The sequence below is a fragment of the Tauraco erythrolophus genome, chromosome Z (assembly GCF_009769465.1).
Source record: "Tauraco erythrolophus isolate bTauEry1 chromosome Z, bTauEry1.pri, whole genome shotgun sequence".
In the NCBI taxonomy this organism is placed as follows: Eukaryota; Metazoa; Chordata; class Aves; order Musophagiformes; family Musophagidae; genus Tauraco; species Tauraco erythrolophus.
This window is the reverse complement of record NC_141496.1, coordinates 40,917,202-41,061,380: the sequence shown is the minus strand read 5'-3', so window position 1 is coordinate 41,061,380 and position 144,179 is coordinate 40,917,202. Positions and strand designations below refer to the sequence as shown.

Here is a 144,179-nt window from a genome sequence, read left to right as displayed (position 1 = left end):
ATTCTTCTGCTTCTTGACTCTGCAGCACTTCACCTATTACTAAAAGTAATCAAGCTTCAATGTGCTTTAAAAGAAAGTCAAAGCCAAACAGCCCTAATTCAGTATAAGCAACAAATTCTTAACTTCTTCCTCTTGTGCATAATTGTTCAAACCTGTCCATATGACACGCAGCCTGATCTTGCACTAATGATCTTGCTGCAATTGCAAATCTGTGTCCCAGGTCAAGGACCCCCCAGCCGTGGTACTGGTGTCACCAGCCACACCATCATTCTCCATTAACAACAGATAATATACGTGACACTGTTTACAATTTATTGGCAGTTGGGTGGTAATGGCTGAGTGAACTCCAGGCTCAGCATATCAAATCAGCTGCCCAGGGTCATTCTGATCTCCCATCATTCTGCTTTTCTAAATTTTTTAAAACAAGACTGTATGAAAATGACTCTTCTGGAACAAGTTCTAGCAAATATCTTCTTTGGCAATAGGTGCAGTTTTGAGGGTGAGAGGAGAATGATTTCAGGTAAAGTGGGTCTCTACGAGGAGTTACACATACATTGGAGTTACAAAGACCATAAGGGCAGAGTAAACGTGCTTCTTATGGCCCTTCCCAGTTTCTGCTGTATTTAAACACAATAGGATTTATGTACTATAAATATTAAGTCCTTCATAGCTACTGTTTAATATATGGTGTGTTTGAAGCAATAAAGGTTTTCTGGCTTGAATTTGTAGAAGATACTGAAAGTGAAACAAGGTATTTTCTTTTTCAGGAACTGATTCAGGCCACGGAAGTTAATGAGAGTTTTTCTCCCGTGAGCTTTGGATCAGGCTTTAAAGCTAAGATTTCTGAATTAAACAAAACAAAACAAACAAAACCAAGAAACAACAGTTTTTTCATTCACCACCCATTTAGAGATTTTTAGGACTGGACCTCTGATGCAGGAGGACCTATTTTTGTAGTACGTGTACACCAGGAAAGTACCAAAAGCTGGTGAACGTCTATTCTTTCTATAGTCTTGCAACTTCAGTCAAACCAAATATATTTAGACTGATGACTTGATTCTCTCATCAGAAAGATATGTGAGTAAGAATTGTTGTCTATCTTGTAAAAACAGCACTACACTTGTACATGCATGTGTAGAACTGTTAAAGATTTTACAAGATACATGGGAATGTGCGCCTGCTTATCTAAGGAAAGAAGTGAGCTCAACATTAAAAAAAAATCCACCCTCCAGCCGAGACCTTGCCTGCCAAGTTTTAGCTGTGTATTCTCTCTCTGAGGCACATACTCCCACATCCTGCACTGAGAGGTGAATACACTCTTTAATTTAAAGTGAAGATTTAGGAGCAAATTCTGCTTTCATTTACATCATTAAAATCCAACTGAGGCTGTAAATCAGGATAAGAATATGGTCGAGGTCGATGGGGTTGAATGGATTTAAATTACTGTAGAATTTGTCCATTTTAGGTGGAAATATAAACTAGACCAGCCAAAGTAGAGCACTGAAACAAATAATAAATGCTGAAAGAAAAAGATTTCACATCCTTATTAAGTCCTGAACAGAGCCTTCAGTTTGAGGTCTGAATAGTTTGCTTCTTCCTGAGAAGAGGTAATAGTGAAAATGTTTACTGTCCTAAATCACAAAGATGCATAACAAATATGTTAAATTGACCCAAAATAATTTACAAAGGTCTGAAATTCAGGGTTTTTTTTCTAAAATATTCTTGATAGGATAGTAATTAGAACTGCATTTGTATACTCCAGGGTTTACTGTTTTCTTTAAACTATTAACAAAGCTTCATGTATTTCCCAAAATATACCAAGACAACTACATTTTCCATGACTTCCTTTTTGTAAGTAGGCTTCAATATTTCAAGTATTATATAATGTGGAACGATCTCACAAGACATATGCATTATATTCGCTGAGAGCTTTGGTTATGGATGGACAGTAAATTTGTTCTTGAATTTGAAACTGAAGTGTGTTTAATTATGCCAAAATGCAATCCGAACTTGCTATTTATTCTGTTTTATTCCTTGAGGGGGAAAAAAAGCAAAAACCACTGCAGTTGATAGCATATTCTACACATAGCGTTATTGCTTAATAGTTTTGTAGGTAATGCATGTCTAGGATGGTGTTGTGTACCCAAGCAGTTGCCATTTCATGAGCTGATGTTAATATGGCATGTCTCAGATGACATTGACAGTATTCCACCTCTTTTTTTCAGTTTTTATCTTTTTCCATGGCTTGCTTTTATTTCATGATTAGCAGCTTTCTATTATATAAATACATCTTTTAATGTTATTTTGTAGTGTTTCAGTACAAGAGGGCATAATTTAGAAGCTGAAAAAAGTAGCCCATCCTATATGTATATCCTGTGTGTATAGCCTGTCTAGACCACTGGTTTAAATGGAAGCTTTCACCAAGCACAGCTTATGGAATCAGCCTCTGAGCTGAGCTGCAGCCAGCTTGTTTTTGTATTCCTTAAAACGATGTGCAGTACTTGCCAGGAAACGCAAGAAAATAAAATGAGTCACTAAACCAGTAGTTGTTTTATTGGAGATTATTAAAACAAATAGCAATGTTATCATATATAAACTTTAGTATTAACATTCTAGAGCAAAATGATTTCTGATAATGAGTAGAAGAATAATATCAAGGACCATTTTGTCTTACAAATATTATTAATATGAGCTGATGCAAGTGGTGAGATTGCTTAATATAATTTTGCTGACACAAGACATGTAATGAGAATCTATGGAATATTGTGTATAAACCCATTGTCTTGTGAGCAAAGCTCAAGTCTTCGAACTGCACAGCAGCAAATCTGTGATTTAATTGTGAAGCTCTTTCCTTACAGGCAGCATTAATTCCATATACCACCAATGTTAATTATGTTTATATTAGACACAAACATGGTTATTATTTCTTTTCTAAAAGGTGAAGGGAGCGGTTTTAAAAAACAAGACAAAATTCTATGTAAGTTTTCAAACAAAGCAAGAGAATTTGTAGATAAAGAATTACATTTAAACAGACTGGAAAATTGAAATTATAAGAATTTTTTTTCCTCTGTTACATATGTCATGATCCCAGTTCAAGATTCTCTGTTTTCTCTGAAAACTGTGCAGTATCTATTTTTCTGGCATCCTTTGATCTACCTAACAATATCACAACACATCCCAGCACTTGAAGCACAGACTTTGAGAGTGGCTTATGCAAAGGGCAGCATCTAAGGGAATGAAAATGTCTGAGGATTTATACTACATTGTTGAAAGTGCTTAATATCTGGAATTCTTGAGAGTCAAGTGGGTGATCTGCAATGCCCTCTTTGTAGTTACTATTTAACCCAGGAGTTAGTCGTTCCTAACTAAATGTAAAACCAGGTCTGCATAGACATATTTCCTGACTTAATGATTACATATTATAACATACATTAAAAACACTAGAGTTTATAATTAGATTTCTAGTGAAAACATTTACATTTGTCAGTCTAAAATATATTATCCATGAAATTTTTGAAATATTTGCTTAAAATATGCTGTTTCTATAAACAATCCTAACAGTAGACCTATTAGCTAAAATATTCACAAAAAGTAAACGAAAGGAGCATGAACACAGCCAAATCAAATTCAACTTTCTGTCTTAGTAAACACTTGTGGAAGCATTTTTAAAGCATGTTTCCAGCTCTACCTCAGAATCCCTCTGTGAGAGACACTGAATCTTTCAAAACTTCTAAATATTGTTCTTTAGAGAATTACGAAATACATAAACATACATTTGCTCCCAAACAACAACAAAAGAACTTTTAAAAAAATAAAATGATGTAAGGTGGCAAAGTCAAGCACTCAACAGCCGGGAAAAGCCAGCATGACCCTTGTCTGTGGAACTTTAGTTATTACGCATACACAACTTAGGCTACTTTTTTTGAAAGACCACCTCCTAATTTAGCACACAGAATAGATTTACAAGCTAATGAATATTTATTCAACCTCATTTTCCAATATATGACCACAGCCTTATGCGTAGTATAGTACACTTTTTTGACTCTACTGTGAAAACAGAACTATGAACTTTCTCCTAGGTTTGCCTATGATTTTCACATATTTATAACATCTGGAGGCACAAAAGTATTAATCAATTCTTTTTCAGAACAACAATGAAAAAAACCAAGGATGCAAACCGAGAAATTAAAAATTAGGACATTTTGGTGCCCAATTTGAGAATACCCATATTCTTTCTTCTGACCAATTAGCATTTTTCTGTATGTTCATTTCCATTAAGACCTTAAGCTCCACCTAGCTGCCCCATTGGTACCTGAATCCAGACTATGCGTTTTCAACCTCAACCCCTTTTTGACTGCTTTCTACCCTAGAGATGTCCACAGTAGAGAGGGATGCATACATTTTCCCTGCTAAGGTTATCCTCTAAGCTGGTCTGCTTTGGGACATACCTGGAACCACATATGTCTTGTCAACACAGGCAATTTGGCTATCACAGCCCTGTCAAGACCTGCAGTCTAAATAACCCTTCACTTGACCTCATTTATATGTTTGGTGTGTTAGAAATTGGAATGACTGGCTAAATGGTGGTCAGAGTCTCCGGAAAGTACTGACAATCAGCAATCTGCCATTTTCTAAAAATATATGGAAGACACTAAGGAAACCGTAGTATTGCAGGCTTGGGATCTGACACACAAAAAACTTCTCATGAGCAGTGCCATTTGATGCTGAAATATCACGATATTCAAAGACTTTGATGTCTGAGGGATGACACCTCTAATAGCAGGTTGCCTCCTAGTGCCACGCTAAGGTAATGACCGAGAAGGCGAAGTACCGAATCTCCAAGGTATTTTTTTTTTGAGCATCACATTTAATTAAAGAGAAAATTTGTTATTATGAAATTTAATATCTGCTTTTATGAGTGAAACATCATTTTCAAATAAAGTAAAAAATGTTCTTAAACCCTCTTTAAAAAAAAAAAATCAAAAAGATCATTTCGTTCACCGCCAAAAAAAAGGTTGTTTCTGGTTTCTATCATGAGTTAGAGAAATCCCTTGGTTTAAGAAGTTTGTACCAGGGACACTCTGCATATTTTTTCTACTTCAAACTTCAATTTAGCTCAATCAACCATTTATTTTATCTTTTAGAGTAATAAACTGTTACTCTCTTTTTACATATCTGATATATACAATGAAAAAAAAAAAAAAAGAAAAAGAAAATATTTGTCCTAGGTCCTTTCCTTTTTCTTTTTAAGATCTCTTTTGGAACCACAACTCCTCCATCTTCTCTCCAGAAATGATATACATGATCTATACTTCTCCATGCCTGCTTGGCAGAAGTAAAACAATTTTTTATCTCCCACCCTTCAGATCTTTCAGTAAGAACAGTCAAGAGAATTTCACACCTCACACAATTGCAAAGGAATTACAGGCACATTGAGAACACTTGACTCAGTCTGCTTCCAGGATAATGTATTTTTGGTAAGAAGTAAAATTTACAGTATATAAAACATATATTTGCAAATGAAATATAGCAGCTTAAGGGAACATAATATATATTCCACGTTAAACATACATTTGACAAAACAGAAGAGAATGCCCAATGTAGTATCTAGCAGCCTTAGACAAAGGAGACAGAATTGCTTCGTACATGGCTGAAGGTGTCGTGCAGGCATCAAACGCGAATATATGCACAGATCAAAGGGGGCACAATGCAAGTCATAATCTGTCCAACACTCACCTCCGTTTACACAAAGATCCCCATGACTTATCTGCACCACTCCACTTGCCAGCTGTAAGGAGAAAAGCACCAGAAGTTAAAAAACATCAAAGTATGCTTTTGCGGTGCCCCAGATCGCGTAGCCTACTGTGGAAACTGCACAAGCCTCGTAAGGGAGCCTGTTCGGCTCATGGAGAAGGAGCGTGCGACTCTCCTGCGCAGGAGAGGAGGAAGGAGCCCTGAGGAACAAAAAAGGCAGGAATGTTATACATTAAAAAACTAACTGAACTAGCTTGCAGAAAGTACTCAGATAGCTTGTTTCATTCCGACTGTTCCGTGTATCAAAATTCCTTTAAGATCTCTCAGAAGTGGTGCAGCGCTACTTCTTTCACAAACAGGAGCAAAAAAGTCTTAGGATGAACGCCACAAATAAAGTAGCACTTTTACCACTAGTGAAATTTCACTGTGGTCAGAGCCTTAATAGATTAAAGCCCTTCATCTCTGAAGCCACATACAGCGTAAGAAGTGATGGGAACCCTGAGTATCCATGGGAATCAATGCTTATCTTTAGAAGGCCAAAACCTATCACGGTCTCAGTTTTCAGCTTAACATGGGTATAAAGTTCCCTACGTTCAGCTCTTTAAAAAATCTGTAATAAAACTTTCTAGAAGACAAAGTTTGACTTGATCCCACAGGATTCATTATTTCCCAAATAAATGCAACATGACATTTCAATATGTTTATGCTGTGACTTCACTAGTTTTTGTTATGTATTTGAAATATAATAGTATTCAATAATAGTTCATGGCAGAGTTGTTTTAAAAATGTATAGCAGTGACAGCATTCAGACGTATTACTTATGTGAATGAGAAAAAGTTTATGATTCACTTGCATTACAGAAATCGTATTTTACTGTCATTATCAAAATTACATTATTTAAGTATTGCACAATTTTAATAGCAAATTATCTTTTCACAGAAAAATTCTGTGTGGTCAATTACACTGTCTTAAAGTCCCAAACACCATTTTCCTATTACATATAAAACATTTTTTGTGCACTGTTTCTTCACTGTAGCTTTACTGTTTCATCAAATATAAACTCACGGTTGAGATTTAAAACTGGTAAATGGAAAGTTGAGATTTACAACTGGTCTTGATTGGAAAGAACATACCAAAGATATTAATATTGGGATCTGTTGTACTCAATATACGTGTTAATAACATGTGTTCTATTATACTTATCTTTCTATGGAAATTTGGGTAATTTTCCAGGTCCAGAATATTAGCAAGGTTTTTAGTATGCATGGATTAGGCTATTATATTAGAGACAGAGTGGCTAAATGGGTGAAACTGCAGATATGCAGTAAAAAGCTGTTGTCTGTGGAGTTGTAGATAGTTTCCAGCAGACATGTTGGGGCTTACCCTGTTAAGGCTCAATGCAGTCAAAAGCACGGGGCCCAGAGAAATGGATTTTTTTATTATTTGCTTGAATTCATGGGTGGCTCTCATTGCTCTAGGTCAGTTATTAACAAGGAAAAGAAGGTTAATGGAAATAGGAGATGCTGACAGTCCAACATTTATCTTTCTGTGGGGAACCCGTGTAATATCAGATAAAAATAGTACTCATATCATTCTGATTACTAAATCAGATGCTTTTCAAACATGTCTGAATTTAACTGGACTTTTTTTAGTGTATGACATGAAAGACTGTAGCTACAATAAATAATATATATTCACTCAATGCATTAAGAGGACTGTCTAATTTCACCCGTTACAATTAAATGTTAGAGATGGCTCAACATCCAAGCTGATGCTCTTTCTGCACAAGCTAATAGTGCCTCATAGAGGATAGCCAAACTTGAGGGGTGAATTTCATCCCCATTCTCTGTCTTGGTTGTTCTGTAAACAAGCCAAGACAGTGTCTGGCCTCTGGTGACACACATTTTCCTTATCTGCTGATTTTTTTTTGCCAAATTTGTTTTATTGAAAAAGCTGCATGATCAGTATGCAGTCAAAGAAGGATCAGGTAAAACACCAGGATATGGAGTGGAAAAAACAGTAGAAGAGTCACTATAGAACTGGTCTCTTTGAAACAGGCAAATAAGAGTATGTCCCCATTAGTGCAGTGCAATGAAGATCTACAGAGCAACAGAATTGGTGCTGTAGACTTGATGTCCATATTGTAATTTTGTGGGTTTCATTGAAGACTAACTCAAATCTGGTCCCATGGTCAGAACGCCATATTGAAACAAATTGGATGGGCTCTTAGAGCGCATCTTTCGATTTAGCTTTACCTGAAAGAATCTAATTTGCACGCTTCGTGATGCAAACAAAAGAATGGTAAGTTAGGATAATCGAGAGATCCACTTGAGAAGCAAACGGGTCTGAACTAAAAGTGATAATGCAGAAAGGCTCTCCAGGTCATTCTTTAACGTACATGTCTGCATATTAGTTATCTGTGCTTTCTCATATCTGAATAAACGAGATCGGCTGGAACAAAGAAGCAAACTTCTTCAGTCAGTGAGTAAATGCCTCTTGAAAATGCTAACTTCAGAGCACCATTCCTGAAGAATTCCATAACTGTACAAACACTAGAGTGGTTTGATTTATCTTGTTAAAGAAATAGGTCTGAACAGCCACCTCAGAGCTGGACCTCCATTTGCCATTAAACCAGCATAACATTAGAGTGGGTAGGGCAAATAAGGACAATGGCGATGAACACAGAGCATACAATAATGTTTTGCATTTTTAATCTTAAAGTATGTGATGTCTGGGCAGTTGCTAATAGCAAAGGGAATACACATGTAAATCTGCAGTTATTAATTACCAGGATATAATAAAAAACTGACGAAATCTAGCAGTAGAGAAAAAGTGGTTTGTCATAGCTGTTTGGGTATAGCTGATATTCCTAACCAGCAAAATCATGTCCTCACTAGGGAGTCTCATCCATCTGTGCTGGAGAAATTCATACCATGTCTTCAGAACAGAGTAGGGAAACACACAGTATCAGGGATGGGAAAGTATTTTGGAGTATTCACTATGTACTGTGTAATGTCCGTACACTCTTTCTTTTAGTTGGTATTATTTTATTATCAATACTATCATTAGTGTTACTGTACTACCATAAATCCCCATCATTCAGTGCCCATTGCTGCACAAACACAGATAAAAAGAGGACTCTTGTTTCAAGAACTTTAAAACCTAACAAAGGTACCACTGCCCGTGACACCTGGCCAGAGGATTTTGGGCTCAGTGTCGTTCGACATTGACTTGCCATGGTGTTTAGCCCATCAGCCACAGGTATCATCTCAAAGAGGCTGGTTTGGGTTTGTGTGGTGGGGCTTGGGTAGCTGGGGAGGGGCCGCAGGGGTGGCCCCTATGAGAAGCTTCCTCAGCTCCAAGTCAGACTCACCTTTGGCCAAAGATGAGACAACCAGTGATGGTGGTGGGGTCTCTGTCATAACATATTTAAGAAGGGAAAAAAAACAGCTGGTGAAGCTGAAGCAGAGAGTGGAAGGAGGCACGAGCCTCAACCCCAGCCTCCGATTTGGGCAGCTGCATGTGGGGCTGCCAGGGCTGGTGGCACTGGTCAGGCCTGGAGTGGTGGTGGGGAGAGACGAGTGGGATGTGAGAGAAACAACTCTGCAGACACTGAGGTCAGTAAAGATGGAGCGAGAGGAGGTGTGCTGGAGCTGGGATTCCCCTGTAGCCTGCGGTGAGATGGTAGCAGCCCCTCTGCCGCCCATGAGAGAAACGGTTGAGCAGAGACCCACCTGCAGCCCGGGGGAAGGGACCCCATGCTGGAGCAGGTGGCTGTGCCCTAAGAAGACTGTGACTCCATGGGAAGCCCACGCTGCAGCAGTCTGTTGGTGAAGGACTGCAGCCCATGAGAGGGACTTGCATTGGAGAAGTTCATGGAAAACTGTCGTCCATGGGAAGGGATCTGATGCTGGAACAGGGAAAGAGTGTGAGAAGTCCTCCCCTTGAAGAGGAAGGAGCCACAGAAACAACATGTGATTAACTGACCCCCATTCCCCATCCCCCTGGGCTGCTGGAGGGAGCAGGCAGAGAAATCGGGAGTGAAGCTGAGCCCGGGAAGAAGGGAGGTGTAAGGGGAAGGTGTTTCTAAGATTTGATTTTATTTCTCATTATCCTTCTCTGATGTGACTGGTAACAAATCAAATTGATTTTTCTCCAAGTCGAGTCTGTTTTGCCCGTGACAATAATTCATGAGTGACTCCTCCCTGTCTTCCTCTTGACCCTCGAGCCTTTTGTTATATTTTCTCCTCCCCGTCCCAAGGACAGGGGTGGAGGGAGCAAGTGGCCGCATGCAGCTTAGTTGCCGGCTGGGCTAAACCATGACAGCACTCTTTTGACCAGCGATGAGATGGAGGGGAAGGGACTCTGCATACTCTTCTCTGGTGCTTCACAGACTCAGAGGAGAAATTAATGAAAATTCCACTACCTGAGTTTAACCTTTTAAGCTAACAGAATTGCAAGTGTGAAAAAATTTATTTGCATGAAGACCATGGGAGATATGTGATGTCTTAATTCTAAATAAAAGCCAAGCTTTTAATACAATTTTATAGGAAATTACCATTTTTAGTATGTATAAGATGTATTTAACTTCTGGTAATTTTAGGACATGTTCCAATCCAACCATGCAGAAAGGCCAAATTATACATAATAAATGATTGTTGAGAAAGAGGTATCACGTTATCTGTCTTGTCCACAGCAAATTATAAAGCCATTCTAAACCACAAATGTTGAGTTCTTAATCAAAGAAACTACTTACAATAATTTTACTACAGATTTTTATATAGCTGTGAGGATGTACGTCTGATAAAAAGATGATAAAATGTTTTTATAAGATCAAACATTATTTAAAAATTCATATTGCTGTATGTCTTGAAATTGTACTGGTGAATCTTTTCATTTTCCTTTTTTCTTCAGTATTGCCATAGTCTCAATACTGTGGTCTTTACAAGCAAAAATACCATGCATGGTTTGCCTATAAGATGACATCATGGGAGAGCATTACAGCAGCTTCCGAATCATAAAGGTGACAGTGAGATCCCACTTCCTTAATCGAAATCAGTGGGAGTTTTGCACGAGTAAGGAGGTTAGGATTGGGTCCCTGAAAAAAGAAGATAATGAGGCATAACTAGGAATAATGGGGTGATATGAAGACATGGAAAATGTAGGTTGAATATCATTAAAATCTTCCTGACAGTGAGCTCTATTATACCAAAGAATAATCTCATTGACTTCAGTGGGAGAACTGCCAGAGTAAGATCTGAGTAAAGGCTAGGGTAGCCTTGGTCCTGATCCAAAGCCCACTGACATCAGTGGGGATATTTCCATAGACTTCAGTGAGGTTTGGATCAGGCCCAGGGTGAACAGCGCAGGTGTATTAGCCTGAACCCGCACCATTCCCAACGCTTTTTTCACAATTGTTGTGAATAGTTATTACGATGCACCTGAATACAAGCAACAGATGATGTTACTGGCTCATCGAAGCCTAGCTGAAATTGATCAGTTTAAGAAGCATCTTCCATGTGGTGCAAATGTAAAGAAGCTGTTAAAATTACCTGATTGCTGTTGTTCAGTCAGGCCATTTAAACAATAGAGGCTACTATGAAGAACACAGGTGTGTAATAGGACTATACTGTGTTGCCGACTGGACCCTATACACTTATAACACAGCGGGGTATGGAGGCTGCGCATTATCTGAATTTTGATATATCTCGAAATATCTGATTTTTGTTTTCATGCCTATGAATGCAACAGGCAAAAAAGCAGAGAAGCTAAGAACAAGGAAGCACCAGGCACAGTATCATAGATACTTGCAGAGAAGCGTGAAGGAAAAGTGAAGAAACAATCTTTTTTTTCCATTCATCTTGTGTACACTCTTGGTAAATAAACTAGATCCCGTCAGAGTTGCCAGCTCCTGCATCTGTTTCTCTCCTCACAGACAAAACTTGCAGGATTATAAACTTTAGCTACTACCTGATCCAAGAAAGGCAACAGACTAAATATTTGCGGCTTATGCTTTTGCACATATAATTTAAGTCGTATGTTGTTTTGTAGCACCAGTGGTTAAATGCATTTTAACACTGGCTTCTACTGAACCTCCATAAAGTGTCACAACTACCGAATATTAACAATTCAGTTTCTTAACAGCAAACATGCTTTTGTCCTTTAGTGAATTCTCTGCACCTGATTATTTTTTTCAGCATCTCATATGGCTCTCCAGCCTATCCATGTCTCTATCCTCTGCAACAGACTGGTAGTTACTTACATGAAGGTTTCTGTTTCTCAGTAAGGTTTCTATTAGCTCATTGGTCGAGTCGTTGATGGGAGAAGGGAAGGGAAGCAAAGAGGAAGGCTTAAGCTCATCAATTTTTCATTCATTAATACGCGTAACACAGTCAATGAGAAAGAGCTGTAGAGATCTGCAGCACTCATATGAGACTAATATAACTAGATTAAATAAAATTGCTGCATTTGTTCAGGTTAATTTATTAACACCTCAGAATCTATTTATCATAGAATCATAGAATGGTTAGGGTTGGAAGGGACCTTAAAGATCACCTAGTTCCAACCCCCCTGCCATGGGCAGGGACACCCTCCACTAGATCAGGTCGCTCAAAGCCTCATCCAACCTGGCCTTGAACACTTCCAGGGATGGGGCAGCCACAGCTTCCCTGGGCAACCTGTTCCTGTGCCTTACCACCCTCAGAAGGAAGAACTTCTTCCTTTTAAATCTAATTGAAATCTCCCCTCTTTCAGTTTAAAGCCATTGCCCCTTATCACTCCATACCCTTGTCAAAAGTCCCTCTCCAGCTTTCCTGCAGGCCCCTTCAGGTACTGGAAGGCTGCTAGAAGGTCGCCCTGGAGCCTTCTCTTCTCCAGGCTGAGCAACCCCAACTCTCTCAGCCTGTCTTCATAGCAGAGGTGCTCCAGCCCTCGGATCATCCTTGTGGCCCTCCTCTGGACTTGCTCCAGCAGCTCCATGTCCTTCTTGTGTTGGGGCCCCAGAGCTGAACGCAGTACTGCAGGTGGGGTCTCACGAGAGCAGAGTAGTGGGGCAGAATTCCCTTCCTCAACCTGCTGGATCCAGCATGCTGATCCAGTTAATACAGTACTTTATGATTTTATTAGTTTAATCCAAAGCAAAATGACTGAAAAAAAAAAAAAAGGCAGCTGAAGACAAATTAAATTGACTGGCCCTACCTCTCGCATAGTAATTTAAAGTTGTTCAATCATAGAATCATAGAATCGTTAGGACTGGAAGGGACCTTCAAAGGCCATCTAGTCCAAACCCCCTGCAAAGAACAGGGATATCTCCAACTCGATCAGGTTGCTCAGGGCCTCATCCAACCTGGCCTTGAACGTCTCCAGGGATGGAGCATCCACCACCTCTCTAGGCAACCTGTTCCAGTGTTCTACAACTCTCATGGTAAAAAATTTTTTCCTAATATCCAACCTGAATCTACCTCCCTCTATTTTAAAACCATTACCCCTTGTCCTATCACAACTGGCCCTCCTGAACAGCCTCTCTCCATCTTTCTTGTAGGCCCCCTTGAGGTACTGGAAGACCGCTATAAGGTCACCTCGGAGCCTCCTCTTCTCCAGGCTGAACAGCCCCAACTCTTTCAGCCTGTCCTCATAGGAAAGGTGCTCCAGCCCTCTTATCATCTTCGTGGCCCTAATCAGGTAAGTCATAGGAAATATCTGAAATGTCTTCTACTCAATGCTGCTGACTCAGTGTATATTCAGTCCTACACACATCATTCTGTATACATAGTCCACCTAACTTGATCCTAGAAAACTCCAGAGATGAAGATTTCATTCTAGGCTATTTATTCCAGTGTTTCTCTAGCCTTACTGTCAGAAAGACGCTCTTAATATCTAACTTATATCCCTCCCTCCCTCCCTAACTGCAATTTAATCCACCAGTGAACATCGAAAAGAATGCATTGGCTTTCTTTCACAGCTACTTTTTAGTAATTTTAAGTCCTGTACCATGCTTCTCTCTGTCTTCTTCTACATAGAGTAGGCAACCCTGTTTCCTTCACACTTCCCCTACAGATGGAGTTTTCTACTCCTCACTCTCTCTCCACGATTCTTTACTCCCTCTAGATTGGTATCGAATTGTGGAGCACAAGCCTATATAGGGTGTACCAGAAGAGGCCTTATCAGCACAGGGTAAAGCAGAAGGATTACTTTGCAAGTTTGAAGATGACACTCCCAAATATATGCCACTGAATAATGTCCACTTCTTTTAGTAACAGTCTGATGCTTTTGAGTCTTGTTAAACTTCGGTTTACTGCAACTCTAGTATTTCCTTCTGCAGTACAAAGTCTGTCCTTACCCCGTGCAGCTGATTACTACTGCCTGGGGGTAAAATTTTGCACTTCTCTGAATTAAATTTCAACCTGGTTTTCAGAATTTTACTAACTTTTCAACAAAATGTTGAATTATCACCCTGTCCTCAAACGTGACTACAGCTGTCCTCCACTTGCTATTATCTCCCGATTAAAGAAACACTTCCTATGCTATTATCTAAGTCATTATGAAAACCGCTATATGGTATTGGACCAGAAATGGCCCCTGTGGAACCCCATTTGATACATGACTCCACTTTAATAATGAACCTCTGATACCTATGCTCTCAAAATACATTTCTGGTAAGATGTTTAGTAGTTTCATGTAGCCATGTGTCTCTACCTTGCATTTGAGAATTATATGGCATAGTGACAAAAATCCACTGAAGTCAAAGATGTATGACATCTACTGCTTCTTCCTATTCTTGATAATCGTTACTCTGTCATGGAAGAAAATTAGATTGGTTTGACATGATTTGCTCTTGACAAATTCATGTTGGCTGCTACTTATCTCTTTGTTGTCTTTTAGAAGTTCATAAATAGTTTAATTAATTGGTCCACAAAGTTAAGATGACTGATCTTTTGAGAGTTTCTCCTCTCTCGTTTGCCCCTTTTCAGCAGTCTGGAACCTCAACCATCCTCATGCGCTCTCAGAAACAACAACCAATGAAGCTGCATCTGCCACGGCTAGGTCTCTAAACCAGGCTGAATCTCACCATATGCAACCCATTTTAATACATCTTACATTGTTCAGATATCCAAGATTTTTTTCCCCTCCCAACTGTAGTCTCAGTTCTTACCCTTTTATCTTTGGTGTTAATTACCTTTGCTATCTGGTCATGAGTTTTGTTGTTATTAAGATGGAAATTTTTTAAAAAATGGCTTTTTTAGTGTCAGTATCTTTCTTGTCCTTTTGAGAAGTAAACTTTCTCCCTCTGTTTTCTTCTTCCTACAACAACACACCTTTAGAATACCCTGCTGCTTGGCTGTATTTCTGTTGTATTTCACTTTTTCTCTCAGCCTTTTTGATTTATCTCCACGTTTTTATACTTTTTTTTTGTTACTTGATATAGTTTCCAACTTCCTATGCATTCTTCTTGTGTTTTACATCATTGAAACACTTGTGATTTAGCTACATTCATTTCTTAATATGCATCTACATTGGAAGAGTTTATGCTTCTGCCTTTAATATGAGTTTTTAAAGCAACTGTCATATCTACTGGATATCTCAGGCTTGTTTCCCAGAAAATCTTTCCAATTCTGAGTATTTATTGAATAATGACTTCTTGACATCCATTGGTTTCGTTTTGCCTTCCCAGCTCTAGGAACTCTTGACATTTTATGGCCAGTCTCACCCAAGCTGCTTTATGCCTTCATGTTCTCAATAAGTCCCCAATGGCTGGCCTGCAAAAAATCTAGAAGAGCTTTCTTTTTTTTTTTTTCTTTTTTTTTTTTCCACAACTCTAATAAATTGTTTCCAACACATTTCTAGAACCTGCTAGTTTGTCTCCTGTTTTTCTGGTTTCCTACCAGATGTCCAGACCAGTCAAATTTTGGCATTTCACCAAAGCCAGTGCTTTTGCACAACTCTATCAGTTTACAAACTTAATTTTCCCAGTTCAGTAGCACACAAGGACCTGTGCTGTGAGAGTGCCCTCATTTTTTCCTGCTACTTTCATTCACAAACTTACAACCCATCTATCTTCTTTCACACCCTGGACCTTGGAACAAGTCTTGATACGCCTGAAAACACTATCTCTCTTTTGCCCTCTCTACCCTTCCAGAGCAAGTTATACCCTTCCACATTAATATTCTAGTCATGTAAATTACTTGAACGAGTGCCTGCTATGCCAATTAACTTGCAATTTTGATCATGCACTGAGACTTTCAGCAATTCCTGTTAATCCCTCTACTTTTTGCTATACAGAATCGTAAGATATTGAGTGGATGGGTTCATCCTCCTCCTTGTTCTTCCTATAACCCTATTATGAATATCCCTGGCTATACTACTTGTAGACCTTTGAGCTGAACTTCTTCATTTTGAACAAACACATGTATTCTTGTAACAAATTCTCTAACTAGGGTTGCAAACCTATGGCGTCCCAATTAACAAAGACGAATCAGAACAATTAATTTTAAAGATGCTTCCTCCTCTCTAGCTAACTGGCAGGTGGCTGGAAGCAGGAAAGAAAAGAGCTGGCTGAAACAGGAGATCAAGTAAATTTGGCAGGCTTAAAAAGGAGCCTTCACATGGAGGAAGCTACTTGTTCAAGGGAACCAGACTGAGACATGGAGGAACGTCTGGGTATCCATCAGGAAGGACAGAGGTCTGGATAAGATAAATAGGTATGTAAACTACTTTTTCTTTCTTCACCTTCTTCCCCAGATACTTTATTCCACTGCTAAGTGAGCAATTCTTGCTCGATTTCTGAATATAACCATGGCAAAGGGGAAAATTTTAAGCACACATTTTATTGAGGTGCAAATACACTGGCCATGACTGAAAGAAGGATAAATGGGATTTCCCCCAGGATGAGCTGAAGTGTTAGTCCTGACATTTGGACGTTGCACCAACAGGTTACTGTCCTGCCCTCCACCATCATTCCTGGCTTTGGGAGTCAGTCTCACAGCCACAAAGTTCGTGCCATGCACCAGCACTCAGGGCAGGGTCAGATTTCAAGCGTGAGCCATTTTGCACCTACACCTGAGCTCCTCTGTACACAGGAGCCACCTGGCTTTTTCAAGACTAGCAGCACAGCGGTGAGCTGATATATAAGCTTTATAAAGGATTGGAACTTAAGTGTACGCTTAAGCCCCAGACTAACATAGACCGAGACCAAATCTGGAAAATAATACAAATGTAGACTGAAACCAATAAAAAGACAGAAACACACTGATCTGTAGCACACATGAAACCTGGGGACCTCCCAGGCAGCTCATTTAGACCTCCAAAGGCAGCCAACATCATCACCTTAAAATGGCACATCAGTGCCAGTATTCTGACCAGGCCACAACTATTATCAGGTGTGTGAAAAATCATAAATTCTGACATTGCTTTTTCTCTGCTTTTCTGAAGATGGATGATGCTTTTTTTTCCTTTCATTTTTTCTGATATTTGCAAAGGGAGTTAATCACAAAGACTACTTTAAAATAGTGTAGTCTTACCAAAAGTCATCAAGAACTCTACTGAAAAATATATAAAGTAGTAGGCTGAACTAGGAGCTAAATTGAAAGGTGGTTTTTGAAATGCTTGATAAAATAGGCCCAGTTTTGAGGAACTAATGAAAAATGTGAAAATTTGTGCTATTTAATAATATTAAAATTTCCTGGGTTACTGAAGCTCCAGAGATACTTACAGAAGCTGTTAGAAAAAATTTGGGGGGATTTAGGAGAGCTTTTCAGCATCTTGTGAAAGCACATTTTCTACCAGATGTTTGTAAAGAAAGAAAAAAAAAGCGAATTTTGATTCCATTGAATCATCAGCTGCATGAGAATCTTTGTCTTCTGAAAGCCCCTTAAGCACTTTCTCTGGATCAAATATTAAGAGGAACTTTTATTAATTTTTTTCTTTTTTTTTTTTCTGACAGGGACTGGGTTTGGAAGCTTCTCAGGAAATTTTCTAACAATTTAGGAGACAGGTTCCTATTTTCCGGGCTTTTTCTAGAACATTACTAGCTAGGGTATGGTGGCGTTTTTAAGATTAGCAGAAGATGTTGTTTAAAATGCGGAACCATCTCTGTCACAAAATCATGTGAAAAATACAAAAATAATACATTTTAGTGCCACTGATAATTGCCATCAATTAGTAAAGGCAAAAGCAAATCAGATTCATGTGGAAGAATTTGCTTTCTCTCTACTCAGGCTTTATTGAAGCATGATTTTCAAACTCTCTGTGATGATCACATGCATAATTGCTGCTGTTGCTGCTTTTCAATGCTTCCAGTTTATGTTACATTTCTAATGAAAACCGATACATAGCAGTCGCCAGGAATAAGCCGGCAATTTACCAACAGTGACCACACAATGGCATCTGAAATACTACAGCTATCACCTACCAAACGTTCAGAAAAAAATACGGGGGTGACTCGGACACGACCTGAAAACCGGAGGGTCTTGCCTACCAAGCACCTTCCGTGAACCTTCAACGGCAGAGCGGCTGAAGCTGGTGTAAGCAGCAATCCCACCCCTCCAGCTGCTTCTTTCCACCCCTGGGCCGCCCACAGCCAAAGGAACAGCTGTGCTGGCACAATGCAGCGGGCGGTATGGGAACAAGGGCTGGGAATGAGGAGGGCTGCTTAAATCGCTGAAGAAATACATGCGGTGGTGTCGTACAGCGCTTAAGTTCCTTAGGTGGTTTTAAAACCACCTCCATTCATTCACTCAGCACAATTACTCTGCCACTTTTGCCCATCTCTTCTTGGGTATGGCCCCAGGAGAATGGGAAGATAAAACACCCCACGGCCAGCCGTGACTTCTTCGCCATATCGGTCCACGCTGAGGATTAATTAGTGTCCAAGTGCGCTGACGGAACTTCAACCACTGGATGAAACTACAGGCCACCAGGAGACACATAGCCTGCGGACACTAGAGCAAGCTCTGAGCTGGTGGAAATGTACTGGAGCATGGAGCACATAGCACTGGTTTAGTGGAGTGACAGAAGGTGAGTAACCTTGTCACCCTTCATAGTCACAGCAAAAATCTCAGTAATGCCTAACCGGATCTGATAAGCAACAACTTTCTGCCCTGTAACAGAGATCTTCACAGGCTCCATTTTTAAGAGTCCTAAAATGCCCATTTCTGTGGTCTACATTGGGGTAAATATGAGCAGCCCAGTCAGATATACCAAAAAACACCCTGTCAGGATTACTTGTTTTCATTTCTCTGTTGTTTTTCACTCGGTGTAAAGGTAAGTAGAAATCAGAAACGCACTCTTGGCTGCTCCCTAAAAACACTGTTGTATGTCTGTCCAACATAAGGGTGCAGATGAGCCATAGTGGGCAGGACCAGCTGGGCCGATGGACGACCAAGCAACCACGGGATGGGGGAGGCAGTGGGCTGTACAAGGGCAGAAATACACCTGGCCTTTAGCCAAGGGTCTTGACACTCCCACCGAAGACAGGCTGTGGAGTGCAGGCTGTGGACCAGGATAGCTGATGGTAGAGTTGTGCTGTTGTCCCATGCTCAGGGGTCCATGCCCCATGCCTGTCAGTGTTTAAGAGGCATTTGTACAATGCTTTAACATGCTTTAACTTGGTCAGCCCTGAATTGGTCAGGCAGTTGGACTAGATGATCGTTGTAGGTCCCTTCCAACAGAAGTAGTCTATTCTATTCTATTCTTAAGTGAAGCGTGGTAGATAGATACTTCAGCGAGGTGGAAAAACCTCATCCTGGCCCTGATCACAAGCAAAAGTGAAACTGTGAATTTAAAGCATGCTGCCCACTCCACAGAAACAGCTTGTGTGCACATTTCTACTCAGGGATAAAAGTGAGGTAATTCAAGGTAGTCTTAACCCTCATTTTATGCATGCTCCACCACAGGAGCTGACTGTTGCAAATTCACACCCTAACTCACCCTGCAGTGACTTGTCCATGTGTTCACATCCCAGGGCAATCTGGCCTAACACAGTGTCACAGTGGAAGTGAGACTGCTACTGTCCTGAAACAGAGATGAATGACTTTCTAGCCGTCAAAGTAAGAGCTAAGTTTGTAAAACGAGAATCTGCTATACAAATAAACGCTTTGGTGGATTTAAAGTGGGTTAACACTAGTCTCTCAGCTTGAGAAACCCAAGTCACGTGCACCAACAAATGTAATTGAAAGAGTATGTCTCCATGGTAGGTATTTTCCAGCAGATGAAAGTGACCACACAGTTTGAAACAACTCATTAATTTGCAATTTCTTCTTAGTTCAAAACAAATATAGGTATATCATTTAGGGATTAGACCTCCTATTCTCTTAATTTCTTTAATCCGTTTCAGTAGTTGCTAGAATCAGATGTTTCAAATAAATGTTCAAGGAATTGTCAGTAAAGATGCATAGTAATCTGCTTAGTATCTGTCTTTATCTCACTTGTTTATTCTCAGATTGAGTGATGATCTGGAACCTGAGGTTTTATGTCTTCCTCTGTATATGTTTGGTTTAGTTTATCTATCATGGTTTTCAATGTTCTGCTAATCATAAAGAACACTGCTTTCTTTCGTGGCATGGAAACTACTTGACCTCAGTTGTCTATTGTGGCAATGCGTTCCCTCATCTAAAATCATGCGGTTTGATAAAACGTTTTCTTTCATTCATAGTGAATGAAAACTTTCATTTTTGGTAACACTTCCACTGTCCTTATGTATCTGACACTGGGAACGGAAGCTCTCAATCTTTTTTCTGCAACAAACCATGAAATCAGCATTGGCATAGCAAGTAAGGACAGAGCGATCTTTATGCAGGCAAAACTGTCCAAAATGCTGCCTGGCTCCTGCCAGTGCATCAACAAGATCATATATCTTTTGGAAACAGTAGCTTAAAATGATGGAATTTCAGTTCTGAATAAATCTTAAAGGCTCAGAAAACATTAAAATAAAGACTTGAAAGGGGTTCTGTGCTCTCTTGTAGCTTTTCAGTTGTGCTGTACTAGGTTGTAAAGGTGTAACGTGAAGAACTGTTTGGCTTTGGACATTAGGAATGAATGCCTATGTGGAGTCCACCAATTCCTCGTAAATATACCCTTCTTACTCTGCAAGCTGAGATGCCTGTGCACAGACTGATCTGCAGGCTCCTGTATGATACCTAGCTTCTTCCAGCATAATCAAAAAGCCACTGCAAAGAGCTCCTCCAAATGCAAGACTGAAACAGTACACGCCATAGCTTGTCTCTCCCCAGCCTGAGACTGAAAATACTCTTTCTTTCCAACTCTCAATTTCCAGACTCAGGCTTCTGATGTGCTAGACCACCGTGCTGTGGCACTAAGCATTAGAAGTGAATAGTTTCTTCTCATGACCATCAGGATCCTTGGAGATCTTCTTGGAGAGCTTCTTGGAGCTTCTGGACCCAACTCTTCCTTGACTGAACTCCAGATATTGTTCCAAGTTCCATGTCATTTGTGCATGAGAAAAATTTGGTCAGAGCAGCTAACACTTGGAAGCTATTTGCATGAAAAAAGAAGATGGCTGAAAAAGCCAGGGAGTTAATTCTCATGAACTGAAATTTGAGTGCTTGAAAAAAGTCTCTAAATTGCAAGAACAAACACGTTAATTCTTCTGAGGTTGTAGAAAAACTTGAAAAAAAAGAAACATAAATCAGTTTTGTGTAAGTTGCAGTAGCGAGGATTTGGCTCAGAAAAGCCCTTGGTTAGTACAAACAAAATATGGATAGGAGTTCCATCAGAATCACCGAATTAAACAGGAAGCCTGAATTAGGGTTACAGGTGAATCCAAATTAGGGCAATGGACAAGTCTGAATCTGACACAGGAAAGCTGAATTAGGGTAATGGGTGCCCATCTGCCTGATGAGCGAATGTTAAAGGTACATAGCTCTGGGTACCACATGCGAAATCCTCATCTCACTGGATTCAATGGGAATTTTGAACTGGTATTTCAGCAGCTTACATTAGATTTCATGTAATTTGTTCTTCAGAAAGAGAAGGGTTAATGTTGGTATATATTATGTGCGCGTGTGTCTAATCAAAGTGCTATCTTTTTTAGATAGCAAAAAAAATCAGGCATTAATTAGCAGCAAGTAGTGGAGTTGGGCAAACTGCTGTGTGGAGAATAGAGCTGAAAGAGCAAAGTGGACCAGTCTGGAGAAAGCAGCAGACGGAGCGAAGTTCACAGAATGATACGAAGCGATAGGCTGGAACAGTGAACCATCCTGGACAGGGAATTAAGGAAGAAATGAAATAGGCCAGCTTGCCAGGAGGCAGCAGGGCTTACTGGACAGCTCTGATTTTAATAAGTCTCTCGCAAGCCATGTTTGCAGGATGTCAATAGAACTCACGCTGCATTTATTTTATTTATGAATAGACATCTCTGTAGCAATGGTGAATGCATCGATATTCCTGAGATACAAAACCGTAACAGTCGACGCGACATCTTCACGTGATGAAGCTGTGTCACAGCACGGTAAAACATGTCATGACATTAAGCAGCGGCTGAGGTGGTGACGAAGTATCAGGATACTGCAGTTAACGGCAGCCGTAACTCTGCAGGCAGCGGGGCTGTTCTGACGTGCATAAAGCGCGAGCAGAGGGGCAGCCTCGTCTGCCGTGGGAAAAAACAAGTGATGCGACCTTACTGCTCCCTGACATGAAACACGGCCCAGCTTCCTTAAAAAGGGCGCTCAAAGGTGGGTTCTCACATCCCTGCTCAGGAGCCTGATCCTCAAAAGGCGCTGAGCAGCTGGACCCGTGGGAATTGTGTGATGCTGGACAATTTTAAAATTCCAAACGGGCCTCTGAGTATGTCCTCAGAAAATTATTGTTGGTACCCAAAGTGCTGCGCTCTCAAGGAGGACCAGCACAGTCACCCACCCACTGCCAACCACCTCCAGGGCCACCAGGGTCAGACAGACCTCGCCCCCCGCCCGGGGGCTGAAGCCCAGCACCTGGTTTTGCTGCCCGGGCACGACAGGGGCCAGGGCTCACGCCAGGGCCGGGCAGTGCCAGAGATGGGGCCTCTGGGCCGTGCGGGGCCCCACGCCCCGAGCGGGCGGCCAGACCCCGAGCGGAACCCCCCGCCCGGCGGGCAGCGCGACCCGCGGCACTCGACCCGCAGGGGCGGGGGGACGGCGAGGGCTCAGCCCGGGCCGGGAGGCACCGGCCGCCCTCAAAGCCCGGGGCGGCCGCCCCGAACTCGGCGGCGGGGCGGACCGGGGTCTGGCGCCGGAGGCCGGGCTGGGTGCCCGGGCAGCCCGCTCCGGGCAGCAGCGCTCTGCAGCGTGAATCAGCCCTTGCCGGCAGACGCAGTGCCTCCCCTGCGCCTGCCAGGCTTCTGGGAGAGGGAGAGGGGGGGAAATAGAGGCGCACAGACGGGAAATGCCCCTACCGCTGCCCCCTGACCCCTTCTGCCTCCCCCGGCTCGACCCCGACCCCGGCCCGGTGCGGGCGGCCGCTGCCCGCCGGCGCGGAAGGCGTGTGGCGCTCTGCCGCCGCCGCCCGCCCCCGAGCCCGGGCAGGCAGGAGCCGCGCTCCCGCTCCCACTTCGTCTTGGCAGGGCACCGCCATCAGACGGAGTGGGAGGAAGAAACATTAACTCCAGCAGCTGTTTCTTGACCCCGCTGTCAGTCTGCCCGAGAACACGTTTGGGTTGTGTGCTGGGGTTTTTTGTTGTTGTTGTTGTTGTTTTTTAATTTTAAATTCGGAGAGTGGTACCGGGGGGGGGGGAAGAACAGAGTTTTCGGGGGAAACTTGGGTGCCCTCCCCCCCTTCCCCCCCCTTCCCTTCCATTCCCTTCCCGCCGCCCCCTCTGCTCAGGCGGCGCGGTACACTCCGAGCTGCCGCCCGGCGCGCGCGGGCACACGCGCACGCACACGCTCGCGCAGACACACATACACACACTCGCTCACGCACACACACTCACACGCGCGCGCGCGCACACACACACACACACACACAGACACACTCTCTCTCACACGCACACACAGCCAGCGCGAAGAGCCGTAGCTAGACTACAGTAATTCCCCAGCATGGGTGGCTTGAAACTGCTCGGGCTGAATAGCATTTGCTGTTCCGTCCCCGCGGCCGCCTCCCGCCGGCCCTGCGCGGCGCTGCCTCTCCTCCCGCTGAAGTTGTGCTGACACAGGCTGGGGCTGCCGCACCGGGCCGCGCGCCCCGCGCGCTCCTCCCGCCCGCCGGCGGGAACGGGGCGGCCGCCATCTCGCGGGGGTCGGGACGGGGGAGGGGGGGGGGGGGGAGGAATGGCAGCGCGACGCCCCCCGAGGAAGGGGTTCCTTCCTGACACTGTGTGTGTGGGATGCGGGGGGGGGCGGGGAGGAGGGGTTGTTTTGTGGAGGGGGGTGTTCTCTGCGAGCGGGTGTGCTGTGGGGGTGGTGAGGTGGGGCGCGGTGTCCTCCGAGGCGAGGCGCCCACCTGCAGGCAGGACAGCGGCCTGGCGGAGCTGGGGGGAAGGCAGGTCTGTTTCGCCCCTTGTTTTGGGGGGTTTTAGCTTTATTTCGTTTTTAGTATGTGGGGAGAGTGACAGTGCTCCCTGGGCTTTCTGCTGTGTGGCTTGGAGAGGGCAGCCCAGCAAAAGCCAGGGGTGGTGTTCGAAGGGTTGCGCCTGCTCCTGTGGTGGCCATCCTTCAAACAAAGGGGTGCCGAAAATGTCCGTCCTTGCCTCTCGAAACTGAGCAGAAGGGAGGAACGGTGAATGTTTGAACACACACACATAGACACATGCACACGTGGCGTACAGGCAGGTATGCCCGCACCTTCATTGTCAGGCAGGCCAAAGACTTCAGTCGATGCCTTCAGCTCGCGTTGGACCAAGGTTGCTTGGAGCTGCTTCTACATAGTCTTAAGGGTTTGGAGGTTTCTGAGGGGTGGTTTTCTATTGGCTTCCTGCCCTCCGAGTCCTTTGAAGGCTTCGTGAAAGGAGGATTAACTCTTTCCAGGGCTCAAAATGCATGTTCCACGCAAACAGTCTTTTTCAGCGCTGACCTCTTAAAAATAACGGGCCTCTGTAGCAAAGCCATAATCTAGCATACCTAAGGTCACAACTAAAGGGAGGAAGGAGAGCAGGCAAAGCATTAACACTTTAGACTACTGGCAGTGGCTCTTTTTCCCCTCCTTTCATTCACTTCATATTTTCCAGCATCGGATCGTCAGTAAGCAGAAAGCCTGTGAGCATACCTGCACCAGTGCCCTCATCTGTGTTGAGAAAGCCTCAACGCTGGAAAGCTTTGGCCTGCCAAGTGCTGAACATCAATGCAGCTCATGCTAAGGAGGTGCTCGAAGGACATGTTTACTTTTATCCACGTGAGCAGTACCACTTGCTTTGGAAAGGTACGGTCCTGAAAGGGAGGAATCACAGTGCTCTCTGTGTAGTAACTGTGCTGCTCACAGTGCCCCAAACATGCTGTGTGTTTTCAGCTTAAACTCAGCATCTGTCCACAGTGATCTTGCGGTATCTAATAAGGATGCAGCAGTGGTTCAGTCCTCCCCAGCATCCCTAATATGGGAAAAGGAACTAGGAGGAGAAGGTGAATATTGAAATGAACACGCCTGTGGGTGTTTGTGCATCGGGGAAGAAGGTATGAGGAGGAGTATCGTGAAGGCTGGCTGAGGGCAACCAATTCACGAGGGACAGAGCAAGATGATCAGCTCTACTTGCTGTGATATAAGCAACGGGCGATTGATTCATCCTGATCAACTTTTTGAATGAAGTAGTAGTATATATTCTGTACTAACCGTAAAAAAATCTTGAACACATATCTTATAAGTTGATTGAGGAATATTTATCTTAAGCTAGTAAAGAATATTTTTTCTGTTCAGTAGAGAGGGAATACTTGGCCCTGGCTCCTCAGATCTGTATGACACCTCCTTATTTTAAGGTGATCAGACATACATTTTAAGTTCCTCTAAACTTTATTTGATTAAAACTGGTGAATAGCTGTGGTTTGGGTTTTTTTAATAAAAATAATGATTATAGAAATGAAAGATCACTGATGTATTTTGGAATGTCTGGAGCTGCCTGAACAAAAGGCAGAGATACTTTCACTGCTATTTAAGAAAAGTCACCATCCTCTTACAAAGTTTCTGGAAAATACTGTGTTAGTGCCTGTGATGATCATGCTGACCTATTTTTTTTTTAATTATTTTTTTTTGTCTTTCTAGCTAGTACAGTTATGTTCTGGGGACAAGGAGTTGGAGTTCCTATAATGATTTGCCCAGCATATGCTTCTGACTCTGCCAGCTGTGGGTCACATGTGAGATGTAAGTGACAGTCTTTCAGGACGAGTTTCCAGATACACAGCCAAATCATTTTTACCAGTCCTTATTTCTAACCCTAATAAACTATACCAGCAATGAAAACGGTGCCCAGTTTTTAAAAGCTTCAAAAATTGCTGACTGACTCAGGAACATAATGAATGAGTGTATGGCCGTACACATTTGAAATACACACAGTTTCATGTTTTTGTGATACTTTTACGTTGTTAGTTGCAGTTTTCTCCAACATTAATTGCCCAGTCTTTAAGTGCAAAGTATTAGCCTATGTGAAAATTCTGAGCACTGGACTCACTTGGATTCAGTTACTCGTAAGTTAAATAATAAGTTAATTTGCAAATGTTGGTATCAGATGCCTTAGTCAGTGTAGGGCCAAAGTAGGACATCCAAGTGCAGAAGGTATGTGGGACTGGGTGCTGGGAATGTTGAAAATGCATTGTTAATGGAATATTTTATTGAAACTTTTTCTCACATTTTAAAGTCACATGTTAATTACAGGTTGTAACTATATGATTTTTATTCCAGAAGTTTTATTTCAAAGAAGCTTTATTTTAAAGCCTGTTTTAAATTGACATCATGTGGATACAACCCCTGGCTCACAGAACTGATAAGGAATTCATTTGGCTTTGGTATCTTACTACGTACCTTCCCGTTGGAACTACATGCCCACATGAACTGCAACTAAGGGATTGTTCCGTGTGATCCTTCAGATGTATTTGGTTATACATTACTCTAATGGGATTACGGGTCTGTTTAAACACCTAACCCTGTGAGTTGTTCAGGCCTCTGGCAAAGCTGATGTTTTCAGTCCTTTTGACTTCTGCTGGAAGCAGTGGTGCTCTTTGTGCATGAGGTGGTCGGCACCTTGATGGATTGCTCTCAGAAGTCTCTTACCTCAGTTGACTGCTGTGGGTCTGCCATTAGGAAATCTGTGAATAATAGAATGCTTCAGCGTTGCAGAGAAATAGTGACTTTCATGTGTTTGACTTTTTAAATCTTCTCGCAGAGGCCCAAATTAGTTGATCAAGCTGTTTATCAAAGCTGTTTCTAAATGAGATCTCAAGACCCATATTCATCATTGTGAGAAATTTCCTTCTGAGACTTTTAAGGGGTTCCTTCTCTAATCTGTACCTACAGAAGCATTTTTAAAACTAAAAATGTATGACTAAAGAATTTTGTGGTTTCACGTATGGTTATATAGAATCATAGAATCATGGAATCGTAGAATGGTTTGGGTTGGAAGGGACCTCAAAGATCATCTAGTTCTAACCCCCCTGCCATGGCCAGGGACACCCTTCACTACACCAGGTTGCCCAAAGCCTCATCCAACCTGGCCTTGAACACTTCCAGGGATGGGACATCCACAACTTCTTGGGGCAACCTGTTCCAGTGCCTCACCACTCTCAAAGTGAAGGATTTCTTCCTTATATCTAATCTAAATCTAATATAGATGTATATATACTAATCTATCTGTATAGTATGTAATGTCAGTGATTGCTAAGAGGAGCCATTCATTCGTCTAAATTCGCTGAGGCATATTGGAGGCTGCCTACGCAAATTTCTTTGAAAATGAGAAATGGATGCCCGTACTCTAACTCCACCCACTCGCCACCATTTTGATTTGCAGGGCACAGAAATAGGAGAGCAAAATTTGCTCTTCATACACACAAGTAGGCTTAACTTGTGCCTGCACAGGACACTGGACTAGCAAACATTCAATTTTCTTGTTGTTAGTCACACAGATCCCATGATAAATCTTGGTAGATCTAGTCCAACGTAAGTTAAACAGGAAAAATGGAAGTATGGGGAGTAAAAGGTAACCTCAGTGTGACAGTTTGTCTTCTGTACTCTTAATTTTTATACTGCCATTGCAGCCTAACATCACTCTGACAAACTGTGTTTATAAAATATCTCCATTTAGAACAGTGTTAAGAGAAGTTGCCCATCAACTCCAGTTGAGAGCAAACTCACACAGGGTTGATAAGAACACAGTAATCATGATTTTCTTGTTCTTGTTAATAGCATTTAAGTACACATCTTTCTTTTTAAATTTGTTTAGTATTTCCATTAAAAAAACACAGCTTAAATGTTGAAATAGTCTCTGAATTATTGCTATATTTTGATACTCAATTCAGTGTTTAGTATTCTCACGCAGTAACTTTTTAACTCTTCTTACAACACCCAGTTATATATATATTACCATGTCCTGCAGGGTTTGTTTTATGGATATTTAATAATAAGGCAGGTGTTGAAAATATATTGCATGAGAGCAAAGATACATCTGGTGCAGCATTGTTCTGCACAAGAGAAATATGGTGGGGCAGTAGATACAGCTAAGATAAACAGAAAGAGTTTGTGCAGTGCGGTCACAGTCCACAGTTAGCTGGTATAATGATCTAACACACTGATGAAATGAAAGTAACTGGAAGAAAATGGCTTAATCTCTAAATTTAGAGTGCAACCACTGCGTGTTCAATGAAGGCTCACTCCTAAAATCGTAACACAATTGCACCTAAGGAAGAACATCAGAATTGACTGCATTGTAAGCAATCTACTAATGCTTTGAAAGAGTCCTCAAAATAGTAGATACAACTTACTTCCCTTGCATGTTACCTGGTAGTAACTATGTAGTGTCCAAAACTTCTGAAACTAGCTAAAGGGTTATTCTGAATCTAATCTGAACTGCAACCTGTTCCATGTTTTATACAAAAATTAGTTTTATTTTAACTGCCTTGTAACTGTAAGTGCATCGTGTGTATATTTTCAGTCCAAATGCACTATTAATGGAGAGGGTAGTGCAATATCTGGGCAGAATAGTAATAATCAAAGTCCGTAAACGTAAGGCATCTTTGCAGGACTCTACAACTGCTTCCATCGAAGTCAGTGACAAAACTCCCAGAGATCTCATGGCTACAAGATCTGTTTTCTAAAAATGTTATGGTAATACAAATAAACAGAAGTAATAATAATAAAAAGGGAGAAGAGTAAACAACTGGAAAAACAAACTGTTCCATGGCCCATGCAGATGAATTTAATGTTTTTCTTAAGTTATTGTGCGAACTTTTTGTTCTTTTTCACTGCAGTTGATAACCATCTCTATGATGTTTCGTGCAAGAGCAATTTTATGTTAGGGTTGATGCCAGTTTTAAGCCGAGAATACCTTGCCTGAAGTTGGAATCTGCGGCTGTTTTATAACGTCTATCATGTTTTCACATGTTTAGCAGCAGTGCTAATGAAGGTATGATACGTAGAGAGTGTGCTAATTTTGTGTTTAGCTAAAACATGTATAATGCTTAAGTTTGAAAATGGAGGTGGTAAAACGAGATTAATGAGGTCTGGGTAAACAGTTGCTAATGTATTAAATTATAATAAATACTCAATATATACTATTTCTTCTGAAAAAAAAAGTGCATTATGTTGTCTAACTGTTAGAGAAATTTCTTTGCCTAGAAGAAATAAATGCTGAAAAAACCCAATTTGATAACTTAGAGCTATTATCTTTTGAAGTACCTTAGATTTGGGCTGCATTTTATTTATTTGTACAGTGGCTACCAATCTTCTAGTCATGAATCATGGCAATGTACTTAAATTACCCCTGTGGACAAAATCTTAAATCTTTCCTTCTTATGGCAGAACTTACTTACAAAATGTTTTCACTTACTGTGTGTTAGGAAATTACTTAAATAATGTACCAAATGCCCACTTAGCATGTGGCTTGATTCGTTAATATATACAATAAGAAAACATGATCACCAGAGGTGTGGATTTAACATTTCAGTGGCTCTATAAAATGTGAATACTGTCAGGAAATTAACTCGATAGAAAACTGAAATCTGCATTTATATCTCACTAACGATACAGGTCTGAACTACAGGGTAAAGAACTCCAATAGTGACCACACAATCCTGTATCTGACAGTCCTTATGTAAAATTTTGCTCACTACCTCATTAATTATTATTGTCTGGGCAGAGGCTTAATACTGTATTCATGATGATGCATAAAATTAGCAAATATCCATCTTGTCCTGTTCTTTCTTCATGCGCTTTGTCTGCTTGCATTTCTTCTAGCTCCACAAGTTATATCAATCAGTCATATCAATCTTAACTTTTTTTTTTTTTTTACAATAAATATCACGGAAGACAGAGAGAAGGTGAATACTGGAACAATCAAGATGCAGCTCTTGTCAAGTAAGTTTTCTGACTGTTTAAAACACTTCAATATGTAACATATGTCAGAAAATTTTATTCTGAATCTTGGCTTGACTACTGGCGAGTTAGGGTGATGCTTTGGGAGTAGTTGGTTCCTCTGATCAGTCATTAGGGGCCAAATATTGATCCAAGTGTTGAGCAATTTCAGAGCCATAGCGTACCTCTGTTGCTCAGATATACAGTACAGCTGAGAACTGTTGGATTGTTCTCAGGATCTCGAGTTTCTTTCCTGCTTAAAGAAAGGGTCCTGGTCTACACATAGCTGATCAGGAGAAGGAGATTGTGTTAGTCAGGATCTGATGCTCATGACCTCTGTGGTGACTTCGGGGGGTGCAGAATTGCCCGTTGCAGGAAGAAGGGATCGGCATGACGCAACACAATCAAGGACTGTATTGCCGCGAGCGTGAGTCTCCTGCAGGAGTACCAGGCTGTGCTAATCGACAGCAAGGTAGCACAGCAGGAACCATTCTTCTGTTAAGGAGGAGGGAACGTGGCTTTCCCCTGGAGCAGTCTGGAAAAGGTTATTTTAGAGTAGTTCTCATATGACTGTTTTCATATACCTGTGTGTACTAATGCAGCTCCCACAAACTTTGGCCGGAGTTACACTGGAATATACCAGCGATAAATGGCATGCCACTTGAAAAACACTTTCAGTGTTTTCCTGTACATTTTTTTGAAGGAGTGCTTTCAGATTGCATATTAAATGTGTCCCAAAATTAGAAACATTTTGACTGATGATGACAAACATTAAATCTGTCATCTAAGAGCTGAGTTTGATAATGCAAGGATAGGGGGCTCAGCTAACAAGCAAATTTAATGTTATGGTTTTGTTACAAAAACGTACCTACAGTTTACAACGTCCAGATACTGTTTACAAAAGTCCCACGAGAGCTAACCTGTTCCCCACAGCCTTGCAACTGTTTGTCATTGGCTACCACCCTGCTCAACCTTAACTTTAGTTTACTGCTCTGTAGTAGTAAAAAGATGTATCCTGTCCGTTTCGGTGGTTAAATGTAGCAAAGATGTAAAAAGAAGTATCTCTCCAAAGTATATTAATGCACATCAGGTTAGTTTGCAGGTGCGCTCCTGCTGGGATTAGCTAGTGTAGTAAGGGAGAATTATGAACAGAATTAAACTGATTGATTTGCTTGATACTAGTAAATGTGTTGATTATATGATTGTACAGCTGTGGCAGACTAGCGTGCCTGTATTTTTTTTTAAACAATTCTTTGTTACCGCTGTAATTTGTGTGGACTGTTTTTATGTGTCCTTCATGTTTTCTCTTTTGGGGGGTAAAATGGTTACTGTTATTGTTACACTGTTAAGTCTAGACACTAGTATTTTTGGCTGGGAAGAATAAATGGCTGTAACATCACCAGACTTGCATAGACCTATGCAAGTATTCTAAAAATGTACATGTTGTAAACTGGTTGGGAATAATAGGAGCATGGAAGACTGTAGCCTCTGTTAAAGAAGCAGATTACTGAGTTGTACAGGTAAATTGTATTCCTTCTAAAATAATTAGCTGAGCAGGGGGCAATAATCACAAACTCATTTTTGGGAGTTAAGGAGGAAAGGAAAAACCAAAGCAGAGCTAGTGCTGCTGGTTTTTAAATCAGGGCGTGTGAGGAATTTGGAGAAAGAGAATGTTTGGGCAACTTTTTTTCTTTTTTGCCTGAAGACAGAGGAGAGAAGAAGAATAAATCAGTTCCTTTAAGATTTTTTAAAAAGGGACTAGTTAGAACTTCTTCTGCTCCTTTTCCTAGAAGGAACTGTCCTTTTGATATGTTAGGAAGTTGTTTCTTCTACATTGAGGAGGACAGCAATAAGAGAAGGATTCCTGAGAGACCTAGGATCCCCCACACCCAATAGCCCTGACTTCTTGTGGATTTGTGCAAGAGTGATGACAGTACCAGAAAAGCAGTTCCTGATTTTAGACTCCACTACTAAAGTCTTCATGCATTTGTGGATAACAGGAATCATGAGGAGATAATCGATGAGTGATTCAGAGAGATTGGGGAGGAGACAACAGCTCCCAAAGTGACAACAGCATTGCCCCCTCCGCCTCTGGGGTTCAGGTTGCCCACCAGCTCAGGTGGGACCACCACTCTTCTGGTCTCATTGCAAAGCCCTGGTGCTTGAACTGCAAAGAAGCTGCTACAGTTCAGTCACAGGACAGTTCTTTCTCTAGTTTTCCCAATGTGTTCATCTTTGTTTCTGTGGAGAAGGCTTCAAGTGAACTCCTTCCTGTAACTGCAAAACCCCTCATCTGAGAGTTGCCTGCTGTGTGTCCCTGGTCTCCCATCCCTGGTCTTTGCCTGCATGCCTCTCTTCGAGCCTCTGCTCTCTGAGCTTTGTGTTCTGATGTATTCTGTCCCTTCTGTTTTTTCCCCTAATCCAGGCCTAATACACTTACTTCGTGTGTTCTGGTAAACCTGAGTATTAGACCACTTATTTCATCAACATTTGTGTTACTAAAAGTTTATTGTAAGAATGGTGTGGATAGTAACTTCTGTGACTGTGGCTCACATTCCCTGCTCATGCAAGTGTGTTCAGATGGTAATAACTTCAGCAGTCTTCTGGCTGAAGTTTTCCAGGCTGGTTGTCCACATCTGACTCAGACACATAAGCATGCTTAGATATTGAGTTAGGTGATGATGTAGTCTTTTTGACAGGCATTCTCCCCTTCTCAGTGCCCAGGGTGGACCTGCTTGTAGATGAACCATGGCTTGTAAGAAGGGAGGATGTTTTGTGTAGAACCTCTAACTCATTGATCTGGAGGGTAGAAGGTGTTTGGTTGGTGAGTTAGGATATTGCTAACACAGAAAGGAAGCTTTAATGATTAAAACCGTTGAATGCTTCCCTGGTAAATCCTGTGACAAGACTCTGTCCCTGTCTCGGGATTCATATGTGGCATGAAACAAGTCATTTAACCGAATTGATCACAAGTGGTCACTGTCTGTGCCCTCCTCTTTTCCTAGCTTCCTGACTGATTTGTGGAAGTTACAAGTGCTCACAGTTGCAAAGAAAATCACAGGGCACTGTCCTCAGCATATGTAAGTTCTCTGAAAGAAAATGGAGTCCTGGGCATACCAAATTAACAGGTATCTCTGGTTGTCTCCTGTGCACACTGCAGTTCTTTCCTATAAAACACCGTGTGGTCATAGGGAGTGCTGCCCCATCTCACACAGAGACTGTGAAGATTCCTCTGATGAAGTAGAATTCTTTCTTTGTGAGATGCCCCAAAAAACAATTAATAATTCAGTCTTCCAAACAGGGTTTATGTTCAGTGCAGTAAATAAGACTTGCAACAACATATTAGAGAATGACGAAAAGCATAAAAAATGTATAGCTGCTCATTAAAAGAAATCATCTATTCTGTGCCCTGAAAAGGTGGGCAAGTGCTATACAATTCAGTCACTAATTACTGTACAGGAATGCTGATGCGTGAGGTGGACAGATTAAAGCTTAATGCTATATTTTGTGCCTTTTGAGTACTTGACTTTGCAAATGTAATAATATGCTTTTAACGTATTCTTTTGTGTACAATACGTATAAATGCTGATAGTATTGCTACTACAAATGTTGCTCTTCAGAGGGCCACTTTACTAGTGGGAAGGTCACTAAAAGTCCTGGATAAATCCCCGTTTTCTAAAACCAAAGAAATAATAAACATAAAAGTACACAAAGAAATAAGCCTGTATATCGATTTTAATCCCTCAGCAACCTTCCTAAAATACTAAAGGACACTTCTCCTTAATGAGGCCAACACAACCAAAATCAAAGCAAAGATGCCAGAGAAAAGTTCAGCCAAAATAGAACCAAAAAGAATTTTCATCTTCTTTTCAAAACAGTATAATTCAGGTTCTTATTTTATATATTTTACGAAAATCTCCTTTAAAAACATATCTGGAAATGAGAAAGGAAGCAAAATTTTACAGGGAGTTGTTTTATTACACAGACGCTAAGAAGGCCAGAGGGGAGAAAATGCTTGAAAACATGTTTATATCAAAAAGCGAATTCTTACCTTATCTGAAAAGCAGCTATTTTAACCTTTAAATGCAAGATCAGCACAAATACGAAGACAGAGATAATGCAAAGGTTATGAGGCTGATTTTGCTTCACATGGCAGGTGCTGGAAAGACAGATGAGATGATTTTGTATTTGATCAAAAACTGCAGCTTTTGCAAGGAATTATGTTTTAATTGCGTAATAAACAACCGTACAGTAAAACAGCTCTGTGACAAAAGTCTTAAGATGTCTGAATATACTGGTAGTTACATACCTATTTCTCTGCGTGCGGACATACACACTGTCAACCATTTCAGGTAACCAAAAAACTCATAGGCTTGTAGGATAGTTCATGTTGGAAGGGACCTCAGGAGGTCTCTAGTCGTGCCTTCTGCCCAAAGCAGGGTGAGTTACAAGATCAGGCCAGGTTGCTCGGGCCTTTCCTCAGTTGGGTCTTGAAAACCTCCAAGGCTGGAGACCAGAGACTGGAAAACCTCTCCAGATGACCTTGACTGTCCTCATGATGCAAAGTTTTTTCCTGTATCTAAGCCAGAACTTCTCTTGTTTCAGCCTACGCCCACTGTATTTTTAAAAAGCGTGTTTTAATTGTATTGCAAATGTTTCATCTGACTCCTCATTGATAACATTTTAAATAAATATAAAATTTCATCTGCAGCTGAAACTGGACTGATACTGAAAATTATTTTAGTATGAAGTAGTAACATTGTATGATCAGAACACTCCAGATTCCAAACAAAATTGTAACACTGAAATAGAAAAGTTACTGGGTGATAAAATACATTTGTTAACATCATAAATGTAAATTATGAACCGTGCAGGTATTCCCCAATGAGAGTAAAACTCAGCAAAATGAATCTAAATAAAAAACTAAACAAGCTCAGATTTGTACGAACTTGTCCTGCACACACCTTCAAGAAATATTATATACTGCTGTGATCAAAAGGATCATCTGCAGTTTCCGTACGATACCATCGTTTCATGACTGGCATTTATTGTTATAGCTCATGGATACAAAGTTTGTAGAATATTAACAATATCCCATCTAATGACCCTGTATATTCTCTGTCTCAGCATGTCTGCTCCGTGAGAGGCTTTCTTCTTTGTAACAAGCTTCTCCCGGTGCCATTGAAAAGGTTTGTGGTGCTATTAATTCACAGTGACAGAAGACATACCTGGTACTGAAGTGCTGAGTAAATAAATGGAAAAAAAAAAAAAAGCAGGGAATGACTAGGAAGAAGGCATTCCCTTATACTACCAAACTTTCCTTACTCGTCCATCCCATTAGGCAGCAGGCCAGGGCTAGAGTAAAGCACTTGTAGGACATATAGGATGGAAAAGCTCCCTTTGTGGAGTATGTGCTTCTTCCAGCATGCACTTCTCTGAGTACTATCTGTCAGAGTCAGAACATTCCGGTGATTCAGGCTATTTCTTTGTAAAGCTGCCGGGCAAGCGATGCCTAAAACACATAGTAAGATTTGACCACCTGTAAGCAGCTGCTGTAGATGCTGTGGAATTGTCTTAAAAAGACTACACACAGACAGGAGAGCACGAAGGGGTCTGTACTTAGGAGGTGGATACACATGAGCTTCAGAGGTAAGACCAAGTGCCAGCAGAGTCACGAAGTTTATGTTAAGCCTTGCACTGTAACCACATGCCCTGGAATGAATTATTGAGCTGCTTAAATGGTCATGCTAATGTTTTTACTTATGAGTTCTTACCTGTAGAGGTATGGTCTCATAATTACTGTAATTACAAGGCTTATGAGTCTCATCGCTCAAATCACCGGCTCCCTCAAGACATTCTCAAAATTGCTATCTGTCTGATTCCCACACACTGAAAAGGTAATTTTGGAGTAAAGTTTCCACACTGAAAAAACAACCCAGTCAGAGCAAAGAAATATGCAGCTGTGTCGTTCGGCCCCATACGCACTCACAGGTTTCCTTTCTAAACCTCTGCCACGTTGTCCTCACCATCCACTGCTGACATTCCGAACCCCGCTACCTGGAGCAGGCACACCGCAGCACGTACGGTTAGGTTTTGATGGCAAGCACAGTTAGCGTAGGTTGCACACAGTACCTACAGAAAACTGCTGCTCGTCGTTCTCTTAACTGGTGTTTGAGTTAATGTCAGGCAAGACAGAGATCGACAGAGGTGGGTGGTGATGAAGAAATATTTATCTGTGATGCCACTCGATATTTCAGCCTCAGCTACAATACTGAGAGCTGCACTAAGGGGCTGCACTGGCAAGTGTGCTCAGGATTAAGGCTGCTGAGTATTTCTTGGTTTTGCTTTTTTATTTTCCTTTAAAATTGTAGAATCCTAGAATAGTTTGGGTTGGAAGGGACCTTTAAAGATCATCTAGTCCAACCCCCCTGCCATGGGCAGGGACACCTTCCACTAGATCAGGTTGCCTAAAGCCACATCCAACCTGACCTCGAACACTTCCAGTAATGGAACATCCACACCTTTTCTAGACAACCTGTCTCATTGTATAAAATGTATTCCTTATGTCCTATTTAAACCTACTCTCTTTCATTGCCTCTTATCTTGTAACTACAGGTCTTGTAAAAGGTAGGTCCCCGTCTTTCTTGTGGGCTCCCTTTAAGTACTGGAAGGCTACTAGAAGGTCTCCCTTCTCCAGACTGAACAGCCTCAACTCTCTCAGCCTTTTCTCACAGGAGAGCTGTTCCAGCCCTCTGATTGTCTTCATGGCCCTCCTCTGGACACGCTCCAACAGCTCCTTTTCTTATGTTGGGGGCCCCAGATCTAAATGCAGCGCTCCGGGTGGGGTCTCAAGAGAGCAAAAAAGAGAGGAGAATCCCATCCCTCAGCCTGCTGGCCACGCTTCTTTTGATGCAGCCCAGGATATGGTTGGCTTTCTGGGATGCAAGCACACATTGCCAGCTCATGTCCAGCTTTTCATCCTCCGGTACCCGCAAGTCCTTCTCCACAGGGCTGCTCTCAATCCCTTCATCCTCCAGCCTGTTCTGATACTGGGAGTTGCTTTGACCTATCTGCAGGGACCTTGCACTTGGCATTGTTGAAGTTGATGAGATTCACCTGTCAAGGTCCTTCTGGATAGCATTCCTTCCTTCAAGTTTATCAACTGCACTACTCAGCTTAGTGTCATCTGCAGACTTGCTGAGGGTGGACTTGATCCCTCTGTCTATGTCATTGGTGAAGATACTCAATAGTACTGGTCCCAGTATGGACCCTTGAGGGACACCACTGGTTATTGGTTTCCATTTGGATGCTGAGCCATTGACTGTAACTACTTGAATGCAACCATGCAGCCAATTCCTTATCCATCTAACAGTCCATCCACCAAACCCATCGCTCTTCAGTTCAGCGACAAAGTCTGACTCTAGTTAAAGCATCACATAGAGCTAAGTAGTTCCCCTGGCTATCATGACAGAAATTATTTAGAATGCAAAAGAAATCTTCTATCCTACAGGGAACAGCTGTATGCTTAATTTTGAAAGTTCAGAATTGCCTTATGGCTAAATATGTGCATGTGTGAAATCTGAAATTTGTGGAGATGGTGGCTGTTTAACCCCAAAATATATAAAGAAAAACAGGAGAAAATGTATAAGAGGAACATTTAGAAATGTATCCTCTTTAACAGTCCCAAAGAATTATAAAAAATGATTGTCTTTTGAAAGAATACTGGGTAACTTTTGTATCTAAATTCAATTATTAAAGATATCTTAATTCTGCTTTAAGGGCCTAATTACTGCCTTATTGAAACTAATGCAGAGGAGGATCCAATAAAGAGAGAGTATGCTATAAATAGAAATCCCAACTAGAGGGCTGCTACTGGAATGTTCATGATATGTGTAATCCAAACAAGCAGATAAATTAAAGGAAGTTTGATAAATGAAATGTAGGGTACTATAACTTCCACTCTCTTAGTGTGATACCTCATTTATGTCTGACTTTACATCATGTACAGCACAGTTACAGTTAAATCTGATTTGTGGCAACTTGAGCTTTATAAATGTCATCCCTTTAGCCTTTTCTGGATTGAGTTGTAGATACTCCATTTCATGAAGTACTAAATGTTCTCTGAAAAAGATCATTAGTTACAGAAGTAACATTGGCTTCTTAGAAGCAGCCAGGGCACTTGAGGGCAATGTGGGTTAGTTGGGACGTTTCATCCCTAATAAATCCAAATATGTAAATCTTCAGGTAATTTTTGATTATGTTATTCTTAAAAAGTGTCACAATTATGAAGTCTCGTATTGTCTCCAGTAGATAATTATCTGGTGATATAACCAATAAGAATAGAACAGTAGGGACCTAAACCTAGGCTTGCCTTGTTAATGTTGTATTCACCGGGACTGTGAATATGGTTATGGGATTGGGCCCTTAAAAATGCTATTTTTACTTCCTGTTTCCAATCATACTGCAACATCTATGTTACCAATATGAAAAAAAATCGTGAAGGAAATGAGCATTGCTTGCTAGGAAAACTCTCCCTAAGCTCAACTAAGTGTTCTGCTTTTCACTTATTTAATATCATGTCTCAAAATCCTTCAGTTCCAGTTGTCTGATTATCTCATCATCCTGCCTTCAGTTCCCTTTTACTCTAAACAATAATGTACATTTTCATAATAATTATACTTTGATTTTCTATACACCCATGTTTTCACTTGAGTGTCTGAAAGGGCCTTAAGTACTATTGAGTTAATCTTCAAAACACCTATTACATTATCATCCTCATCCTCATTCCGCAGTTAGATGAAAATAACAGCAAGAAACAAGTAACCTGCCAAAGGTAATAAAGGCAGTAGTGGAGATGGAAGCAGGCGTGAGCCAGAAATGGATTTCGCCACCCTCACCACTACTCCCCAGAAATCCTCTGGTTGATAAAATCGGATACAGCAGCTGTTTCTCAACTTCTGGATGCCTACAAAGAGCTGTCATCTCCCAGGGTGCTAAACACCGCTTTTAGCCGCTCCTGTGTCTAAACACTTTCCTAAAAAAGGGGAAGACATTTACCAGACAGACAAAGTTCTTAAGTGCTATTGAAAACATACATGAAAGTGATTTTTACATAAATAAAATACATCCATCCCTAAAGCCATGTTGTTTGACTGTGAGCAGGTAAGAGGACAGGAAAAGTTACGAAGTGTTGGGATGAAGGGAATTATGCAGAAAGCGACTGGGATTTGTGTAAGCCTTCCAATGGCAGACAAAAGAAATAGGGGCTGGGGAAGCACAGCGCTCCATTTCACTTCTGCTGGGTGGGTCTGCTTTGAAGTGGTGCTTGGGGGCACATTCTGTCTCTGTTCCATACGAAATTGCTGCCTCTCTGGCCTCTAAATTATCAATTGCACACAATATATATACATGGTACATTAGGGATCCACAATTTAAATTTACGTCCTATTTGGGCTTTGCTTCTTGAATTTAGCTGTTTTTGTGAAAATTTCTAGGAAAATAAATCTGTCTCTTAAACATGATTTGGTTTGAATCATATCCAGTTATCTCTCAATTATCTGTGGACAATATGTGCCAGATGTGGCCCATTTTGTTGTCGAGCTATATGGAAGCTAAACACTTACAAGTTGTCTTTTAGCTCTCTATCAGCTAAACTCCCCTGCAAATCCATGTCAGCTCAGTGCAGATCCAGCCACAATGTCTCAGCGTTGTCCTCCAGCTGCAAGGAGCATGGGGGTGCAGTTGCTCTTCTGGTTCTGCACGGACCTATCTGGCTGATGCTGAAATGGAGCTAGTAAATCCGGCTAGAGGGAACCCGATTCCTGCGCCTTTGTGCCATGCTTCTCTGTGCTGGGGAAGGATGTGCTAGCTCTGCAACGTGTACTTGGCCCACGGCGTTTTGGGGGCACCGTACAAAGACACCTGAGAAGTTGAGCAGAAGTCATTTCACCTCCTGTGATGGCCCTGTGCTGGCTGTGCCAGATGTCAGCTGTTACCAAGCACAGTCACGTTGATGCTTTCAGCCACACGCTGCAGTACCTGTGTTATCCGAGTTTGTCATTAGTCAGGTGTTGCAGCCCCACCGTTAACTCCAGCTAATGGAGAGTAATTGCTACTGGCCTAAATTAACTCTGACATACTTTCAGTGACTTCGGCAGAGTTACATCAGAGGTGAATTTGGCCGGTGGATTTCATTGTTGTGTTAAGAAGCTGTCAGTGGTGCCGTGTACAGATTAGGGGAGCTGACACTGATGAGCTGGTGAAGCTAAAGCATGCTGTTTCACAGTGTCATTAAATAAATCATTCCAATTTCAGGGGCAGTCTGCTCTTCATCCTCTCGCCTTCCTGTCTTTCACTCTGACTGTGTTATTTACTTTGTAAAAATGCCGCACGTGGCTGAAGTACAACCGCTGAAGCTCAAGACTGGAAGTGGTTTGGATAACCTCTACACCTTCCCTGCGTGAGATATTCCAGTGCAGTGTAACTGTGTTATAGGTAAATATAACTTCTATGGAAGAAGTGGAGTTACCGCCTCTTATGCCTGGGTAAATTTGATCAACTGGGTGAGTGCATTTGGGAATCATAGACAAGAAGTAAGAAATTGCAAGGTATTAAGGGGGAAAAGAGTAGTGAGACTACAAGATAACTTATTTTGAAACTCTACTGACAGCAGTTTGGAGGACTGGACCCCTACAAATCCTTTTTTGCACTCATTTTTGCAGGGGCAACCATCAGCAGTTTCAGGGTTAGGAAAGTACTCCAGTGTCATTCAAATTATCGTCTTACTTGGCATGATTTTATGCAGCCATGCTGCAAGTTATACTCTGTCTGAATAAATGTACAACTTTTTTCTGGGAGGAAAACAAACAAACAAATTTGATTTGATGGTATCTCAGTAACAGCTGATTTGAATTTTGAAGGTCTGGTAAATTTCTGGACTACGTAATTCAAGGGAATGAAAAAAAGCCTTTCACCTTGTCCAAATATGGATAAAAAAAAAAGCACGAGTGTCATATATTAACTTACATTAGTTAACAGCTAATTTTGTGAAGTCTAGTGTAGAGGCGATGTTTTAGCATGTGCTAACTTGTCCGTTTTAAATGGCAGACCTTTTCTGTGGTGTAAAGAAAAATCATTTCATGAATGGTTCACTGTCAATTGAATGGTCAATTGCTTGCTGCTCGCTCCATTATTTTATCAGGATGGCTTCTGATTTTGTCTGATCCTGGCAGGTGACACTTATGTATATTTTTCAGGCAATGAGAATTTTCTTTGTCGGTCCAAACTGATGAAGAAACAAACTCAGCAGACTGACTCCTGAGCTCTCCATTCATTGGTATGATGTTCTTCCACTGGGCTTCTAAAAATCTCATTTGCATATACTGATGAAAGCCCCATCACTGGCTGAAATGACATTTTTGTCTTGCGTTCTGAAACATCCGGTACATTTATAATTTCGGTAGTAAGTTTGGAAAACTGGACTCATGACAATAAAAGATGATGGGATCAACCTTATTCTCAATTTGTAGTAAGTGCTGTATGATAAAAGAAACATAATTTTAGAAAGGATTATAACATTCCTGTCATGCTCAGGCTATTCACTTGCTTGATTTCTCACAAATGGGCAAAAGAAGCATACTAAAAATGTTAAGTTAGAGGCTGTGAACTTGTGTTGATGAAGACCATGAAGTTCAGGACTTTTCTCCAGTCCTTTACATCAAACTGGATAAATACTCTTTTTTTCCATTCCTGTGACAGGCACTTCCAAATAAGCATAGGTAGCTGTGCCATTCGGAGGGCTGAACATTTGAACAGTCCAGCTGTTCAGAAAATAAGAACAAACAATGGACAAAGTGTTTGATAAACAATACCAAGTGAGGAATACAGGAGGTGGATTCATTCAGGAAATGGAATTGGCAACAGAAAGTAAGAACCTAAGAGACAGCCTGGTTGGTGAGACCAAGGGCCCATGTATCTGACTAGTCCGTCTCTGGTAACAGCACCAGGAGAGGCCGTTTCAGGAAAACAAGCTAGCCTAGCCACCTTCTTCGGTCCACTCCTTGGCAGCCACAACTGTTGTATTGGGAACGCTAGAGAGAAATATTGAAAAGCTTTAACTTCAGGGCGGAGAGGCCTGAAGGAGAACTGTGCAGTCATCGAGTATATCCGTAGTGAGTCTCACTGAGTATCAGATCTACGAGTGCTCATGGAAGTGCTCTGCAAGTGCAAACCTCTCCCGTTCCTTGCTGTACACAACGTACGCAGTTTGGAAGTCATAGAATCATAGAATGGTTTGGGTTGGAAGGGACCTTAAAGATCATCTAGTTCCAACCCACTTGCCACGGGCAGGGTCACCTTCAACTAGACCAGGTTGCTCAAAGCCTCATCCAGCCTGGCCTTCAACATTTCCAGGGATGGAGCATCCACAACTCCTCTGGGCAACCTGTTCCAGTGCCTCACCACCCTCAATGTAAAAAATTTCTTCCTTATATCCAATCTAAATCTCCCCTGTTTCATAGAATCATAGAGTCGTTAGGGCTGGAAGGGACCTTCAAGGGTCATCTAGTCCAACCCCCCTGCAAGGAACAGGGATATCTCCAACTAGATCAGGTTGCTCAGGACCTCGTCCATCCTGGCCTTGAACGTCTCTAGGGATGGAGCATCCACCACCTCTCTGGGCAACCTGTTCCAGTGTTCTACAACTCTCATGGTAAAAAATTTTTTCCTAATATCCAACCTGAATCTACCTCCCTCTATTTTAAAACCATTACCCCTTGTCCTATCACAGCTGGCCCTCCTGAACAGCCTCTCCCCATCTTTCTTGTAGGCCCCCTTGAGGTACTGGAAGACCGCTATAAGGTCACCTCGGAGCCTCCTCTTCTCCAGGCTGAACAGTCCCAACTCTTTCAGCCTGTCCTCATAGGAAAGGTGCTCCAGCCCTCTTATCATCTTCGTGGCCCTCCTCTGGACCCTCTCCAACTGGTCCATGTCCTTCTTATGTTGGGGACTCCAGAACTGGACGCAATACTCCAAGTGAGGTCTCACGAGGGCAGAGTAGAGGGGGAGAATCACCTCCCTCGACCTGCTGGCCACGCTTTTTCGGATGCAGCCCAGGACGTGGTTGGCCTTCTGGGCCGCAAGAGCACATTGCCGGCTCATATTGAGCTTCTCATCCACCAGTACTCCCAAGTCCTTCTCCTCAGGGCTGCTCTCAATCCATTCTCCGCCCAGTCTGTATTTGTGCCTGGGATTGCCACGACCCAGATGTAGGACCTTGCACTTGGCCTGGTTAAACTTCATGAGGTTGGTACGGGCCCACCTCTCCAGCCTGTCGAGGTCCCTCTGGATGGCATCCCTCCCTTCCAGCGTGTCGACGGCACCACACAGCTTGGTGTCATCGGCGAACTTGCTGAGGGTGCACTCCATGCCACTGTCCACGTCACCGACAAAGATGTTGAAGAGGGCCGGGCCCAACACGGACCCCTGAGGGACGCCACTCGTGACCGGTCTCCACTTAGACATCGAGTCGTTGACCACTACTCTCTGAGTGCGGCCATTGAGCCAATTCCTTATCCACCGATAAGGATTCAGTTTAAATCCATTGCCCCTTGTCCTATCACTACATGCCCTTGTAAAAAGCCCCTCTCCAGCTCTTCTGTAGGACCCCTTTAAGTACTGGAAGGCTGCAATAAGATCACCCCGGAGCCTTCTCTTCTCCAAGCTGAACAGTCCCAACTCTCTCAGCCTGTCTTCAGAGGAGAGGATCCTATCCTTAAATCCCATAAATGAGACACCTTCAGCGTTAGCATGGGAAGAGGCCAAAACTCTTGACCCTCTGCTTGAACCCGTGCAACACACGCAACATGAGGTATCAGGAAAGAGAGACAAGGGGGCACACCAGACAGCAAGCCAATTCTCCCCGGGCCTGGTGGCAGTTCCATATATAGGTTTCTCTGTTGCATATTAAGTGCAAGTTCCATGTTTTACGCTACTTTGTTTCTGCACCCATTTAGGTTACATTCTAAAAAGTGACTTTGAACTGGTAACAGAAGGATCATCCTCACCAGGCTACGCACCTGCCCTTGGAGATATTTAATCACATTGTTTCCAAGTGAAGCAGTAAATTTCTTACAGAAGTATCTCCAGTCTGCCATTCTGAAACTTGCACTGGTGTTAATGGGCGTGGCATACATTCTGACAGCGCAAATCTGTTTAATTTTGGTGTTGCATGTCCATGTTCATAGCCCAAGTAATGTCTTTTAGGGTACGTTAGTGCAGAGGCATATCCACAGCTTTCACCTAGCTGACATCAGAAGGTATTTTCACAGCAGCAGCGTGTCTTCAGTGAGACAGATGCACTCTCCAGTTCTACTCTTCCACTGCTACGTATGTAACTAATTTTTCTCTGGGGACCTACGCAGTTAGAGAAGGATTTCATGATTTTTAATAAGGGAAATCAGTTGTAACTAAAATCTCAGGGGGCGGTAATGCTCCATGGGTGACAACCTTACTGGGAAGGGCCTCATTTTGTCTGTGAGCTTAAGCACTAAGGTTCATTACTTTGGTGTCACGGGCTTTGCTGTATTTCCCACATTGCTGTTTGAAGCACTGTCTTTATCATCCATCAAGCCTTTGCTGAGCTAGAGCGCATTGCTCCTGGCTGGCGTAACTCTTTAAGGACAGAGGGAGGGCATCCGCAGTCCCACAGTATCTCCAGAGCTATGTGGGACCTCACTCAGCTACGGAAGCATCAGTCTCTGAAAGCCATTGATTTCCCTCTTTGGGACTGTAAAGGGAAAAACAGGGCTTTGTAAGGCAAAATGAAACCCAGGCAAAATCTGATCCACAGAATCACAGAATCACAGAATGTTAGGGATTGGAAGGGACCTCAAAGGATCATCTAGTCCAATACCCCTGCCGGAGCAGGACCACCTAGATCAGATCACACGAGAACACGTCCAGGCAGGTTTTGAACATCTCCAGAGAAGGAGACTCCACAACCTCTCTGGGCAGCCTGTTCCAGTGTTCTGTTACCCTTACTGGGAAGAAGATCTTCCTCATGTTTAAGTGGAACCTTCTATGTTCCAGCTTATATCCGTTTCCCCTTGTCCTATCACCGGATGCCACTGAGAAGAGCCTGGCTCTGTCCTCATGACAGTCACCCTTTACATATTTATAAACGTTAATGAGGTCCCCCCTCAGTCTCCTCTTCTCCAAGCTAAAGAGACCCAGCTCCCTCAGCCTTTCCTCAGAAGGGAGATGCTCCACTCCCTTAATCATCTTTGTGGCCCTGCGCTGGACTCTCTCCAGCAGTTCCTTGTCCTTCTTGAACTGAGGAGCCCAGAACTAACTGGACACAATATTCCAGACGCAGCCTCACCAGGGCAGAGTAGAGGGGGAGGAGAACCTGTCTCGACCTACTAACCACACTGCTTCTAATACACCCCAGGATGCCACTGGCCTTCTTGGCCACAAGGGCACGTTGCTGGCTCATGGTCATCCTGCTGTCCACCAGGACCCACAGGTCCCTTTCCCCTGTGCTGCTCCCCAACAGTTCAGTCCCCAACTTGTACTGGTACATGGGGTTGTTCTTACCCACATGCAAGACTCTACACTTGCCCTTGTTGTATTTCATTAAATTTCTCCCTGCCCAACTCTCCAGCCTATCCAGATCTCTCTGAACGGCAGCACAGCCTTCAGGTGTGTCAGCCACTCCTCCCAGTTTAGTGTCATCAGCAAACTTGCTGACCGTGTACTCTATTCCCTCATCGAAGTCATTGATGAATATGTTGAACAATACAGGTCCCAGTACCGACCCCTGAGGGACTCCACTGCATACAGGCCTCCAACTGGACTCTGTCCCATTGACCACTACTCTCTGGCTTCTATCCTTCAGCCAGTTCACAATCCACGCCACTATCCAATCATCCAGACCACACTTCCTCAGTTTAGCTGTGAGGATGCCATGGGAGACTGTGTCAAATGCTTTACTGAAGTCAAGATAGACCACATCCACTGCTCTACCATCATCCACCCACTGGGTGATGTCCTCGTAACAGGCTATCAGATTTGTCAAGCACGACTTCCCCTTACTGAAGCCATGCTGACTGCTCCTAATGACCCTCTTATCCTTGATATGCCTAGAGACAGCACCAAGGATAAGTTGTTCCATTATCTTTCCAGGGATGAAGGTGAGGCTGACTGGTCTATAGTTACCTGGGTCTTCCTTCTTGCCCTTTTTGAAGACTGGAGTGACATGTGCTTTCCTCCAGTCTTCAGGCACCTCTCCTGTTCCACACGATTTATTAAAGATGATGGCGAGTGGTCTAGCAATGACATCCGCCAGCTCCCTCAGCACCCATGGGTGCATCCCATCAGGACCCATGGACGTATGGATGGCCAGGTTGCTTAACTGGTCCCTAACCAAGTCCTCATCAACCAGGGTAGACTCCTCCTCTATCCTGACTTCCTCAGGAGCCTCAGGGTTCCGGGGCTCATCAGGATAGCCTCCAGCAGTATAGACTGAGGCAATGAAGACATTCAGTAACTCTGCCTTCTTCTTATTCCCTGTCACCAGGGCACCCTCCTCATTCACCAGTGGGCCTACATTGCCTCTAGTGTTAGTTTTATCTGTAACGTATTTGGAGAAGCCCTTTCTGTTGTCCTTGACCTTTCTTGCAAGGTTTAATTCCGAGGAAGTCTTAGCTTTCCTAGTTGCCTCCTTACATCCTCTGACAGCAGACTATATTCCTCCCAAGTGGCCTTCCATGATCTGTACACTCTCTTTTTCCACTTGAGTTTGCCCAAGAGTTCCCCATTTAACCATGCAGGTCTCTTGGTGCCCTTTCTTGACTTCCTACCTGTTGGGATGCAACGGTCTTGAGCTCGGAAGAAGAGGTCCTTGAAGGCTAACCAACTATCTTGGGCCCCTTTACCTTCCAGTACTCTGTCCCATGGGATTTCTCCTAGCAATTGTTTGAAAAGATCAAAGTTGGCCCTACTGAAGTCCAGGGTTCTAGTTCTGCTAGGTATTCTCCTCCTGCCACATGAGATCCTGAACTCCACCATTTCATGGTCACTGCAACCAAGGCTACCCTCGACCTTCAGTGCTTCAACCAGACCCTCCTTATTAGTGAGAATAATTCCTGGAAAGACACCTATTCTGATCCCCAGAAATCCTGAAGTCAGACATACAAATCTGTCCTGGTTTCAGCTGGGACACAGTTAGCTCTTCTTTTTAGCAGCCAGAAGAGCTCCGTGTTTTGGTTTTAGTCTGAGACTTGCTCTGAGAAGAACGCTGACAGCGCACTGATGTTTGTAGTTGGCATTGAGGTCTCAAGGACTTTTCAGCTTGCCGTGTTCTTGCCAGTGTGCAGGAGCACAACAGGATAGGGGGGAGCATAGCCAGGACTGGAGGTCCACGACTTTCCTCATGATTTGTACTTAGACTCAGGATTGAGGGCCAAACTGGCCAAAGGGTATTCCATATCATGCAGGGTCATGCCCAGTATAAAAGTGAGGGACAGCTGGAAAGAAGGGCTTTTGCTCTTCCGGGACTCTCACTCTTGGACTCTCAGAGTGCTCTCTCTGTCTCGCTCTCTATTTTCGGGTCTCTCGCTCATCCGGGATTTTGGTATCGGAATTTATCTGTTTAGGGATCATTAATTCGGGATGAGACGGGCCTCGGCCAACAGGTGCTGAGCCATTACACTGTACATCACTTGTTTGTATATATTTATCCTTGTACATATCCGTGTATATATATATATATATTGGTAGCGGTTGTAGTAAATTGTTCTTATCTCAACCCACGGGTCTCGTCTCTTTTTTTTTCTTCTTTGATTCACTCCCTCATCCCCTGGGGGTGGGGGAGGGTTAGAGAGGGACTGTGAGGAGTTTAGCTCCCGGAGCTGCCTAAACCACGACAAGATCATGTATATCCCTCATGCGCAGGGTGTTGTGTGCACACAATGCTGTCAGATGGATAACACACATTAAGTCAAACTTGCTGGGATACCACACGCACTGAACTATACAGAAACACCTTTTAACAGGCGTACCTCTCATGCGTGGTTGGCTGTGTATTAAGCGTTCCGAGGGGGTTCCAAGGCAGCACAAGGGTTTGATACGGATTGGAAAACAGCCTAGAAGGGATTATTTCAGCCTATGTAAATTAGAGCGACCACAAGGGAAAGTTTGTCTCCTGCACAGCCTGAAACGAGGGAAGGCAGCCATGTGCCTCCTCGTTTTTTTCCCACTTAGCTGCAGTGTCAGTACAGGTCAGGCTAATGTCCCGATTCATTGTGCAATTTGTGTCGCAGGCAGGGTTCGGAGTGTGCTTTGGCTTGCACCTCAACAGAACTTGTTAAGAATGAAGTGCAAAAGGGTTTTCAGCCTTCCTGGACGAGGGTGCACACCTGCAGTCAGGAATTCGCCAGGACAGACAAAATCACCCCTTGATGCCCTTTCCCGTATGACAACTCTTTAATAGCTGCAGAGTGGTCAGACTGGTCAGAAACAGGTGACCTGACGGAGTATCTGAGTAAATACAACTGAGTGTTACGATTTCTACCAGATTAATTAAAAACCAGCATTTGTTTAAAGCAATGTTTTAGGCATTTTGTGTCATTTGAATTCTTGTCACTATTTGTTTGTTCAAAAGTATCTGCCTGGTAATGATAGGAATTCGCCTGCAATTTTTGACCAATGATCAGTCACATCATGCAATGTCCACTACTACTTGTATTACTTCTTGACTGGCTTCTAAATGGACAATTTCTTATATTTTTCTCTGCAAAAATGATAGTGGAGAGCTTCTTTCATTTTTTTTTTTTTCCCCAGTTTTGGATAGTTTCTGTTATTGAATTACTTTATAAAAAAAAAAAAAAAGTATAATCTGTCATTCCTCATTCGTGAAGAAATTCCCTCTCATTCTTCAGTTTGGTCGATCTTAAGTAACGGCATTCTTAACTTTTACAGTAAACCTTCAAGTCAAGTGCTACACAAGGTAGATAGTAACTGGTCTGCTCTTGCCTGTCATTTCCTATCCAGCCAGTTTCCCTCTTGACCTTTCTATCTCTCATCTGAGGAAAATATTCTCAAAACACAGCTTTGCATGTTACATTATATCATTTAGGGTTCATAATACTTTGTAGGAATCTAGAATAAAATCTTGTTTTCCTAGCATCGATATCTGTCCATCTTGACTCATTTCAGTGTTAATGATGAGTTGCTAATTTTATATGTGGGTCTGCAGACCTATACTGAATGAATAATTGGAATAATTTAGTCTGGAGCTTAGTGCTAGGCTTTATGTACCTTAAAGGTGTAAAATGAATCTTAGTTCTGATCTAGGTAGCATCCTGAACAAAATATTTCACATATTGACTTCGAACTGGTTTCTGATTTGCTGATTTTAGCAAACTGGACAGTGGTAGCAGAGGTTTACTGCTTTAATAAAAGCAAGAGAGACAGACGGTAACTTCCTTATTTATTACAATTACATATATTTACTACAGGTTCTAACTGTATTCTTTCATCGTACTTTCATCTAATCCTGTGTTATAGTGACCTTTGCTCCATCATCTGCAGACATTTTAATGCTGTTTTGACCAGGAACTTGTAAGCCGATTTAAAAATTTATCTTTCTGTATCAATTAGTCCTCCTTATTATTCTCATCTTCCCTCAGATCCAATTTCGCTGCTTCGGAGTAACATTTTTGAGGCCTCCAACTGCTACTATCTTTTATATTAATGACCTGAGTAATTCATACATAGTCTGTCTCAAGTTCATTTCAGTATGTATTGGTCTAACAGGAAAAAAAAAAAGAAACAAGAATGGAACATGAATAACAGAAAGAGAATACAAAACAAATGAGAAAAAAAAAATCTGAAGCCTGAAAGAATTATTAAACTTTTAGATAAAATAAAATAGATAGAAGCAGGAAAAACTGCCAAAAACAGAAGGTGGCAACAATTGCTGCATAATGCTAGTACTTTTCTTCAGTGCTGGTTGGTCGCAGCTGGAATGGAATAAAAATACTCGTGAAAAATATATGTTGTTTGTATACCTCTCAGTTCGTTCCCTTTTGAACTTTCTCTCAGAAAAATCACAGGGCCCAAGAGCAAGTACGCTGAAAGCACAGACCATGCATCTACAAAATTCAGCTCCATTTGCTGGCCTAACACAGTCACCACAGCCTTCAACAAGTTCCTTAATTCCGTTTTTTTTTCTGCCAGCAAAAGGAAAATAACACTACTTGTCTACTTGATAAGAGCGCTGTAATATTACAGTGATTACTGGAAAATAAGGTTTGTTAACAATTTTGAAATAGTAACTCTCCACTTACCAAGTTCTATCAGGGGAATTTCAACTGTTAAGTCTCCCACCCAAACAAAGTAGAAGAATGCAGAATATCTTACTTTTAATTCTTATTATGTATAGTGGTGCAGAATCTCCATAAGTACTATTAATTCAAGGACAGACAGTAAGAGATTCAAATTAAGCAGTCAGCTATGGTGAATGTTTGCTAATATAAGTTTCCATTGGAATGAAGTCCAGCATTTCGTTTTTGCAGTTGTTGCCTGTATATTCAATTCTTAAATTGTAGATAGGGTATGTTTGCTCCTGTGGCCACACTAGAACAGTAAATGAAGAAATGATTTGTTATAGCACAAATGATATGTTGCCTTTCAACACGCTGTCCGACAGCCTCATGAGACTTTTTCATGAGCGTTTTGCTTCAGCTGTGCCATTATTTCTTATTTGGCTCACCTGGCAATACTCCTTTACCATAAAACTTTGCAACCCAGGTACTGCCAGGTAGTGGCAAAAATGGATTATTATCTCTTTTTGTTTAGCAACATTGCTCAGCATCGTAAATTCAGAGTAATCAAAAACCGAAGTGGAAGAAATAGCATTAGAATTACTGTGCTCAGGATTCGCACCCTATTAATTAAGGAGGATTTGTGAAACTGAATGCGCATCATGTTAATTCCGTCAGTCTGAGCGCAGTAAAAAAGCTGTTACATTTTTTCTTTGGAGAGTAGGATGTTGCCTGAACTGCTGGACTGATCAATGGGTTTTGAATGAAGGTATGTTTCTTGGGACCAAACAACAGGATGAAGAGATGAAAAAGAACTTTTAGAGATCACTCCGTTCACCACCTGGCTGTTGAAGGATTATTCTCCGTGATCTTTGTTCAGTTTAGTTCTAAAAGTTCCAACTAACAAAGTTTCTACAACAACTGCATTTTAATCCCAAAAATCATCAACATGTGATAATACATATTAGTATGTGCATATCCATATATTTAGAACAAACCAAACTGGTCTGAGGATGTATTATGTCTATTTGTTTTAATCAATTTGTTTTAAAGTTTAATAAACATCTCAGGAGTGACACAAGAAACAGGATTACTAATGCGTTTGTATGGCAGAGACAAAATGGAAATCTGAGGCATTTCTTCAGAGTACAGGCAAGAGAAGGAAAAGAAAGGAGCAAACCCCCCCATGCTGGGACCTCTTGTCAAGCAATTTTAGAACTACAGCATTGTTGTAGTTGAATGCATTTCACTTGATAAAGAGGCATCCACTGCAACTTACTGAAACACCCTGACAACAATACTGGAGGTGACCAAGCTGATATCAGATATTGTAAGACTATAGCACGAGTCTGATTTGCTCTGAAGACAGACAAAAAGAGAAACAGACATAGAAAACTGAAACTATTAGCCCAAATTTGTCAACAGCAGAGCGAGGATTAGAAACCACCTCTAGTAGGTACAGTATCCTCTCTACATAGAAATGGATTGTATTTCTGTTAGCAATAACATATGGACACTAACAGTTTTTCGAAGTTAAGCGTTCTAGACCTCAACTTCTGTAGCATGAAAAGTCAGTTATGCTTGTCAGGAGGAAGCCGGCAAGTCCTGGAAGGGGATATTCAGGTCAACCATTTATTATTTTTAGCAATATATAATTACTTAATATTGTATATGTTCAGTTAAAGGTCTGTAGACAATGTTGCCTGCTTGCGATGCTCCCAACAGCGTGGCTAAAGCCTGTACTCTTTAGAAAGGACCACTAGTGTTGAGATCCTAGTTGCTGGATGTCCTTGATTTCTACGGGGGCTGTGTACTAGCAATTTTAAATAAAGTAAATGGATCTGAATATTTGGAAGCTATGGCTTAGTTTCCTGGAAACTGCCAGTCACAGCAACTCCTCTTCTAACTTCAATGCAAAATCAGGGCCCTATAAGCCATTTTTAAAATGAGCTATGGCTTAAGCCCGATGATTCTTCTCTAAGAAAATCCAGAGAGACAGTAACAAAGCTAAAATTAGAAATCAGGAGCTGTAGCTTCCAAGGCAATGCACATTACGTGACATTTTTTCAATACCACAGGCATTTTCTGTTAGCAAAAATGGCACACAGAATATATTCCACAATGTAAAAATCTTCCTTCAAAACTCAGGGTTGGATGGCAACATGGTGTTTACTTACCAAATTTCGAAACCACCAACGTTTAAAAGAAACAGTGAAGAACAATATAAATTTTTAATTCTGATGATTAAATAATGACTATAGCATCACAACTTGTAGTTATAAAGGCACCACCCAAGCTATGGAATTGCTTTCAGAAATAACATATGCAGTCAAAATAGTAATCTATGGAGGTAGTGAAATCTGTTCAAAGCACATCACACAATTAGTCATTCTCCAGAATACTTTAATGAAACAAAACTTTGCTTCCAGATACCTAATATCGAAAACTACAAACTTAGATAGAACATTTCATTGTTCACAAAGAGGAGCAAAAATTATCTGTAAATATGAATCATGGTACATATTTGAAGAACTCGGCTGCTAACAGCCAAAACGTAGAAAATGGAATTTTAAGAATAAAGAGAAATGGTTTATCTCAGGAATATTACAGGAAAAAGCTTTGACCCTTGTGAGTTCTCCAGGAATATTACAGGAAAAATCTTTGACCCTTTTGAGTTCTCCACACCCTGCAAATGCCAAGCAAATTAGGAACTGCACAGTTGGAGAAGGTCCCATTACAACCAGCTAGAGCAAAGCACTGTGTGCACGCGGAGCCTCTCCGCTGAGTAGCACGGGCTCCAGAGCTGACGGAGCTCTTGTTTACTCTTAATGCCAACAGCCATTAAACTTTTTTAAAACACAGTTTACAGCTAAATAGGCGAAGTCAATATTTTACTTTCCACTTAAGTCTATCCAAATATAGTGCGTACTACAGTTTGGATAGCTCAGTCATGCCAGACAAGAACTTGCCACTGGAAAATGTATGGTTTTATAGACTTGTAAATTTAAAAATAATTCTTCTAAAGTTTGTGTAGCAGAGCAGCTTCTGTGCACCTACCAAATTCTCAGATCTAGAAGCTACTTAAAAGGGACCACACAGCTGGGTAACAAAGGGAATGCGGAATGACACGTTGGGCATCTCCTGGAAATAGCTCAGGACTACAGTTTTGGCGCGACTCTGTGTTTCTTCTTATTTCCATCCAGATAACTGTACGACCATTTCTGATCACTCTTCCACTTCAGCCCCGTGTTACGTTGCAAGACAGCGCTCAGCCGAACCGGCCATTTTAATGTCACATTCCCCTCTCTTCGTCAGGGAAAAGTGGTAACATCACGTATTTATACTGTAAGGAGAGAGGAGCGGTTAAGCCTGCAGAACCCATGATAAACATTCGGATAACACCGGCATCGCCAAGCCCCTGGAAGCAGGCCAGCCAGAGCTAAACTTACCCGGGGCTAACGCCTTTTGGGGGGCGGGAGGAAGGGGCTGACCGCACCGGGCGAGAGGAGGGCCTTTCCCGAGACGCGCCGAAAGCGCTCACGCCTGACCGCTTCGTGCGTCGCTTCACACGGCGAACGCGAAGGGCCGGAGGGCGGCCGGGCGCCGCTCCCCACACGCAGCATCCCGCCCACGCCCCCTCCTCCCACCCCCCCCGCCGCGCATGCGCAGTGCCTGTCTCCGGCCGCCGAGGAGCGCGCATGCGCGGGGGCGGGGCGGGCGGCCGGCGAGGCGGTGGCGGGAGGAGGGAACGGTATGTGGCCGGCGGCGCGGCGCGGCGGGGCCGGGCTGCTCGCTGCCGTTGGCTGCCGCTCGCCCCGTCCTGCGCCCCTCTCCGGGGCTGTCCTCGCGGCTGCGCCCCCCGTTCCTCTGTGCGAGCCGGCGCCAGGGCTCTCCTCATCTCCCCTCGCCTCAGGCGGGACGAGGCGCCCGCGCCTCACCCCAGGCCCCGCCGCTGCCTTGTGGCCACACACGGCGCGCCCGCCTGCTCCGGTGGACGTTCCCTCAGGGGGCGAGGGTCGCGCCGGGGGAGCCGTCCCGGCGGGGCGGGAGGGGCTCCGCAGCGCAGGGCGGGCGAGGGGGAGAAGGAGTCGGTCTGGCCGGGGGCTTGCCTGGCCTTCCTGCCGCCTGCGGGGCCCGTGGCCCAGCTGGACCTGGTCGTCACTCCTTTCGGGGTGGTTTAGGAAAGGAAGGGAGGCGTGCTGAACTGGTGCCAGCAGCCTGCTGTCCCTGTGCAGCTGCTGATTTCCTAAAGCGCATGACTCTATTTAAATAACGTGTGAGAACGCTGTTCTCATTACGTGCACTTAGCAGCTTCGCAGTCTGTCCTCTGGACTGGGAAATTTGGGAATCACAAGCATATTTACAGTGTCTGTTTGCCACATTTCCTCTTTCTTCATGTCTGGCTAGCACAAAGAGATTAACAGGGGTTTGGATTAACTGCTGTTGAAAAGAATGTATTTATAAGTGCTAGATAAATAATGGACAGGCAGGATGATGCTGTGATTTAGGACCTGATCCTGAGAAGTAATGAACGTTGCACGAGGTGCTGTGTCCTTTTGTATTTCTTGTTAAGATACATGTGGTCTAGTAGTAGTTGCTGAGTATTTTTATGTGGTGCTGCAATGGTGCCTGGTATCTATAAACACATTGAAACAGTTGTATTTATGATACATCCTCTTTGAAAGGGGGGAAAAAAGTAAAACTGGCCCGATTACCTGAGAGAGTTTATATTCAAGATTCCGGGAGGGAAGCATTTGAGGAGTAGGGAAGGTGCTCATTTAAAGAGCGCTGTAACCCTCCTGAAGTCACATTGTCGGGCCATTGAGAGTACTGCTGGCATGAGCAGGAACAGTAGTTTTAGCTGGACTCTGGTGGCCATCGTTTAGGCTCTGTGTCCACAAACACTACAGTTGTTAAGCTTTTGTGGAGCTGTTCGGTTCCCCAAAGAAAAGGTGGTAGGCCCATGGAAGTAGCCACAAGTGGATTGAGGTTTCTGTTCACCAGTTGGACTGTACTGCTGAGGAAACATATGTCAAAACTGCAATTCTGCGTCCAGCTCTGGGCTCTCCGGTACAGGAAAGACAACGCGGTACTGGAACAAGTCCAGTGAAGGGACAAAAAGATGGTTAAGGGTGTCTTGACGTACAAGGCAAGGCTAAGAGAGCTGAGACTCTTCAGCTTGGAGAAGAGAAAGGTCAGTGGGATCTTACAGATGTGTATAAATACTTGATGGGAAGGAATAAAGAAGATGGAGCCAAACTCTTTTCAGTACTATGCAGTGAAACACGAGAGGCAATGAGCACAAACTGGTAAATAAGTTTTTTTAATTTAAACAGAAGAAAAACTATTTACTGCTGTCATAACTGAACACTGGAACAGGTTCTCTAGAGATGTTGTGGCATTCCGTCCTTGGGGATAATCAAAACCCAACTGGAAGTGCTCCTGAGCAACCTGCTCTAATTGACCTCACCATGAGCAGGGGGATTGAACTAAATCTGAAGTCTCCAGAGGTCTCTTCCAACTTCAGCTCTTCTGTTTATCTATGATTCTGTAATGCATGTGAAGAAATGTGTATTTGTTTTACCTGAAGATACAGAGTATTTTTCCAGTGCTTCGTTATTTTACTATTTAATTGCTATAAATCAGTGAAAGTTTTTAGTATTCATTTTATCTGTCAGTACTAACATTTAGTTTACTCTGCAGATGTCCTGTAGGATGGCAGGTGAAGAGGACTTCTTTTTGGAAGAAAAAAGATTCAAGCAGTACTGTGAAGAATTTATTAAACATTCACAGCAGATAGGAGATGGTTGGGAGTGGAGAACTAGCAAGGTAAAAGTAATCATAGTGTTAATTTTCAGATACCTTTGCTGGCCTTTTTGAGCTGCTGACAACCACCACAAGCTGAAACATCCTTTAAGGGGGTTTTATGTCATGTGAAATAAATGGCATTTTACACAGCTGGTACAAGAACAAAATAGTGCACGGGTGGTTTACATGAGGGTTCTGTTGAATAGGGTTCATGAAACCAGAAACAACTGCTGGGATGGTCTAGAGCAACTTGTGTAACAAAGGGGTAGAATTACCTAAGATTATGTCTGTTTTGATGAGAAAATGCCTTCTAAGGCATTATGCAGTCTTCATTTTCAGAACCCAATTGTAGGGAAGCAGTCACAGCTCTCAACAAGCCTTTTGAATGGTTGACTGTGCTTAAAATTGAATTTAGGAAAAAAAAAAAAGCTGTTACTTTTAGTCTAAATTGCCTAGCTTCATCTTCAAGCTGTTGGTAGCTGTACCTTGTCTGCTAAGCTGAGGACCCGTCTTTTATCAGAACTTTCCCTGTTTTGGTATTTTAGATTCGGATCAATTCGTCCCTTAACCTTGTCAGGTAAAAGCAAAAGAAGTTGAGCTCCCTGATTATTGAAATGTTTTCCAATATTTTAATTATTATCGTGGATGTCCTCTGAATCCTTTCCATTATATAAAAATCCTTTTCCCAGCTGTGGGCAAAACTAGACAATGAATGTTGTATCACCATGAAATTCAAACCTTCCTACCCCGGGCAAGTGCTTCTGATTTTATATCTAAGGATCACTTTAACCCTTTAGCTGAAACAGCACATAGTCTAAATGTGCGGCTTGATATTTTGTATGAAAATACATGTTAGTTACACACAGCAGAATAGAAGAACCTGTATTAATGATCAATCCTCGTTATTTGCTGCTTCCCCATAACTTTCAAACCTTACCAATAATAATTACATATTGTTTCTAGGTCATTAATCAAAATTTTAAATAGCATGGGGCCAAGACTAGTCTCGCAGGACCCCATTAGAATCACTTCTGTTATGATGATTCCCCGTTTTTAAGTTACATTTGAGGTCCGTGAATTAATCATTTTTTCATTCTTTAGTGTGTGTCAGAGTAGTGTGGGATTATTTTAATTTTTTAATTTCTACTTGGGGAATCAACAGTTATCTTATGGAAGTCTGAGCATATGTTTTTATGACTTTCATGTTTGTCAAGGAAACCTGTCTTTTTAAGTTACCGTGACAAAATCTATTTTTCTTTAAAAATAACTGTATTTACTGTATATATTTCTTTATGTGCTGAATTCTGTGTGACATCTTCTGTTATTTTGCTTGGGATGATGTCAAGCTAATGCATGTATAGCTATACGAATTAGTCAGCACATAAAGATATATGGTTACATGCTGGCTTTCTCCAAAATTGTCTGGAACTTCCACAGTGGTCAGAGACTTAAAGAAAATTTAAAAATACCTAATGATAGCCACTTCATGCTAATGTCCTGCTTAACTACTGCTGAAATGAAGACTTTGTAGTAGTTATGACTTATGGTACGTAATTCGTATTTGTTCTATAATAACAACAGAAATATTTTGAATATTTGCTTTTCCTGCTTTGAATGCTGCTATTTTCCATCTAATAATAAATTCACACTTTTCTAGGATTTCTTTTGCCACACTTTTTTTGATGGGTGGACAATGTAGGTTTTCTTATGTTCTCTTGCTTCTCTGACTGGTTTTCAATAATGGATGGTTTGGGATACTCATCTGTGTATTTATTCTTTCTACTGTAGAAAATTTACTTCTCTAGCTTTTTTTTCTTTTTCTTTTTTTTTCTTTAATTTTAATGGCTTTAGAGGTTTCCATGCTTTCGGAATTTTGGGGAGAGAAGTCATGCTTGTACCATTTTGAAATGCAAGAAGTCCTGGAATAAACGTATGGTATCATTTCTATATAAGTAATTATACATTAACGTTTGTAACCCTTTCATCACAGATGAAACAGAATTTCAGTAAGAAGCAAGATCTTGGCCTTAGATGCATTCTGTTTCAAAGTTTTTAAAAGCGTGCAAATACTAGCCAAGTGTTACAATGCACCTTTTCTCAGAGGCAACCATTCAAAACTAGAGATTTCAGTCCAAGGCTATATTTGTGAGGATTTATTCAACAAAGGAAGATGCTCTGAGCCTCTGTTGAGAATTTAATACGTAGGTCAAAGTTTGAACTTACTGTGAAATAAGAAGCTTTGCTGGAAATAGCAGTGTGAGATACTTTTTTTTTTAATATGTGAGAACAAAAAATCTAAGTTTGTTTTTTTTTTTTAATGGGCAAAGTTGACGACTCTGTGATTTCAGGATGTGATAAAAACCTGGCCATTGAGACCATCCGTTTATAGTATGTAGTCTGGGAAGGAAGCTTTCTGTTAATAAGGTGTCTCATTGTCTTTTTGCTTTTTTTACCAATACATGTGTTGTGGGTAGTTTGGGGCACTCTTAATTTTGCTGATGTAATGCACTTGGATCCCATTCCTCATTCCACACTCACGTGAATAGACACATTGATAGCAATAAGACCACACAAGTAAACCAGGCTTGTAGAACTGTGTTCTTGTGTTCCTGTGTTTTCTGTAGAGATTAAATTTAGATGATGAAATACTCATTGTTTTTGTGGCATAAGCTCACATGGCCCAAGCAGAACCCTGTATTTGTAGCTGTAAGTGAAATGTTCTAAGCTGTGTTATTTTTATAACCTGCTTTTTTTCTTTTTTTCCCCAGAAGAAAGCTGTAAAAAAGCCAAGAGCACTTCTACTGTAGGACCTCATGAAGCTAAACGTGGGTGCTGTTCTTAGGGACAGATATAGTTAAGTCTTGTCCATGAAGGCTGCCCCCCGTTTGCTTTCTGCTTTGTTAGTTTCATATTTACTTAGGCTAATCTAGGTAATCGTATCGTATCAATTCACTTTTACTTATGATGCTCACAAGACAGCTGGATTAGAAAGGGACTCCCTTTCCGTATTAATGGGATCAAAGTCCTTCCTGAAGTACTGATTTATTTACAGGGGCAGAAGTGTGCAAAATACATAACGCTACAGAGAGTGCAACAGGAGGGATGTCTCTCTTTCCTGCCACCCCTCCTCTGGCCTCTGACATGCAGCTGTCAAATACAGAGACTGCTAACTCCACATTTCCAGGTAGCCTTGGATATTTTTTCATGGCTCTCGAATACTATAGAATGTGAAGGCTATGGATCTTGGCTCCTTTCTACTGACAGGAAGAACTGGTTCAGGGAGATGAATGCTGTATCCAACCCTTCTCTGGCAAAGCTCGTTGTGCCTTGGGGCATTTTACCTCTGTGGGTGGCTGTAGTACTTTCTTTGCTGCTTTTATGGTGATAAATACCCATACAGGTAGCTTTACTCCTTCTGGTGTTCACAAGAAGCTCCACGAGGAGAGACTTGAGTGTCGAAAGTGAGAGAAGTGTGTTTTGTATCACCAAGTTAGGCTTAATTTTTCTGCCACTGTTGTCCTCTGCATGCTTGATTCTTTGTTGCATGGGGTGCAGTTGGATCTGCAGCCAGGACATCCAGCAAAGTTTGGTGGATTCATGCTCTTGATGAGATTTATTGAGAAAATAAGGCATGTGGTAGGAGAAGTTACAAGCAAGATAATTGCTCCTAGTGTGATTCATGCTTAAAAATTCATGGACAGAAATATGTGTAGAGAGCATTATCATTTTTTATCAGGTGTGAAACTTGATAAGAACAAAGTAAACAAATAGCCCATAGCAGATTTTGGAGGTACGTATATTCTAAAGTGTCCTTGAAAAGAGAGAACTGGTGTGTCAGAGTAAAACCCATTTTCATTTAAAGGTCAGAACACATGAAATAAACTGTGTCAGCAGTGACAGATCAAGAGTTAAATTATAGTTAAATTTGCAGCCTTGTCAAGCAATTTGATGCTACATTAATGAATTTTGTAGAGAGACTGTTTTGAATAGAATCCTTTTTCATCAGATGTTGCGCATATGCTTTCTGTGTTTGTTTAAAATAAAATGTAATGAAGCAGCTAATAAAACCCGAATTTATTTATTTCCTTTGAGAAATAATTTCTTAACATGCAACTACTGTTCTTTATGTTCTGCATACTCTTCCTTCCTTTCAGAGTGTACGTTTTTCCAGTGATCTGTTACTAAACTTTTCCTATCCTCTTACTTCTAGTTAAAACAAAATAATATTTATATATGTATGCAGATAGTCAGGTCAGCAGGGGGGAAGCCTCCTAAAACCTTCTCCTGCCACTCTGAAATTGCACAAGAGTCTTTTACAGCAGCAGACCATGTGGCCTGGGAAGCAGAATGATAAAAAGGGAACTGGGAGAAGGTACAGCTTTGTCTGTTTTCTCTTACATTTGACCCTCCGAGGTGATCAAGGGAAGGGAATGAATTGTGACTCTGCACACATGAGTTCTGAAGTGGTGTTTGTTTTTTTTTTCCCAGGACTTTAGGAAAGTTAGAGAAGAAACAGAGCAAAAATAAACCTATTTACCAAGCATTGGGAAGTTTATACTAGCATGAATGCATTGCTTGAAATAGATGGGTCAAAATTGTTAGTAGCTGCTCATCTCTTCATGACCTTAGTGCACTGTCTTCCAGTTCTTTGGCAGTCATCTTGATCTCCAGGTGCAGTTTTCTAATTCAATTAATAGCTATATTAAATTTTATTTTTACTCTTCAGGTCTTTGACTTCCTTTAACATCAAGAACTACTGTAAACTACCTTTGAAAAGATGCTGAAAAGCAATGCAGTCATTGGTGCCTATAAAAAGACTTGGAGCTTATGCCTAAATACCATGCTCTGTTTATTTTCTAGAACAGTGATAGCATTTAGCATTTTGGTCACAGAAAATTCTTTTCTTTCTTGTTTTCTGAACGCAGGACCTTGGTGATGGTTATCTTAGTAAAACGTGCTTCCAAGTAAGAAATAGAAATACACCACCAGATCTCAAGGAGAAAAACAGTGATAACGTTGACCAAACATTTACACATGTTGAAGTAAGTACAGAATTTAGACTTTTGTGTTTATAAAATAAATCACAAACAGGATTTTTTAAAATACTATACTATTAGATTAAGTCCCTCCAGAAAGATTTCAGGTCTTAAATTACCAGTGGGTTTGAATTATTCTTGCTACAGTTGTTTTCATTCAGGTGTAAAGCTATATTGGTGGTGAAAATTGGGAGGAAGAGGAAAGGCTTCAGTGTCTTCTATGTGTCATGGAAGGATAGTAGGAAATGTTTTATTTTTGGTGGAAGAAGATTAAGCATCAAGATTTATTTATCTTAGAGGTAAACATTAGTTACAAAGTAAAGAAAACTTTGAGGTTGTTATTAGTTTGAAGTGATATTTACTGAATAATTAAATTTTGTATAAGAATTTTATACTCAGTGTATACTTTTCTACTGTGGAACTGACTTGAAATACTGACCAATTTTTTGGAACTGGTGGTAGGAAATAAAATAGGTTTGGTGTTCTTGAAGGAGAATGAACTTCTTTATTAAACTCAGGGTGAACTGATCTGAATGAGGAACATGGTTTAGGGACCCTGACAAGGCAGGGTGAATGGTTGGACTCAAATCTTGAGGGTCTCTTCCAACTAAATGATGCTATGAATAATTATTTGCTTGTTTGATTCTGCATTAGACCTCTAGATTATTGACTAATCAAGACACAAACAGTAGAAATTGACTCCCTTGTTACCATAAATATGAAAAGAAATTTTGAAATATAATTGACTGAAAACAGTATATTCTGCCTATTATAAACCGTTGAATAGATGGACGTGGATGGATGTATATTTACAAGCAACACTTTTGTGCAACAATTCCTTTTCTTTTTTCATCAACACACTGATTTCCCCCCCCCAACCCCCACTCCCGAGACTTTGGTACAGGGTCAGAAATGAGTATTTGTTTTGGCCTAGTTTCTGATGGAAATGGCACTTAAAACAATCATGCTGTCTGTTAGTCTGTGATGTAGTCGTTTCTACTGATTTTTGTGTTCACTCACAGGTTTCAGCTGTATTTTAAAAAGGGGTAAATGTCAAAAAGTATTTGGTTCTTAAAATTTTTGTGAAAGCAGATGGCTGGCTAGATGAAAGATGACTTTTATGGGCAGGTAGAAGTCTGATCTTTATGTTCTATTTGGCTAGTCAGTGGAAGTACAGGACTGGACTAAAGCAACACCTTGGTCCCTTAGAGTGCTGTGAGGAACAGCTACGGTTCAAATGGCACAAGTAAGCTGGAAACAAGACATGGTTCGCTTACCAGTAAGACAACTCATTCAGTCTACCAAAAAAAAAAAAAAAGTTAATTTTACAACCCCATTGCTGATACACCAACAGCAATACAAATTGGAATCCATATCATCTTTAGAATCACTACCTTGCATTTGTTTGTTAAGTACCAATTATAACATCGTACGTAAGTTATCTGAAGGGTAGCTGAAGCATTTTAAGTTTTCCTTTGATTTAAATTCTAGTATTTCTCAAAATGAAGGTTAATATCAATGCTTCAGAGGTTGTTACTTAATTGTTACTACGACAGTGTGTGTATACTTCTGTCTTGACTGGTAAGAGCAGATCACTGCTTATATTCAAAATTGCTTTTGACGATTGTGACTTATTTTAATAATGTAGCGAATCTTTTTTACAGAGTGTATTTTGAAAGAACAACTTGTAAAAAACTATTGAGTGCTTCATCTGGAAAGACATATCAACTAAAGAAAAAGTGTCAGAACACACAAAAGGCTTCAGAGCCTGTAACATACTGAAAGAGAGTCTTTAATATACTGAAATATAATAATGAACAGTCTTTAATATACTGAAATACGATTCCAGGCCAAACTCTATGGTTTATTAAGATACTGATATTAATAATTACCTCTTGAAATATTGTGAATGATTTCTGTGTTTTGCATCATAGAATGCCTAGGTTGGAAGAGATCTTGAACATTAACTGTTCCTCTTTGAGAAGGAGCTTTTGTTTACGGTGTGTAGTAGTAGTAGTAAAGACAAAGAGTGAAGGAAGATAAAGGTCTTAGAAAATTATGTAGGTTATAAGACATGAGGTTATGCATAAGAAAAAAATTGAGTTTCCTCTCCAAAATGTTCACTGCCTAGTAGAGATTATGTCAAATTTATATTCTTCATTGAACTGAAGGGTAACCAGGCTGTTAAAGTTATTTAATCTAGAAAATGGGAGAAGCACACCAGTAAGTTGGAAAATGAAATTTGCTATGGATACATAAAGTAAAACTATATATTTAGCACTAAGGCGAAAGATGGAAATGGTAACTGTAGAAGGGATAAATCTCCTGAAGCACAGCAGTGCATGTATAAATGCATGGTCTTTTCCACAGATGTTGAATGCGAAAGTCCTGTCGCACTGTTCTAACAGTCCGTTGTTTAAATAGGTTTTGTTTTTATAAAAATAGATGTCGCACTCAAAAATCACATGGTGTTATGGAGTTTCTGCAATCTCTTTCATTAAGTTATTGAAATACATTCAGATGAATAGAATTCAGCAAAAGTTGTGGTTTTGGTAGAAAGTGGAAAGGTTTCTACTGGTTGTATGCCTTCAATATTTAGCACTTTTTTTCCTTAGAAAATATATAAATTTTGTTTTTATGTATTTGAAGTCTAAAGGAGATCTAGATAGGAATTTTAATTTATTTTTTAAAAACTGTGACTATTGTCTAATAGTCGCATATTTCACAATTTTCAGTTTCAGAATTACTAAATCTTTCTAGATTGTATCTCTACTATTTGTTTCTGACCTGAGGTGTTTCCATCCGTCAGTAGCCTGATCATCTCCTTGAAGGCGTGGCAGGAGATACGACACTTAGTTTTATGTAGGACAATTGACTAGGAACAGCAAGAAAGGAAAAATTTGGAAATTAAGGTCCAAGTAATCAACATCCATTGTTAGGAACAACCAGTATTGACAAAAAGACGAGGAAAAAAAATGTTCTGTGGTATACGACAGGACATAAGAGGCCACAAGATTTTCCTCTCCTGTTCCTGTGAATCCAGTTCAGAGATTACAAATAGAACATTAGTTTTGGCAGGCAAGGTGAAAATTAGGAGGAAAATTAGAAGACAAATTTTTGAGGCTGGAGGGAAATACATGAAAGTTACCCATAGTGAGGATATTGCTCCTCATGTATAGGATATTTAAGTGATTGAATCAAAGACGCATCAGGGAAGAGATGACATTGAATAAATCGGTGAGTATATCCTGTTGAAAGAGTACATTTAGGATGCTGAAACTGCAGAGAAGCAAAATTATTACTGTTCTGTTTTTAATCTGTACTGAAGTATGGTGATACAGTGCAGAAAATACACAGAATAGCTGAAATAATTGATTTTCTTTTGAATAAAGTTGTCAGTTATCACAGTATCAAAAATGTGCTAGTCTTCTGGGATCTCCTGGGAACCTGATAAAATTATTTTAAAGGTTTATTTCAGATCATTGGTCATAGAGACAGTTAACATTTCCAGCTTTTCGTCTCATTGTCTGTTATCTAAATGTTTGGAGCCTTCCTGGTGAAGGAGTGCTGAATAACTATGTATTGTGGTCTTTTCTACAGAGCAGTCTGTACTATGTGGTGTGCTTGGTTCCATTTACACAAGTTGTGTTTCCATCTGAAAACCAAGAATAAAATTCCATGTGGGTTTCTTTCTGCTTATTTTAGATATCTGCAGTATAGAGCTTGTCACTTAAATCTTTGTTTCAGCCTGAGGAGGTAAAAAAGCATTTTTGGACATAAATCAGTCACCCTATTTTAGGTGTCTTCTCTAGGAGAAAGATGAGTCTAAAAGTGTCTCTTTTTCTTCGCTGGTGATCAAGGGAAACTAGATAGTTAACCTGCATGTAGATGTCTGCGTTTTATCATGTGAATCTCATACAACAAAATATGGATCTGAGCTCATTAAAAGCAATAGTAATTTTTGCTGGTAACTTCACTGAGGCCAAGGTTTGACTTTGACAGTAAAGCTTATACTTATTTGAGGGCTGTATAAAAAAAATAAAAAAATATGTAAGGATAAACCGTTGGAGCAACTGACATTGACTTAAGCTTTGGTTAAAATCCTTACATTGAGACTGGTACGCTTGTGCAGTGGAATGCTGTGGCCTTTGTGATACTGGGAGTCAGAACTGGCATTCACAGTCAGTACATGTTATGGATCTGCACATGCTAGTACGGCAAAGTACCACCCTTTTTCTGGGAGATGGTGGTGCAAGTTGCTGTATCCAGCTCTTCTTGGAACTTCTTAGTTGCATGGAGGTTCCTGTATTGCAGGTATTGTGAGATACGAAGATCAGCAGATTGGCAGTAAGTTGCTGTAATGGGAGGCAGCCTGCTCCATGGGACCAGCAGGAATACGGCAGAAGCTAAGAACGGGTTTGCGAGCCACCGTGCTGTACTGCAGCAGATTGGCATGTTATCTAGTATGAAGCAGGTTTTCCATTTTCTGGAACTTGAAGGCTTCTGCCATGCACATAATAGTTAATTGATGGTTTCTTCAGCTCATTGGCTAGACTGCAGAATTCAGACTTGTCTCCTTGTTATCCTTTCTCGTGTCAGTGAGCCATTGATATCTGCTAGTTTCCAGCCACACTCTTCCTGAGCTGTCCTAGGCAGTAGTGGAATTACCCTATGGACTCATATGAGGAATGTATATGGTGTTGGGAGCTGTGAGAAGGCTCAGAGCTTTAAGTGGCTACAGTATAAGGGTCATGACTTGGATTTTACTCTTCATATTGAAATGACCCTTAGCACAAGCTTAGATGAAGGTAAATGTAAAAGAGGATTTATGTCCACATAGATGCACTGACACTATAAAGCAAGGTGTCTGGAGACGGGTGTGCTTAAATGCTAATATCCACTTAGAGCAGTTTAAGAAAGTTTCTCTTTCTGTACTTGGTGGTAACTGAGTTGTTGAGCCGTTTGCCTGGCCAGGTGCCTGGGGATCCTGTTTTATAAAGACTCTATCGTGACATTTGCCATCTTAATAGAAAAGGATTGAGAATGTTCCTATGGAATGCCGTTCTCTGATTTCTGTGGATTTAGTTTAATCAAGATGTTTGTTTTAATGTCCAGATTGGTAAACAGAAACTACTGACAACACTGTGACTAATCATGAACAAACTTTTGACCCAGTTTTTGGAGGACACCCTTCTAACCAGTGAGATCGAAATCAGTCTGTAAGATATGAGCTGAAAAGTTAATTTTAGAGTATCTTCCAGTAGAGTAAAAATAGCATGACGTGCAAAGCAAGGAACTGATACAAACACACAGTGCCATTTGAAAATTTTTAAGTTGCAATTTTGTTCCGGTTAAGTTTTTATTGAATCAGTTGTTGTCTTTCTGTGCTGTCCTGACTTTATGCCAGATGAGCATCATCTATGCTTTTCCACAGACAGCGTAAATCTTGTGTAACCACCATACTGTGTTCTGGCTAATTCAACAACAGTCTTCAGTGTGTATTCTTTCTTGATCCAAATCAAATCTGTCTTGCCAAGAGATCTGTCAGGGGCTGTTATCAATGAACATGAAATTATGTCTTCCTTTGTATGACTTTATTTTATATGTGGAAACAGGTTTCAAATATTTCTATATTGACAATCTTATGTTACCCAAATTTGTAAAGGACGTTGATGTGAGTTGTTCATCATAAGCTCTTCACTGAGATTAGATGCAATGATGACCAGCTGTGGCAGGTAATAAGTTTGATGAACTTAGCCTAGGCTTGATTTTGAGGGATAGGGTGGCACTGATGTCTTGACTGTGGGAGGCAGTAGCTTCTGCTTCTGCTGAAACTGGAATGTAACACTTCCATATTTGTGGGTTTTTTTTCATTTTTCAATCATCCTTCTTTTTTCCAGTCTAAGTAAATCACAGTGAACAGAACGTTTTTTCCTCCCTGTGACTGAAAGTATTCAAATGCTACAAAGTCATATTTCATTTATTTTAGTATGAGCCCAGGTAGCCAACTGCACTGAAACAATGCCTTTCATTCTAGACTTTAGCATTTACCATCATCCAACTCCAGCTTTTGTTAAGTGCTATGGGGACACATTTTAAGCAAGGACAGAACAATGACATATATTATTACTTGAATTGTTGATAAGGTGAAAAATACTTCACAAAATTCAAATTGAAGATAGTCCTTCTGCCTCAAAGACCTTATATTCTAAAAGAGTAAAGTAGGAAAATCTGGATTCACTTTGTGCATTCTTTTTATTTGTTATTCAGATAGCTCAAGGGAAGCAATAACTTGGAGTAATAATTCTCTGTGTGTGGTTTGTCTCAGCTTTTCTGGGTATTGCAGAAGAAGTGAGTCAGCATGGAACCATTTCTGAAGCTGCAGCCATTGCTACTTTATGAAGGAGTGGGCAGGTTGGAAATGTCGAAGGTCTGTTACCACCTGATGTTGCCTTTGGAAAATGAGCACTGAGCCTCACAAACATGTTGATTAAGTTATGTATTTACTTTTTCATGGACTTCACCTTTTCTGGCAGATGTGCATTTGTGCTAGTGAAGATCTGCCTAGTGGAGGATGTGGGAATGAGTCTGACATCTTTCTTAAACTTCAGAATACCATGTGATTTGCTGTTCAGCTGTGCTGTTCAGTTTATAACAACTAGAAAATTACAATTCTTAGTAATTATTAATCTTTTTTTCTCTAAACAAATTCAGTATTTTTAGACTTAAGGACAACTATTTTTTTTTTGGGGGGTGGCAAAAGTAAATAAGATTAACTGAGTGTAAACATTTGCATAACCACAGTATTTGTTGGATGGTTAAAACATATGAAGTGAAAGCCCGGCAAACAGCACTTAAGGAGAAAAATGTAAATACATTTCATGGAATCCAGCACTCACTGCAGAAAATAATGAAAGGACCTCAGTAAAAAGAGGGAGAAAATCAAGTATTACATACTCACCTAAAACATCATTTACAAAAAAGGGCGGAAGGAAGATCCGGGGAACTACAGGCCTGTCCAGACTGACCTTGGTGACGGGCAAAGTCATGGAACAGGTTATCTTGAGTGCTATTAATGAGCACATACAGGTTAACCGGGTGATCAGGCCCAGTCAACATGGGTTTACGAAAGGCAGGTCTTGCCAATCAAACCTGATCACCTTCTATGATGAGGTGACCCGCCTGGTTGATGAGGGAAGGGCTGTGGATGTAGTTTTCCTTGACCTCAGTAAAGCCTTTGATACAGTTTCTCATAATGTTCTGGTTAAGAAACTGGTAACTGCTGGCCTGGATAGGCACACCCTCCTTTGGGTTAAAAACTGGCTGGATGGCCGGGCCCAAAGAGTGGTGGTAAATGGGGCTAAATCTGGCTGGAGGCCGGTCACCAGTGGGGTTCCCCAGGGCTCAGTGCTGGGTCCGGTTCTGTTTAACATCTTTATCAATGACCTGGATGAGGGGATTGAATGTACCCTCAGTAAATTTGCGGATGACACCAAGCTGGGAGGCTGTGTCGATCTGCTCGAGGGTAGGGAGGCCCTTCAGAGGGATTTGAACAGACGGAATAGTTGGGCTGAGGCCAATGGCATAAGCTTTAATAAGGCCAAGTGCAGAGTCCTTCACTTGGGGTGTAAAAACCCCAAGCATCGCTATAGGCTCGAGGAAGAGTGGCTGGAGAGCTGCCTGGCGGAGAAGGACCTGGGGGTGTTGGTTGACTACCGGCTTGATATGAGCCAGCAGTGTGCCCAGGTGGCCAAAAAGGCCAATGGGATATTGGCGTTTATCAAGAATAGTGTGACCAGCAGGAGCAGGGAAGTGATCCTGCCCCTGTACTCGGCACTGGTGAGGCTGCACCTGGAATATTGTGTCCAGTTTTGGGTCCCTCGCTTTAAGAGAGATATTGAGCTCCTGGAGCAAGTCCAAAGAAGGGCGACTAAACTGGTCAAGGGGCTGGAAAATAAAACTTATGAGGAGCGGCTGAGGGAGTTGGGGCTGTTTAGCCTGGAGAAGAGGAGGCTGAGGGGAGACCTGATTACAGCCTACAAATACTTGAGAAGGGATGGTGGGGAGGTAGGGGAAGGGCTCTTTACGTTAGTGATGGGTGATAGAACAAGAGGAAATGGGTACAAGCTTAGTCAGGGGAGATTCAGGTTGGATGTTAGGAAGTATTTCTTCTCTGAAAGGGTTGTCAGCCACTGGAATAGGCTGCCCAGGGAGGTGGTTGAGTCCCCATCCCTGGATGTGTTTAAGAATAGGGTGGATGATCTACTTAGCGATATGGTTTAATGGGGATTAGGGGCGGTTGGACTCGATGATCTCTGAGGTCTTTTCCAACCTAGAAATCTATGAATCTATGAATCAGTTTGTAATGAATGATCTGAGCTTAAAAGCAGTGCAGTTGCTCAGAAACAGGTGAGGTTACCCTTAGTCTTTTTGATAGTTTCCCAGTTGCTCAGAGAAGGGAAGTAAATCGTGTTGCCTTTGTTTTCAACTCAAAATGTGTTCCCTTGAAGATTGATGTGGGAAGCTTTGGTAGCTTTGATAAGAAGGAAGTATTGTAATTTAAGTTTGTCGCAGATCTGCTTAGACCCTTTTCGTCATGCTTGGCTTCCTGTTCCAATTCCATTAGGTCTTCTTCTGGGAGTGAGCTCATCCTTTAGCACTGCTGCCCAAAATGTTGCTAATCAGCCTTAATTGGGCCACAGTACATGTTTGTGACTCATAATTCTGTGTTAGCCAGGCCAGTGTTTGGCCCCATCCTCCAAATTCCTTAATGCTTCATTGTCTAGCTATATGTACCAGCAACCTTTTCAAATGCTGGGTCACAGAAAGGAAACACAAATTGTTGATGGAAACCTGTAAAAAATAAATCAAGGCACTACTTATTCTAAGGAGATCTAAAGTGTGTTGCAAAATGCAGTGAAGATGCTTGTGATTTTGCTTAAAAATGTATTAATCTGAAAATGGAATTAGTCTTTAATAAACCACAAGAAAATATTCTGGTGTGGATTTTATTAACTGTGTTCTACATGAAAAGGCTTGGCAAAAGAATGACATTGTTTAGAAATATCAAGGCTGCAAGAAACTTCAGTGTAGACATTACACCCCTTCTTTGCGCTGGAGAAACTTCAGTGAAGGAAGAATGCTGTGGTGACAGAAGTAATTTGAATCCCAGGTATGTCCTGCTTCTGGACTCTTTCATTGATGAGATGTCTCAGTCTTCATGGAAGAGGCTAAATGCTTCTGCTCCTGTAAAGTTCTGGGAAGTTTTTGTCTCCCACGCACAGACCTTTGTAGATCATTTTCTATGTGTCACTTTGGTATCCTGGCAAATCTTGTGAACAGTAGTTACATTTAGTTTTCAGCAGCTTTGATGACATGCTGTTGGCTTGACTATCATTGTGGGTGGTGGGACTCTGATCTTAATTCCCTCTCTTACACATTCTTTGATTGCTGTTCTGTTTTACCCAGTAGGATATGCTTAATAAGTTTTCACAAACCTTAGAAATTATATCAAAGCAAATGTATAAACTAATTATGAAGCTTTTGGGAGAACTGAAGAAGCACATTGTATGACCTCCAGAAGTGATTTCTTTTTAGTTTAGATGTTAACATAGAGTGATTTCAAATTTTTATCTGCTATCTTGGTATTCAGAGTTGTCGCTTAATATTAGCAAATAAATGCTACATCAAACGCAGAAAAAGATGCTCTAATTCAGATTTGGTAACTGAATGTGACAGTTCAGTTAGAGTTACCATGGTTGAAGGCATAGCATAAGCCCAGCAGAATGTCTTCATGCTGCAGTAAATAAACCTCCATTTCCTATGGAGCACACACTGAGACTGTGGTAAGTGCAAATGGTTTTTCCAGAATCTGAACCTTGAGAGACTAGTAATACCACTGACAAAATTATTTATAAACTCCCTCATTTGGCCCGGTGATCCTATATTGTAGATATGAAATAAAAAAGTGTTATTATTTTTTTTCCATTTGGTGCATTTTTTCATGACATCTAGAAAGTTGTTTTGAAAAATTTATGTGGGTGGTTTTAGCGCATCTAGACAAAAAAAATGTCCAGACTGAAGTCTTTAAACTTTTTTAATTCTTCAAGTTAAAATGTAATTAAATAATTTTAAAGTGTGATTTAATTTCATAAATGTGCAGTCTGTCTTTTTTATGTGTGCCTTTTTAATAAATTAAGTCATTATTATGAGGTTATAAAAAATAATTTTAAAATAATGGTGCCTCTCTTCCACAAGATTTGTCTTTGGCCTGTAAATTATGCTGGCTAATTTACCTTAAAACTGTGTGTAACTGCATATACAGCAGAAGTATCGGAGACACCTAGGCCACACATTCAGATAGTTACCTATTTGGACTGTGTGTTCCCCCCTCCATTTGCTAGGGTAATGTGTTTTTTTTACAAGGATTGGTGACTTTTGCATCAAATGTTTTGATAGTCACAGGCTTGACGTGCCTTGATACCCGGGTAAAGCATCCAGAGATTCCAACTTGGGCAGTTTTATCAGTGGAAGGGCTTGCAAGAAATTAAGATCTGTTTTTCTGTTTTAAATTTAAAAATATTAGTGTAATAGTCTTACTAAGAAAAACTGTTATAAAAATAGACATTTCTTGGGTTTTGTGTTACTATCTAAAAAAAAAAATGTTCACAATCCAGTGATTTCTTGTTACAATGTATTGTTCCCCCTCCCTCTTTTTTTTTGCCTTCCAAAAAAAAAGCTCAAAATCAGCTACCGTGAATGGAAGAGATACTGGAGTGATGGGCATATCAACAGTACTTATGGTGGCACATAGGGCTACACTGTGGCATCCTATTATTTTATTTAATATATTAAAACTAATGTGTGCTGTAACATAGTACTATGGTGGCGTTTCCTAAGCAGAGCTGTACTTGGGGAATGAAGGAATGAAGAGTTTAGGGGGAGCATATCAGTAGGATGCAATGATTCTTCAGCACATGGTAGATACCAAACCCTTTCCCAAACCTCTGAAACTAAGTTGTTCAGGAGATGAACGAGCCTGTGCAGTACAGTGTTTTTACTCAGTGCAACTCAGAAATGGGACAGGCGTGTGGTTAAGAGCTCACTAGAATGCATAAAAGACCCGTGTGTGTTACTCTGGATTTTTACTCTCACGGTTTGCTTCATCTCTGTATCGCCTGCATTTTCGTATTAAGACTTTAGGATTCAAGTAGAACACGTTATACGTGTTGGCGGTAGTTGTTCAGAATTGATTAATCACTGAGATTTGCAAAATGATTATGCTCCAAGCATGTACACTGAAACTGACAGCAATGTTAAGTACAACAGAAAGAAGATTAATGTTAAAACTCTTGCATTCCTAAAAACAATTCTTAATGTGTGTTTGGAATAATCTGGCCTTAATAACGTAAAGGGAAGGGGTTTTGGAGCAATAGAAGTACTTTCCAAATCAGTTGATACAGAATTATATTTTGGTTTGGCCAGTGTAGGGTATGGAGATGTGAGAGAGCTGCCTGAACCACAAGCAGCATTTCAGAAGCCTGGGTTTTAAAGTGCGCGTCTGTTTCATGCCCGTACATATGCATAAGATAGCGATGGTGGCAAGCGGGGACGGAGAGGGTGAAGAAGACTAAGCCTTGCTCCCAGCACTCTGGGTTGCACTGCTGCACCAGCACCTTGGCGGTAGGTGCTGCGCCAGGTGTAGATTAGTTTGCTCCCTCCCAGAGTGGTGAGGGAGTCCCCAGGGAGGTTGCAACACCCTGATCATAATTTCAGTGTTTGGCTGCTCCAGGGACAATCTGATGGTGCGCTGCCCTGACTCTGGGCAGAGCATTGTCTTTTTGTCCAGGCTGTATTTTTCAAATGTTTATAACATCAGCTCACAAACCAGAAACATGACACTATAGTATTTGTCAATACTGTTTTACCACAAAGGAAACAAAATCGCAATCAGTGACTGAAAAAGTCAATTGTTAGCATTTTACTTTTTATGGTGAACCTCAAAATGCTTCATGTTGCCAGTCTCGCATATATGCCTTCCTTTGTTTCTTCTAGATTAAATTGTGCCAGTATTATGCTTTAATTTTCTAGGGACAATGCTCACCTGTATTGGACCAATACTCTTATTTTTGCCAAGTGCCTGTATTTTGTAGCAGCATTATATGATTCATTTTACAGTGTGTTCGGATTATTTGCCTGCAACACACAGGTCACGGTGATTTTCAGTGAAAACTGCAGGTTTAGGGCCTTGGAGTGCACAGTGGTTTCCTGAGAACCAGGCAAAATGGCCAGACTTCCACATATTGCTGCTTTGTAGAAAATTCCAACATTAAAAAGGTTACAGACTGTTTATTCTATTTGTTTCAGAATATTATTTTGCTTCTTTTAAAAAGATCCTTAAGACCCTTTTTGCTTAATTTGTGTTAAATTGTGTAGCGTGGACCTCAGTCCAGCAGATAATTGAGAGGGCTGTGCTGTAGGAGATGAGGAACAGGGGAATGCCAGACCGGACTCCATCCCCTGGGGCTGTTGAGGTTAGACCACCTTCAATTATACCACTGAAACTTTAAATATGTCAGAAATGTCAGAAATTATCTTGATGTTTAAGAAGAGTATGCCATCTTTAAACATGCTTGTTGTTGCTGTTATTGCAAAGTTAGGCAGCCACACAGTTGTGATCCTAGCTTCAAGATAATTAACCCACCTTAAGATTTCCCAATCATTGTTATTGTCCTTTTAACTGTGTAGTCTAGCTGTGAGTTTTGCTTCCTCCCAGCACCATCTCACTGTCATTTTTTTCTGAACTGTTCACATGGGTCACTCTGAAGATACATTAAATAATCTTCTTCTCCCCTTCGTTGCAACAACAGTTATTATTTCCTACTCTGGAAAAAGGTTCAGTCCCGTACTTTTTTCCTGCATGATAAACCTTCCTATACTGCCTATCTGATTTGTTAGCCTTGTTAATGAAAAAGCAGCTGCTGCTGGTTTTATGTTAATATTGTAAAGATAGCCATTTAACTTTCTTCTTCAGGTCAGAATGTGGTGTTCCTTGAGGACGTTGTAGAGTTATACTGTGTAATCAGTTTGTGATTTTGAGGTTTAGTCTTTCCTAGATAAAACTAAATAGCATTGGAGTTGATTGAGTTTAGAAACTTCTGCTGCAGGAAAATATGTTCCAGGGTTACGAAATGTTTTATTGTCAATAATAACTTGTCTTGCCTCATACAGACATACACACAATGAGGAGACACTGTCTTCTTACCTTTTAGGAGTCAAGTCTTAGTATATATGTCCTTGAAAAATATAGCTATGAAAATCAGACTTTTTTTCATGCTGGACTGGTACTCAACATGATACGAGCAAAGCAGAGTTTTAAAATTTGGTACTAATGTGATTGTGAACGCCCCAATTTCAAAATTATTATTCTAGTTTAGAGCAGAAAGGAATTTGGTTCTGTGAATTCATATGAGATGCAGATGTTTTCTTGAATGAGCAAGACAATATATCTTTAATACGTAGCAGGTATTTTTCAATTGAATTCACCTTGTTAATGTTGTGTAATCTGAGTGCCCTGGTTTGCCAGGCAATAGTTCAGATACCGCTTAGAGATGCTTATTGACAATTTAAATGAGACATTCTCACTTCTGCTGTGTACAAGATACAGAAAGCACATTGGAAGTAAAGGGAACATTGTTTAAATGTTCATATATGTTTAGGGACAGGAAAATATACTGCTTAACACAAACAGATGTCTGTAACCGGGAGTATTTTGCTCAATGGGTAACTTTCTCGTGATGATCTGTGGTGGTGGCAATGAAAATAAGTAATTTGAATTGACTCAAACATCTTTTACCATTTCACTCTGAATTCTGGAGGAAGATGTGACGTCACATGCTAAGTAAGATTTAAGTTTGCTTTCTAAAAAAGAAAACAATAAAGTGTAAAAACTCCTTGGGATCATGAGATAGACATTTCTATGGGATAAGTGATAAACTAAGATGCAGAAGGGCAGATGACTCTAGTATAGAAGAGAGAAAGCTGTGACTTGTAAAAAGTGAAAGGGTTGTGCTGTAGGTAATATGTCATACTTTATAATGTAAGCTTTGTGTCCATGTAGTGATTTTTGTGATACAATTATTAGCATTTGTTTCCATCTATATTTTCTTTTTTTCCCTATTTGATAGCTTGCGAATAAAATTTCATTCCCAGACATCTGAACCTAGCTTGCAGACTGACAGGGAACAAAAAAACACCTTCCAAAGAAAGCACATTAAAAAGCTTAGAAATCACCAGAAAGCGTTAACGGCTCTGTTGGCTGTTGCACAATGGGATGCAGGAATTGCAATAATGTTCTTCTTCCATCTGGTGCCTGCAAACTTGCTGTTTTCAGAGGCATTCATTGCTGTAGCAAACTGTTCACTTATTCATTCATGTGTAGCTGCCCGTTATTCTTTGGAAAAGACTTGGGTTGAAATCGGCTCAGTTCTTTGTTACAGAAGTGCTCAGTGTCAAACACATTACAAGAAGATGTCAGTCCAAATGGAAATATCATCAAATTTCAAAGCATCTCCACACATTGTATGTATTTGGAATGTACTGTGAAGGTGTAGTCCCAGGAGTGAGGATCTTGACTGACAATACTCAAAGGAAAATCATGCAATATCTGTGCCAAAATGCCTGTCTTAGACCGAAACTTCAATTTCCGTTTTAAATTTCCTGGCTTATGCTGGCTAACATCCCAGCCTTAAAATTCCTTCTTTTCTTAGAATCTCTGTAGTTATTTTCTTTGTTACATCTGGATTGTTTAATTTTTAGGACTTTGAGATAGCTACTAACTGAAAGGAAGGTGTCACTCTGAGAGGGAAGAATAGTTTCACGAACTAAAGGATGGGGAGGAGCTGGAGCTGGTGCTGGTGCTTTTCACTCCCAGTAGCAAAAGGAGGCAACTGTATTTTGGAACGTACTTCCTCATTTCCTTGTATTGGTTGCAAGTTGGGGTAATATTGGGGTTACCAGTTTTGTTATTTTACTGCAGAACAGGAACCGTCTCAGGTCCTCATGAGGAATGTTTGTAGGAAATACGGGCCTGTCATGGTTTGATGTGGAGGGGGGGGGTGGTTCTGGTGGCAGGAGAGGGATTTTGCTCCCTGCGACCTCCCCGGTTTTGGATCCGGGTTAGGCTTAGTTCTGGCCACCGGATCAGACTGCCATCCCCCTCGGGGTTGAGCCAATAGGGCGCCTCTGCGAATTGCCCTATTTAAGTCAGGACAAGGGAACCGGAAAAGGTGCTTCGCCCAGGATCGACCAGAGAAGGGAGGAGGGCACTGCCCCCGCTCCCTGGCTCCCGGCCGGGCGGCTGCCTGCGTCGGGCCGGCGCTGCCCACGGAGGATGGCGGCGGCGGAGCCAGCTGGGGAACTCGGGGGCACCCCACTCCCAGGGTGCCCACTGGGCTGAGTTCACCTGGAGAGGACTGAGATCTGAGAGAAACAGCTGCATCGACAGCAGGTCAGTGAGGATGGAGCGGGAGGAGGTGTGCCGGAGCCGAGTTTCCCCTGCGGCTGATGGTGAGATAGCAGGCTGCCCCCCTGCAACCAGGACGGCCTCGGTGGAGCAGCGACCCACTCGCAGCCCGTGGGGAGAAGATGCCTGAGCCCGAGGATGGTCGTGTTGGGGGCACGGCAAGGCAGAGAGGCATCTGGAGTCTTCGTGACGACCCACGCCGGAGCGAGTGGCTACAGCTCCCTAAGTACCCGAGACTGTGGTATAGCCCACACCGGAGCAATCTGTGGGGAAGGATTGTTTCCAGTGGGCTGGACTCACGTTGGAGAAATTTGTGGATTTTTCCTCGTGGGTAGGGGATCCATTGGAGCAGGGGAAAAGAGTGTAAGGACTCCTTCTCCTTTAAGAAAGAAGCAGCAGTAACAGCACGGAATGAACTGACCTGCACTCCCCCAGTCCCTGCCCCCTGTGCTGCTGGGGGGAGGAGGTAGAGCCGGGAGGAAAAGGAAGGTGGGGGGGGGAAGGTGTTGGTTTTAAGATCTGGTTTTGTTTCTTTCTGTCCTCTCAAGTAATCGGTTTTTATTTCCCTTTGTCCTTCTAAGTAATCATTAATAAACTGTTTTGCTTTGAGAAAAGCGCTGCCTGTTTTGCCCAGGACCATGGTTGGTGGGTGCTCCCTCTGTTCTTGCCTCAACCCTCAGTCCTTTTGTTTTTTTTTTTCTCTCCTCTCTACTTTATTGGAGAAGGAGAGACTGTGTGAGTTTTAGTTGCTGGATCCGCCTAAAACCACGACAGGGCCTCAGCCTGCTGGCAGGGTTAGTATTTACAGCTTTCACAGGAAAAGCTTCAGAGCTGTAAGGAGGAAAGTGGGTGAAGGCAAAGAGAGTCACTCTCTTCTTTCCAGACCAGGAGATAGAGGTTGATATGTAATTTCTGAGCACAAATCAGTTAAAAATGTCCAACTGCTGGTACTCCCGGAACATCTGAAATCACCATGTTCATATGGCAAGAGTCTTTTGTAGCAAGACAAGCTTGCTGGGTTAGCCATCACCTATCTTGCATTCTGTTCTCCAAGAACATAAATTAATCTCTTCAGTCCAGCAGTAGTGAGCCCGTAAATGAACTAATCAACAGTTTTCCTGAAAGTATTATAGAAATTCCTAGCATTCTGCTCATTTTTGTTAAATACCAAGTAATAGTATCCATTTATGTAAATCTTATCCTGCTTTCAGAAAGCGTGAGCAACAAGGGAGTGAATTGAGACTACATGGGAAGCATTCATTTTGGCATATGGAAGCTTTTAGGTGATTTACTATGTAACTTTGTCTTTTCCACCCTTTTTCTTGAAGGATTTGATGTTCTCTGTATTGATGTAGCTATGATAGTTGTTCATGGAATTTGTCATTGTGTGTGACTGAAATACTAACTGCTAGTTACTGGACTGGAGAACCCTTGTGAAGAAGGAGCCATTTATAGCAGCTAGAACATTGCTGATATTCATGTACTGTTGATATGTTACTTGTGGGAGAAAAAAAAATATTTCACAGAAAGGAAAGGGCTCAATTAATTGAAACCCATTCAGTCTTACAGCTAATGAGAGAAGTTTGAAGAGATAGACTGTAATTGGAAGGATGACAGTACTGCAGAAAAAAATTGGGAAGGTATAAACAATGTACAGATATATAGCTTTGCAATCTGTACAGTAAATATGCTTGTAAAAGTTTCTTTAAAATTGCAGTGTTTTCTCCCTACACAGTTTTAAAATGTTCACATCCTGGATGCTTTACAGTTCGTTATTATAACATGTACATCTCTATTTCAAACAATCAGCTACTGTGTTACAAGATTTCAAAATAAATAAATGTAAAACTTTTTACAAAGTGCAGTTCATACTAAGGTCTTAAGGGTTTCAGTGTGAAGAACATTTAGCGTGAAGCCATCGCTCTTATAAGTTGTAACATGGGAAATCCAGTGGTTGTGAGTTAACTGTTTTTTGACTGATTTCCATTGGAAATGGTCTTAAGAGGTCCCGCTGTCTGTCTGCCACTCCACCACAATGTACTTTTGAAGTTGCTTGCCAAAATCAATCGCATCTGGCAGAGGTTATTCATATTTTGAAGATGCTAAGTTCCTAACAAGCATGGCAGTACCAGTCAGTAAGAAGGAGACGACAGATGCTGGCAATAACTCAAATGACTGATTTGCACCCAGGGATGAAGAAAAGGGGAGGGAGAGATGGAAGCCATAGTGAGATCCTGAGATTTATTTAGCCTGTGTCTACATTAGTACTGTGGTTCAGAGCAATAGTGTAGTTTTGGAACAAAGCCCCCATCTGTCCCAGCGTACCATGAGTTGGTTGGTTTGTTGCATGTGAACTAGATTATTTTTGGAGGAAACTAAACTAGAAGATCTCTTCCAGATACGTACTGCGTGGACACCAGCTCCTAATGGAGGAGTAAGGGTCTAAACCAATGACTGATTTTTATGTACAGCTTCGGACCATGTGTAGTTGGTCTTTCAGTTCAGAGAATCAGACTAAGTAGGTTTTGGGGTCTCTGCACCAGCTATTGATGCCTTTGATCTGTTCCTGTAGTGCTTTATTATTTGCTGATGCAGATGTAGCCCTAAGTGCCTTAGTGTATCAGCACTTGTGCCTAATGAGGTAGTCCTCCTCAAATAAGACCTAAGTTTCTGTGTAGTCCATGAAGAGCAGTGTGTGCTTTTGAGTATCTATAAATAAAAGATCTTGTCTGCCTGAGTTTAGGCAGCAGTTATGCAGACATGGTCTGCTTTTGGAGACCTTCAAAGCCAGTTATTTCTTCGCCGACTAAGTTGAAAATATAGCCCTGAATCTGAATGAATGCATCTGAATTAAGTGTCCAGCTTAAGCAAACTGCATTCCATCTTCCAGTTTAGTTAGTTCTTCAGCTTGTGAAATTTTTGTTTTCCTTCCTTTATGCACTGCTCAGTCAAATCCACACTTTTGGGATGTTAGCTTCTAACATGATCAGTATTATCTGCTAAGTGTGTCAGAAGAATTAGTTAAATGTGACCAAAGATCGTCCTGTTTTTGGCACTGGACCGTATGATTTTCAGCAATCTCTAGAAGCTAAGTGTAGGTTTCTCAACTGACCTGATACTCAGCCATGGTGAATCCTTTGGCTGTCTTCCGTGGAAGCTTCTGAGTACATAATGCTTTGGAAAATCAGGCCCCATAGACACGTAAATAGAAACCTGCTAATCTATATAGAAGCTTCTGATTTTGAGGGTATTGTCCAAGATTTAAGAAGCTAAGGCAAAGTTAACTGTCTTGAGTAGTTATGTGGACTTGCAGGAATGAACACAAAAGCAAGAAAAAGCTACCTATACAAAATCCTAAATCCCAGGTGGGATGCATGGAATACATTTAAATATCTACTTTGTAGGGTCCTTGTGCTTCAGCAGTGTCACAGCATGTGTTTTAATGTATGTTTAATGTGTGTTTAACTAGTCCAATGATTATGATGTAGAAATGCAGTTAAAGTACAATTGAAGAGAGTATACTATCAAAATTTTGGTACCACAGTCTGGTATTAGCTAGAATTATTTAGCTTTCAAAATAAATGTTACAAATGCAGCCATTTAAATACAAATGTAAATGGTAGAAACTCTCCCGAGTTTCTATTTTTTTAAATATTTTTATTTACTATCCATTGTTAGATGCTTATTTTCACGTTTCCCAGGTTTTTCCCCGCATATTGAAAGGGTAGGAACATGCTTGCCATTTAACATCAAAGACATAGTTTTTATGTAAACCATAACTGCACGAATTTGAATTCTGAGAAAAATGTTAAACATTGGAAAGACAAGAATGCAAAAAGTCTGCTATACCAAGAGTTAGCAAGGAATAATACTGTCCTTGGGATTGTGTTAGAAAAACTGTTTTGATCTGATTTTCTGTGATGTGTGTTTCTGTCTCTGCTCTTGCCTCTACTCGGAAATTCTTCCATCAGTGGAATGATGTTAACCACATTTGAGCAAGGTAGAGGTTTTTAAAGATAATTAAGCTCCTGTAAGTTTTATGGAATTAAATGGCTGAGTGGAGGACAGAGACCATAGAAGTTCTCTGCCTGAGGGAAAACTTGCAGCGTGTGCTGATAACTTACTGTGTGCCAGAGAATCCACATGAGAAAGACCTCATAGATGTCCCAGCTGGAGGAAAAAAACCTGTCCTTCCTTGCACCTAAAACTCAGTTGACCACAAGATGCAAATCTGAAGGAAAGAAAAATCAATCAGACGAAGCATTTCAAAATAATTCAAGGTAATTCTGAGTGTACAATATTTAACAAGCAACTTGATGAGCAATTTCAAAATGTTTTGTCGTGTGGATTTGATGCAATATGAAAAAACAAACATGAGTTGATTAAAGAACTGTGCTTACATAAATAAAAGATTGGGTTTTTTTGCTATTGAATTTTTTTCCTTCTTTCCTCAGGCACCTATGCTTTGCAAAGACAGAGTGCATTTGACTAACTGGGAGTAAAGTCTCCCGATGCACAGCCTGGCAGCCCTGTCAGAATATGCTAGGTATATGGATATTAAAACATTTCATTCTTTGCTGAAGCCCAGTATACCTTTAGTTGATGCAACATCTGTCCCTGTGAATGGAAGATTTGAATGTTTGTGAATAGTAAAACTGTGCTGAACCTTTCCAGTAGTATCTTTGATCCCACATTATATAGATATTCAGGACTTGCTAAGTCTGCCCTCAATTTCTGGACATACATGATCCTATCCAAAGCTTCTCTCTGTATGTGGTACTAAAGTAAATCCATAATCTCTACAGCAAGCCCAGTGATTCCACCAAGCTTTATTAGCCATTTCTTCATATATGCAAAAATTCTTAACATTTCCAGAGAAAACATGGGACTACACAGGCACTGTATAATGCTAGGCATCTCTGATACTTACAATAGATGGCCATCTTTGAAAGCAAGATGTAATGGAAATACTCTTTTTTTTTTTTTTTTTTTTGATTAAGTGTAAGAAATATTTACTTCCCCTGTTTTTTTTTCATATTTGAAGATTATTTTTTTATGGCTGATTTCATAATTTTCTGACTATAGTATTGCACAGGCATTGGTTGCCGTGGCAGATTTCAGAGCAAGGATATATTAAAATTCTCTCCAGCTTTCACAGAAGTTAATGTAAGGACTGACTGTACTGTGAACTGTATCTGATTCAGCTTTACAGGTAACAGTAGACAGACATGCAAAGCTCTTTAATATCCGAGTTTTTGAATGAAAGTGAATCATACCCTATTGATCAAGTAAAGGTATTTCTCAACCATGTTTTCAAACACTGGAGCTAGTCTAAAGTTCTTTTATACAGAACTTCTTGGGCACCTGGAATAATCTGGCCATCAGTAATCTGGACAAGGTATTTTTTGCTGATCAGATTTGTTATATTAGACCTTATTTACTGCTCCATGTAGTTCTCCAAGTTTTTCATGTCTTCTGCTAACGTTACTGATTTTCTTTGTCTCTGCACAAAAAGAGCATTCTGCTGCCACAGGAGAGTCTCATTACAGAGTTTTATTTCAAACCATCTCTAGAAATACCTGTAAAATAGCTAGACTTTAATGTCCTTTTTTTTTAAGTCTTCATTCTGAAAACTACCCAGATACTACTGTGGTGGAAATATTGGTAAAAAGGAAGAAATAGAATAACATGAGTGGGGTTGTTATTGATGTCTTTCATTTAATGCGCTTCATTATCTTCAATTGAAATCTCTGTTGTAATCCGATACACTTATTGTTCTGGAAGGTGTCCTCACGGTATTTTATTTAGCTGATACTTTTGGGTATTGTCCAATGGTATTATTTAAACCATATCTGAGAATTAACTTCTACCTGTTGTTTTTCAAAGACAGCCCTTTATCACAGATCTCCTAACTATGTGTAAACATCAATGTTGTAAGAGTCTACTGTACTGACAGGTGGTTATGTTGCAGGTGTTCCAGTGAATGGTATCTCTTTTTTTCAGTCAGGTCTAGAAATTTTGCTGTGATGAGTTGTTCCCTTATACGTGTAAAGTCCTTCATAAAAGACAGCACTCTTCAAAGATGTAAATAATATGTAATTAAAAAGCATAATCAGTTTTCTTTAGTGATTGAAGAACATTTAATAACCATACATGAGTAATACAACAAAGTGCTTAAGCAAATGAAATCAAAATCAAGTGCCTCAAAATTTTTTAAATAATAATTATTAAGAACTGAACACTTAACGCTTTGAACTGAACTTACTAATAATATGTAGACGTACAGGGAGTGAAAGGATGAATAGAAACAAGTGTTAAGAGTAGGCGGGAAGTGAGCTGATGCAGTACTTTGGTACGAAAGGGGATGAGCCCGTTCTGATCAGTTAGAGACTACTTACTTTTAGAGCTGTTTCAGACTGCCAGAAGTTAAATTACAAATAGTTTCGTTTTCAGCGTCAGGGGAGCAGAATGGTGGGTTTTCCCTCCCTTCCTTTTTCTTTCCATCATTTGATCTGTCTCTTAAATTTTCCTCTACTGGTATGAAAGAACAGGTATTTAAAAATATCTTGTCTCTGACTACAGAGTAAATACAGTTGTATTCATCTGGTTCTGAAATAAAATGTTTGTCCTTAAACAATAATTTAGTAAAATACTAGAAATTCAAAACATTGATTAAATTTTATGAAATTTATTGAATTTGCCAACAGCAGATGCCACTTACAGTGGGGAGAATCCTTGCAAGTGAATTCTCCCACTGCACTGACACAGTTTGCAGTTATGTATTGGATGTTGCAAATAACAGAGAAGAGTTAAAAAGAGAAGATGTTTTTCAGATGTTTCAAACATGGCTATAACGAGGAAATAACTTAGGTTGTATCTGTTTTTCAGAGACCTCCTATTTATTCTCTTTTGAAGGAGTTATAAGTGCCTACTTCTGGAGGCAGAGTAGCTGTTGTTCATGCATTGCTTTGTTAGACATAATTAACCTCGTAGAGAAGTAGGATATTATGTTAACCCAGGCAGAGTATCATACTAATACAGCTACGTTCTTTCTGGTACCTGAGCCATCTCTCTCGAAGTTGTGAACATGCCTTTGCTGAAACAGATGATTCATGCTGATAATGTCAGGAAACGAAACAATATAATAAAATGACTGCATACACTGAATAGTTTCCATCTGTCCATACCTTCTGTATTTGTGTTCAGTAGTGTGTTATTCCCTGAATCTTACTGTAAAGTAAACAAGAATATATGTAGTCCTTTCTCTATCCTTATTTTCCATCTTTGCTTTTGCTTTATAATGTTTTTCTTGAGTATTTTTTGTAATAGTAGAAAAATAACAATCATATCCATAGTACTTGGCAGAATACAGAAAGCTTCCTCAACACATCTCTCCAGAAATAGGTTAGGAAAAATATTTGAACTAGAAATCAGTTCTGGAGGATTTACAACTTTTTAGGTTAAAAGAACAGTTAAAATAAGTATTTTTACTATGTCAATAATAGCATTTGAAGTCAAACTTTTAGAATTATTTTTCCCCACTAGTCTGTTGCAAGTGGTTTGTTGATAACTGTGGCATTATTAAATTTAATTATTACTCTGGTATTATTTCTAAAAATGGTAGGAGTCTTCTGTATGTAACAGCTAATGGATTTTTTTCAGCAATTGCATTTCTTTACGAGCAAAACCTGAAACTCTTTCAGATTTGGTTTTAGCATGTAGCAGGAATTACAGAACAGCTGGCCTTAGAAAACAAGCTTGAATGGATCTAATATGAATTGATTCTGTTTAAAATAAATAGATGGACAAGTTAAGTATTTCAGTTTCTTAATTTCAAAAGGACAAATTGTAATTTCTTAAAGATATTTAATGATTTTGGCTGAAGCATGCTTTGACTTCCTTTCAGTCGAAATTGCAGAACAGTCTGAAACTTAGCCATTGTAGCAAGATCATCAGAAAAATAAAGCAATCTTAAGGAATGGAGCAAAGATATAAAGATATAGCTTAGACGTTTTGGATATGAAATAAGAATTCCCAAAAAGAGAATCTACATTAAATCTTGAAAATAGATCTGAAAAGGTGCTAAGACAAGTTGGTTCTTTAACCCTGCATATAGAAAGATTAAAGGAAGAGAAGCAAGCCCAAGGAAAAGATGGCAGACAATTTTATTTTACTTTCTCCACCAGGTAAATGGAAATGAATTCCTGTTTTCAGTAGAGACGAATTCAGAGAAGGCAGGATGGCTGATGAGAATGGGGGTGTATGTAGACAGAAATTACTTCGATCAGGGGGAAAGCAAGATTCGAGAGGATATCATGAAGTAGAAGGTAAGAGATAACTGCTACCCTAAAATTCCTGTCAGGTATCTGTCTTGTGGAGTGATAGTGTTGGAGTGCAAAAAAAGAAATCTGTTTGGGTTTTTTTTTCTGTTTAAAAAGGTAAAAAGCTATATAGATTTATTAGCCTAACATCAGCAGTTTTCAAGGTTTCTGAATAAATTCTTAAAGAAGAAATAAGTAGAGGTTGAAAATGGAAACAGGATGGAATGCAAGATTGGTTTACAGAAGATAGTGGATATATTGAACCATTACCTATTATTTGGCAAAATTACCGATTTGTTGGAGAAGGAAAATTCAGTGCTTCTAATCCCTTTAGAGTTCAGTGAAACTTTTTCTATTACTAGCACACAGGAAAGCAAAGCTGAGTGATAATACCACAAAAATTTGTTCTCAGACAAATCTTACATTTTAACTAGTAATTGTAGTAGAGGAAGTAGGAGAGGGTTAATTAAATTTGCTGATGGCAAAATATCTGGAGGCATTGTCAATAGAGCATAAGATAAGAAATTCATGCAGAGAGAACCAGAGAACCTTAAGGACTGGCGTAACAGAAACGGGGTGAAATTTAGTGGCGCAAAGTATAAGGTCATGTACTTGGGGAGTAAGGATAAGATAATTCTGTTTCAGAAGCTCGTGGCTCATTAGATGGAAATGACTGAGGAGGAGAAAGAAATGGGTGTTTTAGCTGATCATGGAATTGCTGTGAGCAAATGGACATGAATGAAATAAAGACAGTTTTAGATTCTGGGTCTTGCTGAAGTTGGTATTATACAACAAGCATGTTGACTTATCTGTCATGCTGTGTGTTTAAATTCAGTTACTCCTACTCAAAAAAAAAAAGATAATTTTAAAAAAATAGAATTGTTATGGTGATTGGGAAAATCATACTGGGAAAAGCCTTTCTTATGAGAAAAGACCAGAAGAATTCATCTTGTTTAGCCTAGAAAAAAACAAAAGCCTGAAAGGAAACATGATTTATTGCTGTTAATACATTGGGGAAAAAAGATTTGAAATGCCAGGGAATGAAAGAGCTATTTAAACTAAACTAAAATGTTGGCACTGGAATTAAAAGTTGTAAACTGGACTTGGATAAACTTGAACTAGAACCAGAGGAGAAGTGTGATGCTGAAATGGCTTTCCAAAAGAAACAATAGTATCCTGAAGCCAGTTAGTTTTCAGGCAAAACTATATAAATTTGGTAAAAGGCATTATGTGATGTTTGATACCTGTTATAATGAGATACTGAACTTAATGACCCAGAAGGTCCCTTGCCTTCCTATTTAATACATCATTGTTATTCATATTGTGTTATCCGTGACTGTGGTGAAGGATGGCTATATAGAGTTAATGCCTTTGTTGATATATATATATATGTATCTATATGTGTCAGATTTTGCAAGGCTCCTTGGAGGCTCAAGAAATTAGAGGAGAAATTGCATAAGAAAGCGTGTTTTCCCTTGTAAAACAGGACTCTCATCTTTGCATTGTGTGCGAGAGAGATTTTCAGTTTTGCCCTAGATAAAGGATCCTAAAAGCCTAGGATCTGATTTTGAGAAAGTGTGATCTTCAAAATACCTCAGATTTCATTCTTTCAAAATCTGGGTCCCAAGTTCTGTTTTCATGTGAAGTTTAGCTAGGAATTTCTCCTTTTATGTCCTTCTCAAAACAAATGAGAGAGATACTTTACCTTCATAGCAGAGGAAACAAAGGGAAGAAAACATAGGAAGTTTATCAAGAATTAGGCTAGCAATTCACAGTGCTAGCTAGCATTCACCTCTTATTGTCTGGAGTCCTGCTTCATCACTGACACTCTATTGTGTTGTGGGGAATGCCTGTCTTAGGGTAAGCTTTCAAAAGAAAATGAGGAAATAATTTGGTTTAGTTAGAGGAAGTGGGCTGAGAATTTGCTGGTGAGGTTGTGTGCGTGGTCACGCTTCCTATGTGAGAGAGAGAGGGCAGGAGTGTTCGCTATGGTTGGAGGGCGAAGAGGAGCGTGTAGAGAGAGTCTGGGGTTAGCTGACAGTCGTGGGTATGGACTAAGATTGTTCCCTGCTAAAACTCACTTGATGATGATACATACTGCTTTTTTTTTTCTCACAGGCTGAACCAGGAACTTTGTGATTCTGTGGTTCTGATCTAATACTGCTACTCCAAAGTAGCGTTATCAGTAATTCTAAGCAGTGCCCATGGCCCTGAGGTAGCTTGCATCTACTCTGTAGTGAGCATTTAGACATTTAGGAGTTGTGATGGGATGAGACCAACGAATGATTAAATCTCCTTGGCTGTTTTCTTTTTTTGTTTTGTTTTGTGTTTTTCCCCCTGGGATTGGCAACATGAGTTGTTGTAGCCATTTATAGTATATCAGTCTAAAAACTGCATTCTTACCTCACAAAAAGAACGAGGAAGTGATTATTAAGCCAGGGAACAGAGGGGATGAGACGTCCTGTCCTGAACACAAAGTGGAGAAAGGGAGTGGAGAGAGCACTGCTCTGAGCAGCCTCAGAGGGTGAAAGCTTAGTCCCTGCTCTTGCAGCTTAGCTTTAGAGCTGAGCTCTGATGGGTTAGAGAGGGACGATGCTGCAGGGTTAGTAATTTATTTCACCTTTGTAGCTGAGCTTTGCCTTGAAGCAGAGAAACACTCTGGTGGTTAAAAATGCTATTTTTAAAGAAACTCAATTTTAGACTATCCATAGGTTTAGATATTTACCTTTTTCTTGGTGATCTTGTTTCCAGCTTTGTTACCAAGAACATAATCTTTGGCTTTCCTAGATGAAATTTGTTTTCTTTTGTAAGTCATCTGGTGTTAAAAATGAACAGAACTGACAGGCAGGCTTCTCCAGAGAAGCTGTGTGTATCCTTGGAAAGCAGCATGTAAAGCTGCCAAGCAGCGCGGATCTGCAACCTGAGAGAAGGTTGGGTTTTTCTGGATCTGTGCATGAGTCCTGCCAACTGGAGGAGTCCATGTGCACCTGGTATCAGCTGCTTACTGGTAGGAAAACGTCCTGGCAGGCAAGGTACAGGTGGAATAAAGCAGAGCCCTTGGCAGTTCCACAGATTGTTGCACGCTTCTGCATGCTTCAGCTTCAGAAGAGCACTTTTTAACGCATTTTTACAAATGACTGGTATTCGGGATCCATGCTACGAGTTGAAGCATATGGGCTATTAAATGGTCTGTATTACTTACTTTCTAGTTGCTGAAAGTGCAGTTGTTTGGAAGAAGAACAAATATTTTTAAAGTGCCATTTTACATATTTGTGCTGAAAGCTTGCCCTAGTGAAATAGACGAGTTTCGAATATTCACATTGTTGTTAACTTTGCCATTGTTCTGAACCCCATGCATCTTCATGAACTTGGTTCAAGCTTATTCTTTTACTTTCATGTCAGAAAAATGAGCCAATACGTAGTAAAGAGTTTGAGGTGAGTACATTTTTGATGATAATAAAATGAAGACTGTGTAGAAGTCATCTACAAATGCCTCGGATTTTCATTTCCTTTTTCCTAAACCAGATGACCATTCTGCTTTTTTTTTCAGAAGCAGTATCTTCATTTCTGTTTCATTTTTTATACCCAGCATTTTTCATATTCAGCAGCCTTTATCTCCATATTAGGACTAAGGCCAGTAGTTCTGGGTTTGTGTAAGCACTGATCGCTTGGCCCGTATTGGTGTTCTCCCCCAATGTACCTTGAAGCCTCAGGAGGATCTCAGGAGACAAAGTTCTAGTGCATGTAAGGTTTGTGTATGTTCCGTGCAGGCTTGCAGGAAGCCTGTCCTTTGGTCGAGTGTGCCTGTTAAAGTGCGTCCATCCGTGCAGTCACAAGTGAGGAAGAGTATAGACCGTCTGTATAGTCAGTGTCTCGGTAGAGGTTTGTACTGCAGAAAAACCCCACTAACCTTGATTATAGAATTATGGTTTTATATGAGAAAATCTAATATTAATGTGCTCTTTTTAGGTTAATTTTGTCTGAGTGACTCAGACAGTTCCCAGTTGTGATTGGCAATCAATAGCAATAATATGAGCACTAAGTCATGTTTCTTCATCAAAATGACAAGCCTCAGAGCAGACAGTATAATTGTTTGCTTTTCTGCATAGACAGACGTGATTGCTCTGCTTTTTTCTAAAGAATGAGTTCATGGGGGCTTGAAGAAATTCATGTGTAAAGTACCAGAGACAAAGACTTATGTAAGAATAGGGAAGTGTAAATATAAAACAGAATGGACATTTAAAAAGTCATGTTAAACATTTGCAGCAGTAGCTAATGACAGGTATTGTATAAATACCCTTTAGAAATTTGAAACAGAGTGGAGCTTCTATATAGCATCTCAGAGAGATTTGTTAGTGTGAAAGTAGAACAGTGTTAGGAGCATGGTCTTTTAGGAAGAGAAACAAGGATTTTTAGAGTTTATGCAAGTAATGTCACTTATGTAACTGCTATTTCTCAACAGTGTCTAACCTTAAACCCAAAATAAAACCTCTAATAGTTTTTTAAACTTCCCAACATGTCATATGATTTTTCCCGTTTCACTGAGTCTTATCTCCGTAACAGACTAAGTGTCGCTGTTTTCTTTCTATTTTCAGTTAGCAAAGTTATGTATTTCTGTCTAGCATCTGAGTTGGTTTTTTGTATGTTCCAAATGGCGTGTATCTTTTGGGTCAGTTATATGTATATTACTTAATATCTGCAATATCAACAATTCTAGTGCGATTAAGAAATAAGCCAGAAAAAGTTAGTTATTTTGAGAGCACCTGATATCAAAGGGACGAAAGCTACAGAAATCCTGTTGAAGCTTAGGTTATTTCTCACTATGAAATTTCAAGGCCGTCAGGAGAAGCAGGGCAAGGAGACTTAATAGTTTCAAGATGGAGCTAGCATCTCTAAGAGAATGTGTGGTGTACGATTGCTGCACAAGACCAGTTCTAGGCTTGATGCTGTATTGTGTTCCTTGTTCACGACTATCTAACTCACATTTCAAGTATTTCAGTTAATGTGTGGACATTAGTTTTATCTAACATTTATGCATTTTGGAAAACCTGAACCTCAGTAAAGCCTAATGTGCAATCTGCCAGGCTAACATGATTCAGGTATTCTGCATTTATTTGTAGATTTTGTGCTTTTTGTTCCAAATCAAATGGAATTGTGTAAAACTATGTCATGTATCAAGAAGGTTGCTCATGTACTACCACCATGAACCATGGCAAGGTGAAACAAAGAAAATACACTGTAGCTAGTCAGTCAGTTTTGGAAAGCTGATACCAGTCCTATTTTACACACACATCATGCTTCTTAATTTTAAGGAAATATATGTATGTTTAGTTGTTGTCATAAAATTCATGTTTCTTTTTTCTTTCCCATTTTAATCTTTCTTCCAAAGATTATGCTAAGGATTGAGATTTCTGCTACTGGTTTATGTAAAAAATTTAAGATTATCATGAGGAAAAATTATATGATTGGAGAGGTGACAGGTATGCTAACAGAGGAGAACATGGGAAGAGAATTTTTCATCAGAATATGTGAAACTATATTTTAAGTATGCTTTCAGCTCCTACTTCTGCATTTAATCCTTAGTTGAATAGAAGACAAATTTGTGAAAGAGTTAACTGTCTCAGTGTTTAAGTTATACTTCTAAGTTAAAGATACAAACAGATCTTGCATCTGCTGTTGCTGCTCTGGCATCAAGTTCTGTGCCTGGATTTACACTGGAAGTTGCTTACTAGCGTGATAATACTGGTTTTACAGGCACCGTCATATGGTTTTCCTCGGTTATATCTAGTAATAGTCTTTCACCATCTGAAGAAATTCACAGGTCTTGGTGTTACCAGGTTCAAGTATTATTGTGTTTTGTTCTTCAGGGTTGCTGAAAACTAAATTTTCCTTTTGCTGATGTAGGGGCATATTTTGAAAATGTGCTTTTGAAAGCATATTGTCTAACAGTTCACAGAACAAGTCGGCAGTATTTTTATTCTTAAACATAGGTATTTAGTACAGAGAATTATTATTCTTAAGTTAGATTTTTTTCAAAGCACGATTTTGACAGTGGCTAAAGCTGTGAATATCCCAGTATGTACGGTTAGGTCATCTGAGACATGGTTATGTTAATGTTGTCCTGTGGTGAGAGCTGGTGCTGACATTTGATAAACCATTAAGCATGGTTATTACTGAGTTCAATTTTAAAATTAAACAATGACGAAAAAGACTTTCTAAACACGTTGATATTTTACCACTGAACGATTACAGCTTGATAAGATTTGATCTTCATTTCGGAATGTTTGGTTTGAAACTGAAAACATCTTTAATATGTCTTGTGTATTTTACTGCCATCCCTAGTTTAAAGGTTGCTAGTGTTTGTAAACGGTTTACCTACCAAAGCTTCAGAACTGATTTTGAAGTTATTTTGCTAAAATACTGAGTTGTAACGTAGCTAATTATTGTTTTGAGCGTTTGGAAATACACAGCATTTTGGCTGATAGGAATCAGAATAATTAAATTGTGCTCTCAGATCTGTTGTGAATTTACCATATAACCTCGATCAAAGCACTTCACCTTTCTGTCTCAGTTTTCACAGAGCAGCTTGTGTTTATAGAGGGTAGAAGGTAAGAAAATAAAACAACATCGTAAAAGAGTAATCTTGATACAGAATATGCAGTGAACTTTGTAATGCCACTTTGTATGGAAAATTCTCCTTATAATAACCAGTAAAACTGCTAAGGCAAGACCTTTACCTTGAATCAGTCCCTCCTTGCATTGTAGTATTTACTTTCAACTATTCCCATCTGAAAACAAGGAAAATACACATTTAGGACCTTACCTCTCCCTGTTATATCTTGGTCCTCCTGGGCTTCTTAATGAAAATTTTGCCTAATTGTTTTTAAAGCTGGAACTGTAGAATAAGTAAACATGGTGCAACTTAAAAAAAAATCATATGAGTAAAGACTATTTGTGAGAATAAAAATCTCAGGACCAAACTATTTGGTATTTATGTAACAGATGATCAACCTGTACTTTAGAGTTAGAACAAACCATGTTTCACGATAGAACTGTATATAACCAGTGTTAGTGCAATGGTCGGCGTTCTTCCATGTGACACATTAAAACAGAATTAAGCAAGGAATAAATTTGACCTCATTTTTCTTGTTTTTATTGTCATACAATTTTAATTTTACAGTTTTCCCTGAGCAGAGGAAAGAGGGAAACATTACGTTGCCCAAATGAAACACAGTGTATGATGTGAGGAATTCCTACTGCATGTTCTGTAGTAATGAGAGCATGTTTATCATTGTGGATTCCCCTGCTGCAGGTTGTTTATTCGCCTTGAGTAGCAAACATGTTTTCTATTTGACTACTAACATACTGTATTGTAAGTAGTTACACATTTCTCTGGTGACCCATATCTCTGAGCAATTGGAGGACAATTCAAAACAAAGAAAAAGAAACAGCATTATAGGAGGACTAGAGGGCTAGCTTAACCCCCTCCGCCCTCAAGTTTAGTTTGAAATACAACTTCCTGTTGGAGGTCTGTGTCTGTAGCAAGAGTGGGAGGAAAATGCGATTTTTTTAATTACTGGATGTGTTCTAATTGCTGGGAAGGGTGGAATAGGTTTGTGCGAATGTTTCTACTGGAGGGAAAAACAGGAACATTGCTTCTAATTCCATTGAAATTCTGACATTTTAGAAAGCTCTTTCACAAATATTTAAGAAACAATTTGGAAGTGTCTAAGTAATATGGCAAGGCTGCACTATGTGTGCTCTACCAACAGGCTATACCAGCAAAGTGCTGCTGGTGTGGGCATAGATCAGGAGACTGTTAGTGATTTCTGCTGCGGTGAAAGGTAGAACCATCCTGGTCCCCAAATGAGACAAACGTGGTTGGTAAAACCACAGATTTGTCTGTATGACTACACCTCCTGCACTGTGCTAGAGGCAGCTGCTATCTCACTTCTTCGTGTTATTGAGCAGCTTAAATGTTTTAAATGATACGTGAGGCAGATCTGTAGAGGTGGTAGATGCTTTAACTCTAGACCTTGGGGACTGGGCTCTTTTGAAGTTAGACCTTTGATTTTACTTTTCAATACACAAATTCGGATTTGTGTATTGTTAGTTGTTTTTCTGAGGCAAAGAACAAAACTGATGTAACTGTAGCCTTCTATGTAGTATGCTGCAATAAATTGATTTTGGTTTCACATTCTGTCATGTAAATGCATACTTTGGCTCTCGAAGTACTTTTTCAGTGTGCTTAATATGTCCATGTAGTAAAAGCCTTATAAAAGGATTTGAAATGTCCCTGATGTGGATATGAAATAAATGGATTTTCTTTGACTAGTAAGTGCCTTTAGTTTTGGTTTTTTAGAGTTATAATTGCAGTCAGATTTATAAATTTTAAGTTCTCTGTTGCTTACTACTGTATGGATACTGTGGCAGAGGTGAAGGTGTTAGAGAATTTTTTGATGGAAAATTCATTTTCTACAAACTCAAATTTTCTTCAGGAATTTGTTTTCCTTAATTAGACAAATGAAACAAAGTAGTTTACCTAAGATCGGTTTAATCCTACTGAAAGTGTGACAATGTGTTAAACTTTTCTGAAAGTTTTTTTTTTTCAGCAGCAGTTCAACAGTATGCTGCATTGCCCAGCAGAGCTGTAATTTTTAGATCCTTCCCCACCAATGCTCCATTGGGGAAAAAGACGTTATACTTTTGGTGGTATAGTATTTCCTTTGCCTATATGGCCATTAGAGTAGTGAAGTGCCTCAAGGTAGAGATAGGCTGTCTAGAAACCATATTTTATGGATGAGAATCAGACGTGCATTAGGTTATGCATGCTACTAGGATTATCAAGCTGAATGTCCAACTGATTCTAAGTGAATCAGTTCAGGAGATTTATATGGCACACTTTAATTTGGAAATACTGACATTTTATTTTTTAATATTTACCATCTCTAACCAGAAGGTTCTTGACATGTGAAAAATGTTCATATTTAACTTTTATGTTGATTAAAGAAAAAGACAAATGTTAAAATACTGGAATTTCTCATGGAATGGAAATTGCAGTATTCAGTCAGATCTCAGCATTTTGAATTCTCTTTTCTTTGTGCAAAACATGAGATCTGTGAAGTGTGGGGGGAATCCTTAGTTGAAATGAGAGAATGAGAGGCATTCATCTTTTGATTTGTTGATACTGCCAGTACTTTTGTGACAAAGAGGGAGAGCAGAGCTGAGATCAGCTTGTGGGTAATCTTGATGTGGCAACACTTGTGTTATAAACTCCATTTCCTGTAACATTTCTATCTCCTGCTCTATTGACTGTGGTGCCCAGCTTTGTATCATCAGCAAAATTTGTCAACAATCTCTTGTTTTTGTGCTCAGGTTATTAAGAAATATTTTATCTAAGATTACTTTACAGACTAGTTTTAGAGATGCTTAACTAGTTGACGGTCTCCTGATCAATAATTCTCCTTATGGCATATCTCATTACTGTCTCCTCTTTTTCCACTTTCTTATGTATTTCATTTTTAACATAATCCCCATCTTCTCCAGTTTAAATAGTAATTTCCTATTTGGCACTGTATCAAATGTTTTACTGAATCCAGACAGATTGAATCTCCTGCATTTCCTTGTCCACTAATTTAGTTATCTTATCAGAGGAAGATATCAGGTTATTTTGTCATGCTCTTTCTTAAGTAAACCAATGTTATGTTTTATCCTAGTTTCTATATAGCTCTGTATGTTTAATTATTCTTTCCTTCAAAAATGCTTCTAACCCCTGTATATGCTGAGGTCAGACAACTGTTACTTAAGTAGCTTCTTTTTCCCCTTTCTTAAATGCAAATACATCGTTTGTTGTTTTTCATGCAGGTATTATCACTCCAGCATGATTCAGTTAAAAAAAAAACCTTGCTGCTGGATCTGCGCCTTCATATGTCCATTCTTTTAGGCTTTTAGACCAGAGGTTGTTCTGGTCCCCCTCCATTGCTCTCCTACCAGTGACCAAGATATGACTTGGCTATCTGTCATGGGATAAATGTACCCTCATCCTCATTGACTGTTATATCGTGCTTCCATCTTCTACTGTAGTGCTCTGAATGCGCATGCTGGGCACTGAGACAAAATCTGAAATTAGGCTCAGGGCTGTTCCTTTGTTATTTTTAATTTAAAACTCAGTCATACTACATTTTTGCACCACTTGTTGGGTTTGCTGTTTGTAAGTGTAAATCCAGCTTGAATTTTGACAGTTCTCACTTTCTCCTTCTAACTTAGACTTCAAGATGTAGCTTTTTTTGCTTGCCATTCCTTTTTTCTATTCTCTGTAGATTTTTTTTTGCATGCTCTTGGTATCCTTTCTGAGGTGATTATTCACTCAGTTAAGACTGCAGCTTTATCCTACAGTGAGGTTTTTTCAGTGGTTCAGGGTGTAAATTTTAGGCAGTTTTTGTATCTCTGATTTAAATAAATTTAAAACTTTTCCAGATTCCAGTCCTTCACCTTTTTAATTTGGCTGCTTTAACTCATTATCTCCTTTGATTTCTCAAATATTTAAAAAAATCTTAACATAGATTTAGAAATTGACAGTTTTTCTCAACAGATACTCAGTACAGGAGGATCCATAAAATACTTGTTCTGTGATCATCTACATATTGCAGGCCAAAACACATTTCTTAGTTTGTCATGCAAAGTGAAGATATGTTGTAAAATTCCAACAGCTGCTTCTTTAACTTGTAAAATTCTTAGCTGATCCTAGAAAGCAGAGCTTATTCTGATCTTCTGTCCAAGGCATTAAAATTTCAATGGTCTCTGCCAGTCTGACGGCGGAGAGATTCCCACCTGATTTGCAGTCTTGCAATTGGTTGGTTTTGAGTTTGAGCAAGATACAACAGTCAAAAAAGCTTACATATCATGTAGGCACCTATCTTTCTGTATTTTTTTGTACTTATATGTAATTGAAATCTTTAAGTCAGATTTATTTTATCCCATAATCGTCTTGAAACTTTGTTAATCCACATAAAATATTTTTTTTTGTTAATTTAGTGACTTTTTGGTGAAGAAATAATTCAAGTATTGCATCTAAAAGAAAAGGAGTCTTGCCGATATTAGAAACATCATCTCCTGCAGTTCCTGGCAGTACTAATCTCTCTACCAGTATTTGAGAGATTTTTATCCAAATAAAATCCTATTGGTCTTATTTGTACTCCTAGAGACCCTATTTTTATAATTCTTCCCCTACATGCTTTTTGACCCGAGCTGAGGTATCTTGGTCTGCATTACTGGTGTTTCTCTGTGGCATTCTCAGCTGGAATATAGACACTGAAAGCATTTTCTCTCAAAGGGAGAACCTACTGTAATATCTTCCTCCAAGTCTTGCACCAGAAGTCTCTGGTTCTTCCCATGTTGCAGGAGTTATTGAATCAGTATACCAACACTGTAAGTGCTTCCCTTTGACCTCCCCTGTCTCCTGTATAAGTCAAATACAGACCTTTCACTGACCGTGAACACTAGCTTCAAGGATCATACTTCCTCTCCGCTAATGATGTTTCCAGCACTTTTAATTTTGTGAGGTTTTGTGTTTTTTTAAATTTTTATTTATATTGTACTATTTCTTCACTTACATTTTTATTCTCTGAGTAACAGACAGATGTTTCACAACACTTTTCTCCCGATTTCCTGTTTTAAAACACTAACTATACTAGACGTGACTGTAAACATGAGTGACCCTTGCTCAAATGATGTCTTTTTGTTGAGAGAAATCAGTTTTGTGTGAATGCTCACCAACAGTGAAACATCCCCAAACCTTCCAAAGTTAATCGGTAAGCTGTCTGCTGATCAACACTATGATGCCTCCACCTTCCTTCCCGTGAAAAAAGAATCACAAAATTTCCACCGAAAGTTCCACGAAACCTTCATTTCTTTGAGCATTTTCCTCTGCCTGATGTAGTTGTCTGTGAGTCATTTCTGCAGAAACTCGGATTTATGGTTTGTCTCAGTACGAGTGACACACAGTAGAGTTTCCCACACTTTGTGTCCGTCCAGGAACTGGAAGTTGCTTATTGAGTGACGAGAATAAGAAGTATGGTACTGGAGCTGACTCTGTCCTGTGTGCTGAAGCAGGCGAGGAATCCTTTGGGAAAAAATTACTGTGTGCTATTAAAAAAAATAAAATAAATCTATGTATCTGCACTTTATGCTGTGCATACGTGTGCAAACGTTTGTGAAAACATATGCATTGATACAAAAAAGCCAACATTTGCCTTTTTTTCTGTAAACTGCCTACAGTTCTACAGAATTTGACATATGAAGGATCCTGGTATTTGGGAACTGACTCTTACAGCCATAAATTCTTGATCTGCACACATATTACTTCCAGACTCAGCAAAGTCAAAAATACAGAGTTCCTTGTTTTTTATCTGAAACATTACGGGATAGAGACCTCAGCAGTATTGTTTGAAATATCATGTGGACACCAGGCCTTTACTCTAAAATTGTTCCTTCAGAGATTGCAGCTGAGTTGCAGAAACCTATAAAAAAAAAAGTTAACAAAAAAAATCAGTTAAATTGAGTCTTTGATTTTTGGTGCAGCACTACTGCTCATAGCCTCTGCTTTATGAATAAAGTTATCATATAGGATGTTAACAATATATTTAATCCATTTTCAGTTGTGTTTTCTTTTCCTACATCCTTTGTTTTGCACATGACTGAACTTCAATATTTAGGAAAGCATGCTCTTAGTTGATTCTAGATTGATTCCTTTACATAACCAGAAATAATTTGCGTGGTAAATATCTTACTGTTTCTGTGGGACCCTATTTGGGGTACATGCAGCAGCACGCAGTAAAATGAAAGGTTCTTTCAGCTAATGTTTAGGAAAATACTTTCCAAGAGATCGACACACGATTAGAATTACTGAGTGCTCTCCTCTTTGGCTTCCTGTTTTGGAATTAAATGCCTTCGGGACACTTGGAATATCTCAGTTTTGAAAGCAAGAGAAATTTAACCAATTAAATACTTCATCGTCTTAGCTATGATTTCAGTTAGTTGTAAATAGGGACAAATATATGAAATAGTCCCTCAGATACCTTGATCAAGTTGAAGGAATAAATTAACTCCTGTAGCTGTAGAGTAGCTTTTGAGGGAAATAAGAGCAGATAAAATGTAGCAACAGTCGAAGCTACACTCTGGCACATTCTTTGCCAATGTATACAATGACTAGCTCTTTCCTTACTTCTTGTATCCTACGTTTCCCATCCTGTGGGATAGAGTGCAGATCACTTTCTGATATGGTCAGGGAGGTTGGGGCTGTGGACCCTCTCACGCTTTGTCCCCTCTGAACACAAAGACCGTCTGCGGAGACTTGTACGGCATGGTGTCATTCACCGAGGCCCTGGAGCACCCGGGCTCTGTTCGCTGCTCCAGCAGACATTCAGTGGCTCGTATGAAGTGGAACAGGAGAGACATCACCTCGAGTGCTTTGTGGCTCGGTGTCTGAAGAGCTCTTCTGAGGGAGCAGAAACATACCTTTGAGTTTCCCCATGGAGGAACTGTGCAAAATGGGTGAATGCAGCATTAAGAGGGAGGAGGTAAAGATACCAGCTCTCCTTTTCTTTCTCAAGTTTTCTGCTGCTCCCAGAAGAGAAAAACGTGAACCTCTTTTTGGGAACAATTTGCTAATTGTCTAAAGTGTTTTACATAGCTTATTTATAAAGTTTAAAGAAAATGTAGATACGCTTGTTGAACCATTGTATACAGAACAATCTCTTCAGCTCCCTCCACTTAGTACCGAGCAATCCAACTACAAGTAGGATTCCCTAAATGAAATAAATTAATGTATTTAATAGCTCACCTATTATGTGCATTTTTTGTCTGTGTAAAATTTCCATGGTAACACTGTACATGAGCTTGGCTAATTGTAGCTATGTATAGTGTGTACCATTTCTTGATTTTTGTAAACCTTCTGCTACAGTGGTATTTTCTGTCGTTGTATTTGTGTAGTATTATCATAGAATCATAGAATCATAGAATGGTTAGGGCTGGAAGGGGCCTTCAAAGGTCATCTAGTCCAACCCCCCTGCAAGAAACAGGGATATCTCCAACTAGATCAGGTTGCTCAGGGCCTCATCCAACCGGGCCTTGAACGTCTCCAGGGATGGAGCATCCACCACCTCTCTGGGCAACCTGTTCCAGTGTTCTACAACTCTCATGGTAAAAAATTTTTTCCTAATATCCAACCTGAATCTACCTCCCTCTATTTTAAAACCATTACCCCTTGTCCTATCACAACTGGCCCTCCTGAACAGCCTCTCCCCATCTTTCCTGTAGGCCCCCTTGAGGTACTGGAAGACAGCTATAAGATCACCTCGGAGCCTCCTCTTCTCCAGGCTGAACAGCCCCAACTCTTTCAGCCTGTCCTCATAGGAAAGGTGCTCCAGCCCTCTTATCATCTTCGTGGCCCTCCTCTGGACCCTCTCCAACTGGTCCATGTCCTTCTTATGTTGGGGGCTCCAAAACTGAACGCAGTACTCCAGGTGAGGTCTCACGAGGGCAGAGTAGAGGGGAAGAATCACCTCTCTCAACCTGCTGGCCACGCTCCTCTTGATGCAGCCCAGGACGCGGTTGGCCTTCTGGGCCGCAAGAGCACATTGCCGGCTCATATTGAGCTTCTCGTCCACCAGTACTCCCAAGTCCTTCTCCTCAGGGCTGCTCTCGATCCATTCACCACCCAGTCTGTATTTGTGCCTGGGATTTCCACGACCCAGATGTAGGACCTTGCATTTGGCCTGGTTGAACTTCATGAGGTTGACACGGGCCCACCTCTCCAGCCTGTCGAGGTCCCTCTGGATGGCATCCCTCCCTTCTAGCGTGTCGACAGCACCACACAGCTTGGTGTCATCGGCGAACTTGCTGAGGATGCACTCCATGCCACTGTCCACATCACCGACAAAGATGTTGAAGAGGGCCGGGCCCAACATGGACCCCTGAGGGACGCCACTCGTGACCGGTCTCCACTTGGACATCGCGCCGTTGACCACTACTCTCTGAGTGTGGCCATTGAGCCAATTCCTTATCCACCGAGTGGTCCATCCATCAAACCCATGCCTCTCTAGTTTAGAGAGAAGAATGTCGTGCGGGACAGTGTCAAAAGCTTTGCACAAGTCCAGGTAGATGATATCCATTGGTCGACCCTTGTCCACCGATGCTGTCACCCCATCGTAAAAGGCCACCAAGTTGGTCAGGCACGATCTGCCTTTGGTGAAGCCATGTTGGTTGTCACCCACCACCTCCTTGCTCTCCATGTGCCTTAGCATGGTTCCCAGGAGAATCTGCTCCATGACCTTGCCAGGCACAGAGGTGAGGCTGACCGGCCTGTAGTTGCCCGGGTCCTCCTTGTTCCCCTTTTTAAAAATTGGGGTTATGTTCCCTCTCTTCCAGTCATCGGGGACCTCGCCAGACCGCCACGACTTCTCAAATACAATGGCCAGTGGCTTGGCAACTTCATCCGCCAGTTCCTTCAGGACCCGCGGATGGATCTCATCAGGTCCCATGGACTTGTGCACCTTCAAGTTCCTCAGATATTCTCGAACCTGCTCTTCAAGTACAGTGGGCGGTGATTCATCCTCACAGTCCCTGCTAGTTCTTTCCACAGCTTGGGCGGTAAGACAAGAGGTTTTATCAGTGAAAACTGAGGCAAAAAAGTCATTGAGTACCTCAGCCTTCTCTATGTCGCAGGTAACCAGAGCACCAGTATCCTTCCGGAGGGGGCCTACATTCTCCTTGGACTTCCTTTTGTCCCCTACATACCTATAGAAGCTTTTCATATTGCTTTTTATATCCCTTGCCAAATTCAATTCCTTCAGGGCTTTAGCCTTCCTCACCTGATCCCTGGTCACTCGTACAGCTTCTCTGTATTCCTCCCAGGCTCTCTGTCTCCGCTTCCACCCTCTATAGGCTATCCTCTTCATTTTCAGTTGGTCCAGGAGCTCCTTGCTCATCCACGCGGGCTTCCTGGTCTTTTTGCCCGACTTGTACTTCATCAGGATGCACCTCTGCTGAGCTTGGAGGAGGTGCTCCTTGAATGTGGACCAACTTTCCTGGGCCCCTCGTCCCTCCAGGGCCACCTCCCACGGCACTTTGCCCATCAGGTCCTTGAAGAGGCTGAAGTCCACCTTCCTGAAGTCTAGGGCACAGAGCTTGCTGTATAGTTTCCTTGCTGCCCCGTGGATCTTGAACTCCACCGTGTCGTGGTCACTGCAGCCAAGGCTGTCCTTAAGTTTCACATCGCCCACCAGTCCCTCCCTGTTGGTGAGCACAAGGTCAAGCATGGCACCCCTCCTTGTCGGCTCCTCTATCACCTGCAGGAGGAAGTTGTCATCCACGCATTCCAGGAACCTCCTGGACTGCCTGTGCCCTGCCGTATTGTCTCTCCAACAGATGTCAGGGTGGTTGAAGTCCCCCATGAGGACCAGGGCTTGTGACCGCAAGGCTGCTCCTATCTGTCTATAAAGCGCCTCATCTGCTCTGCCCTCCTGGCCAGGTGGCCTGTAACAGATCCCTACCGTAACATCCCCTATCCGTCCCCGTCCTCTAATCTTGAGCCATAAGCTCTCTGTCAGCTCCTCCTCCAACCCCAGGCGAAGCTCCACGCACTCCAGCCGGTTGCTGACGTAGAGAGCGACACCCCCTCCTCGTCTCCCCTTCCTGTCCTTTCTAAAAAGCTTATACCCCTCCATGTTGACACTCAAGTCATAGGAATCGTCCCACCACGTCTCCGTGATGCCAGTAAGGTCGTAGCCCTGCTCATGTGCACGCATCTCCAGCTCATCCTGTTTATTTCCCATGCTGCGTGCGTTGGTGTACATACACTTCAGCTGGGCCTCCGACAAAGCTGACTCGCTGGCTGGAGCGACAGGGGTTCTCTTGGATGGCAGTGTAAGTTCATTTGAACATACCTGCGATCCGTCCTCAGCTTCTGGACCCTCAGTGCTGGCACCATTGCAGGTATTGACCATTGCAGGTATTGACCATTGCAGGTATTTTCCACCACATACTGCTGTTGAAATATTTGGGTAGTCCTACTTCTGTACTGGGCTTTCCTGTCAAATAAAACAAAGTTTGCATGAAGGTGGAGACTGTTAGAAGAATCATTCCAGACAGAAACATTGTGAATAATTCATACAAATTTTCTACGTGGCTTTAAAGAATTGTAAAGCAAATTTCAAATACTTAGTTTTGGACGATAGCTGGCTTCAAGGGGCATTTATATTGAGTTGTGTAATACTCCTGGTGGTGTATTACTGTAGCCAAGATCCTTTTCTACTTCTGCATTGTCTTTATTTTTCTTCAGAAGTCTCCTAACCATATAACTCAGCCATAGGAATATAGTATAGCTATCTTTATTGTTAGATAATGCCTTAACAGGCAATTTTTAATTGCAAGAACTCATTACACTGTGTCTTCTCATTTGAATTTTGTGAATTTTAGCTGCATTTTGTCAAACTGCAATTACTTCTCTGTAAAGCTTCCTAGCAGTTAAATTTGCATTGAGATCTGTTATGTACTGCATTCCTGGAAATTAATAGTATCGTGTAATACAACATGGCGGTTTTCATTTGAGATCATGTTAATAAAAGACGTCATTCAATACTTTCTTTCCATCCACTACGAACATCTCCAATACACATTTGGGCTGGTTGTGATCAATGACATTTGCTAACATTTTATTTATTAATACTTAAAATATACAAAATATTTTGTCTGAAAATGAACTGACGAGCTTTTGACCTGCCCAAATCTGAATTCAGAGCTTTGAATTTCCTATGGAACAGTGATTGGATAGTAGAAAGTAAGTACATCTGTATTACATCAGATGTTAATAAAATAAACAGTTTTTCAGAGCAAGTAAAAGTTGAACTAGTTTGGCTTGGAAGGATCTGGCCCTTTTTAGTTTAAAAATATATTTATTTTATTTAGGCATTTCCAAAAGGTAAAGTCACTGGACCCTAATATGCTACCAGTTTTTATTTAAGTGCAGGAACAAATTCAGGTGTTGGGGTTTTTTTTGAGAATTCAGAAGTAAATTCATATTTTGAGTGATAGTAAAATTTTTGAGTTAACATTATTTTGAATTTGAAATAGATCATAATATTTTCTTTTCCCTTTATCTTATTCATAGAATAGTATATATGCTTTAGCCTTAATGTATAGTTAATTTAATTAAATCTCTCATATTCAAATAAACAAGTTGTAATTAAGCTACATTGATTATGATTATTGTTTCTAATTGTTGTGCTTATATAATGTAGGCTATGGCCAAGCCCCACCATGGCTGCCAAGCCCCTAGCACAGCAAATGACTCCTGAACTGCACCATCTCTGCTTCCTCTTCAGCCGCTTTTAATTGTAACCTTTAACTTCAAATTTCTTGTTTTTATAATGCCAGATTTTGTGGCAATTTGAGCATTTCTGTCCATAACTTGTTCACTTGATTTACTGCTAAACACTGTCTGCCAGTCTTGGCACCATTTTCATTCAGTTTCCCATCTGAGAAATGAATGAGGATTTGAGATCATCTTCTATAAAGGTTCGTAGGCATTTACTGTCTGTCTCCCCATTGAATTAAGCATGGCCAAAACTGGGTTGCTGCTGAGGTTCTTAAAGCAGAAATAATAATCTTTGTTCTAAAAAAATAAAACTGACCTAAAATACAGCTGAACTGCTAACTTTGTTTTCTAGCGAAGCAATTTTTTTTTTCTTTTTGCCTACTATAAAGGATATTATGAAGCGTAGAGCCCAATCCTGGAAGCACTTCAATTCAAAAAAGCAATAATCTTGTGAAATACTACTTAACTTTGAAGTAGTAACTTTTCCCAATTTGTACAAATGCAAGATAATGTCAAAAATAATGGGAAAATACTACAATGTGGTTTATGTTTGTCTGGATAAAATTCAATGATACAAAACTTTGCTTGTCTGTGAATTTTTTTTTCATCTAATAATTATTGCAAACTAACTGGAACGATGTATAATTATACCAACTTGATCTGTTTTTCATGAGCCTTGAAAACTGTCTATACCCCTGTGTATATGGGTAGCTCGTTCTAATATGGTAACACTGTTGAGGACTGGTGTGTTTTGCAAGTATTTTTTATGAAGACTTGTGAATTAAATTCCAATACTTTCTATTAAGCATAGTTTTTATGTTGTAATCCTAGAGTAGGAAAATTCACAGATTAAATCACTATAGTTTATATCCACCAAAGGACGTGGATGCACCTGGCAGCTACGGCCAACATTTGGTCTGACAGAATCCCTTCTCACCTGCCCCTTAACCTGGGATGTGCCTGGGGCCCCTGGGAGTCCAATCCCAGGTTGGTCATGTCATGAACTTCCATGGCCCGTGTCACCCTCAGGACCATATCTAGCAAGGCTTCTGAGAATGAGTGCCAAAATTTGCCCTGCAAAAGATGGACAGAGGAGATGCTGGTTGTCCTGTGTTGCCCTGTAGTATGAGGGAAGTTATGGACGATCCTGATTTCAGTTCTCTCCTTTGGCAGAGGGACTGGAAGCTGCTTTGAAAGTGCCTGACTCTGGCAAGGTGTTAAGGTATTGTTGAAACTGTTCTACTTCGTATAGAATAATGAAGTGTATGTTGGATGAGACAGAGGAATGGACTTTGGGCTGATGTTTACAGGAGAAAAGACTGGAGTTCCTGTCCCTGCAGAGCGACATATGCAGGTTGGTCTCCGTACCTTATCTGTTCTCCATGACTTTTGTTACAGACAGGAGGCAAAAAAGAGTAGTTATGGGTATTGCTGTCTCTAATTGCTTCTTATCTCACCATACTGCCTTACGAAGAAGGGCTACTATTAATGCCTGATTCCAAGGGATAATATTGACAAAAGAATATTAGTTGGACAAAAAAATATTGGTTGGAGGTAGTGGAAGTAAATGCATCCTTGCGGCTTACAGATGAGGTTGCTCTTGTTCTTCTACAAGGTGTGTGTCTGTAGCTTTGCATGCTCCCTTCTTTTAAGGATTTTGGGTAGTCTGAGTTAGTCCATCGTCTCTCAGCAGGTGGGCTGTGTCTCTCCCCATGCTTTGATTACCTTGCCTTGTTTCCTAGCTTCACTGAGTGTGAACTGTAGGTTCTACCAGAAGAGGTTTCCTAAAGTACTGTGTCTGAATGCTTCAGCCCTGTTCAGAATGGAGTCTTGTACTTCCTACATAAAAAAGGAGAAAATGTTTCTTCTTGGGGAGGAGAGAAGCCACCAAAGTCTGCATTTTATGTGTGACAGCCGAGGAAGAATGAAGAGTGATTTTGAAAGAATTCCCCACCTTTATGAGAAGAAAAAATTCACAACTGTTCTGTTTTCATGGTCCATTGCTTCTTTTGCTTGAATAGATTTTGCTTTCACTTGTGATAGCGGTTTTAAAGCAATCAAAAGACAAATCTGATTTCCAACTGTTAGAAGCAATTTCTAATGCATGAGGGACTATTGCAGTTTTATGTGCTGTCTCTTTTTGGGTTGGAAGCCTTGGTTTTGGCCTTTTGGTATGCCTTGAATGACAAAAGGCTGTTTTGTTTTTTTTTCTTAGTAACCTATATTTTTGGGGGGAAGATAATCGTTCTGATAGTGACTGGATGTCATGGTCAGGGTGCTGACTTGAAGTCAGAAGATTTTACTTTGGGAAATGAAGTATTTCAGGGATCTGTGTGCCCATAGGAATACATTACCTGTTTACATTAACTCACCTCTGAGTTTTTCCATTGGTGCTGTAGTGGCTTTTTGAGGTAGCTGTGTCTTCCAAAAGAAGGCTCTTTGGACATGGCGTTTAGTAACTTCACCAGCTAATTCAAGGGCCACTTTCTTTCTCTGTTATTGAGAGGCAGTATTTCAGCAGGTTTTTCACTTGGATAACTGAATTTGAAGAAATCCAAGATAGTAGGGAGGATTTTGTAGCTGCATACAGAAAATATATCTGTAAGGTAACTTTTGTTGCTCTACAGAGCTTTTTTGTTATCCTCATACTGCCTCATCTGTGACTAATGACGGCAGCACCAGAAAACACATGGACATTGTTGGTTTCCCCATATATACTTCACATAAAGGAGCAGTTTATTAATGTGTATAAAAATGCTGCAACTAGTGGCAAAGACTTTTGTACACCATTTGTCTTACATTTAAATTATTCAGGAAGATGTCCGCATTTAAATGCATTTTTACAGGCTGTGATACAGTGTGGTAAGTTTGATTAGAGCCTCTAAATTTTAACATAGTACAACTGTTAAGCAGTGAACAGAAAATACTGACAATCACTTAATGCAAACTGAAATTCTCCTACTATATTAAGATTAAAAACCCCCGTGTGCTTGGATAGTTTTGAGATTCTTGCAAATCTTGATTTGTTGTTTTCTTTTTTTCTGCAGCATGTTTAGTTTTGCAAGGAGATTTCTTTCATTTTCTAGACCTCTTTGCAATTTTCAAGTAATACTTCATTTTGAGACTTGAATCCAGGCACTGGACATACTGGCAGTTCATCCTTCATGCAGTCAGCTGAATTGCAGTCTCTGGCCATCCTCCGGCTTATGGGGACGATGCCAGCAGGTCGTTGGGGTGCGAGGTGGGCTGCTGCCCCAAGGTCTGGTTCTCCTCCGACCACAGTTACCTCACTGACCGCTGCGACTCCACACTGCGTTTTCAGTGTGGAAAGGAAAGGGAGGATGGGATCTGTAAATTCAAGGTCTATGTGAAGGTGGAGGATGACTTGAGACTCTTCAAGGGAGGGTCAAAAACCGGCAGCAAAATGACCTGCAGAGACTAGACCCGTGGGGGCTGCAGGCAAAAAAGTGAGGCAGAGTCCAAATAAATGTGGAGAACACCCAGGAGGAAAAATAAAGAGCCCAGATACGATCTCACCACGCTGCCGCACCCTCCACATTAATCTCTGTTTTAATTCTATCTGATGAACACTGTCCTACCATTCAGTTTTCATGTTCAGATCTCCGTGTTTGCCAAAGGGAAGGTGTTGAACGGGGAGGAGAGCTGCTCCCTGAAAGCTCTTCTGTTTCACACGGGAGTTCTTTCTGAAAAAAGAGAAATGCAGTGCTGGAGAAACAGTGATACGTTTGTTTTCAACTTCAGAAGCCAAAATGAAATAAAGTGTAAATATATTTCAAGCAATGAAATCAGATTTGCTTACTAATCTGGATTGGATCTCCTTTTTCCTCCCCCCCTCGCAATGAAACTAGCAGTACCAGTAGCTGTGCCTGCGTCACCTCTTCCTCCCTTTCCTGCTTGCAGCCCAGTCCTGCTGTGCTGCTGCAGGAGAATTTCCCGGGAGGCTGGCCTGCGGCAGGAGGAAATAGAGGTCGAGACAGCAAGAGAAGAGATGAGGAACATGGGAATTGGGAGAAAGGCAACAGTGACTTGAGATCCGGGAGAAATGTGCCCGCTGTTCTTTAAACCACTTTTCTCAGCTTTTCCCCGAACAAGGGCATTAGGGCCTGATTCTGCATGTTGAAGGGAATTTGGGCTGAGCGAGGGAGGCTGGCTCAGACGGCCAGCCTCTGCGGGTAAGGTGGAGAGAGGGAACTGTTTAGTGTCAGCAGAGAAAAATCCCTTTTTTATCAGGTGATTCTGTTGCTTACCCAGTTTACCCTGTCAGTCACTTCGCTGGCCCTTCCCTTTCCTTTGGAGCCCTCCCTCCAAAGGTGATCTGCCTTAACCCATACCTTCCTGCTGCTCTTCAGTCCGTGGAGCACAGTTACCACTAAAGAATGTCAAAACACACTGTTAACTCTCTCCTGCTGTCAGATTAACTTGTTACCAGAGGTTTTTAATTTGCCTTCTTCGTCAGGAAGAATAAAAATAGTACAAATACGTTATTTTGCCTTCAGAATGACATTTCTTATCTATTGATTTAAATAATGTAACATTTTAAGAGGAACAAATCAACTTAATTTGTTTAGGGGATACTTAAAGGTTGAGAACAATTTTATATCAATTAAGTTTAGTGGTAATTAATTTATGATGGAACTAATATAATTAATTAGGTAGTTGCTGCTTATCTTTTTTCTAATACATACATTGCTTTTAAACATCTGCTCAATAATCCATTATGATAGCATGAGAATGATTTTACATGAGAGCAATAGAGGAGCAGATGTTTCCTGATGACAATTCTTCCCAATTTGTTTAGGAAACAGTCCGTGAGTCCTGGATTCACAGTTTTGACTTGAAACATGGCAAGCATGCAAGCAGATTTGCAAAGCAGAAACAAAAAATTGAGAAATTGTATTACTTCCTAGCATTTTTAATGATTGCAATTTAGTTAAAACCCCTTTTTGTTAACTTTTTTTTTTTAATACAGGTATGTTTGTTTTGTCTTTACAAGATCTAAGCAAAATTATGATTTTTTTTATCATGTATGTACATGTATGAATGCTTTGTAGTAGTTATGAAATCTTCTGAAGTTAAAATTGGCTTTGTATTCTCTATTACAGTAACTAAAATTCAGCATTAGCTCAAAAAGAGACAGAACAACCATATACATAAAAAAGGAAAGTAGAACAATTACTTGAAGAAAAAAAATTAAATAGGCTGTCATATGACATACATAAAAATAAAATTCTGTGAGTTGTTTTTTGTTTGGGTTTTTTTTTTTTTTAGAAGTTACACCTGTGTTTTACATTTATGGCTTTATCAGTAGTTGTTTAAAGAGTGAAAAATAAATCTCTTCTTTATTCAGCCAAACTTAGATTTTTAGGTCTTCCAAAGATCGCCTAAAATGACTGTACTCATTTTATTAATCTCATCAGGAAAGTTCATCTCGTCAGTTAGAGAGATACCATCAAAACTTTTAGGCTCTAAAATGTACTTTCCCTGCGTAAATACTGTGTGTCATACTTACAGAGACTGTAGAGTACAGAATTACACATCAATGCTGTATCTTTTTATGTAATAAGTCTTGAAACTGCTGTTTACTGAAGGGAAAGGGGATTAGAGGTAGTCCTAAAAAGGATTCAGTTATCTGCCTTTGTATGCAGATCACAAATACAATGCTCCCACTTGTCACTAGAAACAGTAGAAAAAGAGGTCTGAGTATCAGAAACTTACTTTGAGTAAGTGTGGAAACTTTGTAGTAGACAGAAGACCATCTTGTTACAGAGCAGAAGAATGTTAGTTTCAAAGATTCTTTGAGCTTTGCATTCAGCTGAATGCTTGATTTCAGAAACTGCCTACACTATCAGTCAAAAAAATCCAGGATAATGGAAAATAAGTTTGTCAAAAAATATTCTGCTCTCCTAAGGAGTAAAGCATTAAAGCTGCCTTCTTACCTTCTCTGCTGCCTCTCCTGCCGTCAAACTATGTATATCTTCTGGGAAGCCTACTTCTGGATAAAATCACCTTTCTCTGAAAGTAATAGAATGTTTTGGGAAGTACCTCACTGTCTAATGTCTGTCTGGTAAAGGCAGAAATTCTTAAGACCTCTCAAGGAACAATGAAATTGGAAAGTCTCTCAGACTAATCCAGAAAATGAAGATAGAAGTTGCTTACCAGCTGAAATCTATGCTAACCCAGTAAGTTGAACTCTTAATGATGAAGTTGTTCCTAGCTTAATTTATGATTTTCTGAGATAGTAAGTGGAGTTTTTATAAAGCATGTTTTCCCTAAGGGTATATGGGTTTGAGTACTTCATTTTTGAATGAGTATTAACTTACTTCTTTTCCTAAGTATTTAGAGGCAATAGAGAATATGGTTTCTTTATCATTCAGACTGAAATCGTCACAAATTAGGTATCAGTATTGATGTGAGGGTATACAGTCATTTTACCCTTATATACAAAAAGCAGGAGAGAGAAGTGTGTGTATGCATACAGCTTTTTTCTAGGACTAGTATTTAATACATGAATGGGTAGTCTGGCCATTAACAAGTAGTCCGGCCATTGCCAGGGGAAGTATTTTTTTTAGGACAAGGTAAGCTAGTGACTATGCAATAGGCAAGGCCATAATATCCGATGAAACATTAATGTCTGTAAAGCAGTATGATTCTGATTCCAGGAGGTTGATCCGGAAGGCTTTTGCAAATTTTAATGTAGGTTCAGTTCTGAATATGGACTCTATTTCTCTTTCCCCCTCCTACAAACGTGAAAGCCCATCCATAGTTGTTTTTTGTTTTCTTTTACCACATGTTGCTGCTGTTCTTTCTTTTACTGTTCTCACTAAAGCATTGACAATGGATCAGTTTTGTAGAAAGTTCAGCTTACTGTAGAAAAGAAATTTCTATTTTCCTCGAGAGATTTTTTTTAATCTGTATTTCACATCTGATCAGGGGATATGATGAGTGAGGCAAAAAAGAACTTGCCTTGTTAGTCTGTTACACATTTACATGGGAACTGGACATAGCATACCTAACTTCACCTGGCCTGTGAGGTCAGATATAGTAGTCATCATTGTCCCTTCTGGCATGTTGTCTTTAATATCCCTTCATATACAGTTTTTAAAACTAGGTTAACACAGAGAGCACTTTCTTTAACATTCCCTGTCAGTGCTTTAGAGATCTGTTTCCTGGTAAGCTGAAGTCAACCATTCCTACAGCTGTCCAGAATGTCCTAGAAACCTTGTGTTCTGTGAACATCTGTGATTTTCCCATTTAATGTCAAAAAACGTATTTACAGTACCTTGGAGTGCAGCTTCACTCCATTCGTGATCTTCTGTCCATGTGCCTCAGCAGCATCTGATTGTCTAATACACTGAATTTGGGAGGGAAATCACTTTTATGTGGTCTATCAAAAAAAAATTAAAAGTATTTTCTGTGTCATTTCTGCTACAGTTTATCCGTTCTTACAGCTCTTCATAGATTGATTCATAACTGAGTTAAGGATGTGAGATAAAAAAGTAAAATTGCTTTAAATTTCTTATGTGTTAAACCAGCATTGTGTTCAAAGGATGCTGGTCCTTCTTTCTGGTTCAGTCTTTTTTATTTTGCTTGGACAGAGACAGTAAGCCAGTATTCACAGTTGCTTGGCAGTAGTCAAGTTGTGAAATGCACACCCAACCTGTGGGGCATTATGGTTGCTTAGTTCATGCATGTAAATTTGGGGGTTTGAAAACCAAACAAGTCCACACCCATTGTGTCTTCGAAAGTTTGTCCTAACATTTAATCTTAACGGCATTATTGATGTAATGGTTCCATTTTCTGAGATTTGAGTATCGACGGTTCTTAGAAAAGTTAAAACGACTGTGTGCTTAGCACTGTTGGAATATTAATTTGAAATGTTAGGAAATTTATGCTGCAGCTGGGGTGTATCTCAATGCAGTAAGTTCCATCTCTTCTGATTTCTTTCGTATCTACTATAAACTTTACGTGCTTTACACCTGAAATATAAGTTAACAGGAAAAAATTGTCTCAGTTTTAGAAGTTTTTATTAGCAAAAACAACCTCTGGCAAAAAGCTTTTAAAGAAAGTAGAACAGAGGATTTTTGATGGATACATCTGATTTGTCTTTTGGCAAGCAAAACCAGATTATTTAAGGATACACTTTTAAACTGGTCTATAATAAAGGTAATGAGGAGAGATGCAGCTGTAGTCACCTTATTGTACCAGTTATTGTGCCATAAAGATTTTAGAGAGCTTCTGTCTTTTGCTTACAAAAGCAGCCTGCGCTTAGAAAGACCCCAATTCTGCAAATGCTTACACATAGTTCACAGTCTGTGGAAGTAAGTCTGTCAGATGCCTTTGAAGGTTTTGGACTTTGGTGATTTTCTTGCTGTTATTGAAAAATTCCTTTGGGAATTCAAATGAGTAGTGCTGTGAAAGGGGTGATTGCCATTATTTCTGTTCTGTGTATTTACTGAATTTATTACAATAGTAGTAATTACTTTTCCCTTGATACAAGTACAAAAGTTGATGTATTACTGTGTTCCTGTTTGTTGTTTTAGGAGTCTTTGGATGATTCTCAAGTAGCTGGAGTTTGTGCAACAGAAGAAGTGATTCGCTATGAATATCACGTCTTGTACTCCAGCAGCTACCAAGTACCTGTGCTTTATTTTAGGGCATGCTTTTTAGGTAAGACCAATATTCTATTAGACAAAGGGAAGAATAAAAAGGTTGGATGCAATAAATGCTAGAACCACAGATTTTGTATGAAATTGAGGAATGACTGTATGTAATAAGAAAGTAAGAGATGAGGCTGTTCACCAGTAAATTTTGTAATAATCCCGACATAGAGCTTCAGGAGCTTGGAGCAGATGATATCATCTCAGCCTGAAGGAGGCTGATCTTTGGCTCCTGGCATCTTGCCTGTGGTTGACTAAAACTGCTGGTCATTTTTCTTGTTCTTTTCATTAAAGGAATACAAAAACTTAAAGCTGCAGGTTTGAATTTGGCTACCAAATAAGTGGACGTAATTGCAGTGCTTCAGCAGAACTGTGTCTGTTTCTTTGGAACCTGAATTTGAACCACAAGCCTGGAGTCTAAATGTACTTTTAAAAGTGTGTGCAGTTTTCTATTTAAATTTGCTGCTTAAAAAAAACCAAAAAAAGACCAATAAAGTGTTGCCTTTTTGCATCTATTAAAACTGGCTCCTGAAACACTAGCTGACCTTCTTTCCTCCCTGATATGTACATCTTGTTACCCATTACTCAATTGCTATAGCCACTGTGATTTCACTCACCATCCTGTCAGGAAGGAAGGAGGAACACACAGCCTCCCTCCAAGGCCGCTGTTAGTGTCACTTATTTAATCAGCAAACATAGAGTGATCACACTGCAGCACTGGCTGTTCTCTGTTCCTCTCTGCCCAAAGACTATGTACTTAGGGCGGAGGGATAGAAATCTTCAAGATATTTCATTCAGTCTCCTGCATGGTAGCATCAGCATCTTTTGTGTTTTAAATAATCTCCCAACTTTATCTAGATAAAGATGTCTGAATGTTGCCAGTGAAATCTTTTCCTTTTTAATTAAAAAGTAGCTTAAGCTGCTTTGAATGTGTTCGGTAGATTTAATCACTCTCTGCCTTATATTGTTTAATGGTTTCTAATTTTGCAGTGTTAGCATTTTAAAAGGCACTTTAGATTTAAAATTGAAGAACAAATTCTCATAGACTCCCTGGTGGAAAGATTTTAGTCTGAGGTGCAGTTTCAGGAATGGATAATTTGGGGTAAATTTTCAAACTGGGATGTGGGGAATTGGGGACATTGCTCTGCCTTTACCACCAACAGAACTCATTTGCACACATCCTGCTGCAAATTTATTTCTAGAATTATTACAGGCATTTACGAATGTGCAGTGTTTTGCCTTTAAACTTAGTGTGCAGACAGGAAGATGAAGAAAGTTTTGCTGTAAGAGACAGATTAACCTATTTGTGGTCCTGAAAAATGTCATCTTCTTGGTTTTAGCTGAATTAATAGTGGACTGTCTCTGCAGAAGAGTATGGAGATGCTGCAGGTAGAGGAAATAGGACACTATTTCTACTGTACTGTACTTTCGTATAATTAGTATTCACCATAAGCAGTTAATCACCAGAGAAGAGCTCCCAGAGACAAAACAAGTTGTTTAGCTTGTCAGCATCAGGGAATCGGAGGTGTTGAAACATGACTCCTTATAGCTGGAAGTGGATATTACAGAAGCTAGTGGATGATCTAATGCACAAGCGTGGTATTATGTGCCAACAGCTCCCCTTGCAGTACAAAACTGTAGTTGTTCCTACAAGTACAGTTGTGTTTTAAAACACTTCTTGGGAACCTTTCACAATGGAAAACAAGGCCTTTTTTTAGATAATTCCTAAAGTCACCTGAGTGATCTTCATCATTTAACATTCTCTGCTAACATTTAACATTCTCTGACTCTTGAAGAGAGAAGGATACAAAATGCTAGCAGTAAGTGCTTTCCGTGTAATGTTTTCAGCTAGTATTCTCCTGATTTTAATCATGGATAGCTTACTTTTGAAAATGAAAAATTCTGTCATCCCTGCAAGTTATTTGCCTGCCTGTGCCATGCTGTCTGAAGGTGCCAACATGGGGTTTTCAGGAATGTGCAGATGACAGTCACTCAAAATCGCTTGAGATATCTGAGCAAAATATCTTTTGTCTTATTCTGAACCTAGTATGAGGCAAACTCTAGGTAATGCCCTGAGATTTTTTCCCTTTGAGGTAATAGTCTGTATGTGATAAGCTCCTCACCTCTTTTCTCAGACATCTAGTAATATTCACTGCATTCCTCATCTGAAATAATCGGGGAAGAATCTTTTGAGACCTACATTAATTTCCCAGTCTAAATTCCTACCATTATTTGCAGATTAAGTAACAGAATCTGTTCCTTGCAAGTCTTGTGAGCTGTTCATGGTTTCCCTTCAATCCTGTCCATACTGATCTTCATGTTAATAATAAGAGCTTGTTGCAGTAGGTGAAGGTGAGCTATAATCCTTCAGTCTTGCCACAGCTTTGCCCCGTCTTGCCTTCCCCAGCAGCAGGGCAAAGAGTTTGAATTCAAAACTGTGCTTCCTCTCTGGCAGTATATTAAGTGGCCATTACACCTCGAGGCCTGCCTAGGAAATAATAATTCTTCTGTTCAACCTGACTAAGTGGTTTTGCTTGTTTTGCAATATTAATTTCCTCATTTTGTGTGTTATAGTAGCAACTGGTGCCAGCCTGTCCAAATCTGCACTCTTCCAAATAGACTCTTTAAATACTTTTCTTCAACAATTAAACCCTGCCTTTTTCCCATCTTGTGTGAGTCCAGTTTTCACTGACTTGGTCTTTCACAGTCCCTCCTAGGAAAAAGGCTTCCAGTAGAGTTGCTGGGAAGATTTTCCTGTCATCTTCTGCATGGATGGCATCTTCAGGAGCTTGCATCAGTGAGGACATGCAGTTTCCACTCCTCTCTGCTGGCAATTGTGCTCAAACATTACAGATCAGTTCTTCTTGCAGAAGGGGTGCATTGTATCCTTATCCTTGCTGCTGTCTAGATCGGATGAAATAACTTATTTTCTGGAATTCATCTTTAGCCTTTTTTTTTTTGGCGAGATGATGTTTGATATGTAAGGTAGTGCAAGATAAGGGTTTGAAATTTTAATTGCAACAGAACTACAGCATTTTAAGAGACATCTAAACTTTTTGGTAGTCTTTGGGGATGGGTTTACAGGGAAGATCTTGTTTTGTGCACGGGTAAATACTTCAACTGAAAATAATCATTAAGCATGATGACTGGAAAGATGTTTGAGAACATTATAGGATACAAGAAGATATTTTCAGGCTACATATATATACATAAGAAACATTTTTTTCGCCACACCATGATACTTCTCATGTGGCTTATATTCCTGAATTCAGACCTACTGAAATCCCAGTCTATGTCCGGAGCTCAAGGCAGTGGTCCTCAATACCTCAGAGTCTCAGAGAACTACATGTCATTTCTTTAAAATCTAGTGTTATGCATGCCATACCTTTCAGAAATGGGAGCCCTTCTTTCTTTCTCTGGCTTCTGAGATTACCAAATAGGTAGTTGAAGAAATGCAAAAACCCCTGCTGATATCTGATGTCAGCGATTAGCCCTCTTAAAGACAGATGGTATAGGCAATTAGCCTTCCTCTTCAATGCTGGCATCAGCCAGATGGGCTGGGCTAGGTCCAGTAAGCTATCTTTAATCAGCAGAGTATCTTCCCCTTTTCTGAGTCTTTAAGATGTCGAGGAACTTCGGTCTTTTCCTGAGCTGTCATCATCTGAAGCCGTACATTCAAAAACCTCTTGCACTGACAGTGAGGTAGCAGCAACATAATCACAGGTGGACACAGGTATCATTCAGGAATCGCCCTTCATGTCAAGAACATAATGGCTCGTCTCACACTTCTTTTCCTACAAAGGTACAGGAAGAATCGTGAATGCTGGCTAAGCACTGAAAAAAAGGATCAGGACTAATGGGAGTCAGTAAGGACTGCAGCCTAACGCCCCTAGAAAAGAGAGAAGAAATGGGGTTTTCAAGGTGACCTGCTCAAAATACATCTAGCTGTCTGACATATGGATAGATCTCTGCCAATAAAAAACTTGCTAATCAGTGGTTAGAGAGAGGGAGCTTGTAAGATAATGTAACTTCCTCCAACCCTGAAGGCCTGACTTTCTGTATTTATAACTGTACTGGGCCTGACTGATGCACTTTCCGGAATATGGACTTACTCCCTGAACTCAGAAGCGTGGAACTACTATGTCCTTTCTCAGAAAAATAGCTTCTCTTAAGACCATGTCCCATATGAACTGGTTTTATCATGGCTTTGGACATAAACAAAATTGAATAATTTGCGTAATCAGATATTCTTCTAAGCTGTAAGGGTGTTTTTTCTTTTGTGGCAATAGTTTCTTAAGAGTACAAAACCTAATATTTCTTTGGAAAGTGTGCCAGAACAAAGCCTCAAAACAGTTTGTGCCCTATTTCACCAAAAGTGTCAAATAACCTTTAATTAGAAATCTGAGAAATTATTAAAAGCCCTCGGTAAACATCAAGAAAACAGAATACAGCAACTCAGGAAGCCTGAAATTTTTCCCTGAAAATGTACATGAAATTTGTATGCCTAAAGAATTTCTGCTCTTTCCAGAAATGAAGGTGCCAAGCCAGCTGGGAGCCACAACTCGTATGTCATCTTAATGCCACACCTTCTGCTCTGAGGGGGCACTCAGCCGCCTGCTTTTTAACTATTTCTTATTTGTGGCGACATAAATGAGTTAACCCCAAGTGGACCATTGAGAAGCTTTTTTCAGAAAAGTTTGTTATAGTCTAGACAGTTTAAATAATAAAAATCTGAGTTTGTAATGGAAAGGCTATCATTGCTCTTGCCTGACTGTTAAGGCAGACTAACTGGTTGATTTGAACCCCTAGTTAGTTAATGGCAGAGACAGAACACATACTTAGGAGCTCTTGACTCCCATCCTGCATCTCCCTTCTCCCCACAAGGCTCTTTAGGCCTTTCTTGCTGGGTAGATGTAAGGTGAATTGTATGAGAGTTTGTATTTCGCAGAACCCAGGTTAGTACTGGTGAGCTGACGATGTGTCATGTGCCAGACTGGTGGCATTACAGGCACGGAGCTTAAGACAAAGGTGCAGTAAATCTGGCATGACCCACAAGCAGCTGTTTCCTTTCATTCTCTGCAATTATTTAGTGAGATGAGTTATACAAAACATGCATGTTACCACAAACTTCCACTCCTGTCTGCAGACCAGCTCCCAGCTATACTTGGGATAAGACTTGGGACAAGCTGCGAGCACCTCAGCAGCTGTGTCGTCGTGGGTGGACGATGAGTAAATGTACTGCTAGGTGAATCTCAAGCCTCTGCCTCCCTCTTCTGCCACTTCTCTTGGCTTGGTGCTGCTGTTGCCTTCTTTTTCTGGCTGAATGGTTTGAGTTCAGCTCCCTCACAAGAAAGAATGAGACAAGAAGCAGAGAGGCTGCTTGGCTCAGCAGGTGCCACAGTGGCCCCTTGTTGCTAGCAGCAACAATTACAGACTGCTCTGTCAGCCCAGCTGGATATTCGAGGTCTCAGTGGGTCACAAGAATGTGTAACAGGGCTGCTAAACATGGGAACGCTGGCAGCCCTGGAAAAAGCCTGAAAGTGCTCGAAGAATACAGAGATGTGTTATTGGCAAATCTGAGAGCTTGCGAATAGAACGGATTCAGTTATATCATGCTAAGCAGATGACCACACAAACTGAGGAGTTTTAAAATATACGACACACCTCCAGCCAGATTGCGTGAAATAGGTTCTTCTATCAGTAATTTTAAGATCTTAGTGTAGTTAGGCTTTTCTTTATTGATTTATTTTATTTTATTGTATTGAGAGAGACAACTCTTTCAGTGGACTTTTCAGGTCTTCCACAAAAGAGGATGGGGAAGCTGCCCATCCACCCCTCTCCTTTTGCAAGGATCTTGCAGTTCTCAGCTATGTAGGACCTCACGTCCATTTTCAGTGTTGCTAACTTATACTTTCCTGCTGCATCTGGCCTCCCATCTTCTAGAAAACTGAGCTAGTCAGTTAAATAAGAATTTACAGGAACACAATACTTGGGAGCATCTACAAAAGCTTACTCAGTGTAAAAAACACACTTACTTCAGACTCATTTAAAGCTTAGTGAAATATATTAAAATAGTGCAGAAAATTCAAAGTTTAGGGAAATCTAAATCCAAGCATATTTCAATATATAAGTGCATAATCAGAATGCCCAGATCAATTTTTGTTCTTATGTGAAGCATTGCAATTACTCTATATTAACTATTGAAGTATTTTGCTGTCTGTGATCTCACTCCAATGGGAAGTGAAACTTTCAGTTTGTATGTATTTGTATTTTTCTCTGAAATGAAAATAAATCTATACTGGAATATGATGGAAGATATACTGCTTCTCATACATGAACTAATAAAATGCATGAGGTAAAGACAAAACTCTATTTTAACTATAATATAATTAATACTTCAGGCATATTTGATCGTTTCTGTAAATGAGATTAACAGTTAGAGTAATCCATTCCATGTGTACAATCTGAATTTGCTTGTGTTACTATAAGAATTCACAGATACAAAGAAAGGCGTACAGAACAAAATCTAGAGTGACAAATAGAATTTTGCATTAGAATGTGCGTTGTTCTAGATTTTACATTTGGATTTTCTCTGAATTGTCTTTGCAGTTGAATAGAAAACAGAAAATTGCAAGTATGCATAGCATCTCGTATTACCTGCATACAGATGATCTGAGCATAAATACATCCTTCTACAGTTAACTTATGCTCTTGTAACAAATTTCTTAGTAAATGTTAGACCATCTCCAGCACAGCTGTGATATCTGCCATAACAAGACAGGGGTCATGAAGGTCTAAAAAGTTTCATGTTTGTGAGGATGGCACAGTAGAGCTAGTTAACGTTCTGTTACCTCCTCAGATACTTTGTTTGCCACCTGCTTCTGCTATATGGCACTTATGTAAGTTCAGAACTTGGTGCTTTTTTTATGAATATATGCAGACAAAAAGATAAAACAGAGGCTGCACAGGCAGCTGGTTTTAACTTATATCTAAACATGGCATTCAAATGTTAATTGGGTGAATAAATCTCGTTCATTTAACAGACATGAAAATGTCAGTAGAATAAAACTATTTATCACAGGATAATGGTTTCTGACACCTAATAAATGCCGACATGAAGCTACTTATTGAAAGTATATCAAAATATTCTACTGCTGTTTGCCAAACCCAAATATTCAGGAAAAACTGACATGCTTATTTGCTAGGTGGTTGACACTAATATCTTGGCATAACTCTAACATTACAAGTAAAAACCTGATGCAACAATGCTATATAAATGCAGCTCAAGAAAAAATTATGGGCATGTGGGTTACCAAAATGCAATAAACTTTTGTCTACAGTTTCATTCCTTAGATTTTTTCCACTCTCTCACTATGAATTGCGTATATTTCTGTGAGATACCTGTTTATTATATTATTTTGTGGTTTTACATTTATCTTAGCCAGGCATTGTTTTACAAAATTAGTTTAACTTCACACCTTACAACTAGAACAGTAAGTTGTTACTCTCAGGTGACAGAGAAGAAAGCTGAACAAGAAATTTAAGACCGTTTTATATGCACTTTCAGTCAGGATTTGAGCAACCCTCTTTTGGAGTTATGGGGCCAGAAGTGGCTCAGTCACGTTTTGCTGTTATTTTTTCCATCTGCTTCCAGATAATCAGTATTGTCAGATGTACTTTCGCTATTCTTTATTAAAGATATAGCATGCTTAAGAGCTTTGACTGTGGATGGTTGTTCTCCCCCTCACAGATGGAAGACCTTTAACTCTGGATGAAATATGGAAAAGTGTTCATGCATGCTACCAGGCTCGTCTGCTCGAGGGGCCCTGGGACACTATTACACAGCAGGTGAGAAACCACTGGTGCTTTACAAAACTGATGAATGCAATATATGTCTGAATCCTCAATGGCCTTATTACCCTCCTGGACACCAGTAAAATATATAAAAGTCTAACTGAGATTGTGCTGAGCCAGTTACCAACAGTAATTTTAGCCCTGGATTTTGAAGGATATATAGGTATTTGCCATGTAAGACTTAATGTGACAGTATCTCTCGTTTAAAATACTTTTCTAAAGCCAATCCTGAAAACCTCAGGCAATTTCTGAGTACTCATAGTTTTGGGTAAATACAAGAGTAGACGTGTTTATGTAAGTAAAATATACTAGTGTAACATTTGACAGATTGTCTATTAATCAAATTACCAAAAAAGACTGTGCAATTTTCAATTTTAAATAGACTTGCAGTCCTTAGGATTGAAGGAGAGAAAATTGGTCTCTCAATCAAATAATAAGTTATTGCCAACTGATGTGCTTAAGAACCAGTAGTTAGTGAATGCCATGTTTTACAAGAGGAAGCAGATTAGTAAACTGCGATATCACTGCCTTCTTTTAGAGCTGTTCACATCACTTTTATTTATAAATTGGTTTCAAAGTCACCAGATCATTTCAGCAACCGTTCCCAGACTCGCAATGATGGCTGTCTTGAAAACAGTCAGACTTGTTCAAGGAAGAGTAAGAGATATGGTTCAGAGGGAGTTGGTTGATCTGATTTCTTCTCTCAGCTCCGGGCCTCCGGTGCAGGTTTGGACAAAGAATAGAGACTCTCCAGGTGTGAGATTGTATCATCAGACAAAGATACCCCTGTGTCCTTTCTTCCTCCCCTTTCCTTCCCTGACTTCTTGATTTTAGCCATTTGCAGGTACCTAGGTCTCTTACTGCAGCAGCTGGCACAACAGAGATGTAACCTCAGCTGAGTTCCACAGGTGTTTCACAATTCAACTAATATAACTTAATTACAGGATTCCTATTTGTAGATGGTATTCAATCATGGGAACAGAAGCAGTGTTCATGTTTTTGCAGCCACGGACTATTATTTATATTATAATAGCTCCCTGAGAAGCTAGCAAGTATTGGTTTTCTGATGTTTGCTGTGCATGTCTGAATTCCAGTTATGAGTTTGCAAATTCTCGTAATACATGCTTTTGAATAAAGTGTTAGTTACCTGTCTACTGCAGAGTGAGGACCAGAAAATTAGGTTTTAATAAAAGAATGTAATATGGTAGCAGACAACTGATTTCTGCACAAGAAAGTATTGCAGTTCAGATTTTCCAGTGAAGTTTTGTGATTTGTAGGTGAAGTTTTAGATCTGTAGCTGAATCATGATTGTTTCTGCGTAGAGAGGCAGACGATTGAATTAACTTTGCCTTCACTGCATCGACCTTCTTGCATTGCTAGTAGACACACCAGTAACCCCACAGTTGGATGCTAGGTATCCTTTAGGGCTGACATCTCTGGTATTTCCCAGCTGAGCTGTTCTGGCTTGTGGATAGTTTATATTCCCACCTGCAAAAATGTGCAGGAGAATCTGCTATGTACACTTCCAGATGTGGTGTGCCCTTCTCTATGCTCATATGATACTGTGGCCTGAAGCAATGTTCAAGCTCCTCTGTAGAAAGCATTCTCTTTCTATTCATCTGCAAGGCACTGCAAGAACCTACAGCTCTGTATAGGTAATAAATCAAAATGCAGTACTACTGAGATTAAAGCATCAACAATATGTTTGGAATCTGTAAAATCAAAGTGGGGGAAGCCAAAAGGAAAACCAGATCACTGTCACCCAGAGATTATTTTCACCTCTTAAGGAACAGTAAAGTAAAACTGTCCTGCATCTAATAACTAGAGACACGTACAATACAAAAGGCTTGCAGAAACAGTTTTTATGGGTTGTAAAATGTGTGGAGTGCTGAACCTGTTGTTGCTGTGACACCTCTCTAGAAGTGGTTCAGCCAATGTGAGTCCAGTGACAAACACAAACTGAGATGTAAGGAAACACATTTTGGAGAAATCAGCAAAGTTATAGCAGCAAAATAGTATTAAACATAACATTAAGGTGACTTTCCATTAAATAAGGAGATACAAACTAAGTTAAACTGTTTACCCTAGAATAATATAGACTATATGTCAGGCTGATAGCACAATAGTGAAACTGCTGGCAGGTAGCAGAAGCCAGAGAAGTTAAGATTCTGCAGCAATCCCACTACATAGTTTGGAATTACTTCACTTTTTTTTTTTGTATGCCATTCGTATATGCACCTTCTTCCTGAAGACCCTGTACCTGTGGCTCAAGGCCATTGAATTCCACTGACTTCAGTGAGGTTAACCTGCCTTACATCATATCGAACTTGGTCCAAAGGCCCCAGCTGCATTCCTGGATTGGAAGTTTACTTTCCCACATGGCTGCAAGAGAGAGCCTCCGGGAAAGCAGCTTTAAGAGGTCTGCAGTTTTAATTTTCGAAGAAAGTAGAAAGGCACCGGGCAGTGAGGGTGCATTTGCTTATAGTCATTCAGTCAAGTGATGAGAAGACAAAGGAAAGCATGGTCTGTGGAAGTGTACATTTCTGGAGGTGAGTCAGGGCAGAGAAAAGCACCAGTACAATTAGCAATGTGAACACTATCGTATTTTCGGTGACAGCAACTGCTGGTGCAACAAACGCTTCCCCTTGTAAACTGAGAGATGCATATGCCAGTCCAAATATAAAACAGCAGTAAAAATCAGAGTATTCACAAAGGAATTAGGAAAGATGATAAAAGCATACTGTAAGCACTAGCCTGCAAGGCTCAGATCAAAACAAGAGTTAGGTCTACAAGAAAAAGAGTATTTTTTCTCCCTCAAATGAATCAAGGTTCTGAACTAAAATACAGTTTTCTCTTCCCTTTCTGCTTTTCTGCTGACCCATTTTGTTATTTGGGTTAGGCTTTGCCTGCAGGGACACAGATCGTATAATGCAAGTCACTGGGCAAACTCACCAAATCAGGCTTGAACTCTCAGTACACGTGAACAGCAGAGAGAAAACGTTTAGGATTTTGCTCCAAAACAGATAGAAATTTTAAATTCTACAAGCAGCCCACTATTGAGAAGGAAAATTGAGCTTACCACTGTCCATGCATAATGTTACTTAACTTTTAACTGAGGCTGATTTTTATACTTTGATTTAATAGTTAGCAGATTAGAAAAGAAAGCCCTACTGCCTTTTTTTTCCTCCCAAATCCAGGATCTTAAACTAATATTCCTTATATATATATACACATATATTAAATATACATAAACATATATATATACACACATATATATATGTACACTTATATTCCATGTATTTTATGAAATGTAGGTGCCATGCCTGTGCACATTTTTGCTACAACTGTATTTTGGCTTATACTGTCTATGGTAAACTATATCTGAGATCGGGAACTGAGACATTGCCTAAGCTCCAAAGCATTTAGCTTTTGGGCAGTTACATTGCCAAAAAAAAATTTTAGGTAAAATTTGAACTTTTTTAGTTACTTTTGATTATTGTGGAAAGTCTCGCTTATTTTCAGAGAATGCATCTTCACATATTTTTACTGACTAGATTATTTTTCTTGCAAAAAGCAGAAGTCAACTAGTTAACTTCTTATAAATAAATTAATATGATAGTATTTTATAATGATAATTGATAAATGGTGATGATTTAATTGCACTTCCTCTAGTAATAACCTTAAAATGCTCAAATGAAGTTCCTATGATTGGCTTTCTTCTGAGTTAAATCTCCCTGGAGTCTTCAGTCATCCCTTTTCTACATCCGGTGATAACTTGCTTTAGCTGTTTTAAATAATACAAATCAATTATAACACACAGCTGTTTAACAAAACTTCTGAATGTTGCTACAGGTCTCTGTGGGTATTTCCTGATGGCTTATAATGACATCAATTTAGCACACCTGGTAAGATCTGTGTGAGCTGGAAGTAGCTTAATTCTGCAATGACATGAAAATTAAGGAGTATTTATGGATTACTGTTGCATTTCAGAACTGTTGCCAACTGTGATTTTAGCTTCTTCTTACAAAGAGTCAGAAATGGAATTGCAGACATAGTGTGCCTGTCTCCTGAATAGTTTACTTGTAACTTGGTGAGTCTTTTGAGGATATCCTGAATTAGTTATTTTTCTCTACACATTCTACACAAAACAATGTCTCTTGACCTTTTTGGATTAATGGATGCTAGAAATGTACTCTTTACAAGAAGCTCAATTCCAAGCTTTGTAGCCTTTCCTGAACTGCAAGCAGAGCTTTCCTCAGTTGTCCCTCAATTGGATTTTCCTCTTCAGCTTCACTTAGATGGAATTCCAGCCTCGCATCTCCCGTATCACCACACTGGGTAACCTTCCGAGCTCCTCTGGCTGCCAGCTCTGGTGTTTTTCCTGACTGCATTGCTTTTTGAAAGTACTTATTAAGCCAGTTATATATCAGAGCAAATAAGAGATTTAGATGTTTGGAAAAGAGCAGAAGGAGAAAAAGACAGATATGTAAGACTGAGAGAAATTGCAAATACGATGAATGTAAGGATAACAGTAAGGGTCCTGGAGAGATTTCAGTTAATAGTGGAAAACAAAAACAAGACACATTCTCCAAAAACTCAGGCAAATGTATCCAACTAAAAGACAGTTACAGTAAATGGGAAGAAAAAAATCTAGACAAATGAGTGATGAAGTAAGTCATCGTGGTAATGGATGGCAGCAAGAGAGACACATATTTCTCCCACGTGTACTCTGATAAGTCAGCAGCAAAGTCCAGTGCAGTTTTAGATAAATACATAGTGGCATTTGTGTACAACAGCTCAAACATAATGGTTCTTCTTTGTGTGTTTGAACTGCAGATCCACCACATGAAAATCCAGGTGTAATATACCAGGAAGCATAGTTAAGTGGGCAGCAGTCCAAAAGTGCCATTGTCAGATGCTAAATGAGGAGGCAATTTGGAAAGGAAAAAGCCACAAGAATAGGAAGAAGGTTCAAAACCAAAGAACAGAGAGTAGAGAATAGAAATGAAACAAAGGGGAATAAATCTTCCTGATTATAAAGTTGAACATATTTTACTACATGGTTGCGCTTGATTTAGCAAGCAGGAATTTAAAAAATGAGGATAATGAAAGTTGAGTTAATCTGTAAAGGCTACATTTTACCTTTTATCATTTTGGAAATCTCTCCTAACATGAATGGGAGATGTGAAGCAGTAGAAGGTGACTATATGGTTATAGCCAGAACCTCTGTCTTCAGATTATATGGTATTAAGTCCTTGCTGTAGAAGATGGAAATGCAGAGGCCATAAGTACCTAGAAATATCAGATTTTCTCCTCTGATTTTTAGAAATCTGCTTTTCAAAATTATGGCCTGGTAATCATGAAGCTTTAAGAGCATAATAACTTCACCAGATACTGTATACGTACTTCCATATGGCATACAAAAGGAAAGCTGCTTTGAAAATTTTGATGTACGTGTAATGGCCAAAATTTCAAACAATAGTTGAACTATTAAAAATATAAATAAGAGAGATGCTCAGCTGTCTTAAGGATCCATGTTTACCTTATTCCAGCTGTAAGACAGCTGATTGTCTATGAAAAGTTGCTGAGATGACAGTCTTCAAGACTGAAGCCCTTTTTTGTTAGAATGGGTGTGAGATTGGCATTGGCAGTGCATGAGTTTTCATCCTAGTGTGGCTGGGTGCTGCAAACCTATTTTGAAGTACCTCCATCAAGGACCAAGACAGTAGCATTGTCTCAACACCCAATTGCGTTGTTGTTTTCTGCAGAGAGTGTGAGGTGGTACTGGATTGGTGATGTATACAGTCACCTATTAGAAGGTAAATGGAAATCTGTTTATTTCCCAGGCACTTTGCGAAATATTTTTAAGAACAGTGGAATATTTATTGAATTGAAAAAAAATGGATAAAGACACTAGAAATTTTTCATTCTTTCTTTGTCCTGATGGGTATTTATAAAAGCATCTATAAACTAGAATGACTTCAGCAAGAAGCATTCCCACCTCAGAATACCATGTAGGTCAACGGTGAAGTGCTCTCCTAGGAAGTCAAGAAATTTACTCTAAATCAAGCAGAAAAGAAAGTTGAATCTAGGTCTTTTGTGTCTCAGGTGAGTTCTCTACTTGCTTGCAGAGTAAATGGGAGGCATAACTGCCTTCTCGTCTTTCTTTTTGATATGTTTGTGCAAGACCTGCTTTGGTAGGCATGCTGCATGAATGCCAGCCCTGCACTGCTGTCACAGACGCACCCTGGGAGTCATACCAGGCTGTAGGCCATAAACTGATCATCTTTTCAAGATGTAGTTGTTTTTGAACATACCTGGTGACAGAAATGTGCTTTTTTTTTTTTCCCTGTGGGGAGAGACAACATTCTGAGAAACATGCATTTCTAGGGCTATGATGAAGCTGAGTAGTAGTTTTATGAATTTTAGATACAAGCCCTTGAACATATGCACCCAAATCCATTTTTGATTCTTGTCACTTGTGCAAGTCCATGTCTTAGTTATTTTTTTCCTGTCTGGAAGCAAACTAGCAAGCGAGTTTTAAAAGCTAATGAATGAACTTGGTCACAGTCAGTAGCAAGTATCACCAAAAATTTTGTTTTTAACAGTGTGATGTTGTCATTAAGCCTGACCTTCCCCTGAGAAAACAGTCATAAACACAATCAAGTATATGTGCTAAGGCCTAATCAATACTTAGTGACGATGGAATGTAAAATCAAACATCCAAGGATAGAAATCGAATTGCATTATTACAAGAAGCTCAACAGTTGAAAACCTGCCCAATAAAACAGGAATGAAAGCTTGGTGACTTGAAGGCCCTGCAGAAATAGTCTGAAAAACTAATCTGTGAGTCAGGACTCTGAGGGATTCTGGAAGTTACATAGCACGTGTCCATGCTTCCCTTTCCCTCCCACCCTTTATAACCAAAACTGTTCAGATGCAGTTACTTCTGTTACTGACATAGGACTTAGAATGTGTGCAGGGCACTACCCCCAGCCATGGGAGTGGACACGTTTCATGTCTGATACCTTGGTCCTGGATTTGCCAACAGCAAATCAGCATTTTGCTTGTTCAGTGCTTTGCTGTCACTCCAGAAAAAGGCATTCAAAGCTTTCTGATACTGACTGAAAATGCAACAGTTTGAGAGGACAGTGCAAATCTAAGCATCAGGATTAGATTAACTCGGATCTTGTACCAATCTGAAATTCTACTTCCGGAAGGGTGTAAAAACCTTCTGGATTCTTAGGAATGAGAAGTTTCCTGTGGTTGCATTTATTGCGTTATTCTGCCACTCTCTCTTCTCATAAAACCTCATTTTCACGATGCTCTCCTTCACGGCACTGCAGAACAGATAAACCGAACGGTATAACTTAAGAAAAGCAATCATTGCAGGTACACTTTCCTTCGAAGTTTATTTCTCCTTTGCTGTGTTCCTGCTGTTCTGTAACCTTGAATAAATTCTTAAATATGGGAGATCATTGTTGTCTGTGTGGTGGTCTATTAAAAGATCCTCCACGGTGCTTCAAGTCTTAGCTTAAAGGCTCACCTTAAAATAAAAAAGTGTGGACTGTTGGTACCAATGCTAGTCAAGTGAGGACTGAAGGTGATTCTGCTGATTTCTTTCTGCGTTGTTCAAGCATCTTCAGATGGAGACTATTCAAGTCTTTTTTGAGTTCTCATCTACAATAAATAATGCTGTTTCCACTTACTAATAGCACTTCTACTACAAAAAGGGATGAGTTAGCAACTCTATCCCACAAAGTACTGATCTTAAGTTTCAGAATCGTTAAGTGATAAGGAATTCTCCCGTGTCTGTTTTTTTTCTCAGCATTCATTTCTCAGTTTCATCCAAATGAGATGTTTTTCTTCTGTCATTTGATACTTAGCGGGTAGCTATAGTATTGTCTCTATTGTATGTCCATTCTGTCATATAAATGTAGTCAGCCAGACCTAAACTACCCAAGTAACAGCACAGAACTACACTATTTCTATATTAATCTAGAGTCTGCTCTTTTTCAATATCTAGTTAAGAATCTGGAAGTCGTATTCTTTCTAGTACTTCAGTAATCCTGTCCATTACATCACTTAATTTATAGCAGCATTAACAGAAAAATCAATAAACATTATTTCTAAAATGTCAAGGATGTTAATGGTGTGATTTAAAAAAGGAGAAAGATTCAAAACTCTGAACAGAATGCACTGATATAGTGTTGTAGAGGCACGTCTTGCTGAAACCGTGGTAGGGAGGATTTAAATCATTATGGCTCAGTCATCTTGAAAAATGTGTGTAGGTAGCTATTCTTAGACATACAAATCTTTCTTGCCATATTGTGGGATTTTGCTAAGTGGGAGAGGCTGTGTACAGTATATCTTAACAGAAGGTTGCTAAGATCGCTCTTAAATCATTTTGAGTCATATCAACAGTTGCTATGGATCCCCTGCTAATATTTTTGGAAAATTATTAGTACAACAACTTCCTGAGGAAAGGGAGTCTTACTGGTATAGATTGGAAAGCTGTTTCACAGGAAAAAAGTCTAAGAATGGGAAAGCTGGGTGGATATTTATTCCAACTAAAATCTTCTGTGATGTATGAAACTTCTGTGGTTTAAACCAAGGGGTAGTGTTGTACAAGCTAGTAAGTAGGCTTTATTTTAAAACTAAGTGTTAATTAGTAATGTATAGATGCCCTACAGTTTAATTATGCTTTTCCCAGTAAGACTTTATGGATGTAAACTTAGTACGACTAATTTCATAGGAGGAAAAAAAACAAATAGTGGACTAATACTAAATGATGTAGAGTGAATGCAGAGGCTTAATGGATAATTTACATGTAGAGATAAAAAGCAGGAGGAGGATCCTTGCCAATTTCTGGGGCACAATTCAGGACAGACTTTCAAGTCCTGGTACTATTGTTACTTGTGTTGATCAGTTATTCTTAAGTGAAGATTCAATAATATTTTCCACACAGATATGTAATTAATTGAACGAATTACGTTGTAATAGTATTGATTCTCTCAATTCTTTTCTACTTCTGTAGATAAACCGTTTCAGTGCTACACATTGCATTGGCAGATAATATATCTAGCAGTGGTTTTGCTTCCCAAGCAGATACTTTGTGAAAGAAGTTGCAATAGCAAGTTTTCTCTCTATTCTGGCTTTTCTCCTTGTAGGCTGAGGTGGGTTGCTCTTCTGTCTTCTCTTTGCCATGGCTACTACTAACAGTTCGCTACTGGAATTAAGCTGGTTACTGAACTTCCCTCTTATTGAATGTTTTTGTGAAAAATTCTAAAACACACAACATTGATTGTGTAATATGAAAGAAGTGGTTATCATGTATGACACATTTAGCTCCATTTGAGAGGAAACTTGTATCGGCACAAGGTGTTGAAAACTTTAGAACAGTTTCTCATTTTTCTGCAGCAAGGGCAGAAAAACAAAGCCTTTTCCAGTTTTGTTTTGTTTTGTTCTGTTTTATAAATAAAAAAAGCATTTTAAGTGCCATTTAAATGGAAGTTAGGTATCCATGCTAACAGAAGACAATTTATGCCTAAGCACCTGTGCTCTCAAGTTGTGGATGCAGATGGTATCAGCAGTTCAAAAAGATTTAGACAAATTCATGAGACCTCTTGTCCGTAAATGGATGCAAAATTGCCAGGCAGGAAGGTGTCCTCCATCATCCTTAATACAACAGATATGCTGCAGCAGTAGAAGGGGAGTGAACCACAGAAGGAGGCCAGACTTGTGTACTCCCAAACAGCCGTTCCGACTGCCGTGTTGTAGACAGGACGCAATGCTAGATGGACCATTGGTCCAACCTGGTCGGGTACTTCTGACATTTTTAAGGCATTCTGAGGTTCAAAAAACAAAATGAACCTCATCCAAGGAGACGAATTTACTTCATGTAGTCAGACTTATGTATGAAGCTGTGTACAGTCTCCAAGGCTCACAAAATCAGCTGAGAGCCCTTGATGTTGAAGGTCAACTGGAGTCCCATTTTGGCTCCTCTTTTTGTATATTGTATTTCTGACTGCATAGCAGCCTGATTCAAGAGTAAGGAGAGAGACCACCCAAAATCCATCTGCAGAGTGGGAGCTATGGCTCCTACAGAAGCAGTGGGTTCGAGCTTCCATAAGCTGTAGCTCTTCTGTGCTCTTCCAAAACACAAGAGAGCTTGACGTTTCAGTCCAGTGTTGACTGAGACTCTGATGCGATCACAGTATTTTCTAAACTCTGAATACCAGTTTCATCAAAGCGTTCAGCTACAGTCCTGAGACAGTCACTTTAGCCTTGCAGGAGGCAGTTTCAGTGTCCTTTTGCTGTTTCCTGTTGCTCACCTTTGTTGTGCCAGCGTTCACTGTTCTGGTGGTGGCTAATCCCTGTTCAAACCTCTGACTCCACCACGCTGCATATAGACATCCATAAGTAGCTTGGGCAAACTTGTGGCAGAACTGGCTTTTAGGTAGTACAAAGTTTGTAGCTTTTTATTGGGTCTATCATTAGGAGAATTACCGTGAGTGTTGACAGTCCTACCATGTCTGCGCAAGAACCTTGGATATTTGGTTTCAGTAGTGATTCAGAGTACTTGGTCCAGCAAATGTGATTTCAAATGGTAGGTAATATAAAGTGCTTTGACTGGAGAAGGGGAGCGCAGACATCTACCACTACAGGGAGGAATGAGGAACAAAGAAAGTCTTCGCTTGGCCTGAACTCAAAATGAGGGTTGAATCACACTTCCATGGACACGTCATTGCCTCTTTGTATTTGGTATAGTTAGTGTTCTGCTGCTTTGCTGCGGGAGGAATTTTCTTTTGGTTCATTAAGTTGTGGTAGTTGTCTGTTTTCTGACTGTTCCAGCTATCAGTCATACTACCTTCATGATAAAATGGTAAAGAGGAGATAGGAATATATGCCATCCCATTTGCTGGTTACAATACGTCGAACTCAAAAGTCTTACGAAATCTCTCTTCCCAGTATCTTTTTGTCCAGGAATTCCTAGGATTATAAAATGAACCCTTTTGGGGCACATTTATCAAATGCCAGTGTGGATTTTTTTTCTTAACTTACCAGTTTTTAATCAGAGTAGGAAATCTGTCTCCAGTATCTTTTCCGTACTTCCACAGCTTGTTGTATCTTTCAGTTTTGCACCTTAGATGAGTCTCTTAACTTAAGAACAGATTTTAAATAGTAATTAATTAAGACTATAAGCTACATAACTAAAATAGTGACAACTGAATTAATCTTATTTTGGCAAGCATGGAAGAAGAATCATCTGTTTATTTTCTTAAGAAAATGGCTGAGATGCCATTTCTTGACAATATAACTATGGTCCTGCCAATTTTAACTGTAAAGTTTTCTTAAAGAATCCTAAATGCAAGTTATATGCCTGTGAGAAGTTTAAACTTTAAAAACATAGTTTTGTGTGAGCGTCATCTAGTGCTTTGATTCCTCTTGTTCTTAAAATTAATAATTCAAAATTTACTCTCCATATATAAATATATAAATGTATAAATATATATAAATATAAAATATATAAATAAGTAAATATTTAAATATATAAAATATATTTATAAAAATATATGAATATCAGCAATATTGGCTATTCTTGATTAATGTTGTGCTTGTCCTGCATTAACTCTTAGAAATGCATTTCTAGGGTATTGTGTTAGCTATTCAGCAAAATTATAAGTTGAAAAAAAGGATCACCACCCCCTCAAAACAGTAAATATTCTTGAATCAGGCAGGTAAACTGATTTTGAGAGTGAAATATGAAATAGGTCTTGGCCATCTAGTTATTACATTTTGTATTCTGTAGTATCAAGTATTATAATAACCAGTTAGCTCTGCCCAAAAAGCGCATATGCACATCAGTTCTTACGGCAGTTGTCTTCATTGTCATCATTGTCCTAAGTTACAGAAATCACTATATGGAGAATATATTTATCTTTTGAATACGCGTAAATAGGAAGGGCCGAAAGATATAAAGTAAATTAAAGTTAAGCTTCTGATTTAAGCCTATTTCCATCTGCCACCCTTGAAAACACTTTACTTCTGTCAAACCAATTTTGTCTCTGACTTTCTGACTTGCACTGTGCGTTGCACAAGAGAAGGAAAGCTGCCTTCAGAGATCGTGGATAGAGGTGTTGTTCCTGCTTTAGATGCACCCTAATAATCCTAATAGTTTTAAAAATGGAAAAGCAAGATTTATGTTTTTGTGGCATCGAACTGTAGACATACTCAGCTGTCACATTCAGCAGAAGCTGCAGCTGTCAACGTAAGTAGCAATAAGTTGACAATATAGAATTGATGTGTGTGTGTGTGTGGAGCATGGTCAAAGCTCTGTCCAAAGGAAAAGACCGTTTTATTGCAAGCTGTAGTCAAGAGGCAGTGTTCAGGCTGTGATCAGGCAGGCTTAATGGCATTAGCAGGGTTTTAAGACGTCTTTTACCAAAAGAGCATTTTGTGCCATGAAGTGTTTGTTTCTTCAGAAACTGGCCGTGATGGATTTGAAACAGCAGGTGCCAAGTGGTAGGTGTGGTTCATCCCACAGAAGCTCTGCGTTGTGTCCTCATGTGTTTGTGTTGTAGGATCTGCCAAAGCAACTCCATTTTCCTCAGAAAAACTTAGCCGCTTGATTAATTGCCTCTGCAGCTTTGACTTCATATTTGATGAAAGAATAGGATCCAGCTTAGTTGGCTGTGTGGGGTTGGTAGCAGTATTAATAAAAACTTGTCACTAAAGTTACTTGGTATGTCTTTTGGAATACACAGGGAGCAGATACATTAAATCATAAGGGCGATTGCCACTGCTTGTCTGCAAAGAAGAACTTGAGCGTAAATCAAAATCCCTCTGCAGCTTTCTTCTCCAAAAAGAGGTTCAGTAATCACAGAAATTTGCTTTTTTGGTCTAGCTTGCACTTCTTTGTCTCATCAGGGTCTCTTCAAGTTTTCCCTTGCTCAGTACCATTGCAGATTTATTTTGATTATCTAAGAAAATGCAGGAGAACAGCGGTAGTTGCACTTTCATAGTCGTTCTTCAGCACCTGTTACAGACAGAAGTAGGTTGTTTCATCTTCAACGGGCTTAGCAGTGGGAGTACTTCACTGGGTTTTACAGCAAAGTTACAGAAACTTTCCTCAGTTATGTCAGTAGGATGACTTGGCTTCTGCTTGTAAATTGAAATCAAGGTGACTATAAATATGTCACCTGTCCCAGCTAATAAATTGTATCCCATGTCCACTAGGATAAATGACTCTTTTGGTGCTGTTTACTTTTTTTTTAGGCTTTTTTGGAGTTGGTGGCTATTACAGCAAGCACGTTTCTTTCAACAGCCATTTTGCCCTCTCTGCAATTTTTTAAAATTATAATTTCTCTGTAAGCAATACTAATCCTATTACTAAAACATTATTTTTGTGAAATGGTTGCATTAATAGAAATGTTGCGACCTATGTCAGTAGGACGGAGAAGCCCTATACGATTAGTACCCTAACAACAGCTTTATTACTATGATCTATACCTTCTATCAGGATGATAAAAGTTCCCTGTGTAATTACAGTTCCTTAATGTTGCATCTGCAACATAGCGATTCCATAGTAATAGAGTTTCTGTCATAGTAATTACATTATTAGAGGAAAATCTTCTGTGAGGAGAAGGGGAGAAAAAAGTTTGGAACGTTTTTCTTGTGACAGCTGTTGCTGTCCGGTTGCCTTTGCAAGCACCGTTACTGATCCCTGTAAACACAATGTGCATAAACTCATCTGGCTTCAGTGATCAGGCTTAAAGTCTCCCTAGCCCTCATTCACGAAAACATTAACTCATTTTTTACACCCAAACCTGAGCACGTGTAATTTAGGCATAAAGTAATCCCTTTAACCTCAAGTTCGGCACCGTTTAAGTTCCACACGTGCACAGTTGCTGTTCTGGTTGTGGGACACACAGTCAATCCAAAGAACAAAATTTTATTGCTTTTTTTCTGAATTAGTAGAGTTAGATTATATACATTCATGTATATAAAAATAAGGAAGGAAAAAAAAGATAGGCTGTGAATTCCAGAACGCAAAATACTTACCGTATCATAATCTCGTGTGAAGGATTTTTACTGAAAAATAGGTATTTGTTTCAGTAAATGTGGTCAAAAATTGGTGCAAAGGGAAAAGCATGCAACTTCTGTATTCGTTGCATCACTACTTCCATCTCTCTAAATGGAGGAGATGATGGAGGACATGTTTTATTAATCCTGCCTTCTTTTTCTGACCTGGTGACCAGGATTGTGAACACTGCTGGGAAAATATCTGAAAAGAATTGGTCCTGGCTGTGGTGCTTGGCGGCAGTATCCTGCACGAAAGTTTTGACACCTCTCCATGAATTTATTTTTGCAAAGCAACATCATGCAAACTGGATCGAAGAAGAGGCAGTTTCAGTCACAAATTCCTTGCACTATCGTAAATGGAGAGACCATAAATGTTATGATGGATGCTCGAAGGCAGTTTAATGTAGCACTGGAGAAAATAGAAGCCATTACTACTGGAAGAGCTCCAGTTATGACAGAGAAAATAAACGATGCTGTTACAAGAGATGTACTGACAACAAAATACCTGCTGGCTGGGGGAGAGAAGAGCAGAGCACAGTACAGATACCTACAGGCAATTGCCCCTTACCTGAAGTAATGTTTATTTTTAATATAAACCTGACATGCATAGTATTTCCTATACGCACTGCTTGATGAAATGACATAATCCAATCTGACGGAAGTTTTAGACTTAACTGTGCTCATTGTTAGGAACTACCCAATCTTTGCCACTGTTCAGATTCACGTCTTAACATTTTGTTGTGCTATAGGCACTGTGCAGGAGAGGGGGTGGAGTTAGTTTTTTACATCTTAATTCTTGATGACCCTGTGAGGGACAGTCTAGTTTCATTAGTAAATGGTGACAGGACAGGTGAAGGACAGTTGATCAAGCCTTCACATCCCTGATGGACTTTTTGGGAAGAGGCCTTCTTACACCACGTCGGAAAAAACTGCTGCTCAACTGAAATGCTTTTCAGTCCTCTGGGAGTCGATAGCATTCATTTTTAGTTGTTGTTGATGAGGGGTTGGGCACACTGTCTGACATAAACCTCAATGAAAGAGGTTTAAGCTCACTAGTTTAGCCTCACAACCGAGGCAGCTCATCAGCTGTGCATGGATGGTTATAGTTGAGCAGCTAGAGGATAGAGAGCTGCTGTGATGCCAGTGCTCAATCACATTCAATCTTGTGTATCCTTCCTAAACAAAACTTACATTCAATTTCAAACTACCCAGTGAAACATTTCTCATCTTTCTCTTGCATGGTTTTGTATGGGAGGAGTACAGAAGTGGGTACAGAGCATCCTTACAAATCTTTCTTGAAGTAAAGAGGTCTTCGTACACAAAAGAAATGAAGCAACATTTTGAGCTTTCCGATTCACTGGAGCTAGTCGCGGCATGTAAAAATTTTATTTCCCATGGAAGTTGGCTCAGACTTAGAGGGATGTGGAGATGTATGATGAACTATAGAGTATGATGCTGAACAGCGTTATCATAGAATCATAGCATCACAGAATGGTTTGGGTTGGAAGGGACCTTAAAAGACCTTATGAATCAGCCTCATAGATAGATAGATGCAAGATCATAGATAGATACAATAAAATAATGCTGTTGATTTCAGATAAACTGTGTGTCAGTGTATTACTGTCCAGAAGAGTTGTGGGCAACCCACGGATGGGTTCTTGCTGTACAATTCCAGTGAGTAATTGTGAGAATGAACTTGAAACTTTCACACATTACTTTCTAAAATGTGTTGCTACATGACTGATTGGAAAAAGATTAATTGTAAACTAAAAGTGGGCAGACTTTTTTATACTATTTAAAGTGTAGGGGTTTTGTTTTGGTTTGTTTTTTTTCATGAAGTCCCAGTAGGACTTTATATTTTTCATGTAACTGGCTCATGGATGAGGCTAGCTGAAGGCTAGTATTGCTACCCTAATATTTTGCTCAGGATACATTTCACTGCACATAGAATATCATCATTCTACCAGATGACTGCAGCAGGTAGTAAATATGCTCATGAAGCTGATGCAGCACAAACTTCATTCTTTCTCGCACTTTTGACTGTGTTTGAGAAGGACGTGGGATTCATTGTAGTGCAGACACACAGCCCTCTCTCGGGGCATGCCGTGAGCAGCTGAAGCACGGGTTTCCTGCTCTTCCTGGCTTCAGAGCTGACCTACAGGACTGTCCCCTACGGCGACAAGATAAACCACCATCTTCAGTTCTGGACTCATCTGCAGTGACTGCCAGCGAGGGCACTAATTAACAGCACTTTGTGCGAAACCTGACAATTGCACATACAGCCATTGTGCAGTAATGAGTTCTGGCTACCGCCAGCCCAGGCCCAGTCTGAACTGGTGACCTGGCAATGAAAAGTCTCTGTAGCCCATTACCAATTCTGAAACCATTCAGGGCTTTGATAACCCTTATATTTTTATTGGCAGCTGTCCGGTACTTCCTCCTCAGAGCTGCTATGTCAGTGATTTAACCTTGAGTATATATTAAAGCCGCATGGGGATGCCATTATGTACAGGATTTGGAATTTAGGATTTGACTGAGTCAGATCTGATGCTTTCTGAGTGTTTTCCCTGATGCTCAACAGCTCTTCTTCCCTGTCTCAGCCTTTTCCCTTTTTAGAGGTTCCTGCTTAATGGGTTTTGGCTCAGGATTTCTTTTAATTTCTTGTTCTTTTGTGTTTTTCCTATCGGTGTGTGACATGTTCCTATCTTTCAGGTTTTGAATAAACAACATGGCATTCTTGCAGTTTCATGCCTTTTGTTTAGGGTAAGAAAGATACACACAGCAAGCTTATTAAAATATTCCTACTTTGGACACAGCTGTTTTGTGTGATATCATACCTGTGGACTTTCGGTGCTGAAGGACCTGTGTAATAATGAACTTCAGTTTCCTGAATTAGAGGTAAACAAATAAGTGACAGTGCTCAGTTTTCAAAAACACCCTGCTAAATGGAAACCAAAGCAATTCTTTCTGAATGTGCAGACATGCAGCCTTAGTGCACGTGCCGTTCTCAGAACCCAGTGAAGGAGTAGCATGAGTTGCCATTCAAAATTCTGTGGATTATAGTAAGATTTACACCACCTTGGCACAGCTGTTGCTTCAGGCTGTGTATGAAACAACCCTTGGTAATTAGAAGAACAAGGAGACAAGCTAGGAAGAGGACTTCACTGACAAAGTGTCCTCACAGCCTTTATATCAACCCAGAAGCTGATGTCTGGGTTGTGTAGCGAAAGCCTCTCCCTTTACATCTGCTGGATCTGTGGGGGAAGAAAGAACCTTTCCACCTGTTCAAGAAGAATGGAGAAGAGATTACAGGGAATTCGGAGTGTTCACAGATTTTACCTCTATCACATGCTCGTAAGTCACAGATTGATGCCAGAGGTGGTGGGACCAAGGATGCTACCCTTTTGAAAAACTGAGTAGCAATAAACTCTGCTTTTTCACACAGATATCTAATTGTCAGAGTTTGGGGATTTTTTCAGTGTCACTCTGTCATGTTGTGAGAAGAGGAAGGACTAAAAGGAAAAAGATGTCGAATTAGAGTTAATAAGCTGTTGAAAAACTCAAGTGTGGCCTCCATTTGTCACTCACTGGTGGTTTTCTGAAGCAAGAAGTGCAGGATACAATCAAATACCAGGAGATGGGATGGTTGGGAATGACTTCAGGCTGAATATTCAGTTTGGGGAACCATCTTTATGCCTTCTTCAGAATGCTAAGTCATCTAAAGCCCAGATTATCTTCACTGTTCTTTTTGGGAGGATGTGCTACCTCTTTATGCTCTTTCTTTGTGTAAGGGAGTTGGCTGAAACTGCTGCTCAATCTACTTTTTTTTTTTTCTTTGCTTAATCCTTTTGTAAATATTGTTAACTATTTAACTATCTTTTTTTTTGCTATCTTTGAGGAATACCGTTGACACAATCTATATACTTTATGGAATCATTTCGAGACCTAAGCTGATTTAAGCTAGCAGATAATAAAAGATTTTTAATTCAAACCACCACTTTTTCTCACAATGGTAAAGAGCATCAGTTCACTTTTACCAACAGCAGATGGTAGCATTCTTGGGCAAGTTATCTGTTCATATTACAATGTAAAACAAAGCTTTGTGAAGACTATTTTTTGTGCATTCTGAAGCTTCTGAAAGTTTTTTAAAGTTCTCTTAAACACAAAATGTTTGATCCTGATGAGTACATTTTCAGCATAAGGACCAAGCGTATTTCAGCTGTAAGAGAACCTGCTTAATAATATAGAACTTATCCTATTTGCTAAATATGACAGGCCAGGATTCGTTTTTGTTTCTAGGCAAGGGGTTGAAGAAAGAGTTTTTACTGTGCAGCAGGAAAACTTGACTCTGTGAGCATCTTCCCTTCAGTGCAGGCAGTTTACTACCAGCTAAGATAAAACGTTATCGCAGGACTATGGGAAGCTGGCTACAACTATATCAGCTTGGACAAGGGCAATCTGTGTCAGAGCATAAATTTAGTGTTCCTTTGCCATCGAGAAACAGAGCCACCACAAGAAGCACATGTAAGGAAAAGGGTCTTCACTGGGGTAAAACACTCATCATGTTAATCCTCGTAGTCAGTCTCTGCTGTGGCTCTGGTGAAAAGCATAGCGCAGTGGACCAGGCTGACACGGCTGAACGGGGAGTGCTGTGCAGAGGTGGTGATACTGCTGTTTTCTCCATCGTGGTCCAAGCCTGCTTCTCCCCACCCCGCCACCTTGCGTTGTGTGCTTCTCGACTCTGGCAGAGCCCGGGGCTTAGCGACATCCAAGCACAGTCCGTGCTCGGCTGTAAACGGGCTATTGTGGCTTTCATATTTGGCATCTTTCTTGTCCGGAATCCCTTTCTAGCCATTCCCTGCTGTGCTGTTATGCCCAGGATAACAGGGTTTATTTATTTTGGTGCAGAAGTAGTAGTGGTGACCTCAGAAGTATTAAAGGAAAATAATTTCCCTAGGGCATGGTGCGTGAGACAGTCAGATATGCTGATCTCGTGGTATCACCCATGTGAGAGCCGATGAGATCACTGTTATGGCTTTGCACTGAGTGCAAGCTTGAATAAGTCAGAGCGTGTATTCTGTTTGCGTGCCGGCTGGAGATGAAAGTGAAAGCTTTATGGAGCACTGGATAGGGTTTTCAGCAGCACTGTGTGCAGCGTGAAGTTGTAGAGAACAGACAGAGTCTTATCATGTTGTAGGGAGTGTGTCTGACTGCAAACTTAACTGTCACTAAATGATTTTATTTTTTTTCTCAGGACAGTTTTGACTGGGCTTCTTGAAGATCAACCATTTTAGGACATTTTTTCTGTAAAATAGCCTAAAATGAGGATATGTCACCCAGTGGAAGTTAAGGCCACCTTGAGGGCTCTTCCTTCTTGCTTCCCCTCACAGGCTCCAATTTAAACTGTGTTTACTTCCCAGCACCAGTTTGAGAAAATACAAGGATAGAGGGTCAAGGTTATTAAAGAGTTTTTCCATGGCACAGATTTGTGTGATGTACTACAAATACTACAGTTGGTGAGATGCTTGTTTACACAGTAGCTTTCCCTACTTGCATTCAGGTAATGGTGATAACAGGAACTTGAGTTACTGTTGAAAACCATTACATTTTAAATAAAACAGTGGCATAGCCTGGTTAGTGGTCCTGTTTTCCTTTAAGATAGGAGAATATTGTCTCAGATATTCATCACTGACTATCAGTAGAAGAGCAATGCGGGTTAGATCCTGAAATGAGAAAAGTTGCATCAAGGATTAATTGGCTCCTGCTTTGTCTTTTCCAAATGCAAATGGTATTTTTTCAGTTTTCTTCTTGCATAATAAACCAACTGATATTCTCTCTTAGGAGCACCCCTTACTTGGGCAGCCGTTTTTCGTTCTGCACCCCTGCCGAACTAATGAATTCATGTCTTCTGTACTGACCAGTTCACAGAAGCAGGACAGGTGAGAAACAGTACTGTGCCTTGCAAGGCTTTATGCAATGCAGATAAAGTAAATCAGCCAGGAGGTGGAAATGGTCAAAACAACTTCCTTGGTATAAATGGAATAAGATTCTGGATTGTCACCTAAGGGCTGAAAGTTAAAATACATGTGGTATAGATAAAGTGAAAGAATAGCCCCATCTGAACGTATTTTATGACTGTCAAGTGCATCTGCAATTCTGAAAAAGTTGGGATAATGTGTTTATGGTGCTTTTTTGTTGCTTTTTTTTTTCCCCTAGACACACAAATTACATTATATTGTGGCTCAGTACTGTAGGCCCAGTTGTGGGTCTGAATCTGCCCCTGAGTTACGCAAAACTAGCACCTGAGCAGAATACAAATGCTGATTCAGTTGAAAGGTAAGAGAAAATGAAATCAACTTTTTTCTCTCCCATCCTTCTATGAAATTAAAAAGATCAGATGGATAGCTGGCAAAAACATTATCTTCTCCTTTGGAGCTCTTGGTTCAGTTCATTTAGGACTCACCTTTCGATATTTTGCTTACATGGCTGCCTTATTACCTTACTTTGTAATGAAAATGTATGCTGAGAGATGCGCTTGACACATTGCTGACACCTTACATGATTGTCAGAATGTTCCTGATGTCCTGGGGTCTTTCTCAAGTGTGTAAAAGCATTTTATGGTGCTTTCTCTGGCACATGGTTGGTGGTGTGATGTAGAATAACTCTGCTACAATGATTTTAATTTCATCTCTTCTTTTTTTTCTGTTTGGTATCTCCTCTTAAGACCTCTGAGCTGAAGGACAGATGATGATTAGTTGTAGTAAAGCTACTGCAGACTTTCCTAAGGATGAACTCAAACAAAAGAATCTTTCCTGACTGGTAAGCACTGCAGCGTGGAAAGATGACTCTTCATGACTGTCTCTTCGGCAAGAACTCGCATGGTTACACCGGAAGACCTAAGAGTTGGCTACAGTTGTGACAACATGTCTCAGGCACCACCAAGAGACCTGAACTCCCTTGTGATTGCATTGACCCCTTGAGGTTGCTCATTTCCTACCTTTGTTTTACTGTGGTTGTTGCCTTAGTAGCACTGCATGCAAATGCAGAAGCCTGTGGTTCCTTGATACAGACTTGAGATGCTGGGTTTGGGTCTACTAGACTTATCTGCTAGAAATCACATCTCTAGAAAATTTGCATCACCTGTGAGGACATGTAAATCAAAATACTTGTAGGGTATGGCTTAAGCTTGTGGCAATCCGTGTATGGGTTGAGACAACTACGCCTAGGGACCACTTTCTCCACCACAGCCTGATGCGTGGACCATGCTTGTGTTCCACACCCACAGAGAATATCCCAATCTAACAACTTAATAATACTTTGCTGAGAATATTTTGTGTATGTCGTGCTTCAGGGAACAGACAGTATCAGGATTGTAGACAGAGTATTCACAGTCCTGAGGGAACTGGCAGATAAAGTTGCCAAGGCACTATTGATCATGTTTGAGAAGTTGTGGCAGTCCAGTGAAGTTCTCACAGACTGGAAAAGGAGAAACATAGCCTCCATTTTTAGAAAGGTTGAAAAAGAGCTGAGAACTACAGGCTGGTCAGTCTCACCTCTGTGCCTGGCAGGATCATGGTGCAGATCCTCCTGGAAACTATGCTAAGGCACATGGAAAAAAAGGAGGTGATCGGTGACAGCCAACATGACTACACTAAGGGTCAGTCATGCCTGACACATTTGTTGATCTTCTACGATGGGATACAGCGTTGGTGGAGAAGGGAAGAGCAACTGACATCATCTACCTGGACTTTTGCAAAGCACTCGACACTGACCGGCACGATGTCCTTGTCTCTGACTTGGAGAGACATGGACTTGATGGATGGACCACACAGTGCATAAGGAATTGGCTTACTCGGGGCTTAATTCGGGGCTACTCTCCTAGCATGCCTCTGTATCAGCCTGGGTTTTTAAATTTAGGAATTAATGCCACAGCTATTTGACAGGGCAGTTTTGCAGCTATGAACTTCAGATACAATTTTTTTTTATTCTAGGTGGTAAGAACTTATTGCTAAGAAATGCTCTAAACTCTTTGAAACACTTTGAAAGCCTACATGTTACTAAAAATATGCACAGATATTCATACATACACTGTTCTCTAGAAGAGAGTATTTTGGAGGAAATAGTTGTAAGTTCACAGTTCAGAGGAAAGAGCAAATGTTTTTCCGTTGTGCTACAACTGAAACTTTCTGCAATATAAATACAGATGTCCAAACAAACTCATTAAACCATAGTCATAGCAAATGGCAAAAAAACCAACCAAAACAAAACAAAAGTTACTTAAAAAGTTTTGCTGGAATTCATGGAGTGGCAACAAGAATTGATACCGACTACTTCACTTTTTTCAGCTCTAACTAACTAGCTCAACATTTACTGTTGTGAAAACAAGCATGCAATTTGGCCAAAGGAATGTTTCTTTTAGTAACCAAAACCAACCAACTACGAACCTTCTGGCATACCAGATGGGGGTTAAATTCTAACCTGATCATGCTGGCACAAATGAGGGATTACGTAGGTAGCAATTTCATTGCAAAGAAAAGCATATTTTTGGCTTAGTTGAACATAAAAAATTCATTCTTCTTGCTGATTCTTGTTACCAAGGGCAGGTATGAGTCAGTTCTCTTAAAAAGAAGTCCCCAGAAGCAATGGTCCTCAATATGTCTTCCCAGGTTAACAAGGATGAACAACTGAGCAAATTTACAAAACTGTTTGGAACTGGAAATTTTCTTTTTGGTAAGCTGCAAGATTTCAGATAATGTATGTAGCCAAAACCCAAGTTCAATAGATTCACTGAATAAAATTACAAAATAGTGCTGCAATTAACTTGATTTTGAAATAAAATAGGATTTTTGTACATAAACATTCTGTGTAAAATATCCTCTTAAGTCTTTAAGGCACAGATGTAAATGGGAAATTAGATGCCTACCTCCCACTTAAGCCATTAGAAAGTAGATATCTAAACAGGATTATATCTCTCCTTGATCCCAAATATTTATGTTATCCTTTATTTGTTTCTCAATCTAAGCTTAATGTGTTTGTACTAACTGAGCTGAATTTTTGTCTAGTGGTATTCTGGACAACTTTCAGGGAAACATTGACGCTGATGATGACACTGCTCTGTTATTTCACTGTGCATGGTGTTAAATGGTTAAGGATTGTAGCAGGGCAGGGGAACTGTCAGGTTGTTCATCCGTTTCATGCTCCCTATCATTATAATCGTGTCTCAGTAACTGTGGGAACAAGGTCAAGGCACTGAAGAGGAACATGGAGGGGCGTTATCAGCAGGAAGGAAGCAAGACAGAGACAGCTTCAGAAACTGGGAACAACTTGAGTGTCCAGCCAAGAGAATGTGTGGTTATAAGACATCTCAGAGGTAGAGTGACTGCTGGGAGAGGATGTCTAGGAGTTAGAGTGTGACTGTCAGGACATTGACTAAGCATTATCCCACTGTGTGCAGCTGTCCATTAGACAAGTGCCTAGGGTTGTCTCTGATGGAGGAAGTCTTAAGTCTAGTACAATGTGCAGTGCGCTGTCCAAATAATGCCTGATTTTGTTTACAAATGATAAATTAAGGTAGAAAGTAATAGGTGTTGAGAATTCCTCCACGTAAAAGAAACATATTTCTTTCTTATTTACGTAAAAATTCCACTTATCTTGTAATTCTTGAAAAAAAAGAGAAGATTAAGGTGCAATGGAAGATTGATGGAGTGAAGAAAGTGACTGGAGTATATTCTTCCAGACTTATTTCATATTTGTGTTCTTTCATCTGTAATTACAGTCTGTAAATGACACTGTCCAATGTACAGCTCCGCATGGATGAGATGCTCACATTCTGAGCAGAGCAATGACACTTCACAGACTTGCAATAAGACATCTTGCCTATAGTGAAGAAACGCAACTGGCGACGCCTTTCCTGGACTTGTGCAAGGTGTTTGGCACTGTCCCACATGACATCCTT

General features: G+C 40.3%; 1 protein-coding gene across 1 annotated transcript; it reads left to right on the top strand.

Annotated features, from left to right (window-relative positions):
• The first annotated feature begins 56,249 nt into the window (after nt 1-56,249).
• Nucleotides 56,250-141,204, top strand: ATG10 (autophagy related 10). The gene is made up of 7 exons (XM_086629846.1): nt 56,250-56,375; nt 61,280-61,396; nt 112,169-112,295; nt 120,036-120,133; nt 140,066-140,163; nt 140,441-140,560; nt 141,096-141,204. The coding sequence occupies exons 1-7, from the start codon at nt 56,250-56,252 to the stop codon at nt 141,202-141,204; spliced, it is 795 nt and encodes a 264-aa protein (XP_086485972.1).
• Nucleotides 141,205-144,179: the final 2,975 nt, after the last annotated feature.

Excerpts from the sequence above, each read along its gene's own strand:
- ATG10 (XM_086629846.1), top strand. The coding sequence starts at position 56,250 with ATGTCCTGTAGGATGGCAGGTGAAGAGGACTTCTTTTTGGAAGAAAAA. Across the intron at positions 56,376-61,279 it reads GGGAGTGGAGAACTAGCAAG|GACCTTGGTGATGGTTATCT; the intron begins GTAAAAGTAATC and ends TTCTGAACGCAG. Across the intron at positions 140,561-141,095 it reads AATGCTGATTCAGTTGAAAG|AACTCGCATGGTTACACCGG; the intron begins GTAAGAGAAAAT and ends CTCTTCGGCAAG.